At 30.8% G+C, this 114,889-nt stretch overlaps 1 protein-coding gene across 1 annotated transcript; it reads left to right on the top strand.

Moving 5' to 3' along the window:
* Window positions 1–1,904: 1,904 nt before the first annotated feature.
* Window positions 1,905–109,488, top strand: dy (transmembrane protein dusky). The gene is made up of 4 exons (XM_088242782.1): window positions 1,905–2,227; window positions 46,060–46,140; window positions 105,152–105,374; window positions 106,252–109,488. Exons 2-4 carry the CDS (start codon window positions 46,096–46,098, stop codon window positions 107,694–107,696), a joined length of 1,713 nt encoding a protein of 570 aa, XP_088098908.1. The 5' UTR covers window positions 1,905–2,227; window positions 46,060–46,095; the 3' UTR covers window positions 107,697–109,488.
* Window positions 109,489–114,889: the final 5,401 nt, after the last annotated feature.

Here is a 114,889-nt window from a genome sequence, read left to right as displayed (position 1 = left end):
TTAAAAATGTTTTAAAAAAAGTTGAGGTGCGGCTTATCGTTTGCAAAATACGGTACCTAAAAACAACATGACAAAATAATGATAATAGATTTACTAAAAAATTAAAAACACCCATTACAAAAAAGATAAAGAAAATTTAAGAGAAGGAAATACGGAAGTCTCGGCATTCACAAGGAAACGTAAAAAAAATATACCGATACTTATACACGGTGTTCTTTAAACCCTGTCACACCCGAAACCACGATAGTCAGTATGGGCAAGAAGACAAATTAGCATATTTTTAAATATATTTAGAACAAAGAAATTTTTAAAAAATAAAATGTTTAAAAAAACAAATGGTTGCTTACTTCTGCAGGAGAGAAGTAAGGGAAGCGCAGCGCAGTGTCAGACTCCCATCCCCTTTCCTCGTTTCACCCCTGCAGAAGTAAGCAACCATTTGCTTTTTTAATGTTTTATTTTTTAAAATTTTATTCGTTCTAAAAAAATATTTTAAAGTGCCAATGTGTTTTCTTGCTCATACTGATCATCGTGGTTCCGGATTTGACAGGGTTTAAAGAACACCTGTATATCCCCCTACTCTAAAATTTTCTTCATCTCTGTTAAATATGTTAACCTATATAAATCCCAAGGGGGTGAAATCTAGTGCCTGTCTGCAAACATTTGAACAAACTCAAAATATGCCAGTGAACTAAAATAATGTCGAATGTTAATTATTGCGGATTTATTCATTGATGGCCCAGCGGACGTAGAACGGTGCGCAGAACGCAATGCGCAGAACTACAAGTAACAATAAGGGGCAGTGGAGATTTGCGCCTTCACCAAATGCTTTATAGTTGAGACTCGACCGCGATAGCAACGCGGAGTACAATAAGGAGAGAGTTTAGCCGAAGCTTTTTGACCTATATATTAAATACTTGGAACATTTTCCATGAATTATTCGTTTTTATATTAAATGCAATGCCACATTACTTTTTTGTATATTATTGAAACAAAAAATAAAAATATTTTGGACACAATTTATTTTTTTTATTTTAACTCAATAAAAAAAACCACATGTATATACATATTAATATTAAAATAAAAATGAAAATGATAAAATTAAATATTAATTATTACAAAAAACAAGGGTTAGATTTAAACAATTTGCTAGTTTTTTATTATCAATTCTCATTCAATTTTTTTTCCCTTTTCTTCTAATCTGACATAAAAATTGACAGTAATTTAAAAAAGTCCAAAGACACATTGTTTGGTATTTTAAGATCATTATTATGTTGTGATCATTTTTTACCTCATTTTTATTTAATTAGTTTTTTTAGTGGATTTTCGTAATTTTTACACTACGTCAAAAAGAACTTTTTTTTATTTTTTATGGCCCTTCTTTAATTTATGTATAAAAAAACTATTCATTGTCAAAAAACATGTAATATCTATTCTTTGGCTCAGGATTCCCTAGTGAAGAATACACCATAACCAAATAATGTAACTTATATATCTATGAAAAACTTAATAATTTTTTGATTGTACTTCATGTAAAAGTTATTCAAGTGGGCATGTAAATAACTTAGTACTAAAATAGAATGAGAACAAATCTAGTTAGTAACAGTGTTATTAGCAATCAAAAGAAATAACATTGACTGAAATGTATGTAATTCTTATAATAATTTAATCATACATTTCGTTTGTTTAAAATAAATATTTCAAAAGTTTTTATTTAAAATAAAATTAATTCTTAACAGGTGCTTTAAAGCCCCCTTACTGCGCCTCCGCGCACACATGTACCTCAAACGGAATCAATGTCATGGGAAAGGTGTGTCGTTATCTGGATACTAGAAGAGAGGAAGTAGCGGGGGCTGCTTTCTTCGGAGGGGAAAAGAGTATACCGCTCAGGAGAAAGGGGAGGGGACACAGCGAGAGGCTTAGCTGCTATCAGGTGCCTACTATCATTCTCGTTTCAACTTTCAATCCGCCAGCACGCCGCACGACACCCCCCTCCGACGTCGCGACGCCACTGATAACGCCGTGAAAAGTATCTCATTTCATTTTCCAATTGGGGTGCGACCGACTCAAATCGATTTCCGGCGTGCGATCGATATTCGCGACTAGTGATAAAGGACATTGACTTATATACGTATTTTTGTTCTGTGGTGATTTAAACAATTATTGAAAAGTTGATACATCTCTAATTTTACGTTCACTGGATTTGACGTTTTGTGTTGTGGTTTATCTGGTACGTACTATTATTTTTGTTTTATTTATAAATTACTCGAATTTATTCACACCATTAAAAAAAAAGAACCCATATTTTTTAAAGTGACATAAAATTATTTTTTTTAGGTTTTAAAAGGTACACAACCCTTTGCTTCAGTTCATTTTTGTCCAACAAACCATAACACAAATCCACAGAAATAGAGTTTTAAAGTTTTCTTTTATGAAATAGGCATAAACTTAAGGCTAAATTTGTCATAAAAACACCTTAAACTATTTAAAAAATACATATTTTCAATTTAATTTTATAAATTAAGACTTTATCAGAACTTCTGTAGACTTAAGTCACTTTCGTTAAAAATGGTATGTTGGACAAAACGAACTAAAGCGACGAACCATCAACAAAAGCATTGTTTTTTTTTTAATTTGTTGTTTTTTAATATATAAAATAAAATGACAAAACGGAATTGTAATGCCTTATGAACCCTTACATGTCTACATAAAAAAAAAATTCACCAAATATAAAAGTGATGACTAGAGTATTAACAATCTAGTAATGCTGTATGTTTTGTATTAATTTCTTATATGATGCAAAGTCTTGCCTAATCATTTTTTTCAAAAGTTTAACTAAATCAGGTTGTGCCTTGGAATCTGGGTTTTTATTTAAAAAATCTTTTTATTGCATTCGATTTATATTTTTTTATTTAAAAAAATCTAATAAAAATCAGAATCTAAGCTCAGATGAACTAATAATGCCAAACTATTGAACCTTTTTTAATTAATATGTTTTTTACATCGGTACACTATTCAGAAACACTGATTTTGCACATCACTTAATCACATAAAAACACAATATAAATTAAGCAAAATCGAACGTGGCAAAAAAAGCTAGATTTTTTGTTTTATAACTTTGCATAGCCAAAATATTAATTTAAATATTCGGTAGAAAAGGTTTCGTGTCAGTAATTGTAAATTCTATATTTTATTGCGTATCACACCTGAAATTCGTGGCACAGAATTTTGATTCTAAAAATACCTTTTCTGTATTATAAAACCATAATTAGCATTTAAGAAGCGAAATGATTACGAGAAAGTTATAAATTCGTTATTTAGACATTTTGTTGACCCACATTTTTGATATTTAACGACGCCATGAATAAATTTTTGTATAATATTAAATCATACACCGGCTTCATCTGGGTTATTTAAGACAATTTAAACATAACGGATTTATTGAGCACGGCCTGCCCCATCACTAATGTTTATACATATTACGTCTAGACACCTTTGCACTCAAACATTCTATTTGCCTGTGTATGTGCAATTTAGATCAAAAAACTTTGGCAAAAAATATACTTTTTTTCCTTTTGATCTTATAATGCAAGATTCATTTTTTTCAATCAGACGTCATTCTGGGTATTGTGTAATTAATACGTGTTTATTATTTGGTGGTCAGCTTCGTGGTGTAATGGTCAGCGCAGAGGTCTCGGGTTCGATTCCCGACATGGTTGATATGATTTTAAAAACTGATCATCTTACCTTCTTGTAACAAAAAAATGATCAAGATGCGTTGCGATTGGTTTACCAATGCAGTGCCTGATGCACCATTATGTGCTAAAAGGGAATGATAATGATGATTAATTCATCCCTGCTTTAATTATCATTAACATGATTATTGACTGGAAAATTTAAATTGCTGAACAATAAAATCAAATAAAAGTTTTACAATATTAGTCAACGTGAATAAATATTTATGATTTAATTCATGTAATATTATTCAAAATCTTTGTCTATCAGACATTCATATTATTTGGTTTGAATTTCAGTTAATTTTATTAAAGATAATAATATGAAATATTTTTATAATGACCTTTGCTTTATGTTGTTGTGAGTGGGGATTAAATTAAAAACACAAAAAATGTAAATACGTGTCAGTCTTCAAAATATGTGCACCATTTAATGAGGTTAAGAAAACATTATCAATTTTGATATTTCAAAAAAATATTTATTCACAAGTTTAAAATAAATATATCATAAATCTTATCATACAAAGTATTTAACAAATAATAATACAAGTGAATTACATTTCCAGGAGTAACAACAACTCGATAAGGAACTAAAGAAATATTAACATGATATATTACACAGTCACCATGTCAATAATATAAATAAGAAATGAATATCAATATTATTAATATTAATTAAACATCAATAAAAGAAATATATTTTTAGAAGTGTTTAGCGTATATTTATGCTTTATTTTATGCAATTAGAATACTTAATATTATGTATTCAATGAACATTTATATGAATGAGTTGCCTAAGTAGCAGTCATTACCCATACCTATTCCTAACACTGGTATCTGAGGGCTTTACTTATAAACCTTGTATAAAGTTACGCTTGGCATAGTAGAAAAATTAGGATGGCAATATACTGCCACTATGATAAGGATGGTTATCCCATTCTTATTTTGCCACTGTGCCCAGGCGTAACTTTACACCATATTTATAAGTAAGGCCCAAAGCAAATAAATAAATACACCTAAAATTCCTAATCTTTTTTTATCTCCGTCTGTCACATTTGATTTTTTACACTTGAAAACTCACGCATTTAAATAATTTTATCTGACATCAAGATGCTCTAATTTTTTATAGCAATACTTTTAATGTCTCATCACGCTTTTTCTAACCAGACAAACATCTTCTAACAAATTTAATTCAGTAAAAGATTAAACATTAAGCGTAAGAACGTATAACGAAAACTGTGATTTTTACAACAAAACTAAGAAATCTTATTACTAGGTACTATCATTCTTACAGCTTTTCCCAGTAACGGTAGGCAGTGAGAACGATCCGTCACATGTGTCAATTTTAACAAACATTATTAGTTTCTTCGTCCATACATCTTGTCCCACATGCTTTCCGATTGTATCTGCTTTTGACACGATTAAATGGGAGATTTTGGTTTAAAACATCAAGTCGTCTTTCTTGGTCATTCTCATTCAACATGGTAGGCATTCATACAATTTACATTAGTTTCATTAGCCAAATCATTTCCATGATCCTTTATTCTTAACAGAAATGATTAATAAAAAAACCGTTTGATTAGATGTTTAATAGCAATTTTATTGATATTTAATAAAAAATCGCAAAACGTAAAAAAAATAAATTTGAAGAACTCAAATTTCTGGGTGAGAGTATCTACACTGTAATAAAAATTTTATTATATTAAATTGCCTGACTGCAAATAAGAAATATTGTCAAGAAATTAAAACAATTAGTGTATTTGATTTATATTTATATTAATTTACATAACGCAGAATCGAATCTAATATATATAATAAAGTCGTTTTTTTCACCATAGAAATAATATTGAAAATAGAAAGTTAAATTTCTGAATTTTTTTTTGCATATTTATTTTTTAAGGTTATATTTTTATTTTAGTTTTAATGTTTGCTTACCGACTTAAGGCTGTAGTCTCGTAAATTTTGCCATTAAAAACGCTGTTTTTTTTTTAAATCGCGCATCGAAAAAATTAAGTAGACATGTATTGGTTAAAAACAATATTTTTAAAGATATTTCTGTTAAATATTCATAAAATTTTTAATCATAAATTCCTCTTCCACACCTAATGGTGCATAGGGTAATGCATCAGTACACCAATTGCAGCGTATCTTGATCATTTTTGTTACATGAAGCTAAAATTACCAGTTTTACGATTTAGGTGCCAGTCTAGGAGACTATGAAATTTTTAGAGTATAAAAGCAATTAAAAAAAAAATATTCATGTCAAATATGTCGGGAATCAAACCCAAAACCTCTTGCATGGTAGGGAAACGCAATGACCACTGCATCACGAGGCCGCTGAATTAAAAAAAATATATAAATACAATAAGTTTTCAACTGGCAGATAACGACTCTTAAAATTTAGGCCAAATTTTGGCATTTTGATTCTCAAACACAACAAAGTAATTGAACAAAGTAAATTTTTCAAAATTATTTAAAGATCGCTCATTGAATTTTATTTTCCTTTTTTAAAAGAAATACATGCATTCTAAATTGCCTAAATTTTACAGGATTTTTATTGAATTCTACATGAAATCATGTCTTCAATGATCGTTAAAAAAAAAATGGTAATTTTTTTTTTCGTACTCCCTTTTTTATGAAATTACATATATTTTTTCGAAAGGATGTTTCGAGCAAAATTTAAACGCCATTTGACGGCCAATACGTGCATTAATTATTTGGTAAAAATGTAATCAAAGCTCGAAGCGAGTATTTTCAATTAAAATCGTATAAAACAAAATCGAGTGTAGATTTAAAAAAAAAAAATATCAATAAACCCTTACGGAGTATGACGTTTTATTTTTAAAAATAATTAATTTTCATTATGCATACTGTTGTTGATAATATTTTTTTTACATTCTTTGAAAAGTTTGACTGAGTCCTTTTTTTAGTTTTGTCTGGTAGTTTATTGTTTAATTTAAGTCACTGATTTATTAGTCTCCATTGTCCTTACTCGTTTTGTAATGTTGTATATAATATTGTTTGATATTCTTGTGTTTTGCCCATGTTAATATTTTTTTTTTGAAGTTTTACTTCGTTGTCTACAATGATATCAGTGGCCAATCTATGAATAAATTAAAAAAGATTCTAGTTAAAAATGTTTATCAACATCTAATTTAATTGAATTAACTGTCTTGTATTTTTAAAGAGTTCTTTAGTTGGTGTTTGATAAAGGAAGTCAAATACTAGCTTCAATATTTTTTTATTTTTTTAATTTTTTTATTTTATTTTTGCACCACAACAGGCCAGGAGGCCCAATTACAGCGGTAAATTACATCACAAAACACCCAGGCTTGAGAAAAATCACATTTAATTTTTGTGTTCTCACCGGGAATCGAACCCGGAACCTTCCGTCTGTGAGTCAAGCGTCTTGACCACTACACCACGGAGGCCGCCATTTTGCTGTCGTTGTTGTCTGTTTATGTCGTTTTGGTTTCCTGTTCCCCATAGTTGTTGCATATAACATATTTTAGATTTGACATATGCTTTGTACAAAATATTTTCAGGTACTTTCACATTAGAAAAAAGACTGAGCAATGTTGCTCATTACATTTTTGATGTGAGTTGTCCATGTAAATTTTTGTCCACTTCTTTTGTACGTATCTGCCGTTTAGCAGCTATCTGCTTTTTCATCATCATCATCATCATCATTCCCTTTACGCACCTAATGGTGCATAGGGCACTGCATTGGTACACCAATCGCAGCGTATTTTGATCATTATTGTTATATGAAGATGAGATGATCAGTTTTACGCTTCAGGTACCAGTCCAGGGACTATGAAATATTCTAGTGTGAAAACACTCTTTTGAATAAATATTTCATATCAACCATGTCGGGAATCGAACCCGAGACCTCTTGCATGGCAGGCTAACGCGCTGACCATTTCACCACGAGGCCGATAAATGACACGAAGACTACTTATTAGTAGCATAATTTTTTTTTTTCATATTCTGAATATTACCATGCAAAAAACTACGCTGAACGGTTGTTCTGTTGCAACGTAAATGAAAAACAAATTAATGGACAAACACACTTTCGCATTCATAATATTAGCATGAATTATGAATATCGCATAAATAAAATGTGCTGCTAGAGTGCGTGAGTTAGTGTGCATGTGTGTGCATATGTTAGCGCGAATGAGTAAGTGTGTATGTGTGTGACGGTGTATTGGCCGAAAAAGGTCAGGCTACTACGGTCAAGGCTTTGACCGACATTTGGACTGCGATATCGAGGACACTTGTCATAGTTTTGCTTGGTCGACTGGCCAACTATGCTCACCATATTTTGAGAACCATGAAACATTCTTGTATCTTCTATCTTATATCAAACATCAATGTACTAACATATTACAACAGAAATAAAGAACATTTAAGGGAATGTAATATAGACTCTTTAACCTCACAATCATCCACAGATGAAATCATTAAAAGAATATAGATGTTCAAATATGTGCAGAATGGTGAATGTTACGCCGTGTGTAAAGTGGCCAATTAAACCAGCCAATGCCAGGTCATAAGCTCTGTAGATAGACTTCTATATTACCTTCTCTTAAATGTTCTTCATCTCTGTTGTAATATGTTAATGTTAACAGCTCCCCAGGGAGTTAAATCCAGTTCTTGTCTACAAAAATTTGGACAAACTCAAAATATTGTATATGTTTTGTATTTGACAGATACGATTTTTGTATAAAAAGTTCATTAATAAAATTTATTCTTTAGATTATTACGTAACACTTCTTAATTAAACCTTCAAAACACAAAAAATAGATTATTGAAATAAGAAATCCCAAAAACACAATTTAAAGTAATAAAATAAAATACTACCTCCCTCAATAAATGAAACAAAAATGATATTGTGGAGAAATGTTTTCTATTAATTATACGATAATTTTTATTTATTTAATATTTTTTTACTAACGTTAGGACCAGAGACTAGAGTAACGACAGTAAATTATTGTCTATCCCCGAGTACCTTATGGACTTACATTTATAAGGGCGCGCATCACGCCACTCACCCTACTCTGCCTTTGCCACCATTTCTGTTTACAAGTTGTTAGCGCCTCTGTTTTGTATTTTATTGTGAACCCACCGCATTTTTTGTATGTGATATAAATTGCAATTGCAATTGCAAGTAATCTTATTTTTTAAAAATTTTACTTGAGGTTAAAATTGAACTGAATTATATATCTTAAAATTTATGTTCATAGTATTTTGTTATTGTTTTAAATTTTTACTTTCCAAAACTGGTATTCAATCGAAAGTTAGACCACTATAATATTAACCTAAAAAAAAGTACAGAAAAATAATTGAATGATAATTAGGCCGCACACACGATAAAGAACAACCCAGTTAAGAGTACCCTGATTGAATTAATGGAGATAAAAAGCCAGTTTAAAAAAGTCACCGAGGACTAAAACTATTAATATTAGTGTATTTTAGGGGTAAAAATACCATAGCCTATTATTAACCAGCCAACAATAGGTCATAAGCTCTCTAAATGCCTGGACTTCCATTTTTCCTTCTCTAAAATGTTTTCCATCTCTGTTGTAATTTGTTAAGGTTAAAATATAAATTTTTATCCACAGAATCGCTCTCATGATATTAGGCAGAAATTAGTTAATAACTTGGTTTTGTCGGTTAGCAATACAATTCGCACTCCGAGTATAAACTCAAGTTGGTACATGATTACAACACCAGGTTTACCAGTATGGAAGGGCTAGCTGTTCCTAGATACTGCAATAAATATGGCAAAAGGACACTGCAATACAGTATACCTAAAATATTTAATATGTTACCAAACAATATTAAAAATACTGAGTTAAATACAGGAGTTCGACGTTTGCTCAAATTATGGTTATTAGAAAAAAGTTTTTTGTACTAGTGATAGTTTTTTAATTTTTCAAAATGTAATCTGTAATTGTTTTTCAAGTAAAATTATTGTTAATGTAGGCTAAGTGTAAATAATTAATGTAATTTATAAGAACCTGCTGACGAGTTGTATGTATGCAACTCAGCAGGACTTTAATTTAAGAATTTTTTTGTAAATATTTTTGAAAAATAAATAATAAAAAATAAAAATATTTCTAGTTACAATGATATGTTTTTTTGGGATCGAAGTAGCCTTAATCGATTGCCGGTTCTCTAACTATGGCTAGGTACAAAAAATTACGATTCGTTGGTCTTTAACGGCGAAGCGTCGTAGTGAAGTATTTTTTGAATAATTTTCCCGAGCAAGTGAGATGTTTTTTTGGAAATAAAAAGTAGCCAATGATACTGGTCAGCTTTTTGGCTATTTCTATTAAAAAAATCAGTTGGTTCGTTCCATTGCGACATGAAAGAAATACAAATAACAAATAGACTTTTGCATTTATAATATTAGTATAAATAGTCGTTTTACTCTGGGTTGATAATATTTCACCCTGCACAAACATAATTTATAGCATTTTTGCAAGATACCACCATGATTAACGAATTGCAACAGGGATAGAGAATACCTTAAATAAGATAATATGGATGTCTAGGCATTTACAGGGCTTTTTAACTGTCATTGGTTGGTTTAAGTGGCCAATTTATACACTGTGTAACATTCTCCATTTTGCCCATATTTGAACATCCAAATATCTTAAATAATCTTAACGACTCCCGAGGGGGTGAAATCCAGTCTTTTTTCTACGAACATTTGGACAAACTCAAATATTGTAATACCACCATGAGTTGGTAATATAATATTTATTAAGGTAAGGTTATTAACGTAAACCAGAAATGATTATGTCTGACATTTTTTTAGATCTTAGGTTTGGTGCGATTAAACGACAAGTCCGGTGTAAAGATGTTAAGGTTTAATAATACGTTTCTACTGATTCTTACGAGTAAACATACAATTACATCCTAAGTGGAAGTTTACAATTTAAGAAGGTATTAAATTTCAAGTCATAAAAAACATTAACAAATTAATTTTATGCAAATGAAGCAAGTTATAATAAGTTACGATTTCATTACGCTAAAAGAGGTATTGGTATTGCATCATTTTACATTAATAATATATTTATTGTCTTAACAAACAAATAAGAGTTTTACAACTCGGATTTAAACTTACTATGCTTCTAGGTTAAACTCAGAATATACCTGTTTGCGTAATCAGAAAGCATAAAATAATCCAATCATTTTCCCGTTTCCCTGTTTTCCCGTTGGGGTAAATAGGCAGAGGATAGAACGCCTACATTCATAAATTTACTTTTTTGCACGATAATCATTTTAGCATTTGACGTGTCCGTCTTCCTCGTTTTCTGCATCCATTAAAATTAGTATCTTAAATATTCTTAACCTTTCTTTCACCATACGTTCGCTGTACACATCCAACCCAACTTCTTCCGTAATTTGGTTGATAATGCTTGTCTCAGCCGTATATATGTATAATGTAACTCGGAATAATTGTTCAATGTCTGCTATTTATAATAAATGTTTATATCTGTAGAATGTTTTGTTTATCATATAAAACATTGTCAAATATGCATTATTGAGGTTTATATTTAGAGTAAACATAAACGTACGAAATATGTTTCCTCAACCTGCGGCCAATTGGTTTATGTTTGATAGAAATGACTTAAGTCTGTTTCGAGCGTTCGCCAGCTACTTTTCTCCTCGAAATTACTAAAATGCCTATATTTACGCTAAGATACTGCACAAATCAATCTGGAAAATTGATTGTATAACCTTTCACCGGCAAAGACATGTTCTTATTTTAATCAATACTTGTTTAAAAAAGCTGTTTTAATGTCAAAAAACATCTTATTAATATGTTACAATTTGTGAGTTATCTCCTGTCTCCGTCCTGCTTAGTTAGTCGGGTGAAAAGCGAAACAACAAACAAAAGCAATGCGACATACTAAATAAAACTTACAGTAGACCGATGTAAACAATCCGTAATTTTTACAGTACTACTTGTTTTGCTTGTCAAAGGCGACGTAAAGACTTGCTATCTCCGCTGGTCAATTCCTGTTCTATAGAGACGACTTTTTAGCTCGGATTTGTAAAGAATGTTAAAGTTATTATATTTCAATGATTTGTATAAAGGTATTTGTGCGGATGATGGAGGACTAGAGCTGGTCGAGGGAGAGGAGCCAAATAGCCCGCGACCATGGCATGCTTCTCGGCCCAATGTCTGCATAGTACCTATGGATATTATATTACAAATATTATGCTTTTTTTGCAATTATTATTCTTGATTTTACTACTTATTTATATATGTATGTGTACATCTATGGATACATTTATGTGTGCGTACGTATGCGCATACATTATTATAAATACCAACTATTGTAACTAGAACATAACACACAAAAAAATGTAAATTAATGTTTAACATGGAAAACGCTCAGTGAATTGTTCACAAAGAAAAGAAAAAAAGAAAATGTTTTAACTGAAATATTTTTAAAAAATATGCACGTGTCTCGACATTTGTGTACCTATCGAAGAAAGTTTTACCACACATTTACCTGGGAGATCGCATTTCGACACTATTCATCCAACATTCGTTCCATACTTCACTTCCAAACATAATGGTCGGCACCAGAACTCGATTGTGAACTATTAATTTCGCCTTCTGCGAAAAACAGTTACTTGGCAAGGTTGATTTCAGTGCCCAAATTTACCAGGATAACCACCCGATAACAAACCCGTTGACAGTGATTTCAGATTAATATTTTTTTAATTTTATTTTTAAAAAAAGAAAGCACGCTTAATAGTATAGAAATCCATGTTATATCTCACTGCAGTTTCCTGCTATAGTCTCTTCCTTCAGACAATATCCAAACTTCTACGCTTCTGAAAAAGGCTTTCGTTTTGGAGAACTTGATATGTTCATGTAAAATACTTAGGTAACAATCCTGAAAAATGAAATCGAGTTGAAACGTAATCTCCCTAATAGTTTAGTGTTTTTTGTTTTAATACAGTGCTCTATGCACCCCAAGGTGCAAATACGAAAATAATGCCGATGGTTTAAAATACAGCATTTTAAAAAATATAATGAAAGAAATTTAAAAACAAGTAAATTTTTTCTTCAAATTTATTTCAACAGAGAGGGAAAAGATTTTTGAGAAGGGAATATGGAAGTCTAGGCATTAACAGGGCTTATGATCTGTCATTGGCTGGTTTTAGTGGCCACTTTACACACTGTGTAACATTCACCATTCTGTCCATGTTTGAAAATCCACATTTCCTCAACTCTTCCATCTGTTGACTTTTGTGAAGTAAAATAGCTGAAACCTTTATCACGTGGGTGAGATTTATCCGGCTTAACCAAATCACCTACTAGGCAACGCCTGAAAACAATTTTTTCAATTTTTATAGTTCTTCTTTTACCAGATAGTAAATTCAACAAGGGAGGAAATCCAGCCAGTCTGCAAGCATTTGGACATACTTAAACATTGTTATATTTTTTATTATCATTTAAAGCATTTACTTTGTGGCCGAACATTTCAATAAATATTTGTATGTAGGTATTCACATACCGACTTTTCTGTGTTTACCGGTTTTCACACTTACCCGTCTCTTCATCAGGTCATTAATTACACTAAAATGCAAATCCTTCAATACACTATCACCAGTATGTACACGTGGTATCAGCTTCTCATAACAAGTGTCCTATCAGCACCTTGGTCTTATATTTTTGTGCAACATCTATGGTGACGGTGTATTGTGAAGTTTGCATGTTAATGTAATTAATGTACTGAAGAAGATACGGGTAGGTTTTGAAACAGATAAACATAAAAAGGTCGGTTGTTGGTTATTCGTGACTGACCGAAACAAGATTTTCAGCCAAAACTGAAACCGAATTTCGGCTTCTGTTTTAGTTTATTAATTTAATTAAAGTTACCACACCATGTTTTATTTAATGTTTAGTAAAAAACTTAGGTGAGAAAGCTAGTTTTGTACACATTTTTTCATGGCCACTAAAAATTAGAATTATCTATATAGATTTTGCGTTAATACGCTGCATTTAATATACCAATGCAGTGCCTTATGCATCGTAGCGTGCAGATAATATATATGTAATAGCTTAATGATTGCAATTTTTAAAATTGTTTTACGTCTTTCATTGAGCACGGATTGATCACGGATCAACAGATTGGTCAGGCCAAATAGCTAAAAAGTATTTTTGCAAGATAAAAGTTTTTATTTTAAATATGTATTTTAGGCATGTTTTAAAAGAATCCAAAATATTTTCCATTGGCCCCGCCCCAGTGAGGGAACATAATTTTCAATTTAGAAAATGAATGTAAAATATGTAAAATAATAAAATAAATTTTAATGAGTTTCAGTTCATTTCGATGGTTGTTAAAATATGCATTATTTTGGGAAAACATACGAAAATGCCGTAATCGGTGATAAATTTTCTTCATCTCTGTTGTTGCATACATCAGAAAAAATATACATTTGGTGATTGAAAGATTAAACTTTCTAATTGAAATATTGAACAAATATGGCTTAATCTTAGCATGTGAATAGAACATTTGACTCATTATCCGAACACAATAAAGAGTCGACACATTATGTTGGTAACAATCATTATATGTTAATATGCAATACGGTATCACGCGGTGGCATAAACAAATTTAACACGCCACAAATGACAAAATACTAAAATTTAGTAAGCAAAATTAGAAGCTCTGGGTAGAAAGCAGTCTGGAGTGGTCGAGAGGATCCGAGGCGGAAATCGTTTTCTTTACAAAGTGCCGACGAAGAGCATGTATGGTTTATGTAGGTCAGTCAGTCAATGATCGGATTCCTTCCCCCTCACTTGTTCCGTCCCCTTCTTCTCGCTGTCATCTTCGGTGGCATGTATCGGTTCGAAATCCGGTTCCCAAAATACCTACATAGGCGTTTTTTCTCTTCCGCTTCGATTTGTAATATCGATGTGTGCGGTTGAGCAAATATTATTTATGGTATGTCATTTTGACCGCGAAATAAAATTAAAATAAACGAAAATGTTTTACCACTTTAAGGTAGGTATTTACTTATTTAAAACTTCTGAACTTACTATGTCCTTTGCGGAATTTTGGTTTTGTGTAATTTTTTTAAAAATGACATTGAGGGAAGATCTTTAAGCCTACCATCCACCCGCATATTATAGCATGTTATAGCTATGTCAGCTGCGCATAGAGTAAAGTTATTATAAATATTCCTAAAGAATACAAACTCTATGCAGATTAAGGAGGGGGGAGGAGGATGTATGGACAAAGGCCAACACGACGTCCCCACCCCTCAGGATCCCCTCAATTCCTCTGTTTTTTTATTCAAAAATATGTATAAAAACAAACAATTTACATAAATAAACGTATCCAAATATACAAAAACAATTTCTTAAAACAACAGTAACACAACAAACATAACAATAATAAAACATAAGTAAAAACACGGATATATACAATGAGAGAACGGCCTTGAATAAAGGAAGACTACCTGGGTGGTCAGAGGCAGAGGATCCGAATACCACCCCCGTAAGGGAGGACAAAACAAAAGAACGTGTGCGTTCCGTTTGGAAAGAAGCACAGTCCCAACTGATTGTGCATCCCACAAGAGCAGTTGCCTGTTCCACCACCAAAAATAACAATATAAATTGAGGCTTAAAAAGTTCTATTTTTATAGAAAATAAATTTAATGTAATAAGCACCAAAGTTAACATTATTTATAAAACGCTGATTGAATGGACAAAATAATAAACTGGTTTATTCGCATTTGTTGTACTGTTTTTTTTAGGTAAAGCCTAAAAATAGATTCATTTGATTACACACAAAAAAATCACCACATATTTCCGTAACAAATTAGTAAAGATACTCACACATAGGCGATGCCTTTGTGAGATTTAAAAAAGTGTCGTGGACTCACGGATCAGAGATCCGAGGTTCGAATCCCTCTCTACTACAAAACGAATCCGATTTTCTAATAGTGAGCTATTTACAATTCGTTGCAAATGGTTTCCAAAATCAAAATATTTGCATGAATCGTAAGATCGTTAATCATTATTTTCAATTAATAAAATGTAAAGGTGTCAAGATTATTAGTAATTGAAATTTCTTTTCTCAGCTTATCTCATAGGTTTAACCTTTCGGTTAAATAGATCGACCCGAAACATTATGCATATTAAAGGACCCAAATTCCATGCAAGTTAAGGGTGCTAGGCTTTTGGGATAGAATTGAATAAATAAAGGAATAAAACAGCTATATTTAACTGCTGATAAAACTATTTTCCCATAGTTGATAGGTACTGTGTAAATTAATGTTTACGTTTTTAAGCATGTTTCTTTTTAATAAAGAAACCTTCGTATCAGGTGTTAATATAAGTGGAGTTGAACAAGAGTAACTAATTAGTCAATCATATTTTTTCCTTCATTATTTCCTTCTCCATTTTGAAGGCTTGTAATCAAATAAAATAATAAATATAAAGTGAAAGCCAACACAACATATTATAGAGTAAATATGTTTCCTTCGAACGAGATAAAATTATTTCAATTTTTATAACCTTTAGGGCTTATTTTTAAATTTGGAAAAAAATTTACATGCATTAAATTTTGTAAAACATTTGATTCGGGAAATAAATTCACACAGAAAAAAAAAACTTTACTCATTCAACTATTTTTATGCTGAAGTATATTTATATATGTTTTTACTTCTCTGTTTTTAAAAATAAAAATAAAACCATGATTTTTTTTTGTTTTACTTCCTGCATGAGAAGGTGTTGTGACACTTCTGATTTTCCTCGATGCACAATTCTATTACATTTAATAGAATATGTTTTAATTATACAATAAAAAGTAATCATCAATAATCCGTTTTGAGATAATTACAATAATTCAAAATGAAATAGATTCAATTCGCTTTATACTTAGCTAATATAAGGTCTAGTAATTGGAACACCCGCTAAAGTACTAATTTTTATCATATTTTTAGCCTCTTATTATGTACAGTTGCAAATATTTTACATTCAGTGGTGGAATATAAAACTGCTATGTCTTCGTTCAACAAAATGACCGAATCCAAGTTTTATGAATAAATTCATGTCATATTAGTTAAAAATTTTGTATGGGGCGGGAAGTGTGCAAATGAATACACGCTTTTTTCTACATATTGCTTTGCACTATTCATGTTTTATTAAAAATACAAATTTAATTTATTGATATAATAAAAAGGCATCCACACTTCAAATAGCAAAAGTGTTCTCCATCTTTGTTGTTTTGCTTATAAAACATTTTTTTTTAAATTAAAATTTTTTGATGAAAAATAATAAAAAAATATTGCAAATTTCAAATTTGTTTTTTATCTTTGTATCGTTCAATAAAGAGAAAACTTTTGTGCTTTTAAATATTAAAATGAATTATAACCTTTTACTCTTTAGCTCTTTAACTTTACTAAAATCAACAGATGGAAGTGTTGACGAAATATGTATTTTCAAACAGGCAAAATGGTGAGGTGTTAGCTCTTTAACTTCAATAAAATCAACAGATCGAAGAATTGAAGAAATATGGATGTTCAAATATAGGCTAAATGGTGAATATTACACAGTGTGTAAAGTGGCCACTTAAACCAGCCAACGATTGGTCATAAGCCCTGTAAATGCCTAGATTTCCATATCCCTTCTCTTAAATGTTCTCCATCTCTGTTGTAATTTGTTAAATAATAACCAGTTATTCTAATAATAATGATAAATATCGAAAAATTTTATATCGCCGTTTTCGTGAATAATCACTTCAAGGGCGCTGTACATTATACTTAAATAAAAAAAAATATGGTCTATCTACAGGCTAAATCCTTATTACAATTTACACATTTTACAGACAAATTTATAAATCATGTAATACACATAATATGGTAAATCTAAAAATTACATCTAAAAAGTAGCACTTTTAGTGTCAGGAAACGATTTCACAAATAAACATTTTTTTATTTTTTTTCCTGAAAAGGGATTCAGTTGCACAATTTCAAACTTCTGAAGGCAGAGCATTCCACGTCAAAGGTCCGGCTATTGCAAAAGCCCTATGGCCAAATTTTTAACTCGTCACCAATATTTTGAGTTTGTCCTAATTGGTTTGTAGGCAGCCTCCGTAGCGTAGTAATTAAAACACTTGACTCGTACGCGGAAAGTTTTGGGTTAAATTTTTTGTGATAACACAAAAATTAAATGCGATTGTTCTCAAAGCAGGGTGTACTGTGGCGTTATTCACCACTTAAATTGGGCCCGAGGTCTGTTGTGGTGCAAAAAAGGAATGAATTTCTTCTTCTATGGAGTTTTTAAGAAACACATACGCATATTATATAGGATGAAGATAGCATTTCAAAGAAAGGAACTTGAAAGTCTAGCCATTTAAGGAATATGACATGTCACTGGCTAATTTAAGTGGCAATTTAATGGGGCCGCTAACCTCCACTCAATTTCCTTTTGCGGGATTTTTACCTGGAGTATCCACTTAATAAATAAAATATAATAATACAATAAAAATCAGCCCCTTACTATACCGTGTCGTTTGGGATTGTATAATCGCGCCCAGTGTGAAATTGGCAATCACTTTATACAAAAATTACGAAAACACTAAATATCGCCACCTAAACCTCAACGTTCGTGCAAGAAGAAAACCCTACCTGCGGAAAAAGCAAATTGCGTTATTAATAAATGACTTATCAATTCATTTTGCCACAGTGATGTTTTCGATGGGTAGGTAATTTCAGGCAATTGGGTGGATGTGAAGGGGTTAAATTGGCGTCATGATATCACAAAGTAATTTAACACAGAATCCCACCCTATATGAATCGAGTAATATTTCATCGATTCTTTCCTGGATTCAAACTAAAGATATGAACTCTTTTTTTCTATGATTTATTTTGTCGCCCTTTAATAACAAGGAATATTTTTGTGTTTTTTTCAGACATTTTTTATTTCCTTTTTTAATTACTAAAAAAAAATCCATATTATCTTTTCCAGAACATTATATTTTTTCTTTCTTATGTTTTACAAAAATATTATTACTGTCCATTATTTACTATAGGAGCTAAAATTCATTAACATTTTCTTGTAAACCCACGAACAGGCCATGCCTTTGTGGGAATTTTTGTTTACTATTTTTCTATTAATATATATTTCATTGATATGTAATAACATTATTTTCTTCATATTAACAAATTACAACAGGGTAGAGAATACCTTAAATACGGTAATATGGAAGCCTAGGCATTTACAGGGCTTATGACCTGTCATTGGCTAGTTTAAGTCTCTATGTTGAACAATATTACTTTGGACATTGACATTTTTCACGTCTCTGAGGGAGTTTTTCGTTACAAGATTCCCTTACTTTTGTAACATATTATTCTCTGGATATTGTATACTTATGTGTTTTTTTTATATATACCTAATTTTACCTAATTATTTTAATTATTTCAATATGTATGAATTAAGATATTCCATTTTGTAATGTACATATTTATGAATAAATATAATTTAAATTGAAATTGAATTGAAGTCGCTTCTTTACACACTGTGTAACATCCACTCCTTTGTCTATGTTTGACTATCCATATTTATTCAATTCTTCCATTTGTTGATTTTAGTGACGTATATTTGTCCCAACTCAACACAGGACTTTGGTTCCATGGAGTTGGGTCTTGTGACTCAATTAATGCTAAACGAATATATTGTGAATAAAATAGAATGAAAACATACTTTTAAAACTATTGAAGTGAATTTATTAAAAAGTGAGAAAAAATTTATTGGAAATGATTAATTTGGCGAAATGATAACAAACGCGTTTAAAAGCCTGAGAATTCATTTTATAAGCCACAAAGCCTGAAACTTCAAAAGGATCAATAAAAACGAACATGGATAGCAAAGAAAAGCACCTTTCGGTTCAAGGATATCCACAGTAATACGGAAAGGAATCAACAATTATTATTATTAGCATCCGAAATTACCTGCTGGTTTGTTATGAAATTATTTTGGTTTTTCTGAATAGCAATTGCGTCAAAGGCAGTGAAACTATATTTAGAGCTATACTTTGGTATTAAAAGAAATTTGATGAATACCGGAATTAAAATAAAAAGATAACCTTCTTTGATTGTCTCGTGGTAATTAACTGAACACTTATTTTTCAATACCTAATTGGCAGGCCATTTTTTGTTTGCCTACCTACTAAAATATAAAAATATAGACGATTTAATTGATTAAATCGACAATAACTTTGTGACACATCATGAAATTTTATTTTTTGTAAAATTTTATTTCATATTTGTTTTATTTATTTAGAATTCAAACAGATCTACTGTTTAAATGATTGTAAATAAAACATATATGTAAATATATAAATAGTAGGACCTATAATACAATAATATGTTTTCACTTAATCGTAATAAAATAAAGGGAATATGGTTTAAATGATCTATTTAAAAATAAATTGATAAGTTATAAAAATAACGTGATTTGGATAAATTAAAATGAGATATTCATTAAAGAAAAAAGCAATTAAAATCTGATTTTTAACAATAAATTCAACAAAAATTAAAATCGAAACAAATGCAAATAATAAATCTTTATCATAATGTTCTTATAAAATGCATTGAACACTTTTGGAGCTATGAAAAATGAGTGTCTTGGCCCGAGTCTGGATTTACAATAAATGTTTCAAGTAAACTATTTAATCTTTGACTAGATCTATTAATTTTTTTAGGGAATAAATGTCAGCGCATAAAAACATATTTAGACATTGACAAAAACATTGCTGGCAAAAGATTTCTAGTAGTTTTAAAAATTCAGCATTCTAAAATTATTTGTTGGAGGGAAAAGTAGAATTTATATAAAGTAATATCGGACCCGACAGACGTTGTCCTGCCCGAACGTTTGCTTGCCTATTATTTACTACCTTGGAAAAATACATTTTATTAATAAGTAGGTACCTAGGTACTTGTTTGTGATTGAATTTCAAAACTAAAAATTGTTAATATTAAAATTATATTTAATTTGAGTAGGTATCGAGGTTCTTGTTTATGTTTGAATTCCAAAACATAAAATAAATATTTTTTCAAATATGGCATTTTTTTTGCAAACGTCAAACTCCGATCTTCTCACCAACATAGGGGTGTACTTTTATAGGAATAAGATTTAAATGAATGTTTTCAATTTTATTTTATTTTTGTTTTACCAAAAATCCAATGAAAATAAATACATGGGTAGAAATCATAAAAAAATTAAGGAAATAATGCTGTTTGTAAACATTCACAAACCAACTTTTTTTATACACAAAAAAACAACATCTTTCCACTTTTTTGCAAATGCATTCTCTTCGAATGCAACCCTGTTAGATCGACGAATAAAAAAATTATACTCCTAACTTCTTATTTACATATTCGATTGGAATTTTAATATCCACGAACACGCACAGCGCAAAGATCTATATTTCTCTAAAAACCGCTAGTAAATCGGTTAAGCCGTTTAGGAGAAGTACGGTGACATCACACGTACAGAGGAATTATATAGATAAAGATAATTTTAATTATTAGTTTTTGAACGGTTTCTAAAGGCTAAATATGGTTATTATAGGCTCAAGTACCGTACAAGGGCAAAATAAACCATTTTGCATTTAAGCATCTATTTTTTCTCAATTCTTCCATCTAGTAATTTTTGTTATGAAAAAGAGCTCAAACATTAAATGGTGCGCGTGAGATTCATCTTGCTTAATTATTTCCTGAAAATACCAAGGCGTTTTATTGACAATTTTTAAATTAATTTTAATTACCGTGTTTTGCGGACGATAAGATGCATCGAACTAGACGCACCTCAAAATTCATTTATCAGTTTTTAGAAAAATAAAATATTTTGGACGATAAGACGCCGTAATTTTTCAAAATTAAAAAAGTGCGACGTATAATTCGAAAAATACGGTAATTTACTTTTGTGAAGAAAAAACATTGAAAATCATTTTCAGGTGTAGCCAAGAAAATAACATTGTTCAGCCAGATAAATCTCAGCTACCTCTATGAAGGTTTGATTTTCTTTACAAAAATTGATAAAGGAATATGAAAGTCTAGACATTTACAGGGCTTTTGACCTGTCATTAGCTGGTTTAAACGGCCACATTACACAGTGTGTAATATTCACCGTTCGGCCTATATTTTAAAATCCACATTTTCGCAACTCTTTCATTTGTCGACTTTTGTGAAGTAAAATATTTGAAACCTTTATCATTTGTGTGAGATTCATCAGGCTGAACCAATCCACCTACTACGCAACGCCTGAAAACAATTTTTAAACTTTTATGCTTTTTATACCAGTTAGTTTAATCAGCAATAACTGGAAAATGTCCAAATGTTTGTAGATAGGATGGATTCCCTCCCTAAAGAGTTATTTAGACCTAAATTTTTCGAAACAGAATCAAACCAGCTTCAATAAAGGTTTCAGCTCTTTTACAGACAGAATGGTGAATGTTACACAAAGTGAAAAGTGGTTACGCTTGTGACTGGTAATGAGCTCTGTAAAAGCTTAGGCTCCTATGTTCCCATTCTAACAATGTTTTTCATCACCATTTTTAAAACGGAAAGAAAAATCGAACGATCGAAAAGAAATCGAGTAAAGAAAAGTCCGTCTCGAGCTGTAGAAATTGGCATATTCGCTTGCCAAGCTTAAGTTGCTGGGTTTAATTTCTGATAAGGTCAGCATAAAAAATACGTTTTTAAGGTGATTTAACTGTCCCTGGATAGATATCCAGAATGTCAGATTGATATACTGACATTCTTGTAACACGCGATTAAGATACACTTTACCAATTCCAGGTTTTATAAAACAAAACCCCTCGGATACGAGGCGTAGTGCAAATGAAATGTAATTTTTTTACAAGATAAATAAATTAACTGAATTAGCATTTAATTATAAGCCATAATATTCATAAAATTATGCCAAACTGCTTGTTATTTATAATTGCTTAATCTACTGATTTTTTGGTTAGGTTAGGTTAGGTTAGGTTAGCATTTAATTATAAGCCATAATATTCATAAAATTATGCCAAACTGCTTGTTATTTATAATTGCTTAATCTACTGATTTTTTGGTTAGGTTTTTTGTTACAAGTGTTTTAAGTCTGAGAGGTAGTCAGATTAACCAACGACTTTATTCAATTGTTCTTTTGTTTTATCTATAGACATGTTTATTAAATATGGTATTACTTGATGTAAGATTACGTTTATTTTAAGTACGAGAATACGAAAGTTTGTAAGTGAAAACGATGGTAATTTATTATAGAAAAAAAAAGACGATTGATACCAAAATCTACAAATTTAGAATGACCGTTGTCCGGTTTTTATTAATTTCGCGACACGAAAACACGTATCTTCGATACAGGTCCTAAATAAGGTGATATCCTTTAAATTAAGGTTGGCGGCTTTTGTGGTACAGTGGTAAAGACTATTTCCGAATTCGATTGCCTGTGGAACACAAAAAAAGTGATTTTTCTCAAGCCTAGGCGTTATCTGCTGTACCATAGTAATTGGGCTTTCTGGCCTGTTGTTGTTCAAAAAAGTCAACTCGCCGAAACGATTACCATTTTTTATAATGTTGAGTCTGTAAAAAATAGCAATTTTTTGACGGGATCAAGCATTTGATTTCGCGTTTTCATTTTTCAAATAATATTTTCACCATTGTTCGTTCAATTAATTCTTAAAAGAGAGAGTTATAAATATAATAACAGTATTAATAACATAAGCTTTATAGATTATCATTGTTTACATGATTGCGTACGTTAATTTCGATTTACCTATATTATTTTTTACCCAAATAAATTATATGATTGAATAAGCGATGTATTCCTCACTGCAAAAATCTGTGCCGAGAAATAAATTTTACACGTTAAGATTAATAATGTAATAACTTATATTTCCATATAAGTTATTAATTTAAAAAAATACTTGGTACACTTCCACTTATTTATTTTGACCAATTAGCGCTTTCACCCTCTAATGGGCATCTTCAGACTGGTGAATATTATACAGTGTACGGGTAATTTATATAAAACAAAATATTATCTTAAGTGTAGGTACATTTAAAAATAAGTTGAAAAAGATACAATACGCAATATTGCAATGGAACAGAGTGAGACAAATTATTGAAACATGTGTTGGCGGCGGTGTACTTTAAGAAAATATTTTATTATTTGAAATATATTTATTGTTTTATTACAATGTACTGAAACAATGTGCTTCTCTAACATTCTGCCCATATTTAAACATCCACATTTCCTCAACCCTTCCATCTGTTGACTTTGTGAAGTAAAAGAGCTGAAACCCCTTTCACAGATTCATACAGTTTTCCACCTCTGTTGCAACAAATTCACATCTAAACAACTCCATAGGGAGGAAATCCAGCCTGTCTGTAAATATTTGGACATACTCAAAACATTGTTAAAATAAATTTTCTTGTACTTATGAAAAATCTTAATCGCTAGTAATAGACTTAGTTACATAAAATATGTATTTAAGGCAATCGTTTAAAATTGTTGTTATGTCAAGTAAAAGTTGTCGTGCAGAGATTATTAATAATGCTACGCGTTGAAAATAATTATTTGATACAATGAGCTCTAATGCCAACGCGATGTAATACTGTTGAATTAATTTGAATGTGTAGAAGATTATGACATAATAAATTAGTAGTCGAGGAAGCGTGATTAAAATGATGTATGCATTACGCGTGGTAAAGTTAATCAGCATATTGTTGTTACCTGAGTTGATCACCACAATAATTGTCGAGACATGAGTATATTAACTTCTTATTATCATAATTATTTCCCAATCCGCAATTAATAGTGTATTGGCAGTGGTGAGCAAACAACAAACTTTATTCTAGACTATTTTTATACAAAAGTTTATTAACAAATACCACATTTATGTTCAGCAGATATTTCCATTATGATTTAACTGTCAACACTGACCACTGGCCGATTACCTTAAAAATGAATAATGCCAATAACGGCAGATGCAAACGCTACATATCCTTTGTGATACAGTCATAATATGTCAAGGGTATGATATAAAAGAAAAATAGTTACTAGTTTTCAAATAGAGAATCTTCAAATAATTTGTGTAATTTTCAAGCATATTTTAGTACTAAAAAGTTGACTTGGGCTAAAAATGTAAAATATAGTTGATAATAAATATATATTGCTCAAAAATATTAAATAATTTATTGTCAAATATTAAAGACTTAAAATGTTAAACAAATTTTAAAATAAAAAAAACGTCACTTATAAATAGTGTAGCGAGGGATTTTTTTGAAAAAATATATGTAAATCAAAACACGTAGTGCTTTATTTAATTGGTACATATTATTTTTGTTTTTTTGTATTTCATTGCTTTATATTGTTTTTTTTTATATATTATACTATATTATTTATATTTAAGTAACATGTATTTTTGGCACACTAAAATATTTCATAGTCCCTGGACTGGTATCTGAAGCGTAAGACTGATCATCTTACCTTCATTTAACAAAAATGATCAAGATACGCTGTGATTGGTGTACCAATGCAGTGCCTTTAGGTGCATTAGGTGCGGAAAGGGAATGATGATGATGATGATGAGAAAGGAGATAGCTGCTAAACGGCAGATACGTACAGAAAAAGATATCCATATTATCCGCAGAAGCCGTATTCAGCAAGCGAATTGCTCTATTAATAGGTGATGACTTGGTTTTGTACGGCTTCTGAATGTGTAGAACAGTGCATAAGATTTCGCTTTAGTATAGGGCGGTATCGGGAACATACAAACTGATCTCTTTCAGTATATTTGGATGATATATTATACATCCCAGAAATCAGCTTATAGAAATGTTTCTCAAGAAAAATTTGATGACCGAGGGTGCTGTAATTTAGCGTCCCTGCAATAAATAATGATGGATACAAGAATAAATAATAATTATTATTTTCAAGATATAAGATATATTTCTTAATATCACTTACTAAGACACACAGGGCTTATAGCCTCATAGAGTTAGCGAAACGTGATAATATTTTATTTTTTCGTGATATATTTGTATTTGTATGAATAAATATATGAAAATGAAAAAATAAAAAAGAATATCTGCCCTCCAGGTATACTTTACACGTGAACACGAGTATCGTTTACACGTGAACAATACACTAGATAGGTCAATCTTGTCTTGTCCCAGCTCCGTGAACAGTCTCGACCGCGCAGAACTGAACGATGGGACAGTATGAAAAATTCGCCTCACAAAATGAGTACACGACGGCATTTATTACGAGCGAGTTCACGAAAAATATTATGCATTTTATATAGAAATGTATTTGAATAGTTAAACGATGTACTAAATAATGGAATTGATTTTTTCTGTAGCCATTTTCGGCAGAAAATGCGTGGGAGCAACAGCTACACGTCGAGCAAATCGCTATTAATAAAAGGTCCTGTTCATGCAGGTTTACATGAGAACAATGCGGCCACGCGGGGTTATCATTGAAAAATGTTCTTTCCTACAAATTGCCGTGTACACGTGGATAATAGGTCAGGTACTGGGACAGAACAGTATTGTATTGTCCACGTGTAAACGATGCTTTATAATCAAACATGCTATTTTAATGTGTTCATAGTTACATGTTTAAAAAAATATATTTTTCCAAGAATAAAAAAATTAATGCAGGTTATAAGAATGCTGATATTTATGCATAAATTTGGTTACAAGAAATGCAAAAACATTGCAAACGATGCAAAACTGTAAGCTGGAAAACGAATTGCAATGAAATAATAGAACCAAACTCATTATTACAACTGTACATTAATAAAAACGATAGCAAAATATATTTGGTCCAAGAAAGAATACAGAACTTATTGTCTTTCAAGTTTGAATTAGGGACATGTTCTACTTGTTCTAAAACAAAAGAAAATCATAATTGAAAAACAAACGAACCTTGAGATGAGAATTTTTTCTTTAGTCGATAATAAGACAATTAACTTGTTAGTTTAAGTAATCTTCAGATTTCGTGTGGAAAGTAGGTAGGAAAATAAATTGAAGTGTAAAATAAGTGCTTTATTTTAGTAGTTTACCGCACTGATTACCAAGAAATGGTTTTGTTAAGCCAATTAAACTCTTTGAAATACTTTATGAGATTAAAAGGTAGTAATTTTGATACGAAGACTTTTTTGATTTACATTATCTTAACATAGTTACCTCTTGACAAGAACATGTGAGTCTAAATAAGGCTGAAATATCATTGGTTTGTTTAAGTGATCACTTTTCACAATGTAGATTTTTCGTCAATTCATTTTTCATCACGAGAATACATATTTCTATAACTATCGATGCTTAGTTTACTTACTAAAAGTTCAGTGTACATAAACATTCGGCAAATTAATGAAAATAAATAAAATACGCGAATAAATAAAATATGTGAACACGAAAACATACATTAATGATTGCGCGGTCATAAACATTTCGAACGTTTTGTTCTCTTCTTATTTATTCGTTCAGATCGTGTGTAATATTTTGATGCTCAGTGAGGGAAAAATTAAACATTATATTTGTTTCAAATTTACAAAAAAAGCTCAAGATTGAACGGGTATATTGAATATGACTACAGTTTAATCTGTAAATAAGTAGGTAGCGCAGATAAACGGAGAAAGTAAAATTTCTGCGCAGGCGTATTCGTTCGTATTAAAATAGCGGCGAGGTGCAAGATCAAATGGAATGCAGAATGCGTTAAATGGGTACATTTCAGCAACGAAGAGGAAACGCGTGTGTCCAATTACTGCCATGGATAGTTAACATTAAAAAAATAAATTTAAAGGTTTTTTCTAGTTTGTCCAAATATTTTAATTTCACCTCCCAGGGGGAATAATTCAAGTGATTTTTTTAAATCAAAATAACATGACAAATATAAAAAAAAATAAGCCTGTAAATTGGGATAACATAACGTATATACTCATTTATTTAGACACTTATACAGTTTACACACATATGAATAAGTGGGCATATTGCCTTAAAGCAATTTCTTCCTACCTATCCAAACCGTTTAATATATTTATAAAAAACAAAACATTAAATTAACCAAATATCTACGCAATGCTAGAAGGGGACGAAATTAAGAAGGAAGGAAGGAGAAGAAAAGAAAAACTAAAATATTGTCATTTTAATCGGAATTTAAATGTGAATAAAGAAAAGGCATCACTGACATTTTTAATAAGTAGATTATTCTAAAATCGAGCAGCTGCTTCTATGAAGGAGAAAACAAAAAAAATAGGGCGGTGAATTTGGTACTGCAAAGGTTCTCTCGTTACTAGAACAGATAGATAGTAGATAGTAGATAGAGATTGTAAGAGCTCTCTCAGAAAAACAGGTGAAGTGGGGTTATTTAAAATATTGTGGAGAAGTGGTGAATGTTTTTTTAATGCCTTTGCTTAAATCAATATCAATATATCATTAACGTAATAAGCCAGGAATCTATGAGCAATGGATCGATAATAAAGAGGCTCAATACTTTTCGATAGTTAAAGTATTTGCCTCTTAAACATAATTGATTAAGATAAACATAATATTACAACAGAGATGGAGATCATTTAAGAACAGAGAACAGAGAGGAGTCTCGTTTTTTTAAGAAAAAAAATGTATGCATTAATAAACGCTTTTGTTTATTATCCATATAACGACGAAGGGCTTTTATGTGACAGGTATAAAGTTAATATCAAAGAGATTTACGGTATAACAAGTAATAACATGAAGGTATTTATAAATTGAAGAACAGAAATTAAAAATAACCAAAAAGTGTCTAATTGCACTATATAAACTATGTAAACTAAATATATGTAAGCAAGAGAGTCACAAATAAACTATGTTTAGCAGGCAATTGACGTTGGGTCACACCACAAAGACAATGTCAACTCCTTTAAATATTAAGGTAATGAAATGACAAATGATAACAATTTTAGTACCGAGATAAGAACACGGCTATCGGCAGCTAACATGTCTTATTATGGCTTGTTTAAACATCTGGGATCCAAATTGATCAATAGAAAAACTAAGACCATTATTTATAAAACTCTCCTCAGACCGGTCATTGTATATAGTGCCGAATGCTAGGTTATGACCAAAAGAAATAAAAACATGGTATTAGTATTTTTTTTTAAAATATTAAAGAAGATATTTGGTGCTGTTGACCTAAACGGAGTGTGGAGGAGACGGTTGAATCATGAATTAGAGGCACTGTATGGCAAACCCACCATTGCGCAATTCATCAAAATAAGAAGATTTCAATGGTTGGGCCATGTGCAACGAATGAATGATAACCGCACCCTAAAATAGATTATTTATACCATTCCGAAAGGCAGACAAAGCAGAGGCAGGCCAAAATTAAGATGGCTGAATAAAGTGGAAAGTGATATTAGAGCGATGGGCCTGACGAACTGGAGAAGAGCCACAGGGTGCAGGGACGAATGGAGACAAATTGTGGTGGAGGCCAGGGCCCACAACGGGCTGTAGCGCTACTAATGATGATTATTCACTTATACTGTAAATCTTTGTAATTAAAAGAAAAAAAAAAAATTATCAACATATTGCCATACCACGGGGAAAATGTTAAGAGATACGAAGTGAGTATACTAAGAGAATATTTTTTTTTAAATTAAAAATTGTTTGCAAAACAATTCATTTTTAGAAGAGTTTTTATTGACTGCTTTATCAAATTTATTGACTTTGTGGTTTTATCAAGGAAATCTACAAATAATATTTTATTTTCTGTTTAAATTCACATTCCAGCAGTCCGGTTTTGCGCCCCTGCATGTGGGAATTGAGTGAATATACGAGTACGGTACCCTGAGTACGGTACCCTGAGTACGACCCAGACGGATGCTGATTACGGGAGTAGTGGGGAGAAAGGCGAGGAGCGGAGGGGGTTGGAAAAGTGCTAGACAGCCAACAAGTGCAAGCCTCAATTCTCACCATAAATAAATTATCACCCACGTATACGTAATACTCTTACACAGTATATTAAAATCGGAACAAAACATTTTAGTAACTTGCTTTTTAAAAGCACATTATTATTAAGCTGTGGTCTGTGTTTGAGCTGATTAAGAATACAGTTTTGTTTCTGTAACTGAATCAGAAGATTGAGTTGAAAAATGTCCACCTTGTTATTTAGTGGTTAGCGCATTAGCCTACCAATTTGAGGTTCTTAATTCGTATTCTAAGAGGGTCGGCATGAAATATTTGTTTCAAAAGGTGGTTTTACACTTAAGTATTTCATTGTCCTTAGACTGGCACCCGCAGCGTAAGATTGATCGCCTTCCTGTAACAGATGATGGAGATACGCTGAATTTTATTTAACAATGCAGTATTCTATGCGCTTTCGTGTGCGGATGAGAGTTTGATAGTATGATATGATAGTATCATACGTGGTCAAAATAGTGCAGGCAATTGGTAAAATAAACCAAATTAGGGAACAAAATGCCAAACACTCCTCTAGTGGAACGGAAGGCCTGTTGACTGCTGCCAACAGGCCGGCTTCTCTTGAAGAGTTTTAAGTGGTTTCCTCTCTACATGAGCAAATGCTGAGAAGTTCCCGATTGCTCCACATACGTATATCCCCCTTGATCCTAACAGTTTAGATAAATTTAGTTGCGGAAAAATCCTCCTTTTTGTATATAAACCTTGTATATTATAAGCAAGGTAAATAATAAAGCTACTACAATATTTAAAAAAAGGGTTTGATGATTATGATGATGAGGTATTTACAGATATGAGGATCTTCATATACATTAACCATTCTGCATATGTTGACTTCCATGTTTACGAGTTGCATTTTTATTTTTTGAATTATAAATATGGGCGACTTGAATACATTCTCGCTGTTTTTTCGTGAAAATTGGTGCATCATATTTTTTTTGTAAAGATTATGTCATTAAAAATATTCTCCATCGCTAGCAATTTCATTCTTCTATCTTTTAGGCAAAATACAAATACCATCTCGAAAGGACGACCAATCTTTTGCGTGTATCTATGAATCGAGCCATTTTTTGGCATCTTCATAAGAATTAAAGTGATGCTCTGAAAACGTTTGAAGGTATGTATTTTAATAACTTGCAAAAACTCACGTTTAAAAAGGTCTAATATGTTCATGGTTGCGTTTTTTTTATTTTTTAAATGGGTTGAATTAACTTTATTTTATGATGCAATCCGTTTTGCTAATTTAGATGAAAACGCATCAATGATTTACTAAAAAACTTTTTTTTTCCAAGTGAAAAAAATTTTGCAACCAATAATGCGTAGGTACTGTTTGGAAAGCTTAAAAAATACACAATTTAATTTATTTGCGAATTATTCGCAATGCCTCAGGCATAACCAACAACAATTAAGTATTTTATCACTGGCTGACGTCATTATACGCTGCGCTGGTGGTCAGTCGTAAATCAAAATATACCAGAATGTATCAAAAGTGAACACCGCCCCTTTAGGGCATGGAGATTTCATCGTTATCACTTTCATGACCCATATTTCGGCCCCTTGAGATCTGTATTTTGTATTTATTATACATTCTGGTTCAGAGTTTGTAAAAAAAGGACGTTTCGTTTCTTTGATCAATGCAATTTTCACAAAAAAATCTTTGTACGCAACGATTACCTTTTTAAAAGAATCACTTAGTAAGTCAATATGACAGAACTTCATTGAAGTATGAGTTTGAGAGGATTAAGATACATTTCTGTGTGTGTAATAGAATCGAAATCCTGTTCGATCGAGTGTTTTCAACTCAATGGTTTCTCTCAGTTAAAAGACATGAAAAAAGAAAACTCCGTCTTTTATGATTTTTTTGCATAACAGGGCAGGAGACCTAATTACAGTAGATAATATTCAGGCTTGAGAAATATAATTTAAGTTTTTAACTTTTTTTGACTTTAACTTTAGATAACACCCAGAACCTTTCGTGTGTGAGTCGAGTATCTTAACGATTACACCGCAAAGGCTACAGTGCAGTGGTTGGCGCATTTGCTTATCATACTTTATGTCACGGATTCTATTCTTGGGAAGGTCGATGTATATTTTTTTGTTATAAAAGGTCTAGTACTGAAGTATCCTTGTATTACCTCAATTTCCACTATACATCTTAGTTTACTGTAGTTTGTAATGAGACAAACATGTTAGTATAATTCATGTCTTAACAAAGAGACTGGTACGTCTTAAAACTGACAAGACACGTGAAACTCGGTAGGTGGTCATATAAAAAAAAAAATTGAGAGAGAAAAAAGAGGTTTTTTATCTAATTTTTCGTAGCACTGAATTTCTTCACTTAAAATATAATCTCCATTTAATCTGTTTTTTAGTCTTAAAGTAACCGTCGAGACAAGAACACTTAACAGGGTTCCAGGTCCTTTTTCTTGCCCAGATCTCTACTATTGTATTTTTTTGGAAGCTACCGGATCTGTATATCCGACAGAACCTATAAAGAAGCTCTATTTGATAATCATTGAGAGGAAAAGAAACAAGACTAGAGGCGTATTAGGAAGATTGATTTGGATATTTTTTATTGATTTTTTTGCACCACGACAGGCCAGGAGGCTTAATTACAGTGATGAATTACATCACAGAACACCCAAGCTTGAGAAAAATCACATTGTTTTTTTGTGTTCTTACCGGAAATTGTACCAGGAACTTTGCATGCGTGGGCCAAGAATCTTAGCCATTACACCACGAAGAGGAATCAATAACATAAACAATATTACAACTGTCATTTTACTGTTTTTCCACCACATACTGCATACCGCATCTGAAGACATAATTCTCTATGGCGGTGATCACATATACAGGAAAATTTTTCGAGAACGAGAAAATCTGCCCGAAATTTCTCTGTAATCTGGTAACCTTAGCTTCTTTGTGCTGAAAGAAGGTAATCCAAAAGTAAATAATATGCCATTGGATTGATCACAGAAAGAAGTTCTTCGCTGACTGATATGATCAATTTGCCGAAATTATTAAAAAACTTTTTTAAATCTTTAAATTCTTTTTGGAAGCCACCAGATCTGAATATCTGAAAGGACCTATAACAGTGCCACGGATAGAGCGAGAAGCTCCATTCGGTAATTATAGAGAAGAAGAAAAGGACAAGACCACCGGATGTGTTCAGAAGATTGGTTAGGATATCCGCAGCAGCACGAAAGGGAGTCAACAATTTTAAAAACAAATAATTAAACAAAAAAGGGCATTTAACAAATAAAAATATGCGCATGCATCTGATATTACAAAATAAAGAAAAGTTAGTAAAATTGACTCTGACCATTCACCACAGTTTGACTCACTAGCGAGAAATACCTTGAGCAGAGTACTTTGATTTATATTTCAGACAATGGATTCTACCTTATAAAATATATTATTAAATAAATATTGGGTATCAAGTCTGTAATCGCGTGCACGTCGCGCGCCCCATTACGCGGTAGATGGAAAATAATAAAAGCTGTTTAACCACCCATGGATCGATTCCATAATCAGGTCCGCGCACTTTCAAAAACACGTTTTATTTTTAAATTCAAAATTTGAACACGCTTTGCAGATTCACCGCCGAGGCAAGTGGAGAGGCGGGCGGGTCCAAGTAGGTCGCATATTACAGTGATGGGATAGTTGGCATTAGCGTCGTGAATAGCAATAGCAACTGCTCAGAGTATTTTCCAATTTTATTTATTTATTTATCTACATAAATATAATACGAAATTCATTTTTATGTTTGTTAAAATTAACATAGGCCACCTTATTTATTTTATTAAATAATGTTACAGATTGATCTGAATTGTCAGAGAAAATGTGATGATAGAGAAATTTAATTAACAAATATTTGCACATTTTTTTTCTGTGACTCTTCGCAGATGCCTCCCCGATATTAAGCGACAACTGATTTATTATGCTTAACTAAAATAGAAAAAAATGAAATTTTACTGTCCCGTTTTTCGCACCCCTAACCTAAATCGATTTTGTTTTTTTAGAAAGAGTGTGAAATTAATTTTTTCGTTTCAGTGATTCATCAATGATTTATCGAATTTTTATGCCGTACGTCTAAAGATGGCAGATAATGTTGGATGCTTTTTTGAGGTTTTGTATGGTTTTGGCTCCCATAAGAAACAATTTATCAAAAAAGCAGAACCAAAGAGACACACCAACGGTAACTATTTATATGGTGTAAAAAAATATTTGCTCTACTACTATACTCAAGGGAGTAAATACGTTTTTACAACGAAAAGTCAGACCACGTTACCTCTTATATTTTTTCAGTAAGTTCGTCATCATCATACATGTGTCAAAACCTGATAATGCATAGGGCGCTGCATTAATACATTAAATGCAGCATGTATTAATTATTCGTTAAACTAAGATAAAGTGATCAGCTTTGCGCTTCAGGTGCCAGTCAAGGAACATGAATGTTAAAATATTGAACCACCTTTCAAAACGATATTTCATGTCGACCTTACCAGGAATCAAACGTTGGGTTTCAATCACGGTAGGCAAACTCGCCAACCGCTACATAATGAGGCGGACTTATCTCCACTCGATTCAACTTATTCGGTATTTTTACCTAAGAGTAACCATCGCGTCGAAAGCACTCGTCCAGGATTTTGGTTCACACACAGAACTGTATTATTAATCCGCACGGACATAGAATTTTATAGATAGTTATTTTTAGAGATAGTTATTTTGAGTATGTTACCTTTCTTAAAAAGTCAAGATACGTCCGATTTAAAAAAATATATAATTTACTTGGCTTGCCACCTTTTATTGTACACAGTAGTACAAAATTAAATATAACAATTACATTGGTACACGTGTCACCAATTAAAATAAACTAATTGCACTTAAAATAATAAATTTAAAGAGAAAACCAAATATAATTAAGGTGAATTTTAAGCAAAAAATGAGATTCTAGACATTTTTGATGAATTTCTGAATCACTTATGTTAAAAATATTAACAATATTCCCAAATTAATAAGCAATAATTGCCAACCTATTAATAATCTTATAGTAATCGACGTTAGTTTGGAAGTTTTCTTGTTTTTTGTCTTGTATGTCTTTGTAGTATATATAACCTTATTAATTGTCGATTAATTTGCCAATTTACCTTTTCAGCATGTATTTATTTAAAATATAAATTAGTTTTTTGTGCTGACATTCGTATAAAACAACATGGAAATATTGTCATAGAATATTTTTCAATAATAAAACAAGTGAAAAAAATCGATTTTTAAATATGCTAATACATTTCGCATGCTAATGAAATTAAATAAAAATAGCAATAATTGTGGCAAGTGGGGCTCATGTTGGTATCGAGTTGGTATCGAGTCGGTGTCGAGTAGGTCGCTCAGTTTCCAAGTAGGTCGAGCGGCGCCCGAGGGAAGCGACCGATACTATTGCCCTCTTCGAACTTAATATTTTACTATTCGGCGTAGATTAATAATCATTTCAAATTGGCTCTATCATTTTTGGATAGGTACGTATTTTAAATCACTTTTTTATTACGCGATAGAAACAAAGATGAAATATTTGTTGCCCCAGACATCATGCTGTTGCTAATACATGTAATTTTTTTTTTAATACAGGCATTTTTATTTAACCTAAAAACGTAAATTTTGCCACCATTTTCAACTTTTTACTTAAATTAAATTATTGTTTGGAACAAAAAATGTGAATCGAGTTGTCGCAGAGCGGGGGTTGAACCTTGGACCGCAACCTGGTTTTGTGATTTTTTTTTCATATTTTTAAACGAAAGCACAAAATGACGCATTTGTTTCTAAATTATTAGATGTAATGGTTATTATTTCCACTCCAAAGAATTCAGTTTAAAGAACAGTTCTACAAAAAACAAATATCATACCTACTTTTTTTTACGAAGCATAAAAAATATAATCATAAAAACAAATTACGAAAAACTTGTGTATATAAACAAAATGAATAAAAAAATTCAGTGGCAAACACAAAAAAAAACTCATAATAATTCCATTACTAGCATACAAGACAAAATAACAAGGTAAAAACAGAAGTTTTGGAGTTACGGGCAATACATGGTAATGTATTTCTTTCAAAAGCACTGCTAAGTAAAATTATGTGGAAATAAATTAGTAATCAAGAGTAAATATTCATATATATACATAAAATATAAAAAAACATGGATTAATTGCAAAATTTTTCGTGTACAATATTTTATTCAATACTAGCGCCAAAAAATCTAGCGAAATCCAATTAAGGGGACGATTTTTTCATCTTGTCTTCTTCCTCTTCTTCTGCAGCCTTATTCTCTCCACTGCTGGATAAAGGCTTCTTCCAAACGTATCCATTTTTTCCTTTCACCCGCTTTCATAATTCACGTTTTACCGGCAATAGAACCAATGTCGTCGACCATCTTTTCTGTGGCCTTCCAACACTTCTTTTGTTTGACCATGGTCTTCACTTTATTATTCTGGGTGTCTACCTGCCATCATTTTGTCTCGCCAAGTGCCCTGCCCACTGCCATTTCAATTTCGCTGCACGATCCATGATATCCACGACTCTGGTTTGGCGCCTTATTTCTTCATTTCTTATCTTGTCTTCGCGTGCACAATTGTCACCGTGCATATTCTGTTTTGAACAATCTTTTACCCTGAATTTGTTGAAACAATACCGTATCCGCTAAAACTGTGATTTGAGCGAGATAGACTACGCTTCATACAAGTGAATGGTTCGTTAGAGGTAAAGGACAATATGTATACTCCGGCCATGCGCAGATTTGCAACACAAAGTTAGTTTGTAACGTAACACTTTGACCATGCGTACTGACATAATTTGAGTTCAAATTTAGTTGATTTAGTTACGTAAAATGTGCGTATAATGTTAATGTACATATATAAAGCAGTATGCAAACAAAAACAATGGCGAATTTAGTGTTGCTAGTTCCAATGCGCAGGCTGACATATTATTAAAATTGCTCGTTAACCCTGTCAGACTATTGTAATAATAATATTTAAGTTAATACAGGGAAAAGTTGACAAAATGTAAAAAAATGGACTGCCATGGTTTTTGGTCAGTTGTTTCTTTGACGAACTAAAAGTATTTTGAGTTTGTCGAAATGTTTGTCTACAAAATACTGAATTCTGCCCCCTAGGGAGTTATTAAGATAAACACATTTCATCAGAGATGAAGGAAATTCTGGAGAAAAATTTCGAAGTCTTGGCACTTACAGGTCTTATGACCTGTCATTGGCTGGTTTGGGTGGCTACTTTATACACATAAATCTTGAAATACTTTAGAACTTTGAGAAAAAAACTGAGCTTCAGAGCTCTATATTTTAGTTAGCATAATGTTTAGAAAAAGATATTCGACTCTTCTAAATTTTGTAGTCAATTAATAAAAATGTTTTTTATTCAATGCAAGAGTTAGTTGGTACGGAAAAATCTTTAAGAGTGATACAAAAGTGATTACACTGACAGGTGCACAGTGAAATTAGAAAACTAGGATTTTTAAGAAAAGCCAAGAAACCCACAACATAATATCAAGAAAATGATTTTTTTATGACGTGCCACTGGGCACAGTAAGTATTTATTTTTAAATCAAAATAAATTCGTTAGGAGCTTTGTGAACAAGGCTAGCGCGCTTTCTCATTTAATTACAAGGCATAGCAACATAAACACCTGAAAATCAAGAGTAAGCGCTTCATTAAAAATATGCTACTGTGCCGTGGGAGCTAAAGTTGAATTTTTTAAGCAAAAAAACTCGTGTCCGAGTGGAATAAAAAATAAGGTTACTTTTTATAAAAAAACAAGAATTTTAACGATCTACTTTAAAACTGTTTTCATTGATTACAAAAAAAAACATACGACGTCCTGATATTTTAATTTTGTACACCTTGCATTGTGGTTAATTTTGAAGTTTCTTGTTGCTACAATTTACCATGAGTGGGGTTTATTTTATACTGCAGATTCCCGAAAAAAAGAGTAAAATAAATATCTTTTATGTTGTGGGCTGCGTCTCAATTTTGCGTCGCATTACGCTATGACTTGCCGTTAAAAAGTCAGATTCTATGGCGAAGAAGACAGAAAAAATTTTGGCTTTGAAATATCACAGCTGAATCACAAATTGCGTCTAGAATGACTAGTCCAAATTGTACGTAGCTACGAGTTGCTGTGATGGCCAAACAAACAGACAAGGACTCAAAATGCCGAACAATCACACTCACACTTAACACGATAGTGAAACGGGAGGCCTCTCGATGATTGTCAACAGGCCGGCCTCTTCTAAAAGAGTTATATGTGATTTCTTCTTTACTAGAGCAAATGCTAGAGATGTTTCTGAATGTCCTAGTATAGTTTTTTTTTGCACAACAACAGGCCAGGCCAGGCTTGAGAAAAATCACATTTATTTTTTTTGTTCTCACCGGGAATCGAACCTGGAACTTTCCGTGTGTCAGTTTCCGTGTGTAGTCGTGACCACTACACCACGGAGGCCACAATATTTCTTCTGATTTCAACACTTCAACAACAAGATAAAATACTCGTAGATTCTTATTAAAAGCAGAAAAATCAACTTTTGTTAACTATAAACTTTGTAAATAAGCCAGGTAAATAAAAAATGAAACTCCAATATAAAAAAATCATACACACAAACACTTGCGTGTATTATGTTTTATATAATATGGATAACCCGAACGTTTGACGAACCATATTTTTGACAAGAAGGTAACAAAGGTAAAAATTAAAAAATATGATGTAAGACGATAATAATCAGCCTTATGATTTAGCAAATAAGTGCGTTTTCCTCGCAAGGTTGGCAGAAAATATTATATTAAAAAGGTGTTTTTACTAAGTGATATTTTATTTCTTTAGACTGGTACCCGAAGGGTTAGTCTGATTGACTTGCTTTTACCTTACAAATAGTCGATATACGCTAGGATCGAAGAACTGATGCAATCACGAGTAGATAGGGGTAGGAGGGTGTAGTTACGTTTTTGTTCTGATTTTTCCTTACACTTTATTACATTAATAATCATTTTCCTTTATGCACTCAGTAATTCATTGCATTAGAACATCAAATGCATTGTATCAGCTTGTCCACATATTACACACTTCATTAAGGGACATCAGTCTTCGTGGCAATGCAAATATACATACAAGAAAAAAATGCTTATGGCAGAAGGAAAAAACAGCACTTTTTTAGTGCTCTGAGTAATTTAGAGGTATTTATGGGGTGAAAAAAGTAAATTATGTGTAGTTCAATGGATAGAGAGATAGTAGGTGAATTTTCGATTGAACAGATAAGACATGAGCAATTCACCAAAATTATTACATTTTCTTTTTTAAACCATGAAGTTATTTTTGGAATCCACCAGATCTTTAAATCCGACATGAAAGTAACGCTTCCGGCGCTAGTCCAAGAGCAATAAAACCGTTTTTTTTTACCCACCTTGCCAGGAATCGAACACAGACTCAACCATGGTAGACAAATGCACCAACTAATCACGCACGACAAGGTATGGCCTAAGGTCTCTGCTGTACTTTGCTTGTAGTGAGTACAACAAGCTACCGGAGTCCTATAGAACGCCAAAAAATGACTATATCCATTAAAACAAATTACTACTTGAGGAAAAACGTGGAAGGTGAAATTTGGTTTTAAGTTCTTCTTTTTCCTCGGATATTTCTTTCTTTCTGTATGTAAACGTTCAGAATTAATTTTTATTAGGATTTGTTTTTATTTCTTTGTATTATATACAAGTTATCTTATTTTAGTTTAACTTACATATTATTACTTATTACCATATTATTATTATTACCATACCTTTATGTAAATATTATTCAGTCCCGAAATGAGTTTGTTGTAACTCCTGGAAGTACAAAAAAGTGTGATTTAATAAAAAAATAAAAAATAAATTAAGTGGTAAACTTATCTCTACGAGTCAAAAACTCACGTCCAGAGTTTTGGTACAATTTCAGACACAGAATTTTATTCTTTATCCGTCCGGACACAAAATAAACTAATATCCAAATTTTTTTAATGTATTAGAAGAAGCGTGACGGGAACATACGAGTTTTACAAGTCAATAACCAATATTGAGATAATAATCAATAGAGTTTAGATTGGCTTGCCGCCCGACGTGTTTTTCATTCATCATGAATATTGGACGCAGATCACGACTGCTCGGCGAAAATGGAACGAACGTGACACGAAGATTACCAAAATGTACAGCCAGGTCACATGTTCCGTATTGAGATGTAATCCGCAAATAATGTGTAGCATGCACACGTAATAAACAATAATATTAATAAATATGAAAATATCGGGGCGGAGATTTGAAACGCTGTTAAGGTCCACGTGTAAACTGTTGAAGAGAGAAAATATAAGTTTAAAAGTAATCATACCGAAGGCTTTTGTGTGAAAAGATTTGAGCGAAAAGTTCCGAATCCCTTTTGTAACGAACCTTACGACATTTTACGCATAATTTGTAATGTATCTGGTAGTATTCTTATTTTTATAGATAGGAATCAGTGCTAGATAAGCTCCTGACGTCACTGTGACATGTATAGATCTATTGTGACGGGTCCCGGTAAATAAGTCTTCAAAAACCTGGCTACTGCGTGAAGGGCGAGTGTACCCGTTATTATTGCTAAATCTTCTCCTCCTAGCTCAAATTCTTAAGATTTCGGGCTATTAGGTAAGAAGCAAGGTCTCTAACATCCTCAAGTTTAAGACGAATGATAACATAAAATATACCTGATTCATTGAATTGAAAAAAAGAGAAGTGATCGATTCGCCGAAATGATTACATAATCTTTTGAAAGCCTTGAAATTATTTATTGAAATGTAACCTTTCGGATACGACCTACAGGGTCACGAATTGGAGCAAGAACCTGCATTCTGTATCCATAGATAGAGGAAAAGGAACAAGACCGCAATATCAGTGCAGAAGATTGATAAGTATATCCCCTGCACGAAAGGGAATCAACATTATTTTTAACATAAGTAGGGTATACATTTTATATTGAATTTCTTCGCGCAGTTGTCAGACCAACCTGTATGGAGTGCTTCGACCTTTGAATTATGATAAATTCACCGGTGTCTCCACTTCGTGTGCGAACGTATCCACTTCCCGACTTCCCGACTTCCCGACCTGGCAATGAACATATAACATGACCTGACTCGTCTCCTGACCTTTAAATGACCGCATTTCGCTACAAATCTGGCTTCCATCTCAGTTCATTTGTTTCTCAAAGTCGGAAGCCCTGAATTAAACTGTCGCCATTTACTGTGCCAAAAACATTTTTGAAAGAAATATTAACGCTTTTTCGGATTAACGAAACATTTTTTATTCTTGAGAAAAATGGTTATTCGTACTTGAAAAGTGAAACTATCAAAGTTAATTGTAATAAGTGACTTAAGAACAAACAGCTGACATTTATCTATATACCATACACTTATTTCATCATCATTCCATATCAGCACCTAATGGTGGGTAGGGCATTGCATTGGTATACCGACCAGAGCTTATCATGATATTTTTTGTTATAAAATGGTAAGATGATCAGTGTTACGTTTTAAGTCCCAGTCCAGGACTAAGAAATACCATAGTGTAAAAACACATTTAAAAACAAATGTTTCACATCAACCTTCCCCGAAATCGAATCTAGGACCAAAAACCATGGTAGGCGAAATATACATATTCAATAATATATAAGTCGATAGTAAATTATTTTTTTTGAAAGATGAACTTATTTAGTTATTTTTGATTTCATTAAACATGCTTGTATCATTTATACTATTTTTTTTTATATAAGCACGAGTGTCGAATACTTTTTAGTTGTCGCACTTTGGAAATCGGCTTTGTCTATTCATTTCAATAAATACATTTTTTTACGCAAAAAATAGGAAAAAAAATCATTTTAACAACAAATATACTGAGAAGTATCGATTTACATACATTCACCACACTTACAGTATTGAAGAAAAATATTTTTTTTTTAAATAATTTTTCCAGATATTTCTATTAAAGTCTGCGATATTAATTGATCCTACTGAACATTTTTGTAAAAAAACACTTAACCGATTGGCAAGGCGAAAATACGTGTTTATTTTTGTTTACCAATGTTCTTTGTTTGTCTTATAAAAAAATGAACATTACATTAAACTACGATAAATAATATCAACTTAATAACACAATTCTGATACAAACTATCTATAAAATTTCTTGTTTTCATTTTATGGTTTTGTTTATAGACCATATTTATTTTATAGATCATATCATCATCATATTTATACATCATAAAATGGAAGGCATTAACTTTCCTATCATAAAATGTAAGGTATTGTTAGCTTAATCTGTTACAAGTGTATGTATTGAATATCCGTCTGACATTGAAATATTTACCACATGCTATTTCACTTTTTACGGGTAAATATTAATCATCCCAATGCAAGTCTAAACGCAAACCTTCCGACCTCAACAATAAACAGTTTTGCGAACTAGATTTTTAAACTAATCTTAATTAATAATAATAAACTTACCTGATGTTCTTTTTTTTATATTATTTTTTAGAAAATATGATGAAAACTTTTATTTACTACTCAATAAATAAAACAATAAAACTAAACAAAAAAAAACATTATGTATATATATTATATTAAAATTATCAATAGGTGCTCAACATTATTTATTTATTGTGAATGCAGTTGATTAGTAAATTTCCATTCTAAATTTTGGTACGGTATCCAAATAAAATACAATAATTGGATTGAATTCTACATTTTTATATACATATACAAGAGTGTATAATGTGACACGTTTCGTCTTGTTAGGACATTTTCAAACTAACTAAAATATTTACAGTTTCTTTTTATGTTAACAATGATTTATTTTTCATGATATAGGTGCATAATGGTTTAGGGGTATTTTAGCAAGTATTAAGGATTTCTATATAAAACTAAGATAAGTAAAGCAATTACAAAACCATTAGGGTAGACGAAAAAATAGTCACATTATATAGGTTCTCTTGCATATATTTAAAAAAATAAATTCAGAATAAAATCCAATAAAAGTATTTTATTTTCGTTACCTTACCAAACTCCATTATTTATTAAGAAATATCCACTAAAAAGATTTATGCTACTAAATAATATATTAAGAAAACTTCTCAAACCAAAATGCTCACAGTAAAGCAACAAATTAAATATAATAAAGCAATTTTTATACATTAAATAATTAAGGGGATGAATAAAATAAAAATAAAATTTAACTAACAATGTCATATATATGAACAATTGGAAAAAAAAAGATAAGAGTATCAATGAGGAGAAAAACAGAATCTCAAAACTCATTTACAAGAGATTGAAGCTGTATAATGAGTTACCTGAAGAAATAAAGGAAATATCGAAAAAAAAAATAGAAAAGATATGTTATTAAGAATTTTTTATGAAAAAATTGTATCATTATTAAAAGTTTATATTAGTTCATTAGATGTTATGAACTAACTAAATATATAAATAAACCGGAAGATACCTATTTTATTTTATAAATTTGTTTATTGGATATATTTTCCGAGGAAATGAATACATATTTTTTTACCCAGCAACAGACCAATAGACTTAATAACAGTAGTGAATGGCATCACTTAATACCCAAATTTGAAAAAAAATCACATTCATTTTTTGTGTTCTCACCAAAAATCGAGCCCTTTCCATGCGTGGGTCAAGCGTCATAACTACCACATCGTGGAGGCCGTCAAAAAAAGAGTTGCGTTCAAAGGTTTAATAAACCAATGCAGGGCCACATTATTCATAACATACATACATATTTTAAGGGATTCAAAAAAGAAACGACGAGAAGAAACTTTAAAATAAAAAAAGACAATAAATTTAAGTTAATTTAAAATCATCTTAAAAAATAATGACATCTTATAATAAAAAAACAATACATTATTTTTAAAAGCAATTCTAAAATAAATTAAAAGTAGATTGAAAGTATTAAAACCTATCAAGTGCAATAAAAAATATTTCTTAGTAATCTTTTAAATTTAAAAGATTTGCCCATGTTTTCCGTTATATTTACTATCTAAAATGTTTAGAGCTGGGAAGAGAAATTGAGGGTGTAACTTTATGGAATACAGACATATTATAAACATGACTCAGAGAGCGTAACGTCATAATAAGCCGTGAGAAATGTGTCATTTTATGGGCGAAACTAAGTGGTATGGATGACTTAATGAAATACTGCCCGAGAAGTCCAGTGTTTTTCTAAAGACGTATTACTTTCTCGACTTGGAAGAATTATTTCTATACAATAAAGCATACCAGTCACAAACTTATAGAGTTTTTCTGGGTTATTGTGCCGTGCGTCGTTCGCACTCTTTGCCGACGTTTCAGATCGCGTTGGAGCGACCATCATCAGGGTGGATGTAATTTGTGCAACCTTAGGATTTGTAGCTGTTACTTGCAGCAGTTACTTAATATTAAATTGAAATTCGTATTTTGTCACAGTCTACGGTAATTATTATTTATTTACGACTCGTTACCAGAATGATTTTGAGACACATTTTATCATCCTATAGACTTTTGTAAATCTCAATCGCTTTTTAATAAATGAATAATGTAATCGAGTTTGGTGACCAACGCAATTTTCTAAAACACTAGTGTATTGATCCGTTTTGCATATTCACTTTCAATGTTTTAAAAGTAATGCAGGGAAAATATAATATTTCTTCAAAGAAACTTTAAAAGCTTTTATTGTACCCCTAAACGCAGTTTTTTGACCAATCTTATGTTTTAGACGTATGTCAAGGGACTATGAAAAATACCGCAGTTAAAACCACAGTTTAAATATTTCTTATTGACCTTTCTAGAATCGAACCCGATACCTTAGTTAAGGTGAGCAAAAGCGGTAACCAACAGAGCAAAAGTTGTATTAACACAACTTGATCGGCAACTTGCTCGGACGCGCAAATCTTTTCGGAACAGGCCTATCAATCCCCAATATATATTTTTTTTAAATAACCATCCATAATAAATACTCCTTTTTAAGTTCATAAACTGTCTTTGCCTCCTCACATCCACTATCAAATATGTTTCTACAGAAATTTAGTTGAAATCACGTCTGAAAAAACATTTTAATGTAGATCTTTCTTAAACTTGCCTCTTCTTTACTCTTTTAATTCCGTTTTTCCATTGGAAAAATTTCAATTTACCAATAAACACATATTGCTAGTGAATAAATTTAATTTTTACCACATAAGAGTTTAATATAATACAAAACAACTAGATTATATTTACACTTAATAATGGGTTATTCAGAATACCTGAAATTAGTGTTATAATGTATTAAATTATGTGGTAAAAACTACAAAGTGTTTTCCACAAAGTAAACCTTGAAATAATAAATAATATACATATTGCTAGTTTCATTTTAAGTAGCTATTTTTTTCAACGTATTGAAATTAAAAAGTAAATAAAAGCTAATATTTTATTGGTTGGTTGGTAGAATTTTCCCTTTGGCTATAAGTCCACCTATGTGCAAAAGTATATTGTATTTAAATAATTTGTAAAAAACATTTAAATAATTCTACATAACTTTCATTCACAATAATTCACAAGACCAACCCAAAAATGCAGTATAAATGAGTCTTTAATAATTATGGTTTAAAACTTGACCTATTCAACAAGTCTAACAATGATAATTATTAGTAATGATGTTCTACAAAAATAATGGTACACTTTGAGAAAGCAGTAAAACTGTCACAGCACTATGTAATGACGCTTGTTAGACAAAATGGCGACTTTTAACCAGCTCTTAACAATGCCGGTGCCCAATCAAATTATGGTAAGTATTGTTCCGAGGAAAGAGGATTTTTCTAGAATAATTATTGTTATTAAAACATACTTTCTTGTTTAGAAATGTGTCACGGATAGAGATGCGATCTTTCTTTGAATTTTTTTCAGTTTAAATAATTATTCACAAACAATAAACTACTGCCTAAAATTTTACAGTATAAATTCGTAAATAATAAAATGAGCACATATCTTTTCAATTTATTGAAAATTATAAAAAAATAGATTTTCAAATATTTGAATATAGGCAGAATGCTGAATGCTATAGATGCGTAGACATAACGTATTGTAAATGGATTGTATTTATATTAATAAACTTTAAAAAAATCTTAATATGGGCTCAAGAGTAAATTTTGAAAAACTAAGAAAAATTGTATAAGTAGCAAATAGAAATAATAATGTTTTAAAAGTAAAAGGAAAACGATAAAAAAATAACCTGTTTTTTCTCTCTTTTAGATAAAAACAAAAGAAGAGAAGTGAACTTTTGGAGGGATGAGACTTCTTTATTTACTGACGGCCGTCCTTGTTATACAGGGGGTAAGTTTTTTTATAATCTAAATAATAAAATACTAATGATATTTTGAGGTTCTCTAAATGTATACAGACGAGGAATAGATTTTATCCACCAGGAAGTTATTAAAATTAAAACGTTACGAAAGAGAAAAAAAATATTTTATGGAAAGAATATGGAGCTCTTGTAATTTACAGGGCTTATGACCTGTCATTTTTTTCTGTTTAAAAAATTTAGTATTATAAAGTGAAGTGATTTTTTGAAGTTTGTCAATTTTGAAATTACTCCGTATGTGACGTCACAAGTTCTCTACTGTGAGTTCCGCTGATTGGTGAATTGACTTTCCGTGAACCGGAAGTCTGTCACAACTTTTTATCATCAATTGATTCATTAGAACTCGTGACGTCATTCAAAGTTGTTCGTTTTGATAATTGTTTTCATACATTTTCGAAAAAGTTCGCCGTACAATTAAATGGATTAATTTTTACCGCGCGTAAGAGAACATTATTTATATCAAATTTCTCGTAGCACTAAAATTACTCATCAAAAAAATATAATGCATGTTAATTTAAATGAAACCAAAAAACCTTAGCAAAATATTAACAGTTTCACTTTAAAAGACGACAAAAATATGAGAAAAGAGATTTTGATAAAATGTTGAGAATCACTGTTTTGGGTGATTTGTAGTGATAGTGAGTTGTAGTAGTATGGTCAATAATAAAAGAGGGAAGCGTAACACATCTCATCCATTCATCTAACGGTAGTTCGGTCGTCCCATTCATTACTTGGTCGGCAAACAAATCGAACGCTTCTCAAAATGTGGCATTGATAATTTTTTTTTTTTTTTAATCAATTCAGATTTTGGGTATACATAAATAAAAGAAATATAATATTGCAGTGACTCACTTATTAAATACGTGTTAAATACACAATGCGCAATTTATTTAACATATTATATTACATAAACAAAATTTTAATTTATACAATTATTTATACTCTGTGTAACTGTTACGAAGGCCGTCTACACGTAGACAATACAATATTGTTTTGTCTCAGGACTTGACCGTTGTCCACGTGTAAACAGCAATTCGTTGGACAAAAATTGTCCTGAGGCATCGCCACTGAAATAACCGGGCGGGCTATCTCCACGAAATGATGATTACCCTTACCACTTTGCTTGGCATGAACGTGTCGCTCCCAAGAAAATAACGGCAGAAAAGAATGTTATTAATTATTTAGTTTGTTCTCAAAGAATTTTAAAACATTTCGTTTTAAAATAAATCATGTTTTTCTTGAATTTATAACGCCGTCGTGCATTCATTTTTCACGTGTGAACTGGGCCAAAATTTTCTTATCGTCCCAGCGTTCTGTCCTGCGCGGTTGAGGATGTTCACGGAGCGACTAGAGAGCTTGTTCATATTGTATTGTCTACTTGCAAACGACCCTATACTGTCCAAGCATGCAAGATAATGACTTTTATAATATTTTGTATTGAAGAAGAAATGATCCACTCTGAACAAAAATGTATCATGGTGATAGTCAATACTGATTGCATATTTTATAGAGTACTCTGTGCAACACGAAGTGCAAATAAGGGAATGACAATCATAATTTAAATACTAATCCCTTTTTGGAAAGTTGTTTAGATTTTTTAGGCCCTAATTTCCACTAAGCCCGATTCACACAGTCTTGATCTAGTTTGTTGATTTGTGAATGGCTTCTAATAGCGCGGACCCTTTATTCAAGAATATTTATAGTCTGCGTAAATGGCGTGGAAGTCATTTAAAATTCGGAAATGACGAATTTACAACCAGTTCTGAGCCGACCGGTTGCCAAATGAGAGGTGAATAGATTCGAGGCATGCCCTAGTTCAGGGCTATGAAAAATATTTTGCAAATGATATTATTTTATACAAATTAAATTATTAAAAAAACATATTAATTATGGAGTCCTCCATAAACCACAAACAGTTCCTTGGTATTTTTTTGTTCAAGTCACGCTCAAATATTTTTAAAAAATGTCTTCCATTTTTATATGCTTAGATTAAAAGTTTTTTAAAATGATATTTCTTGCCCTCGTTATCTTATTTTGTCTCAGAGCAGGGGGATGTCGATGTTTATTTCTAAATCTGACTAGCCGAACATTTTAAGCGCACTTGAGGCATATCTAAGGCAAATCAAAAGCTTGATAACATTAGGTAAATGGAGTTCTTCTTATTGGTACCTTTAAAAAAAATCTATTTATTTTTTTACATAAAAATTGTTGAAAAGAAACTTCAATTAATTAGCTTATTTTTGTCATAAAACAGGTCGAGATGCTCAAATCAAGTGGTAAATTACAGCATAAAACATCTAGGACTGATTAAAATCTCATTTTATTGTGAATTGAAAACGATATTCCGTGCGAAATTCTTTTTACTTATTACGTCACGGAGACTTTTTTTAACGACGTGATTGGAAAAAAAGGTTTTTAAATTACGTATTTTAGGTAATTTTCATTGTTTCATATTCATATATTCGTTTATAAAAATAATGTTTAAACAAGTTTCACTACATTGAATACGAATTTCTGTTATTGAAATTAGTTTTTCATTTGTAGATTTTTTAAAGGTTTAAGATTAGAAATATTTTTTATTTACTTTCTTACCTTCCTAGATCCCAGAACAGGTATGGTTAACCTTTTGTAAGTCTGGGGCAGATTGTGAATCTTCCTCTAAATGGTCAGAATATCAAAATGACGTCCGCAGGTACAATTATCTCCGTGAATAAAATTCGCGAGGATAAAAAAACGCTCATGTTTAATGGCCCTTAATTAAAAGCAGTAACTATGTTGTGACTATTGAAAATGATATAATATCTCTAGATGATAATAATTAGAAACATTTATTAAAAATCACTATCGGAAAAAAAAATCTTCTACTTGACAGACAACATTATGGTATCATGGAAAAAAAACATCAATAAATCATAGATAAGTTCAAAAAATGGATAAATAAATACATAATTCATCTTTGTTCTAACTTCTTTGTTACGCTGGAAGATATTCCCGCAAAAGAGCATTTTTTTGCATTAAAAATAATATACAAACAAAATAATATATGTTTATTGATGAAAACGAGTGCGCTCTGATTACGTACACCCCTGCCCTAGTTTCGAAAATTGGTCATGTTATCTAAAGATTTATACTCCACGCCCAATTGTGTTTTTGGCGGCAAAATGTTTGACGTCTTCCGTTCGACGTTATCGTTCATCCAAAACTGGTTTCGGGTCCAGAATACTTGGTCGAAAAATGCCTCAATTGAGGCCACATTTTTAATGACTGAGAAAAAAAACACTGTCCACGCTCATTTCTTAGAGCCAAAGTGACCTGAATTAAAAATGAATGATTAAAATTATTTAAACATGTCATTTTTTGTGGATTGGTTATTAATTTACAGATCGCTGGTAGTTAGATGCAAATTGGGGTTCGATAAAGTAAAATTGATGTCTATTGCTTGAGAAAGCCCTCAGGCCAGTTGCACCAAAAAAAGTTTATATAATTGTAGCGCTTTCGTCAAAATGAACGAAATGAGTTGCCTTAAAAAAATAAGATAAAAGAACACACTTTGCACATTTTGATGAAAAAGCTATAATTGATAGACTTTTTAAACTAAACATTTTGTAATGCAACGGGTCCAAAGTGTAAACTATATCGGATGTGAAAGTTTTTTGTGGTAAAACAATAACAGGCTCAAATGGTAAACATCATTTTTCACGTGTAAATTTGTAAGTAATTTCAGATCATAAACTTAATTTCCCTTTCTGCTTCCACTGATGCATAGAGTTTTGCATTCGTAATCAGAATAACGCTTTGGGTGCAATTTTGGAGACAGAGAAATATTGCAATCTAAACCACAATATAAACAAATTCTTAATCTCGACCTTGCCAGGATCGAACTTGGAACCACAAGCTTGGTAAGCGAACGTAACTGCAAACTTGTCTTTACTTGATGTCTTTTTTCAGAATTTTTGCCTGAGTGTATTCACCTAGTCAAAAACACTCGTTCAGGATTTTAGTTCTATTTCAAACGTAGAACAGATTTTTTTAGTTTAGTAGTTCAGACAATTAATTAGTTTGATGTAAATTTCATCATCGCTCGGCGTGCATTACCGCTTACCGCCGATCTTTTAGATCAACTTTTTCTAGGAAACAGTTAAAGCTATTTTTAAAATCATACTTAACTGTACTATAATATATACTATAAATTATTTACTCCGATCTGTGGTACTGTTCTTCTTCAAAAAGCTCGCCTACAATTGAACGTAGTTAACAAAACAGTGCCCTATGCACCATTGGGTGTAGATAAAATATAATCATTGAATTGAATATAACCATTGAAAAAATAATCTAAAATTTTAAGTTCAGTAAGTATGTAAAAAAGGATAATACTTTGTTTTTGTTTCCAAAAACAGTGTTAAATAGTAGCGCAGATTTTTACAGTCACTGTTATTATTATGTATATTTTTGGGGTGATCACGAGTAAGTTGGATTCGTTCCGACGTTTCGGCTACCATTGCAGGAGCCATCTTGACAGTTCACCCAGTTTACTTTGATGATGGCACCTGCAGTGGTAGCCGAAACGAATTTAAATTACACGAGATCATCCAAAAAAGATTTTAAAAACAGTGTTATTTGTTAATTTTTTTAATTACATCGTTTCCTAAAAAGGAATGCATTTTATTTTACTTTATCAACATTTGTTTTGTAATAAATATTTGATTTGTACTTCAGAGGTGACTTAAAGAGGATAACCCTGCAAAAAAATTAGCTTGTAGTTTATTGAGAATTTAATTAGTTGCGTGAAAGTACAAATGTAAATTTTCAACAAGAGAAATAAAATACTTAAAGTTTTTTAAGTGATCATGGCTTTTAAACTCTATATATATATTTGATGTAATACGGTAACAGTGTGAAACATTTTTTTTGTTTTTTTAAGGAAACAAGACATTGTGATTCTCGTATCCGGAGTTAGCGGCTTTTTCTGCATCAGATAACAAGGAATGCAAAAATGCAGCTAAAGTCACTATCAACTAGAGATCCTTATTTGCAATGTGTGTGAACCAGATCACAGACTTATACGTGTATAACTGTTACAATGTGTAAACGGGAGTAGATTTATATGTTTGAAAATAACTACTAAGCTCTTCGCTTTGTGAGCAAAGTAATTACTGAACATTAAATACACCTTTTTAAAAAATAAAAAATTTTACTTTTTTTTTACTCTTTTAAATCTTACATTCAAAATCAGTCGCAAATGAGTGGAGGCATATCAAAATAAAAATTAAAATTTACAAATTCAATACTAACGACTTTGTATTTTCCTACTTTTTAAAGTGCTTTTATGAACGGAAATATATATTTTAATTAATTTATGTATTTTAAAAAAAGAGCGCTGTAAAACAAAACCGTACGGGTACTTTCATATCAATTATTTTTATTTTCTTTACTAATTTTTTCGGCACAACATTTCGATTTAAGTTATAAATGAGGAAGTTCAGTGGTTTTTTAAATTTTTTTATTTGTTAATAGACTATTGCACTAGACCGAACATGGACCGAAATATTGCAGTGCAAAAAATATTGCACCTAGAGCTTTGACAGCAAACGAACCCAAGACCTCATGGATAGTACGCCACCGCGCCTCTCATTTCACAATGAAACGGAGAAAATTTCTAACCACTCAATAGGGCATAATATAGTTGTGTAAAAAAGTGTTCTTGATAGCACTAATTTTGAAATCTACATCTGGATATTATTTTCTCTCATGAAGGATGTAATTGAAAAATTTAAGCACATGAGGTGGTTAAATGCATAATTGCCACTGTGCATGATCACTATCTATGAAAAGATCAACAAAATCTGTAGCTAAATGAACATTTCTTATTTTGGTCATAAAACAGGTCAAGATGCTCAAATTAAGTGGTAAATTACAGCATAAAACACCTAGAACTGATTAAAATCTCATTTTATTGTGAATTGAAAATGATATGATTCTGTGCGAAACTCTTTTTACTTATTACGTCACGGAGACTTTTTTTAACGACGTGATTGGAAAAAAAGGTTTTTAAATCACGTATTTTAGGTAATTTTCATTGTTTCATATTTATATATTCGTTTCATAAAAATAATGTTTAAACAAGTTTCACTACATTGAATACGAATTTCTGTTATTGAAATTAGTTTTTCATTAGTAGATTTTTTAAAGGTTTAAGATTAGAAATATTTTTTATTTACCATCTTACCTTCCTAGATCCCAAAACAGGTATGGTTAACCTTTCATAATTCTGGGGCAGATTGTGAATCTTCCTCTAAATGGTCGGAATATCAAAATGACGTCCGCAGGTATAATTATCTCCGTGAATAAAATTCGCGAGGATTAAAAAACGCTCATGTATAATGGCCCTTAATTAAAAGCAGTCACTATGTTGTGACTATTGAAAATGATATGATATATCTAGATGATAATAATTAGAAACATTTATTAAGTCTCAATAGGGCATAATAAAGTTGTGTAAAAAAGTGTTCTTGATAGCACTAATTTTGAAATCTACATCTGGATATTATTTTCTCTCATGAAGGATGTATTGAAAAATTTAAGCACATGAGGTAGTTAAATGCATAATTGCCACCGTGCATGATCACTATCTATGAAAAGATCAACAAAATCTGTAGCTAAACGAACATTTCTTATAAGCTCAATATGCACATTCAACATAAAATACGCATATTATAGTTATAGTGCACACAAATTGCACATTGAACTTAAAAGAATTAGTCTTTTTGCTGCTGGTTTAGTTGGTATTAAAAACAGTGATCATGCACAAGGGGGGTTTAGCATTGAACCTCCTTAAATAAGGTTATACACTCTAAATACACTACGTTTTTACTAATGCGTTGAATTCTGTTTTAACTTTATATAAAATATTTTTAAACTTTGAAAATACAGGTAAAAGTCGTTTTACTCCGGGGTTTCGTTCCGAGAGACACCGGTGTAAAATAATCACAAATATAATGGAAGATAATATAAGGTTAGGTTCCATGTCAACATTCTAAAAACAAGCTAACGAGTTTATTGAATACATATCGTATATTTATTTAAAATGAATTATAAATGTATTAAATTTACGTTTACAAAATAAATAATAATCCCTTGATATAAATAATGAATATTTTATAACAAATACTAACTAGTTCGTCGGTACTAAATTAAATTCGCACACTTTTTTTTAAAAAAAACATCCAATTTCATTTGCTTTGATTGTTGCTTTCTTTCTTCCAGAATCGTAGCATAAACTACAAATATTTGAATATTCTATTAATTTGAATAGTAATTCAATATGAAATTTAATCATTTCTTTTTATTTTTCTTAAAAACAAAACGAAAACTCGGAAACGACTATACACACACAATAGGCTGCTTGCTCACACGGTTATAGAATAAAACAACGTGTAAAAGTGTGTCTACTATTAGAATCGCGGCGCCTACTGTCGTATGGCGTCGGCCGAACCGGGGAATCCCAGCCGGCACCAACCGACGTAATTGCAAATCGGCGTAAATCGAACCGGCGCAAAACGACGTTTACCTGTACTGCTTTTTATGTAATCAAACCTTCTTCTAAGTAAGGAAGTTTTTTTTATCAGTATCATATCTACTTTAGATTTTTATCATCTCTATTATGTTATATTATTATTCTCGATATTGTTTTAGCATAATTTTTGTTAGAATTACACGAAGATCGCTTACTAGTCAAAAGAGTTGGTATGAACGTATTTAATCTTAATATTGTTTAAACTTAATTTGAGTCTCTTCGTGTTATTTATTCATTATATATACGGCCTAAGCCAATTACAACAGTTACATGAAGAAACATAAATGCAAGAAACTGAACAAAAAGAACATAAAACTATTTAGCAAAGACAAACAAGGGCAATACAATAATTATAAACAATATATTTATAAAAACGAAAGACCTAAGACTTCGAGCTAAACCATGCCAATCCAACTTTATCCCACACTGTTTAGTCGCTAAGAGATCTACGAAAAGCAGGAAGATCTATCCCAAAGAATTTCAAGTCGTGTGATGAATTAACTAATCTAAACATTCTGGACATTGGGGCATAAAAACCAAAGTTGCTCTTAGAAGATTTTATAAATAGCAGATTTTGATTTTTGATGACACGGTTGGACACATGAAAAGAAATTGATTGCAACAGAAATGGGACATCACTTAAAGCATTGAGTATTTTGAAAATGCATATAAGGTCCATCACAGTTCTACGTCTCTCCAATGAAGACAGATTAAGAGATTGCTCTATTTCAAAATAGGAATAATTACCCCTTTGAAATCCGAGCAACCATGCCACTTTTCTTAGAAAACGGTGTTGGACAGACTCGATATGGTCAATATGAGTCCTGTAGAATGGAGACCAAATAAGAGAAGCGTATTCTTGATGGGGTCGAACTAGTGAGCAATAGAGAGTTTTGATGGTATCAATATTTTTGAAGTCCGCCCATCCTATAGTCCTTTATTGTTATATTAATTTTGAATAATTGTCATCCGTGCATAAGAAGCTGTGTAAACACAAAGGAAGCGAAGTATGTACACAAAGAGAAAATTGTGTACCGTTCTATCCTGTATACCTGATTATTTACTGTTAACTTTTTTTAAATTTTGAAAATGGCCTTACGTTAAATGAATAATGTCAAGAGTTCCATGTTCTCGTCTTAAATAGTTAATCTATTTACAACATGAGTTTATAACTTAACATTTATGACGAATGACCTGTTAATCCTGGGATTTGCGTGCCAGTTAAAGCTTTGTACGCATTTGACAGTTGTTTGCAGACATTTTAAGCTTATACGTAATTCGCGTGCTTCAAGTTCATGCTGCAGTTAGTCGAGACAATGATATCTATATATTATGCCAAAGCCGAATCGCCATCTTGTAGACTGGAAAAATTCAACACAAATTCTCAACTAGAACGTATGTGGAACACTAATGTCATTGAACTTGCTATTAAATTTATTGTGCATCACATTTTATTTTAATGGCAAATTAAAACGGTGCATGTAATTATGATATAAAAGTACTTAATCGTTTTGCATCATAGACGTAAATTATTCAAATTAATTGACAAGAGGATTGGCAAACGAAACATTAAAATAACTTTTTTTATTATTTATTCCTACACATTAGCTTACCTGATTTATCAGTAATCATTTAAATGCAGTCGTGATTAAAATAACATATTACATTTAAACATGACAATTTAACTTAGTGCATTTTGTATAAGCAATGAAGAAGTTCAGTGCTATGGGAAATTTGATAGATTATTTTTTTACACCCTGTAAAAATTAGAGCATTTAATTATGTCAAAGTTTCTTTAAAAAATATATTATAAACGATTTTAATCAAAATTAACTACTTTATGTGACAAAAGTTCTTCTTAATTACCCAGCGATAGAGTTTTGTGATAGATTTTTGGTATCTGAGAAGTCAACACACCAATTAAGATAACTCACGAATATAACTTGTGAGTAATCAAAAAAGAAACGAAACTTTAAAAAATCGTTGCCAAGATAATAATCCGATACATAAAAATAAAAAATTAAAGTTTTGGGTTATTTTGAATTAACAAATAAAAAACCACTAAACTTCCACATTACAATTAATGAATTAAGTTTCTCTTACTTCGCATATTTTTGCAGTTTACAAATAAATTACATTATATATACTGACAAAAGTTACGAAACGAGAAAATAATATTACATTTATTATATAAATATCATTAATGATTAATGATAACAACAATTAATAAAAATATGCGGAAATATTTTTCAAACCTTAATCGGTGTTAAATTTAAGCAGTTTTCTTTAAAAAAAAACATTCAACGTTACTATCACGAATAAACAATGACGTAGAGAGTATACAAAATAAGACCTAATTCTAACGGACCATTGACTAAGTTTGCATATTATGTTACACGTTGCGAATTAACCATTTTTACTATTTCACGTACAAGAATAATATAAAAGAAAAAAAACCGAGCTGAAAGCAGTTTAAAGATTAAAAAAATATTCTCAAAGTTAGAACAAGAGAAATAGTATATTTAAAGTAACCCCAAAACAACGGGTTGAAATAATATACTTAAAGTATTTAGTCAGTATTTACATAAGTGAAAGAAATATTAAAAATGGAAAAATATGCTGAAAGAAAATAAAATATTAGAATTTAAATAAATTAGAATATAAAACATACTCAAATGCAAAAAACATTTTCGAAATGGAGAGAGAGATATATTATATGTTTTTCTTTAGTTCATTTTTATGTGTGTGCAACGCGTTACCATAGAAATGACACAATTTGGCAACTTGAAAAATGTGATTATAAATATAGCTAATTATCTGCGTATTTCATAAATAGGTTTGTATTTGAGGATGAAATGAACGCACTTATGCTGAAAGCAGCCAGCCATAGAAAAGTGAAACTGATATAATAGCACTTTTTTGAAAAGAGTGAATTATCAAATCTACACAACAGTATAAATAACTTTGATTTTAACATATGATAAACAATAAATACATAAGTGTTTCATATATTACAAACAATCATCTAATTATGTATTTGACCAGTTTTAATGATTTAAAAAGTACCATAAGATTTTTCTAGTGCTAGGGTGTTATCTGCAAATTGAGAAATGCCATTTTTGTGATCGACACCATTTTAAGATGATTAATATAGTTTTTTGTTTAAAAGAGATCTGGCTTTTTCAATCAGAACATGGAATTGACCTTACTTTAGCCGATAACATCTATATATCATTTTTTCAAAATTGTGGACTGGCGGCTTTCTTTATAACTACGTTCAAATGATGTACTTTGTTTTTATCAGTTCCAGTTTAATAAAGCAATTTTTCATCACCTACAATGCCGTATTTTCGGCAACATGATAATAATGAAAATCCTTTAAGGAATGAAAAGAAAATGGTAAAATACTATTTTTAAAGCGCTAGTAACGTGTCAATTTTATTATACGTCTTTGCGAATACAATACAAGTTTTAAACAACTTTGTCGTGCAAAACGCGTAGAAGAGTAAAAAGCATTCATTGTTTATGCCGCTTACTCTAAATTCAAAGCTACATGTCGCGTCCTTTTGCACTGCTTCCCTTTTGCTTAGCGTATACAAGGAAAAACAAAATTTCCTACCAAATACAAGATAAGTTCCGGAACCTATGTCGAATGGAACATAATTTGGATGTTTAGAGCTGTATCTAGTGTATACATATATATCAATGACGTCAGGATGCTATTTTTAAAAAAAAAAGAAGCGTTAACCGAATATTTTATTTTAGAATTTCAATACATAACTATTCTAAGAGCCATTTTTTTTTCAAGATTGGTATAGGTAAATGTTTATAATAAAGCTGTCAATTTTAGGCCATTTTGGACGCGTCGTTAACTGCTTTACTGGTAAGACGCATTTTGGTGTCAGAAATTTTTCAAGATAGTTTCAGAGCAAAAATGACGTTCTCCTGGGGTGGTTTTCTGAATTTTCTCTACCCCCCTAGAGGGCGGTTAATTTGGGGATTTTTTTTTTTGAGTGCGATGACAATTTGTGTGTCGTATGTTGTGTGTTTAAATGGCCACACTGATAATTAAACGTCAAATGATGTATAAAACTGTTTAAAAAACGGAAAAAAACGAATAGAGTTTGATCAATTTAACCTTATTTGTGTTAAAGTGTTTTGTTTTATGCTTCAGGTCGCAATAATGATCCAAATAAAAATGCTTTCGTTTAATTTCACGTGTTCGTATTTGTTCGACGTTTAATCATCAGTGTGGCCATAAATGAAGCAAAGTTTAGGTGCATGCCAAAAAATAAAAATCCCCAAATTAACCACTTTCTAGGGGATAAGAAGATTCAGAATACCACCACTGCCGTTTGTTCGCGACTTTTTGTCAAAAAATCAGGTCGCATTTATGCTCAGCAACCGTATGCCACCCAGCCAATTTTTCACAGTTCTATATAATCGCAGAACAACAAAGCATGTGATTTTTTTCAACTTTACATGAGAGCGGTTTTTAAATTTATTTTACTTTTAATATGACAATTCTTCAAATACAAAAGAAAAACATTCTTATTTTTTCAAACCTGGAATATAAAGCCTTTTTGAAACCTTTTCAAGATCAAATATGAAAGAATGTCAATGTCGTTTTTTACGCACATCCGTTGCTATTCTACTATCACGACGAGTTGATTATCATAAAAACAAATTTGTTTGAGATTAACAGTTATCAAAATTAGCCAAAATGTTAAGAAATATTGCTGTAACTATTTACAATATAAATACGACAAAAAAAATGTTTCCACGTTGTTAGTACGTACGAGTATGGTGAGAAAGCAAAACTGCAGGGTGTTACTGTAATTTATGTTCTTTTGTTTGACCTGCACTTGCTTACATATAGTGGTCATCCGCATACTAAACGATGCAATATCCGCATATGAAAAACAGGAACCTCTATAGAAAATCTTCGCATAATTTACATATTGTAACACTTGCATTTAAACGCATACTCAATTAAACATTGATAAATACATATAACCTATTTTCACACACAGCGGTATAAGTGTAATCTTTATAAATATAATTTCTCTGTACGTGTGATGTCACTGAACTCCTAAACGGTTTAACCGATTTACGTGCGATTTTCAGAGAAATATAGATTATTGCTCTGTGCGTGTTCGTAAATATTAGAATCTTCAATCTAATAAGTAAAAAAAAGTAAGGAGCATAAATGTTTTATTCATTGATCTACAAGGGTTGCATTCGAGGAGAATGCACTTACAAAAAAAATAGAAAGATTTTTTTTAGTTCATAAAAAAAGTTTGTTTTTGAATGTTTACAAACAGCATTTGTTTTTTGTGCAACATAATCAGATTTTTTTTTTTTTACTTTTTACATTTTTACATTTTTTTTTTTTTACTGGGTTATTGGTAATACTAAAATAATTTTAAATTCAATACGTTTTTAAAAATCGTATTCCTACGTAAGTACACCCCTCTGTTGGTGAGAAGAACGGAGTATTACGTTTGCATAAAGAAAGCCATATTTAAAAAAAAAATATTTTATGTTTTGGAATTCAACCATAAAAAAGTACCTAGGTACCTACTCAATGAAATATTTGAATATTATCAATTTTTAGTTTTGGAATTTAATCACAAACAAGTACTTAGGTACCTACTTATCAATGGAAAATCTTTTTCCAAGCTAATATCAGTCAAGCCAACGTTCGAAAAGGACATCGTCTGACGGGTCCGCTTGTGAAATTTATAATTTTATTTTATTTTGAGTTCAATATATCAAATTTTTGTTGACAACTTCTGGATTTTTATTAATATTACATATATTTTAGTTGATTGATGTCAATATGACATATTTTTCAACAGAGATGTAGCTGTTGGGATCATAGAAGTTTCGTCTTTTAAAGAGTTTATGGTCTGTCATCAGCTGGGTTAAGTTAAAATGTAAAAAAATCGTGATAATTCTATCCGTGAATATGGAAGTCGTACCTAAGCATAGGCAGAATGGTGAATGTTACACACTATGTATAGCCATAAACATGTTTAAATATTTGTATGTTTATTATTTTTAACGTAGGTAAATATTTAAATTCGCACACCGTTTTAAAAAAATATGTAGTGTACTATAAAATTGTTAAGCAGAATATTTATGCCTACGAGAGAGCCTGCTTTATTTTCATATTATATTTAAAATCAATAAAGAAATGAAATAAAAAATACAACTAAATAAATATACATGCACACATTTAAATACTTTTACGTGTCTATTTCTTTTGTCTGTGTCTAGGAGGGTGAATAATACAATTGTAGAATTTAGAGACTAGAAGGAATGTGTATTTGACTACACAAATTAATCTTGAGATTATAATAAGCATTGGTTTGCAGTCCAGATAATTACTAAAGATAGCGCCAGCATGGATTGATTTATATTCCAATATACAGCACCAACCTGCCAATGGTTATGCCTGTTGAAACAGCTACCGCTACGCGGAGCAACATCGCTTTGGATGTTGATCTGTTCCATATATCAGAAGGGGTTTTTCGGAGCAGGATTCTCTTTACAAAAGAGTCTCTTTTTTTTTTTGTAATACGTACTTCTTGAATTTAAGTTTGTAATGCACATTAAAAAAAAACTGAAATGATCAACAATATTTTGAATTTGTTCAAATTTTTGTAGACAAGGACTGGATTCAACTCCTTGGGGAGCTATTAATATTAACATATTAAAACAGAGATGAATAACATTTTAGAGAAGGTAATATAGAAGTCCAGGCATCTACAGGGCTTATGACCTGTCATTGGTTGGTTTAAGTGGTTGCCTAGTATGTAGGTGAAATAAGATTTATTTTATTAGTTTTCGATAGTTTTTATTTATTTATTTATTTTACAGAAACAAACAGTCAACAATGATAAAATAACATAAAAAAAGTTACGGTTTAAAGACAGACCAGCGAAGTATCGAAATAAAAATCAAACATATTAAATTCTGGTATAAAAAAAGGGTATTGTGGTACAATACAAGAAAGTTTTCAGGTGTGTGTAAGCGTGAGCATCATTAAATAGCAAGTGAGAGCGTATTGCAGCCAGAAACAATGAGTCATAATTTATTTTTAAATAAATTAAGAGGCATGTTAAATATATCAATTGGTAAAAAAAAATATGGTTTGAACAAGAACGATAGAGGAAAGAGTGTTGTGCATAGTTAGAGCTTCAGACTGGCATATAGAATACTGACTTATTTCTTGTCACGCGAAAGGGGACATTAAGATAATTGTTGGAGAGTAGGTTAAAAGAGTTTATTATTTGATAATTTATATAAATAGCATAATTCAGATATAAAACTTCTATTTTCAAGGGTAAACATCTATTTTGTTGAGCTACGTAGGGAATGTCGATGTGATCGATATACGTTGCAATTAGTGTACCAATTAAGTGTCATATGCACCATTAGGTAAGGAGATGGGTACTCGTAAACGTAAGTTACAAATACAAAAGTTTGACTTTCGGGCATTTGTTATGATATACACATGTTTGACCTAATAACGATATTCGCCATACTGTGACTGAGCGACAATAAACTTTATTCTTTCTACACTTACGTGTCAAAATCCTGTTCATCTCGCAAGAGTGCATCTAATACTATGCACATGAATGACCTAATAATGACAAAAGTACGCCATATTATTGCCAAGCAAAATAGAACTTTATACTATCTTTACTCACGTGCCAATATCGTGGTCATCGCGCGACAGTGCGTCTAATATTATGCACATGTATGACCTAATAATGATATACGCCAGACTATTACCACTCGAGATTGAACCTTATTCTATGTCCACTTACGTGTCAATATCCTGTTCATCTCGCGAGAGTGCGTCTAGTGGTTCCATGTCTGTAGGTCAGCCGATGGCCCGTAGCCCGAGGCGGGAAGAAGAGAGAGACCGAAATACGACCGACGCGTCAGGCAAAAAGAGACAGAGATATGATTCCGCGTTGACCAGTTCACCTGTTGGTGACTTTTTGTGTTACTATGTTAAAGCTCATTACGCACGCGCACCCACGCGCTTTGAATATTTGAATTTCAATTTTAGAATGGAATTCCATGTTTTGAAATAACGATGAGAATTTCCGAATAAGGAACGTTGAACGTAAAGTATTTGCTTTATTTTATTATTTACGCATTAACCATCAATAGGACACCTAGAACAAAGTGGCACAAATGTACATATACCACTAGAATTAAAGTATGTGTTTTCTAATATTTCGTATTAATTATAAGTCTTATGTCACAAGAGTATCATAATAACTTACACTGGTAGATCGGTCTTCCACTTAGTTTTTTCAAATGTAATAGGCTTATTATGTTTTTTTTTTAAATAACGTACTTTATTGGGTTTGAAAGACGGAAATAAACACAAAATATGTTGGTATGTATTTTTTAGGTAATTTTTTATTTTTATTTATTTATTTAACTTTTTGTACATAATGTTATTTCTACATTGGCGGGCTTATTGCCGAATGGCAATTTCTTCCAACCAAACAATAAAATCAAAGTTTTATTTTTATAATTCAAGTCACAGAACATATTCAATAGAAAATCTATTTTTTCCACTTTTACATTTCCACATTTCTGTTTTTTCCACTTTTATACGAATATGTAAAGATGATATTTTTCTTTTTCTTCTAAAAATCATTTATATATTTTGTGCTACTTCTTTGTAAAATGCATGTCTGTCTTAATTTGTATATATATGTAAAAACATGTAAAAGCCTAAAAAAATTAAAAAATTTTTTTTAAAAATAAAATATTAAAAAAAACAAATGGTTGCTTACTTCTGCAAGGGAAAGTGAGGGGAGCGCGGCGCAGTATCAGACTCCCCCCTCCGCCCTCCTCGTTTCTCCCCAGCAGAAGTAAGCAACCATTTGCTTTTTTTACAAATATATATTTTTTAAATTTTATACATTCTAAAAAAATAATTTTATGTGCTAATATGTCTTCTTGCTCATATTAAGCATCGTGGTTTCGGATGTGACAGGGTTTAATGAACACCCTGTATATGTTAAAATATCCTGGCTTTTAAAATTATCCTGATTGCCTTGAACTATAGAATGGAGAAGATCAGTGCTACGGGTAATACGAAAAATAATGTATGTATTTTTTTTTTAATTGGCTTAGTTCTCGTAGTATAGACATATAATTATATATATTTAAAAAAAAAAACCCCCGTTCTTTCTCATTCGAAGGTTTTTGGTTTGCCCTTAATAATATTTTTTTTAAATCGCCGAACAAGTAAGTATACTAGCAGTTTTACCCAAATTAGAAACATAAAAAACTATTTAAGATATGTCAAAAGCTTAGACCCATCATTTTTTATTCTATTTGAATAATTCATCTTCATTGAAGCCATAATATAATGTATGTATTTCTCGAGTGCTCGACACAATCTTCTATTGTTTTTTTCTGCATAATTTTAATAATTATTGCATAAATAGCGTGTAATTATGCTGTAATTATGTAAGCACAACTTTCTTTTCTTTCCCCCATAAAAACAACGTGGACATTATAATTGCAATGCAATTTTATTGTTTGTGACAAATTAAGATTTGACTCGTTACATCAAATTGGCCCAGATAAACAGAGTTTGTACCATTTTTAATAATGATGCTGAATTTAAACGAATGTTAGTGCCCACGTGAGTAAATTGCAAATATAAATAAACAATATTGCAAAATTTATGTTTGAACCACTAATTTTGTGCATTTATTTATTTTTTGTGTATGCAGACAATTGGTAGAATTCCATATTAAATTTGGTAATGTATCCAAAATAAAACAAGTTTATTGGATTATAATTCTACTTTTTTTAAAATATAAAATATACAAAGGGTATATTGTGAGGCGTTTCGTCTTGTTAGGACATTTTCAAAGTTTCCTTATTTACTAAAAATAATTGCTATTTTATGTTTGTGGATTTTGATACAAGCCAAAATAAGTAGAGTAATTAAAATTCAATTAGGGTATACTGAGTATATTAGAGGAATATTTTGGTTATATAGGGGAAAAACCTTCCATTATTTAAAAATATTTGTTAAGGGTATGACTTTAAAATTAATATAATAATTATAAAAATATTGATTTCATTTATACAGGTTTATTTTAAAAATTATTGTTGAAACTCTACATTGGTGTTTTACACAGGTTTCATTCATGTTTAATGTCAACTAAGGTAAAAATACATTCAGATTTTATAAAATTATTTCATTTTAATTTAATTTATTGGGAACATGACAAGTTTTACATATTTAGTGGGTATATAATATAAAGTTTATTATACTCGTACATAATATGGAATAACAAATTAACAATTACAGGATTACAATTATAAATAATTTAGTTTTTATTTATTTTTTGAAAATATTAAGTAAATGTGAATTGACTAGGCTTAACTGTTCATTTATAAGTATATTAGCTGGGTTATTGTCACTTTTTTAAGGTTTAGGAAGTGTATACAAAATGCGTTTTTATATCGATATATTAATTATGTACATTTAATTTTGATGGATTACATTACTGATTTTGTTCGATGCATATTTTGCTTATTGTTTTTATTAGTATTATTAATGAGTGGTTTTTATTAGTTTTATATTAATGAATGATTTTTTTAAATAATTTAATTTAGATAATTTTTATTGTTAATTTTATTTAAATACGTATTTTATTCATGTTAATTTATTATTTATTCGTACATTTTTTGCAATTTTATTTCAATTTTTACAATAATTTGAATTCAATTCAATAATTTATTTTGCTCATTTTATATAAATATGTATTTAGTTGGTGTTTACATGTAATTGATAAAAAATAAGTAGTGACTATTTTTTTTATTGTTTCAATATTTATGTGTATTATGTATTCTTTTTTCATTGTTTGTAAACCAAATAAATAAATAAATACTAATAAAATGTAATGATTTTTTGGTCAAATGAGATAAAATAAAATAAATGATCTCATTTTACTCAAATTATTGTAAATTAGTGAACCAAGTATTTTTAAATTAATAACATATGCGTAAATATAAGTTATTACATTATTTTATTATCTTATATTATGTCTTCATGGCGGTTTCAGCATTTGCAGCCATCGCTCGAACATGAGTTAATGGATCTACCTGAAGAAGCGTGTTGTTAGAGTTTTCAAGCGTTTCCATAGGCTCCAGGCTCTTCGGCAAAGTAGGGCAGTGAAGGTGTTTACCCGCTCAGCTGAAAATATTTCGGAGGCACTACAGTACAGAAGGCAGTCGAAATAATTGCCTATATACATTGTTGTAGGTGATCCTTAAATTATTCGACGCTGCTTTCGTATAATTGTTCCATAGTTCCGCTGTACATATTATAAAAAAAAACATTTAATCGGCAACTAATATCTTGATCAATTTAAACCAGTCTTTTTTGGATAGTTCGAAGATTTTTCTTATAGAAAAACGAATGTTAGTGAATATTTTGTACAATTTTTTAATATTTTTTATAAACCATTCATTTGTCAATCGGTAATACAAAAAATTCTTTACTTTTGCTATGAATAGCCATCTCACACATACTTGTCTCAATCATTCCCATATAAAACAATGAAAGAATGAACGAGCTAACAGTATTCAAAATATTGGTGGCGGTAAAGCAATTAAGATTTTGGAATCCGGATGTATTAAAACGCCCCCAAATTTGTGAACTAGTTCAAACCTGATTAATTATAAAAGAGAATTTAGGTTATTTTTAAACCAAATAAACTGTTTCAGGTTTTATGATACGATTAATCAATCCGCAAGATTGAAATTTATTTGTGTTTGTGTAAAAAAAGTATGCTCTATTAAAACCCATGAGCCTTACTTATAAACCTGATAAAGAACTTACGAAATATTGGAGGTAATATTTGACATGGTCAACTTAGTGCAGGACATTGGTAAAATAAACCAGAGTAGGACTCAAAATGCCGGACACTCTTCTAGTGGATGGAAGCCTGTTGATGACTGTCAACAGGCTGGCTTCACCTGAAGAGTTTTAAGTAGTTTCGTCTTCACTAAAGCAAATGCTGAGAAGTTCCTGATTGGTCCACTATAGAATAAACATCCTGATCCCAACATTTTACGATGAATTTGAAACTTATTTAAAAGCCTAAAAATCCACTTTTAATGAAATATAAACCTTTTACATAATAAGCAACGTAAAAAGTAATGCAACTATCATATTAAAAAAATCAAATATAATAAATAACGTCCATATTACACAACTTTACAAAACAGGGATTAGTAATTATTATTGCTGCCTATTTTGGCATATACACGCCATTATTTAGATTATATTTTGTTTTTGCCTCTGTGAGTGTTGTTACCCTTTGTTATTTTTTCAAAAAATTAACACAACACAATATGACACGACAATACACGATAAGACAAGACAGAACATGACACGACACGACACGACACGACTTACCAACAAAACAACATAAAATATAATATTACTACATTTTATTGTTTTTTATAATACATTTTCTACAGAATATAAATGTCATGTGTTGAGGTACAAAATAAACAACAGCGATGGTTCAATATTGAAAACTCTAGTGAATAAGTCTAGAGCATGTCTACAGAAACTTGGACAGACTAAAAATTGTTACAAAATAATTACTCAGCGTTCCGTTATAAATTGTTTGAATACATTTGTTTCATTATGTTTTAATTTTTCTATTATTTGATAATGTACATGCTTCCATTTTCCATTATGTTGTATCCTAACTAACCGCGGCCTCCGTGGTGTAGCGGTCAAGACGCTTGACTCACACGGAAGGTTCCGGGTTCGATTCCCGGTGAGAACACAAAAAAATTAAAATGTAATTTTTCTCAAGCCTGGGTTTCTGTGATGTAATTCACCACTGTAATTGGGTCTCCTGACCTGTTATGGTGCAAAAAAATAAAAATCAATAAATAAATAAAATAAATAAACACAGGGCCCTTGGTCTCATAAAGTTTAGGATACGTTTTTTTTTTGCATATATATGTAGGTATTTTTTATGAATAAATAAAACAAATCATTACAGAAATTACAGTATCCACAAAAAAAAAAAATTTATGCATTTTAATAAGAAACAAAATTAATAAAATGAAAAATTCCACACAATTTTTACGGTGACATATAATTCAGTACAATGTTATTCTTATTTACATATTATATTATTTATTTTATTAATTTTTCACGCCCATAAGGCTTTTACATACTTGGAAGTTATATAAAACATGAGTATATATATATTTTATTTTTTTTCAAGACTTGACATATCATATTTATGTTATTTTATTTGGGAATTTCACAGCTATAACATATAATAAAAAAAAATACTTACTTGTTTATTTTTATTACCTTATACTTGTTTTTTATTTTTTACTATTATATCAAATTGCATTGTAGTATTGGCAAATATGCATTTCATAGATACATATTTTTATTTCTTATTTTTTCGTGATAATATATGCTTGCTTGTTAATTAATTTAACTTAAAAATGTCTTTCTTGCTTACCGTAACACTTTATTAATTGTTTGCTTTACAATTTTATTTTTTATTTTTTATTAAGTTTTATTCATTTTAACAAATAAGTAATATACAAAATTGTGTTTTTGTTCCTGCAAAGCCGAAGCTTGTCTGCGGGTTACATTACGTTACATTACATTACATTACGTTACATTACGTTACATTACATTACATTACGTTACATTACGTTACAATACAATAAAAAGAATTAAACGATATAACAGTGTTTAGAAGTAAAGTTGGTATAAAAAAAAGAAGATGAGTATATAAAGAACACAAAATTAAAAAAAATACAAAATAAAGAAAGTACCTTTTAAATTACACACATACATAAGTATTTACAGTGGAGTATAAACAGTAACAACTTTTTCAATGCTTCTTTAGAAAGAACATAATTAAAATATTGATTCCACACTAAAAATGTTTTACAAGTAATTTTTTATAAGCTGGAAATTTCAATAAAAATATGTCACCTAAATCCGAATGTTTATTACCCAGCGCATGTAGACGATTCAGTACTGAATTGCTAGAATATATTTAGATATGATTCTTGCAGTGATAAAGTTGAACTAGAAGAAGAACTAGTTTAGAAGTATAGTTGGTATAAAAATAAAATGATGAGTGTATAAACAACAAAAAATTGAAAAAAAAACGATATAAAGAAATAAAATGTAAAACTGTGTTTAGAAGTTTAGTTGGTTTTAAAAATAAAAAAAATAATAATAATAAAAAAATAAAAAAATAAACCAAAGAAATGCAGTTAAAGGTTTGAAGCAGCTAGGTACATGATGTTATAAAATACAATAAAAACATATAATTTACGTGAGTTATTAAAATTCATAAAAATAACAAAGCATTTATTATTCCTACCTGAATTTTAAACTACTGAATTAAACACAGTTTCATGACGCAAATGTTTAATATTTAACCAAACAAATAATTAAAAAGAAAAACCATTGCTCTAAATCATTTAAAAATAACAATAAATTAGTTACTTTTGAAACTGTGCCAAGAATCTGACAGAATGTGAGAATTATTACTATAACTACCGCTATGAGAATCCGACCCTGGTAGTTACTTACTCAGAGTACTGTTATACATTATACTGTTGTGGTATAGAGTGCGGTATGAAAATTATTGCTATTTTTTTTTATTCTGCTAAAACGCAAAATTATTTAGCGTGGTAGGTAAAACGCTTTTTAGATATTTACATAAAGATAGAAAATCTTAAATTTTTAACTGATGTAAGTAAATATAAGAATATACCACCACTTACCGACTTTTAATGTCTACTGGTTTCAGGACGCACTTGTTTTTTTGTCAAGACACTCACTACATCAACATGCAAATACTAAAATACACTTTAACCTCTGAAAACCTGTGTAAACTATATAAAATTTTACTTTTATTTTACAAGATTCATTAATTCTTACAGACTTGAGTCATTCAGTAAAGCAAGAAACCTTTTAGGGACGTTTTTTTTAGTCTGGAACATTCAGCAGGCATATTCTGTCACGATTTCGTTTCGTAAGTTCATTCGTTCATCTCATTCGAACGCAATCAAAATATATGTATTATTGTATAAATACGTATTTGTTGCATGAAAATAATTATGTTTTATTATTTTCATGCAACAAATACGTATTTTGCTCTCGTTCACCGTATTTGTTGCATGAAAATAAAGTGTACGTAAGGGTTGCCTACTAAAAGCATGTGGTTTCAAATCAGTATGTTGGTTTTTTATTTTTGTGCAACAACTATGGCGAGGGTGTATAATGCGTGTTGCATGTTAGTTCGATTGGTGTCATGACGAATAGACGGGTACGTCTCGAAACCAGTAGACATAGAAGAGTTGGTAATTAGGTATGTACAAATATTTAATAACATTTACTTAAATGTTTGACCCCAAAGCTGCTTTAAATGATAAATATAAAAAACTCAAATTTATCTCTAATTTTTCAAAATATACGAGTATTACTTATCCCTAATGTTAATAAAATATTTGAATTCGTTAAAGTGGAGATGCTTCCTCTATCTGTGTCTCCGCGTAATGCAATAGCAATGGAAAGGAAGTGTTGAACATGAGTTTGCAAGATAAAAAACGGTACGAATGCATTAGAGAAAAAACTAGGGTTACAGATGTCGCATTTAAAACCGCCTCACTAAAGTGAAACTGGGTTGGCCATACTATAAGACAATACATGATCGATGGACCAATCCGGACCCTAGAATGGTGACCAAGAACCGGCCACAGAAAACCAGGCAGCCCACAAGCAAGATGGTCTAACGATATTGAGAAGGTGGAGGGGCATCAATGGCATAGATTCGCGATGAACAGAGACCCGTGGAAGTCAGGAAGGGAGGCCTATGCTAAACGCTGGACGAATGAAAGTTGAAGGAGATGATGAAACCTTTATAGTATACGTTATTTTGAGTTTCAGTGAATCTCACCCTAGAAAGTCTAAAATCGTCTCCATCTCTCGTTCCAAACTCGTGAAAATCCTTTTTACATATAACATCTTCCAACATGTACTCGTATACAGAAAACGGTCCGTTTTTCAAATTGTAAAAGAGTGTCAGAGTATTGAACAGATTTATTTAATTAATATCCAGGATTCTTAAGTTATCTCTATAGTATGTGTCCTCTGTCCTACAGTGAACATATTTTTTAATTTGTAATATTTGTAAATAATTACAAATGATAAACAATGCTAATGCTAATTATTTCGTCACAAGTGTAAACGAGCGAGTGTGTGTGTGTTTCTGGTGCCAACAAGTCTACCAGTGCCGCGGCCGGCATATGGCAACTTCACCCACTTAGCGTTTTATTATAATAAACACTATTAATTTGTAACCGGACTTCTCGGCGGCTGGTCAAAATGAGCTTGTTAATTTTCTTTATGGGCACGTTCGGAGAAGGAAATTATTGATCAAGATCATGATCAATGTAACCGCTCCAGATCAAAATTAACGTCATAATTTATGCGGTATAATGATATTTCGCCGCTCTCGTATTAACGATTTCCAGTAAATTGACCGATGAAACTAGTCGTAATAAATAATCGTTGCTAATAATTATACATTTATTTTGATATTGATTGGTGATCGTTAAATTTACAATTTGGGATAGAATGTGAGTGAGGGAGATATGGTTGTATGAAACCATTAAAATTTGCACGCTGACATTCAAATTTACAGCAAAAAAAAATTATGTTGTATAAATCCGAAAAGCTTGTGAATGTGTTATTTGCTTTGCTAGTAAAGTCCGTTTGAATGTTAAATAACCCAATATAAACGTTAGTTCAACAATGTTAGAGGATGCCAAAATGCTTGCAGACTGGCTGGATTTTCTCCCTAGGGAGTTATTTATATTAAAATTTAGTCAAAAAATGTTTTCCTTCTCTGTTAAAATAAATTTAAATATAAACGTTAGTGCCTGTCGGTGAACCGAGTAACGTTTGAATAATTTCGTTTGTGTTTATATAAAAACTTATTGGAACGCATAAATTAAAGGTTATGTTAGATTTGAATGAACTGTACAACAATTTTGACTTACAAAAAACAAATTTGAAAAAAAAAAACAAATATTTAAACATACTAAAATACTATAATTTATATAGCGCCGTTTTTGTGAAAATCACCTCAAGGGCGCTGAACAATAAATAATTATCCGACCGCGTCTTGCAACTACAGAGCGCATGGACAGTTGAGATTCTAGTTCCTCGTCTCCAATTATAATATATTGGATCTAGATTACAGCACGTCTTGCAGCTACAGAGCGCATAGACAATAATAAATCTAGCCCCTACTTACATTTTTTATTTTTTATTTGACAATAAAGTTAAGAGTTTTAGTAATATTTCAATAAAAAAGTAAAAAACTAATTTATAAAAATAGAAGTTAGATTACAAGTCTTGCAGCTACTGAGCGCATGAACGGTTGGAATTCGAGACCTCATTTACTAAATTTGGATATTTGATAGCTGATAACATTTACCTATTAAAGCTAGATTACTAATCGGCTTGCAGCTACAAAATACATGGACGAGTGAAATTCTAGCAACTTAAAATTATCAATAAATTTACAAAAACAAACATTGATCATAATAGTAAATTTGTAAAGTGTTCATGCTAAAAAGTAAACAACAAAAAACTAAACAGATAAAGCACCGTTTTAACACTATGGATAACATAACAGATAAAAATATCCGATGGGTAGCTTTCGTAGATTTTGGTGCATATTACAGTCAAAAACATAGTGTTCGTTTTGAAAAGTTAAGAATTTTTGCACTGATGAAGAAGAAAAAAAAAATAATATAAATAAACGTGTATCTAAGTACAAAAATACTTAAATTTATGCAGCTTAGGAGGAAGACTTGCTAGAATTTGGGTGTCATTGAATTGTTAATCGTTTTTTCATTCAATAAATAAACAATATACAAATAAAAGAAAAGGTAGTGTTGTGCCAATTAGATGATATATAATAATTATGGTTCTTTATATTACACTCCTCTCCCCTTTCTCTCCTTACGTAAACATTATTTTGAGAGATATTCTTTATTATTATAGAGGCCCAAAAGGGCGACATTATTAAATGCCCGAGATACTAATCAACTGAGACTCGCAAAGGTGATAAAACGAGGCCTGGATGGCCGATTAAATAAGGCCTGAAGGGTTGAATCTTCTAGCATGTAACTTCTGTTCCCTGCTAGTTAAATTCTATTATTTTTTTTAACAGGCGTATCAAAAATACCCAGTTGATTTATTCATTATTATACAGGTGGTTCTTTAAACCCCGTCACACCCAAAACCATTATGATCAGTATGAGCAAGAAGACATATTGGCACTTAAAAATATTTTTTTAGAACGAATAAAATTTTTTAAAAAAAAATATCAAAAAAAACAAATTGTTGCTTACTTCTGCAGGGGAGAAACGAGTAGGGACGAAGGGGAAATATGATACTGCGCCGCGCTCTCCTCACTTCTCCCTTACAGAAGTAAGCAACCATTTGTTTTTTAAAATATTTTATTAAATTTTTTTATTTTTTTTTAAATATGCTTATATGTCTTCTCGCCCATACTAATCATTGTGGTTTCGGATGTGACAGGGTTTAAAGAATACCCTGTATATGAAAAAAAAAAAAAAAAAAAATACGGAGGAAATTGTAGGATGAAGTATGAATAAGAGAATACGTTGAAGTGCTCTTTTTAGTAAATGATATTTTAAAAGTTATGTAATTCCATTATTGTTTATGATGTACCAATCGGTGCTTTAATTACAATAAAATTAACGCTACCAAGTAAATGCATTGGTGGTAACTAACAGCTTTATGCTTATATCTCTAATCTCTAATAGGTGGGTTTGGGGGTCGTTTATCTATACCTTATATCTTCTGTCCCTTTTAACAGGCGTATCAAAAATACCCAGTTGATTTATTCATTATTATACAGGTGGTTCTTTAAACCCCGTCACACCCAAAACCATTATGATCAGTATGAGCAAGAAGACATATTGGCACTTAAAAATATTTTTTTAGAACGAATAAAATTTAAAAAAAAAAAATATCAAAAAAAACAAATGGTTGCTTACTTCTGCAGGGGAGAAACGAGTAGGGGCGAAGGGGAAATATGATACTGCGCCGCGCTCTCCTCACTTCTCCCTTACAGAAGTAAGCAACCATTTGTTTTTTAAAATATTTTATTAAATTTTTTTATTTTTTTTTAAATATGCTTATATGTCTTCTCGCCCATACTAATCATTGTGGTTTCGGATGTGACAGGGTTTAAAGAATACCCTGTATATGAAAAAAAAAAAAAATAATAATACGGAGGAAATTGTAGGATGAAGTATGAATAAGAGAATACGTTGAAGTGCTCTTTTTAGTAAATGATATTTTAAAAGTTATGTAATTCCATTATTGTTTATGATGTACCAATCGCTGCTTTAATTACAATAAAATTAACGCTACCAAGTAAATGCATTGGTGGTAACTAACAGCTTTATGCTTATATCTCTAATCTCTAATAAGTGGGTTTGGGGGTCGTTTATCTATACCTTATATCTTCTGTCCCTTTATTAAACACTTATCGTCTCCCGAGATAGCATCACGTTGTATTTCAATTAAGGAGAAGATATACGGAAGACAAATGGTATTATTTACCTTACTAATAGTAACTTGACCTAATGCCGAGGAACACGATTTACGTCTTACAGTGCACCTGTCATATAGTAGAAAGTGGACAGTTGTACTGAGTACACGGTGACACAAAACAAGTAACCTTGAAAAATTAAGGTTAACAAATATGTTTTAAATGATTCCACACACAAGATAAGGCTTGAAAATGTTCAGCAAACATTTTTGAGACTTCTCAATTAGAGATCCAGATTTACGGACCTTAACTATAAAACTTCTTGTCATAAACATAATAAACTTAGTCTTGAGGATCGTCGTGATTTTACATGACATTTTTAATGGACGTCTTGATTGTTGGCCCTTAATGTACCTGGCTACCGCACCCGTCACACGAATTTATCTCTTTTCTATGTACCTACAGTTCGCGCCAACTATGCACAGAACTCTCCTCTGATTTGCTTGGCGCGTAATTAAAAAGTATTTTTCAGTAACATAGACAAATTTGACTGCAGTTAACTCACCTTTAAAACAAGAATTAAAAAACTATTATGTGAAAAAAATTATGTTTCTTTACAAAAAAAATATTTTTACAAAAAAAATTAAGATGTTTCTATTCACTCGTATCAAACACAAACTCACCCTGTCTATCAACCCACCCTCACACCCATATACACTCACACACATATTCACATACCTACCAAAACCAAACTCCACTCACTTACCCACGCATCTTCACACACAAAAACTCGCACACATGCACTTTTATGTATTGATATCTAGCTGAGCTGGATTTGTATAAATGTATTTATGTGGAAAACTGATTTGGCTTTATTTTATGTTTTTTGATATTGTTGTGTAAATTTTTTGTATTGCTGTTGTTTTTCTGAATAAACAAAATTAAAAAAATAAAATTAAAAAATTAGAGAAGTCTTTACATTTACAGCAAGAAGCATTTACAAGACTTACGAACTATGTCATGGTTTTTAATAGTTACGTTCTTCATAGCGTAAAACTCAGTATTCTGTGTGTATTTAAACTTTTTATTTCAATTGTTCAACTAAAATTAATAAATGAATACTAGAATTTATATTTTTCAATGGATTTTCGATGTTTTGTAAAACTGAAATCATAAAATATCTGCCCTGGCTAAAACGCTGATTTTCCACATGGAAGTTTTGGGTTAGATTCCTAGTGGATACGCAATATTTTAATGTTATTGTACTAATCCTGATTGTGGTTTTACGACAATGAAACTGACTTTTAATCAGTAAATCAATATTAGCTAGATTTTTCATTCAAATATTTAGATTAAGTAGTAAAAATAATGATTCACTAAAGCAATTGCAACAAAACTAACTGCGATCTAACATTTTCAGTGCTTGATACAAAAATTAAAATAAAATATCTTGGTGTATACATAGACCAAAAATTTAAATGGAAAGACCATATTAGTGAACTAGTCAAACGAATTAGAAAATGTATTTACATATTTATAAGATTAAGGAATATTTTAAAAATCTATAATTTAAAAATAACTTATTTTTAATTGTACAATCGTCGTTACAATATGGTATTATAGGATGGGGTGGTGCATATGCCAATATATTAAACCCTCTTAAAATAGTACAAAGATTAATTATTGAGGTAATTTTAAAGAAACCCTTAACATTTAATACTGAAAGTCTTTATAAAATATTTAAGGTTCATAAAGTAGACACTTTTTATAAACAAATTATATTTAACAAATTTATAAAGAAGGAAATATAAAAAAAATTGAGATGAATGTCACTCAGATACCAAAAAAATATTAAAATTCCTAAATTCCACACAAGTCATGGTTAAAATAGCTTTGTCTTCAAAGGTGTAAAAAATTATAATAATCTCCCAAATGAACTAAAAACGATTAAAAATAATAAATCAATCAATAAATTTATAGTAAATCGAAAGAATTTTTTTGAACACGTGTAAAAACTACATTAAATTTTAATTAGTATGAATGCATTATTGTTTTATGTTTTTTTCTTTATATATCCTATGTTTTTTTTTTCTCATGTACTCGTATATTTAGAATTAAATAAACGCTTATAAATAACCAACCACAACAGTGTAAGTCATTTTCCAAGCACAAGAGTTAGTGTTTTTCTTTGGAGAGTTACAGTAATAACATTTACTAGATGTATAAAAGTAGATCTGTATTGATTTTTTTTAAAAACATGTACATTTTATGAAATTTATTAATAAGAAAATAAAAAAATTTAGGTACAATTATTTTGCTTAATATATGTTGAAAAAGCCCTAAAATTTTATCATTTACAAAAATACAAAAAACGTCAATTTTATGAAAGAAAAAAACTAGTTTTGTGTACGGTGACGTAATTTATATCCGTTTTGACCATAGCTTTTTAAACTATTTTTTCCCTCATGCATTTTGAGAATGAAAATTTTCCTAGAACCCTAAAAAAGTTGTTAAACATACTATTTGTTGCGTATCTTGAAAACAGCTTTTAGATTTATTGATACTATTTTTAAATGTGCCATATCCTATTTCTATGTTCAAATTTACATTTTAATGTTGCCTTTTTTTATAAGAGCAATTTAAACGCATACTTAATCACGTTTCAAAATATTTGCATTTAAATTAAAACAAAGCATTTTAAAACTAAAATATAAACGATGAATAACGCACATAAACGAGTTTGTTAAAACCATTAAAACTTACAAAAAATACTGTTTTAAATTAATTGATACAAACATGGCTTAGAAAGTTATGATAAATAAAACAAAAACACGGTGGGAATAAGAACTAAATAAATATTAGTTTAAAATACCAGGAAAACATAATTTTTCGCCATTAAAAAAATCAGCCATTGCCCCCCCGACAGTCTTAACCTGCCCCAATTTTTTTTGGGCTTTCTACCGCCTTCCTGTAGACTCAACGTTCTAAGAGGGCGTTATCATACAATTTAATATACCGGTTTAGACTGATAAATAATAGTTTTAAAAAATACACATTTTCGTTGTTTTCACAATCATCCAAAGCTAGATATTTTTGCTAGTGTAACGGTAAATGTTTTACCCAAAACTATTATGATCAGTATGAGCAAGAAGACATATTGGCACTTAAAAATATTTTTTTAGAACGAATGAAATTTAAAAAAATAAAATATCAAAAAAAGCAAATGGTTGCTTACTTCTGCAGGGGTAAAACGAGGAGGAGTAAGGGGGGGAGTCTGATACTGCGCCGCGCTCCCCTCACTTCTCCCCTGCGGAAGTAAGCAACCATTTATTTTTTTTAAATATTTTATTTTCAAAAATTTTCTTTGTTCTAAATATTTTTTTAAATATTCTAATATGTCTTCTTGCCCATACTGATCATCGTGGTTTCGGATGTGACAGGGTTTAAAGAACACCCTGTATAATTATTACAAACGTTAAAGTTGATTATAATATTTTAAAAGAAATGATTGATATAATTTTTTTAACAAGTGAAACAATTTTATGATTGGAATCAGTATCTTGAGGTTAATTGAATTAAAAAATATTACTTTGTATCAAGGAAGGATGAACGAAGATAGTAAATCGTTTTAAATATTTAATAAAGTACAGGTGAACGAGGCTCGATATAAGATTAATTGATATGAGATATCACCTTTGACTTTGCAATTAATAATTAAAACACGAAGGCTTACGTCCGGATACCGTGAGTCATATCACATTAAATTTGAAACCGTGAGAATTCGCGTATTCTCATGGTGAGCTAGCACACTTTTTATATCTCATATAAATAAAAAAACACATGTGAATTTGATAAATTTGATAAATTTGATAAAAATATCCGTATCATTTCTTGGTTAAGTTTAATTTTTTAAATATTAAAGTTAAATCTACACTATATAAATATTATTTATTTAAAAATAACTTATGCTTCCCCTTCATTAATAAAACCTGTTCTAAGGAGGGGACTGACAGTGTCAAAATTTATATTTATATATTTCATATGGCACTTAAATATTTGTTTTATTTCTTCCATACTAATTTTCTTCAGCCAGATTTTGATTTCTTTCTCAAAATATACCTAAGTGTTGTTCAGTTTATTCAGATAAAAAATTAAATAAACAATATTATATATAAATTCAATACATATATTTATATGAAAGTTTCCAATTACGTAAAAAAAAACTCATGTGTACATAACGGGAAGTGACGTCTTACAGTAATTTATCATTGATTCTTATCAGTTTTTTCTTTAAAAGAAGGACATTAAATAATTTTGCAGAAAAATGCTCCTTGAACCTTTGACTAAATAGTGCGTTAAATAAAGGACTATCGACAGTGAGATTCTTTTCTTGACCCTGGTATATATTCACGTCCTTGAGCTAGGAGATATTTTATGAGTCTATTTCAAAATCTGCGTTGCATAATAATTTTTTGGATGTCTTTTAATTATTTTGTTTATTGACAATCGAGCGCTTTTGCCTAAGTAAGCATATTCAAGACCGATAAATCGATTATTATTTATCGGATATTATCCATGGCTTTATCTCAGGGTATGCTTGGTTACAGTGGTTTTACTACCAAAAGGAATGTGTATTTAATTACGCACTTTTTTCGATTGTTGCGCGGTATTATTGACAAACCCTGAAATTATGCGGAGCATTAGCTTTTATGTTCCGGATAATTACCTTGGACAGCGTCAGCATAAACTGTTTCACATTCCAATATACAGGACCAAGGTTGGTGCCAATGGTTATGCCGGTTGGAAGGGCTATCTCTATGTTGAACAATTTTACTTTGGACATTGACATTTTTCACGTCTCTGAGGGAGTTTTTCGTTACAAGATTATCTTACTTTTTTAGTATATTATTCTCTGGATATTATATATACTTATGTGCTTTTTTATAAAAACCCAATTTTACCTTTTTATTTATATATGTATGAATAACGATATTTCATTTTGTAATGTACATTTATATGAATAAATAAAATTGAAATTAAAATTGAAATGATGTTTTTCACTCATACTCTTTTTTTGTAACTTTTTAGATCAGGTAAGAAGACAATTTCCTAACATAAAATTAAGTAGTTTCGCAAATCAAGTTGTAATTATAGGTATTAAATAACAGTTACAAACAGATACAGTGAATCGGGCTGTGCTACAGTGAATAGTGTCGCGGACTTACGGATCAGAGGCCCGAATTTTTAAGTTCAAACCCCGCTCGAGCATAAATTGATTCCCTTTTCTTCTTAGTGAGTTATTTACAACTCGTTGAAAATGGTCCGAAAATGAAAACAACTGGGTTACTCATAATAACAAAAAAAAACATTTTTTATTTATTTTTTAATTAACAAGTTACTTGTTTAAAACAAGGGCAGGCATATTGCCTATGGAAATTTCTTCCTACCTAACCAAATGGTTCGATTTGAGAAAGCAATAAGTATACGAACATATTGTAGGTAAATTAGAATATTTTAAACAAAATAAAGTTTTTTTATTGAAACTGAAATTAACGAAATATTTTACAACTTAAAAACTTATTTAAAAATAAAAAATAATAATTTACAAAAATAACGCGTATCCACAGTTCTGGTTCTATTTCACACACATAACTGTATTTTTTTTACCAATTGTACAAGAACATAGCTTTTGGCTCGATAGCTACAATTCGGGTTAAAAATCCTGAAACAGGAAACCGAGTAGAGATAAATCCGCCTCGCAGAGTTGCGTTTGGCGCGTTCGCCTATCGCGTTTGAGATCCGAGATTTAATTTCTAGGAGAGTAAGAGGGACGTAAAATATTTATTATTTATGTGGTAAACTGCATTATTTTACTATCCCTGGACTGGCACCTAAAGCGTAAGACTTAGCCTCATGTAACGGATGATCTACATAAATATGCTGTATTTGGTCCGCTAATGAAGTTCTTTATGCAGTACTAGAGGGGTAAAAGGTATGATCCCTTATATGATCGAGACACAGTATTATATTTTTTAAGGTTTTTAAGATGCCGGGTGGTGTTTTTTTAACCCCATAACCGTCCTAAAGGTCCAATTGGAATGGTAAATTACAGTACAAAATACTCAGATTTGGGATAATTCACAATTATTTTTTGTGTTTTCATTAGAAATTGAACCCGGAGCCTTCCGAGCCCGAGTCAAATGTCAAAGCCATTACATCACGGAGGTCCTGTACGTTTGTTTGAATATTATACCAACCATTATTTTTAAATGCATGTAATTTTAAATAAATAACCTAGGTTTAAATGTAAGTCTCAAAGGTATTTTTTTAAAGTCAATTAAAGTCAAATTTTATTAGCTAGAAATGGAGAACGGATTGAATTATTTAGTAATTTTATCTGTAAAAAAATGTGAATACATTCCAAATCGGTATTGATTTACGTAAACTACAATTTTAAACCTTTCTCTGCTTTCTTTTAAAGTGATAAAATTAATGGGGTAATGTTTATTTAACGCTGTTAAGTTATTAGGGAACCGGACCCATTTCTTTTCAACTTTCCAAATTGTCAAGACCTACGTCCTACGCGATAAAAAAGTAGTTTCAGGGAACAAAAAATAGATTTTAAGTACGATATGTTGAATGAGTATAAACTACATGTCGACTGCAGCATCCAAGGTTAGTTTACCGCTGTAGATGAGACAGATACGGCGTTTGAGGTAGGAACTTGTTGAATGTTGAAAGAAAAATAGTTGAATCGTAGAAACGTCATGATACTGGGACAAGGATGCTATTGATAAGTCAGAACTTCGCTTACAAACTATTGGTTCTTGATTATTTTCATAATAATGATCATTATTGGTGACCTCCGTGGTGCAGTGGTCAAGACGCTTGACTCACACACGGAAGGTTCCGGGTTTGATTCCTGGTGAGAACACAAAAATTAAAATGTGAGTTTTCGCAAGCCCTGGTGTTCTGTGGTGTAATTCACCACTGTAATTGGGCCTCCTGGCCTGTTGTGGTGCAGAAATAATTAAAAAACTACGCATATATCATAGTACTAATGCTAATAAAAAAAAAAAAAATACACTGCATTTAATAAATCTAAATAAATTAATAAAATTGATACTTAAACAGACATGGAGAATAGCTTACTGAATATAATATTAAAGTTTGGGCCTTAACAGATCTTACGATCAGTCTTTGACTGATTTAGATGAGGTCAAGTTTCGGTAACATATGTAACATTCACTATTCTGCTTATGTTAGAACATCAATATTTCATTCCTACAGAGCATCGCTTTTCGGTGGGACATATTTTTTTAGGACAGGTTTGTTTTACACACTTATATATTATATATACTAATTTATAACATTTAAAAAGTCAATAAAGTATTAGGCAGGTGTTTTTACAGTTTTTTTTTTATCAATTGAAGATCTTCTTTCGTTCTCCGAAATAATTTGTGAATCGGAGAACGATCACGGAACCCTTTGTTTTAAATCTAGTGTTGTGAGTTTGGGATTACACGAAAATACTGCCCTAAAGCTTCTCTTCTATATCTATAACAGGGCCACAGATAGTAGCAAGAAGCTCCATTTGATAATATTAGAGAGGGGGAAAGGAACAAGACCACAGAAAGTGTTCAAAATATTAATTAGGATTAATTAAGATTAATTAGGATATCCGCAGCAGCACGAAGAGAAATAAAAAAATATTAAAAATAAACTATTTTTCATTAAATTTAATCAATAACGGTTGCAGCTCTTTTTCTTCAAATAAGTTTACTAATGGTAGCGTCGCAAAAATTTTGATGTTAGACAGCATGTTAAGTGGTTTAAAGCACCCAAATAACAGGTCATAAGCCCCGCAAAACCCTACTAGACTCCCATATTCCTTTCCCAAAAATATTTTTCCTCTCTTTTGCGGTAAATTTTAATTTGAATAATTCCCCGGGGAGTAAAACGTACCTTGTTTACAAACACTCACATAAATACTTATAATATAGTTTTTATTTCGTTTATTTAAAAAATAAATGCGTATGAAGTTTTATGATAATGAGTTGGTATCAATTGCATGTTATTAATATTTCACTTTTAAATAATTAAATATAAATTCCCGGCTTCCAATGGTTGCAGATTTGCGCTATCTAGCAAAGATTGATAATGCTCAGTGCTAGGTCAGCTCACCTGGACATACATACGATGTACATGGTAGTAAAGTTAAGTAAAGGCGGCCTGTTGGGGCCGTTGATTCCGAGAAGCCGGCCGTATTTCTTTGACCGGCTGCCGGACGGACCCACAAACATGTTGATCTATTGGTCTGGTAGAATAGACCCACAAACATCTTGATCTGTTCATCCGGAAGGAGACACAAAGTTATTGATTATTTGTCTGATTGTTAAGACCCACCAAAGTGTTGATATTCGTCTGGATGGATAGACCCACAAGTTTGATGATCTGCTGGTCTGTTCGGAAGAACCCCCAAACTTGTCATGTTGATCTATTGGTCTGTAGAATAAACCCACGGGCATCTTGATCTGATCATCTGACTGGAAGGTATTCCGATTCTTAAGTCAAAAAAGAGGAAGAAAAATGATAAATAATATTCTTAGATTGAATTGGAATCAGAATTAGATAGATTAGAAAAATAAATAATATTCTAATAATTGTCACGCGTTTAAAAAAATAAAATATTAGCGTTCCTATAATTTAACAATGTTTTGAGAATGTCCAAATGCTTGCAGACTGGCTGGATTTTCTCGCTAAGGAGTTGTTCATATTCGAATGGAAGAGTTGAGGAAATGTGGATGTTCAAACATAGGCAGAATAGTGAATGTTACAGTGTGTAAAGTGGCCACTTAAATCAGCCAATGCTTATGGGCCTGCCACACACTCGACGAGGAGTATGGGAAGTAGCGAGGAAAGGAGGCAGAGACGTAGTGTGGCAACATTACTCGTCATGCCGCTCGTCATGCTTCTCGTCGTGCCCATCGCTCCCTATTTTGTCGGTTTTATGAGCGCGAGTCAAAGGGCCGGCAATATGAGCGCAAGTGGGGGCCACATAATCGCGCGGTCGCAGTACGCATCGAGCGCTCACACAAGACGCTTACGTCATTTTTAAATGATGTATATTTCTTTGTATGACATTTTTAAAACTATTTGTTGTAATATTTTTTTTACAATATACAGAAGAGGTGAAACAAAGTACCTATTAAAAAAATAAAGGATAATTACATATGAATGATATACATATTAACTGTAAAAATAGCAAACAAAAATCCCACAAAGGCATGGTCTGTTCGTGGGTATACAAGAAATGTTTATGAATTTTTGGTCCTATAATAAATAGACAGATATAATATTTTTCTGTTATATAAGAAAGAGAAAAGAAAATATTCTGTTAAATACTATAAGGTACTTTTTTATTTTAAAGTAATTAAAAAAATATATAAAAAACATAAAAATATTCCATCATTCTATATTAATATACATTGATAAAATTAGCCGTACTAAAAATGCATGGCGCGCATGCTGTCACAGTTTCATCATCCATTGTAAAGAAAGACAAATGACAAGTGCGGAACGTCGCGATTAATTGCGCGAGTAGAGCAGTGTGTGGGCGGAGAGGGCAACATCGGGCGAGAAGGCGGCAGCGCGAGGGGCATGAGCATGAGCAGCGCAAGGAGCATAGTGTGGCGTTGCTATTAGACAACCATATTCGCTTCTAAAAGGTGTTCCCTCTCTGTTGCAACAAATCTTTCTATCATTTACCCAAAGATTAACATATAACAACAGAGATGAAGAACAATTAAGAGAAGGTATAGAAATCTTAGTTGAGTCTTAGAAGTTTAAGTAGCTATCTTACACCATATGTAAAATTCACCATTCAACCCATATTTAAACATCTATATTCCGTTAATTCGTTCATATGTTGATGTTCGTGAAGTTAAAGAGCTGAAACCTTTATTTATGCGGGTGACGTGTCTACACAAATTTGGACAAACATAAAATATTTTTACCCAAATATTTTAATTTTGGTGGCAATTTTTAACGATTTGTTAAAAATTGCTATTAACAAATGGCAATCAAGTTGGGGTAGAGTGGGATTCGAACCTCAGACCTCTGATCCGTGAGTCCGCAACACTAGCTATGGAACCACAACCTGATTCAATTATACTAGGCACATTCTACCTTGTTTCTGAATGGAATCACAATTTACCGATTATATTTTAGATAGTAATATTTTACAATGAGTCACCTCAGTTTTACTTTCATCCTTGTCTGTATCAGAATAAGGTGGATGCTACTTTTACTTTTCAATGGAAGCCCTTTCGATTTACATGTTGGAATAAATTATGTATGAACATATTATTTTTTCTGGCTTTAGTTTAGGATTGATAAAAAGAGATTTTTGATGAGGCCAGTAGGGTTGGTACACAAATGTGTTTTTTAAATTTTGATTCCAATTCTAGGAAAAGTTTGTAGAAAAGGAATTGTATAAAAAATAATACCCGTATGCAGAGACAAAACTTAAGGTGAGGAAAGTACATTCTATTGTCTTCACCTTAGGGTTATTCTCCGCATTTGAGATTCGAATGTACTTTCCTCACCTTAAGTTTTGTCTCTGCATACGGGTATAAGTACCCCCTATCTTAAAAACTTAATAAATTGGTTCCATTGCCGCTCTTATCCCTATTCAGAGGGACTGCGGATAAAAGTCAAACTGCACTACAGTGGCGCTGCACTCGAGCCAAGTTGCACGATAAAATTTTGTATGGAGTACCGCGTAATGTAGCGCAGCTGTAGTGCTGTTTGCTTAATTTAAAATCCTGAAAATAATATTTCGTGCTGCCACGACGCGCCGCGCATTGGTGCCTTAAAGTGAAAAATTGCCATGATCATTATCAACAGTAAACTGGTACCATAAGATAAAGAACATTTTTTCTTCAAAAAGAATGTATGGCCTTTGAAAAAAAAATTTATTTTTATTTTTATGCATGTCATAATAATACAGAGCGAAAAAATTTAGAGAGACGTTAAGATTTTTAGTAAAATAAGAAAACAAGGACAATTTCAAAGGAAACACAAAACTATGAAATAAAATGCAATGTTTATTTTCTCAACAAGAATATATACATAAATAAATTTGATAAATCTGTTAGTTCCACTATTATTCCTATTTTCTATATTAAATGCGGAACTTAACTTCCAAAGATGGTCTACTAAGTTCCACGAACTTTAACCTACTCAGCACGATTCTATACATAGTTCCCATAAGAATGAATCTAACAGAGTTTTAAAAAATCCCATATCATAGTATAAAGTATATTTATATTATATGAACCATAAATATAGCGAATGCATTGTTTTAATATAATTTAGCATTGTAAATAAGGAAAAAAAATGTAATACATTAAGGCTGTAGTCTGGTAAAACGCCCGCAAAATGGGGAAATCATACGATTTTGCCATTTTAAAACGAATTCTTTTTTATAAATCACGAAATAATAATTTAAAAAAACACAGAGTAGATAAAAACAATATTTTTCAATGGTATTTCAGTTGAAAAATATAAAAATGAAATATACTTAACAATTTTATGCAACTAATATATAATTACTTTTAGACCGGCAAATTGCGCCATTTCAAATTAATACTAAACTTAGGTATCTGAGATCTCAATAAAGAGCAAGTATTAAACTAAAATTAATTAAAATAATTTGAAGAAAATACAATGAACAGGAGAGTGGTCGAAGAAAATTTTTTATTTTTTTGTTTTTTAAATGAAATACAAGCATTTTAAATCACATACATTTATGTGACATTTAAAAAAAATATATTTTTTTAAAAAGTATTACCAAAGGCATAATTTTACGTAGAAATATAAAAAATGTTGAGTAGAAAATTTTCAAATGACGTATAACCTTTACCACGTTATTTAACTTTTTGTGCTTATTTTTAAATTTGGTAAAAAACAGACACGACTTATGTTAACATAAATACATATTTAACATGTTCAAAACATTTGTTTATTTGTACAATAATATAAATAAATTAAAATCTTAAAACATTAGAAAATAAATAAAATACCAGATTACAATAAAGAAGTGTGTAATTTGCCTGACCAAAATATTAAGGATGTTTAAATACAAAATTTGAGTTTGTCCAAATGTTTGTAGACAAAAGACTGGATTTTACCCCCTCGGGAGTCATTAAGATTAACAAATTACAACAGGGATAGAGAATACCCTTAATAAGTATAAATGTGTCCATAAAAATGCCCATTGGACGTATATATATATAAATAAATAAAATAAAGGGAATATGGAAGTCTAGGCATTTACAGAACTTATGACCTGTCATTGGCTGATTTAAGTGGCCACTTTACACACTGTGTAACATTCATCATTTTACCGATGTTTGAACATCCATATTTCTTCAATTCTTCCATTTGTTGATTTAAGTCTAATCTTTTAGTTTAATCTCTTCACAACAATAAAGGTTTCAGCTCTCAAACTTCACTAAAATCTTCAAAACTCTATCTTCAACCGATTTCCTTATTCAGAATTCTTATCCGAAATCAACCATCGAGTAGAAAACACTCATCGAGGGTTCTGTTTCTATTTCACACACATAACTCTATTCTTCGTTCGCCTGGATACATATTTTTTTCCCGGGTAGTTTTTATCTAAAAACCTTTAATTTATTTTTTTTTAAATACCTAACATGCCTCTTTTATTTATTTATTTGTCCACAAAACAGTTCACAAAAAAATAACAGATACATAAATACAGGTAAAGAGTTCATTTACATAATATATATATATATTTATAAGATAACGTTTAATCAAAAACTCACGATTCACGATGAAAGAGGCCTTAATTGTACATTATATTTCTTTCAACTAGGTCCGTTGTACAGAACTAATTACCGCATCAACGATATGCGTTTATAAATTTGCTACAACAGATTTTAGTGCTTCATTAACTCTTTCCTAGCACTAAACCTCATTTCAATATACATACTCCTCCATATTTCCACTTCCAATAAACATAATATGTACCATTTATTAGATAATGACAAAAAGAGAAAATCAGGCGTGGGTATTGATTAAAAGACATGAGAAATCAACATGACGGTGTAGAGTGTATTGATATATCTTATAATTTAGTTATAAATTAATTAAGGGTAAACACACATAATTATATGCGATTCTGCTTACGTAGTGTGTTGGTTGTATCCGATTTGAACGAAATAATCGCATAGTTTAGTAAATAAACTCACTTCTAGAATTGAATAAATCAAATTTCAGGAATGTTTAAATATAAATATATTAAAAAGTTTACCTATCTATCGGTATGTTAATAAAAAAGAAGAAAATTATATGGTAAGAAAAATAGTAATCTAGGCGTTTACAGAACTTATGATCTCTCTGTTCAAATATCTGTTCAGGTATCCCGAAATAATTAACATCGACAAAATATTACCTACTCATGGCAAAATAATATTTTTGAGATCGGAACATTGAAGTCTTTGTATTTACCTGCCGTGGCTATCGCAATGGCTAAATTTAATTAGACTTCAAATGGGTTGTAGATTACATTGACTTCAGAATAAGCATAACTTGCATACGGTACATTTTTGGTCTTAGGAAATTCGACCACATATCTGATTATCGTAGGCAACTGAAATGGCTCAAAATTAGACAGCGGAGAGACTATCACTTTCTCTCACTTCTGTTCAATGTACTTCATAGTCCTAACGCTCCTATATACCTGCGTTAAAAAATTCAACGCTTATCAGTTCATGGTTAACCTTTTCGTTCTCATTCTCAAGGCACTCTCTTAATACTCATCCACAATCTTTTTTCTTTTCTAACTCATAAAGTATCTACGAGGCTGTCAAGCCAAGGTGAGGAATCATCTCCCATCCACCATCAAAGATGTTACTAAATTATCTCTGTTTTAATCACGTCTGAAGAAACATCTCCTTTTTCTTTGTTAATCTCTCCTCCTTTCCTTTTTCCTCTTTTTTCCCCTTTCCCATTGATTAATAGTTTTGATTTAAGGTAATTTATAAATTATGTATGAATGTGAAGGAAGCAAAGGAAGTGTGCCAGGACAGAGTGGTGTGGCGTTCTATCCTCTCTGCCTACCCCTCTGGGGAAATGGCGTGATGGTTAGTTAGTTAGTTAGTTAATTTATAAACAAATACGTTCATATCTTTTTTTATTTATCTTTAGCTTTTTAATCTTTATTTTCTTTTAAGTATGTTCCGTAACTTGAATTATAAAAAAATAAACTTTGATTTTATTAGTTGGTTGGAAGAAATTGCCATTTGGTAATAAGCCCGCCAATGTAAAAAAAGCTAAATAAATAATAAATATAAATTTTTCCGGAACATAAAAAAAGAGTTTTCAACACTCACAATACTAGATTTAAAATTAAGGGTTTTCTAGTCGTTCCCCGAATTACAAACTACTCCGAAGAACAAATATTTAACTGCGTTATTCCAATGCTGTCCAATGATCTCTCATTAACTACTATTAACAAGGAAGATCATCAATTGAAAAAAAAACTGAATAAATCCCTGCTCAATACTTTTTAGTAACTATTAAAAGGTAATAAACAATTATACATAATACTTAAATGCGAAAATAAACCAATCATAAAAAATACGTGCGTCAAAAGACTTTTGAATTAGTTGGTAATTAATTATAATCTGTTACTAAAACCAGTCGAAGTCAAGTTTTTACTTAAAGACTCCCCACATAATGTTTATTTTATTTATTTATTTATTTTAACGCCTTTTAGGTTTTTACATGTTTTTCCATACATGTATACAAATAAAGACAGACATGTATTTTACATATAAATGATTTTTAGAAGAAAAAGAAAAATATCATCTTTACATATTCGTATAAAAGTGGAAAAAACAGAAATGCATTTTTAAATATGAAGACAGAAATGCATTTTACACAAAGAAAGGAGCAAAAAATTAAAAATGAATTAAGAAAAGAAAGAAAAATAAAAAAAAAATTAAAAAAATCAAAATCATTACACATTATTAGAAAATATATGGGGATACATAATAATACATACATATATTGCAGTGGAGAAATGGAGTACATTTTTTCGTATAGGTTGTATTAAAATAATCTTAAAATTAGAAGAAGTTAGAGAAATACTTATTAAGAATCCATATATAAGTCAATAAACGGTAAAATTAAAAAAAAAAAAACCAAGTATTATTTAGGAATTATAATTTGTAGATTGTAAATTGATACACTGCTTTTTAAAATTCAAAAGTGTTATATTAAATATATCTACGTCATTTGCGCATTTATTTGCAAATATATGAATTCTCCTTATTGGCGAGTGTGCACAGTAGTTTGTTGTAGATACATTTACATGTTGTAATAATATATGTATATATTAAGTTAATCTTAACAAATCACAAGGAGTTGAAATAAACTTGAAGGAGTTGAAAAATTTGTTGATTGAAGTATAATAGCGGCCTCCGTGGTTTTATGTCTATGACGCTGGACTTACACATGAAAAGATGATTTGGTTGCGATTGATTCCTAGTGAGAATACAAAAAATATTTATATCATGTTTGGGTATTCTGTGCTTAATTCACCACTGTAATTAGACCTGTATTAGGCCTGTAGCAGAGTTAAAAAAATATGTTTTTTTGTTTGGTTGTTCTATATAATAAGGTTTCGATTTTAATTTTTAGGTCCTATCACTTGTATCGGTGCTTGGACCCCATAATTTATTGTGTGATAAATATCTAAGCGAACTTGTTACATTATTTGGCTGCAGCATGTAATGTAATTGGGAACACCAAAATATGCAACTGAAAACACTTATACTTGTTTATTTTGTAATTGTATTTGTAATTTTAGAAATAATTATTGAGCAAAAATAGAAACATCGTTGTAAGACGTCTCTTTCCACTATGGTAATGATTGAATATTTGTTTTTTATCGTAATGGAGAACATTAAAATACACATATTATGAAATCAGGATAAAATTAAATGAAATGCGATCTCTCAGGCAAACGTCTAGTAAAACTGTGTGCGATAGGTGCACAATTGTCGAAATCCGTATATTATGCATGCTGAGAGGAGTATTACCGACAAAATCACGAATGGACTTCTGCGTTGGTTTGGACATGAATAGTGAATGGACGGAGAAAAAACAGCTGAAAAGATTTGTGATGCAAATGTTGATTTGTGATCAAAAATCAAAGACTGAGAAAGATATGGAATGACCAAATACAACAAATACTTGAAGATGGACATGTCTAAAGTCGGAATAATCGGAGGGTGTGCGTGGAAAGATGTATAAATGTATGAATCTGAATGTTGAACCATATTACTTTGGACATTGATTTTTTACGTCTCTGGGGGAGTTTTTCGTTCCAAGATTCTCTTCCTTTTTTAACATTTTATTCTCTGGATATTATGTATACTCATGTGTTATTTTTATCTGTAACTAATTTTACTTTATTATTTTAATTATTTCTATATGTATGAATTAAGATATTACATTTTATAATGTACATATTAATGAATAAATAAAATTGAAATTGAAATGTATGGACATGGTGAGATGGCATTCTATCCTCTCTGCCTACCCTCATTGGGAAACGGCGTAGTGATTTGTTTGTTTTGTGAAAAATTGTGTATCTTTTCTTTGTAAACATTTTCTTTAGATAGATTATAAGATTTTTTTGTAGATAAAGAAATACTTGATAGAATCTGAGAGAGGAATTACCATTTTAAAATAGTGTTACTGACATGTTTTTCTGGGTTGCTATGCCATGTTTCCATCTTATTTTTGAACAGTAACAGCGTACGATAATTAAACGAATCAGTACGTATTAGAAAATACGAGAAAATTTAAGAACTTTGATGGCGTTAAATTTATGTTCGTCCTACAGATTAGTTTGTTTGTGTATATGGTTTATTTATCGCTTTGTTGACGCATGTAGATATAAAATATCTATTGCATCTTCGTGAAGTGCATTTATGTAGATACGGTCTTAATAAGGTATCATTTCAAGAGTAATATACTGTGTACTTAACTTCTAAACCTGATTTAAGTTTACGTCCTTCAATGCATAAAGTTTCAGTCGGCGCTATTGAAGTAAATTGAGCGTGCTTTAAAACTAAAGAAAGCGTAACACGCATATCAATGCATGTAAACACCATAACGTTATAACAGAGAAATAGTGTATAGATGCGGTGAAAGGAAGGATAAAATGTAATAGGAAATAAATAAATAAATACACTTGTTAGTTTGATGTATAAATATAAGAGCTCTGTCAGTATAAATTTAATAACCATCAAAAAATTTTGAATTTAAATACGTAATTCTAAGATATTAAGGTATAGTTATAAAAAAATGATGATTCATAGAACGATAGGTTTAAATTATGTTCTAAAAATGAGCTGCTGCGTCGACGTTGCCGTGCGAAACGTGTAGTGTAAAAAAGGCTAACTTCTATGCCAGTGTACTATTAACTCAAAGCTGTATGTCACACCCTTTTATTATTATTCTTAGTGGTGGGGGACGTCACTGCGACCTGTGAAGATTTATTGTGACGGATCCTCGTGGATAGTTCTCGCTCTCCATGCCCAGATCTATAAAGAGCCTGGCTACTGTGTGGAAGGCGAGAGTTTAAATTTTGCTGAATCTCCCCCTCCAAGCCCAGATCCGTAAAGTATCGGGCTATTAGGTAGAGGGCAAGCTCGTTTACATCCTCAGGTTTAACCAGTGGTTCCCCGAGGATGCGGCTTCTTATATGATGTGAAGAACCACAATTACATATAATGTGTATAGGTGTTTCCTCATCTGTACTGCAAAACCTACACTTAGAAGTTTCGGAAAGATTAATTCCAGCAAGGTGATTTTTTTTAAAATTATATTATTTTTACCATTTTTATTTGTTTATTTTTCCATACACATATTATTTACATAGAAATATAATTACAAAAATACACTTTACAAAAACTCATCTTAAAATTAAGCTAAAACATGAATTGGAAAAATGCTTACAAATACTACAGCGTCTGAGCGTGGGCCATTCCTTTTTTAATTATTAAAAAGTTTATAGCACATATATATTGTATGACATGAAAAGAAAAGATAAGCAAAGAAAAACAAAAGAAAAACAAAATCAACATATGCTGAAATAACGAAAATATCATTTATTTGCAGTATGCATTTATTTTTATTTGTAATTTTTTAATTATTTTTTTTTAAGAATGTGCCTATCTGCTCCTTCCTTTCTAATTTGCAGTATGCATTTATTTTTATTTGTAATTTTTTAATTATTTTTTTTTAAGAATGTGCCTATCTGCTCCTTCCTTTCTAATCTAAGACCGCAAACCTTCTTTAAACTGTACCAGTGATTTAATGTTTTGTAGCTCCTCGGTTGGAAGATTGAAGGATCTTGGACCAACATGTAAGAAGTGCCTCTGTGCGAACTTAGTTCTGCATCCTGGAACTGACAGTACACTGTCAGATCTATTACTAATACCATTTATATTATTACTAAACAATTCCCTATTCAAGTAAACAAATTTCAAGCACTGGAATAAATATAGTTTTCTAAAACAAGGTGTCCACTCTCTACGTATGATTTATTACTAGAAAATAGTCTATGTTTTTTGTAAATTATTTTAATTATACTGTTCAATTTGCAGTGCCCTGTAAGGGTTTAAGGGATAAACCTCACTTGATTTCGGCTGTGCTTTATAGGATCAAAATGGGTCACTAAGGAAAGCTATGAACACTTAAATTTTATAGGACTTTTTTTATTTTTTAAACTATTTGTAAGTAATGTAAATTGTTCATCGACATGCTTATTGCCAAACGGCCCTTTCTTCTAACCAACCAATAAAGTAAAGTTTTATTTGTATAATTCAAGTAACAAAACATACTCAAGATACAAAAAAATAGAAATAACTGTATTTGTATATAAATAACATTATAAAAATATCATTGTTCAATAGAAACAAGGATTAAAGAAGAAAAAGGAAAGAGGAAAGGAGAAGAGATTAAGGAAGAGAAAGGAGATGTGTCTTCAAACTTGATTTAAACAGATATACTGTAGTAACATCTTTGACAGTGGATGGGAGATGATTTAAGTCAAGCTGCATGTACACTATAGTTAGAGAATAAAGAGGAATTGTGGATGGGTGTAAAGAGGTAAACCATGAACTGATAAGCGTTAAAATTTTTCACGGAGGTATATAGGTGCGTTAGGACTATGAAGTACAGTGAACAGAAGTGAGGGGGAGTGATTTTCATTTTCATTTTCATTTATTTCATTTATTTTTTTGCACTACAACAGGCCAGGAGGCCCAATTACAGTGGTGAATTACATCACAGAACACCCAGGCTTGATGAAAATCACATTTAATTTATGAGTTCTCACTGGGAATCGAACCCGGAACCTTCCGTGTGTAAGTCACGCGTCTTTTTAAAAATAAAAAAATAAAATATTCAAATTTAATTCAACTCTTCTCCAAAGTTTTGCTAATTATGTTAATAATGAACTAAATAATAGAAAACATGTATTAATATTGTTTATTGATTTTTCTAAGGCTTTTGATACTATAGATCATTGTAAACTATTAAAATGTTTAAATATAATCGGAATAAGAGGACCATTACTTAACCTCTTCAAAAACTACCTAACTAATAGAACAATGTCCGTAAGTATCGATAGTGCACAAAGCAGTAATAGAAATATCAAAGCAGGTGTCCCCCAGGGTTCCATATTAGGACCCATATTGTATATAATATATGTATCATCAATTAAAAATATTTTTTCACATTTTAAACACTTTGTTTATGCAGACGATACTGCTCTACTTGTTTCGCATAGTGATATTAATAAATGTACTGAAATGTTGCAGGATGACTTTAATATTTTACAAATTTGGTGTCATGATGCGGGTCTTTTAATAAATGCCAAAAAAAGTCAATTAATGCATGTTAGATCGCCACACGCCAAAACAAATATGTTACCTATTGTAAAAACTCATAATTTTGAATGCCTTAATAACTCTACCTTTGATAGAGCTTGCTTATGCGATAGATTAAAAATTGTGAATGAATATGTTTATTTAGGTTTAACTATTGATAACTTTTTTAAGTGGAATATTCATGTTATGAAAACATGCAAACGGTTAAGATCTGTAGTTAGTCAACTACACAAATTAAAGTTTTTAGTTCCTCTCTCCACACTAAGATTAGTATATTTGTCTCTGGGAGAATCTATAATAAGATACGGGATCACTGCTTGGGGACATTCTTGTTCAACAAACATTAAATATGTACAAAATGTTCAAAATGCACTTGTCAAATTGATTGCACCCAATTATGTATACAATCAGAGGAATAATACCCCATTTATGTATGATAAATTAAATGTTTTACCAGTTAAGGGTATTTTATGGAGCAAAATTATTATCCAACAGATGTTCAGCTCGATATATAAAAATAAATTAGAACACAGCTATCTAACAAGATTTACATCTGTTGATGGCCTAGTAGTACCAAAATTTAAAAATAAATATGGACAACGTACGTTGGATTATATTGTTCCAAAAGTATTTAATTTGTTGCCACTTGACATGAAAACATGTCATAGTAAAAATAAAATTAAGTTTCTATTACGTAAGTGGTTAGTAGATAAAACGTTCCTATATTGATTTATTATTTATGTAGTATTTATGTAATACATTTTTTAAATTTTTTAATATTCTTTACTTATTATTATTTTTTTACATATATACATTTTTTGAAAAAAAAAAAAATTATCCCTCATTAATTACATTTTTGTTATTTTCTTGGGTTAACCTTTTCTTTTCTTTTATTACTTTCTTACTTTCTTATTTCATTTACAAATGTAAAATGTTAGATCTTAATTTTAATATGTACTTTTAATTTTCTTACTATTTTTTTATATTTTTTTTCTGTAGATATGAATTGAAATTCTAGATTTACTTTACCTTGTTTAATTTATTTTCTTATCTTGTTTTGATTACATTTATGAGCACACACTATTTATATATGTGTCTATTATTTTTTTTTCTTTCCTATATTTAAAATATATTTAAGTAAATTACTATTCTTTAATTTTAATTGTATTATTTTACTCTATTTTCTTACTTAAAAAAAAAAAAAAAAAATCTTTAAACTATTTTTATGTTTATTATTTTATACGTATACAGTATTATGTCTGTACTCTTCTTATTTGATTATTAATTAAAACTAATGTCTGAGCACCCGATGACAAACTATTATTGAATAGTTTATCGGGACAAAATATATCTTAATACTTTGTTTTCTTTATAATGTATTATAATGTAATAATATGTATATTTTATTGAATAAAGACTCTAAAAAAAAAAAAAAATTGATATACCCTTACGGGTTACATACATTTAACAAAATATTTTCACTTTTAAAATTCACATTCTACTGTAAATAATAATATTTTTAACATCTTTTGTAAAGGTTGTCTGAGTCTTTTGTTTAGTTTTGTCTTGTAGTTTATTGTATAATTTCAGTCCATGGTTTATTAGTCTCGATTGTCCTTTTCTCGTTTTAAAAGATTATATATGATATTTTTTTTATATTCTCGTATTGTGTTCATGTTTACTACAGGTTTTTTCAAGTTTTAATTCTTCGTCTACAATTACATCAGTGGCTAATTTATGAATAAATTTTAAGGATTCTAGTTTAAAGAGTTCAGTTACATTTAATTGTTTAGTTTGTTCAAAAAGTTATTTAGTTGCGGTTAGATAAGGGAAGGTCATCCACAAACTTTAATATTTTATTTTGCTGTCTTTGTAGTATGTTTATGTCATTTTGATTTCATGTTCCCCATAGTAGTTGCATATAACATATTTTAGTTTTTACAGGCTTCATACATTTTTTTTTTCCTTTATTGGAACAAAGTTTTTGATTTAAAAAAATAGACTTGATAACGTCACCACTTTGTTAATTAAATTGTTGATATAAATTGTTCATGTCAATTTTCTGTCTATTGTTAGTCCTAAGTATTTAACATGTTCAATTTCAGAAAGTCCTTTATCATTTATGTAAGCATATACTTTGTGACATTTTTTTCTAGATTCGAAATCGATAATATTGCATTTTTTTCATTAAGTGTAAGTAAGTTTGTGTTTGTCCATTTAGTCAACATAGTAAGGTCTTCGTTTATGTCATTATTTGTTAATACGTCTGTTTGATTTTTATAGAATAGTAGTATACTTAACGCCACAGAGGCCGCGAAAGTCTCTCCGCTGTCTAATTTTGAGCCATTACAATAATTAGAAATGTGGTCTTATTTATTAAGACCGAAAATACAACTTATGCATGTATTCTGAAGTCATTTGCATTCCGTGTCAGGTTTATTACTAGATAAAATACAAATGTTTGCATTACGAAGACGGGTATTCAACAAGTATGCTTTTGTTTTTGCTTATTTCGTTATCGGGTGAGCTTATTGACTACACATACATTCATAAATTGAACGTAACACAAACACACACATTCACGCGAAATTGGGTTCATTCTTATGCGAAGATCGAGTTGTTCGAACCGTTTATGACCCCAATATTTGATATCGCCAGTAGGCTCAACAAACTATAAAATCTTCCCCAGAGGCAATTACATACATTCATGGAACGAACTACTGGCGTACATTATACACTATGCACCGTAAACCATTCACTCCACTGTCTAGAGATGAAAACAAGCGAGTTGATTAGTGTTGCGAAAAGTTTAATGATCTAATAATAATAATCGAATATTTCAAACGTTATTTTTTATTATATATAATTCCATTTCTACACATTTATCATTTTCATATTCCGATTAGCTCAAAAGTCCTGTATAGGGACACTTATATACGTCTATTTAAAGAAAATGATAAGACATTATGTTAGTATAAGAATAATTGATATGATTTTTAGAACAATAAATTCAAAGCTAATAAAAATCTTACTAAACGGTACTGTCAGTGTGTTCCTACAGCGAGGGCAAGCATTCAAGAAGCAAGCGATGTTATCACTCCTGACTCGCAATTACCTTTTGTAATTTTTAATGACTGTTTAGATTAAGTGTTACATATACTCATTAATGCAAATCTGTTAGGACTTATGTAAGCCTGTTGATTGGCTAAAAAAAAAAAAAAAACTGAAAATTTTATTTCCCTGCAACCATTACCACTAAAATAAGCCAATGATGGCCTGTAAACGCCTAGAATTTTTTTTTTCCCAACATAAAATGTTGTGATCAGTTGCAATACGTTAGACATGATTATTTTTCGTTTTTTTAAAACAATTTTATAATGTAGCTTTAGTCTCAACACGTATGTATGGAAGTGAAACATGGAACTGGCAAAGGAAGGATGAAAGCCGATGATATGCGTACTCTTACACGAATCCATGGGAAATCAATGTATCACAGGGTTACGAATGATAAAATCAGGCGAGAGTGTAAATCTGAGTCAAGTATAATTGACAAGATTGAGAAAAGGTTGCTGATATGGTTTGGTCACGTAGAACGAATGGACGACGAAAGAATGGTAAAACAAGGATATATGCCGAAAATAAATAGAAACGTGAGACGAGAACGACCAAGGAAGACGTTGCATGATCAGATAAACTAAAATTTTGAGTCTGGTCAAGCTAAAAGCAGATAGAACCGAAGGGCATGTATGACAGAATGTATGCATGTGGAAGAAGCTAGGAATGTATGCCAGGATAGACGTGTGTGGTGGACCATTATCTCTGCCTACCCCTACGGGAGAATGGTGTGATAGTAGTAGTAGTAGTAGTATAATACGACAAGTCATTCATTACAATCAACATATTAAATGGACGACGATTTTTGTAATAAAAAATCGAATCATTTGATTGCAATTATTAATATTTATTCGCATCCCTATATTATTTTACAAGAACGGTAACACGTTTTTTTTTCTTTAAGTTGCAAATTTCAATCTACTGATCATAACAGTTTTTCAAAGGCATAAATTCAAACAGCTCGTTTACTATTGTAAAAAAACGGAACATAATGTATCTAAACAATCTTACAAATTACAGGTAATTAAATAAAATTCCTTTGCACATACCAGTATATAAATATAATAAAATGATTTCTCTTCATAATATAAACTTCGATTGAGATAATATAATATTATTCATATTTAAAACATTGAAATTGGGGTCAAAATAAAATAAAAACGGTTTCAAGACGTACCCGTATCTTCGTCAGGACACTAATAACATTAACATGCAAATCCTACTTTACATCTTCACCATATCAAACAAACGCTCTGATAGGACATATGCTAAGGAAAGCGTGTGGTTCTGAAAAACCCTGTTGAATTTTATTTTAAAATTACAATAATAATAATAATAACCTTTCAATTTTCTACCATTTTATGGTTTGATTATAAAAACTTTGATGAACTAAAAAATACTTGTTTCGTTACTTGAAAAAAGCTTTAATATAAAAAACTTGGTATTTCATTATTCGAAAGAAGTTGATTTATAAACGATTATTTTAGTTTATAATACCGTGAAAAAAATTATAAACGTTTCGTTCATATATCACATTTTGTATTAAAATACGTTAAAAAAATGGCACATAATTTTAAAGTTTTGTGACTGTTTTTTATTAATCTTATCTTTTAATCTCTTTTTCATAAGGCATTGCTTGTTAAACTTTATGATGTTTTTTATTTTATTTTACTCCTAAATAGGGAAGTATCATGAACTACGAATGCCGGGAAAATATATAAAATGGATTTAGAATAGTTAATTGTATTTTCAAAATCAATATGGAAATTGTGAAGAAATGATTTCATATATTACTTTGAAATAGAAAATATTAAAAAATATGTCACTAGAAAAACGCGACATGTTAAGCATCGATAGTTGTGACGTCAAGATTTGTGACGATGTTTTTAAAAATTTGAATCATTCATTTTAATAAATTATTATACAAAATATAAAAATCGGAACGGAGGTGTTAAAGGAGACTAGGGTTTATTTATTGATTTATAATTTCATTTATAATTGATAACGTGTATATTTATCGATTGCCCCGTCTTGTGCCCCTAATTTTTAGCCATAAAAGACACGTGTTTTGTTATTTAAAATACGACATTCTTTGTGTCATTTAGATTTTGTCAGCAAACAAAAATATTACTTAATCATAATAGAATATCTATTTTCATGATGAATTTAAAGGAAATTTAAACTATTTCTATCAACATAAAAATTATTTATCTTCTTGTCGCATTGCATGTGCAACAAAAAAAAATAGGAAAAAGGGCAACACATCTTTCGAAATATTTCATTAAAGTTTTAATCTGTTTTACAGATTTCGCTAACTGAGATTAAATTAATGGGATAGCAATTTGCCCCGTATAAGCAGATTAAGTTTGTACCGGAAGAAATTATACAAAAAATGGCTTTTCGATTTATTTGTCTAACACTACAAAACCAGTATTATTTAAAAATTAAATATACTGACAGATTATCTCAATGTTAAATTTTATCGTTTGAATTTTTACGGTTATTTTCCTAAATTTCTAAACATCTACAGGATGTATAAAATTAAACTAATAATTCAGAATAAGGCAATGTTCAGTTATTACCCGTTAGTCTTGTACGGGTGCTTAATCCGCAGCTTGCCCACTACAAATCGTACACCGCATCTGAGGACATTAGTCTCCTTGGCGGTGCCCACATACACGGAAAAGTTGCTGGTTGCCGAACAAGAAAAGATGCCCAAAGAAGCTCACTGCAATCTGGTAGCCTTAGCATCTTTTTGCTAAAAGAAGGTTATTCAGAAGAACATAATCAGCACTACATTGGATTGAGAAAAGAAAGAAGTGAATTCTTCACTGATTAGACATGATCAATTTGCCGAAATGAACGTTTTAAAAGTCTTTAAATTATTTTTGGAAGCCACCAGATCTGTAAATCTGACGGAACCTATAACAGGGCCACGGATAGTATCGAGAAACACCATTCGGTAATCATAGAGAAGGGGAAAGGGATAAGAGCACAAGACCAGGATGTGTTCAGAAGATTGATTAGGATATCCGCAGCAGCACGAAGGGGAATGAACACTATTAAAAACAAACAATTTGTCATTAAATCTACCATGACCTGATATAAACTGCGTTGTCCAGTGATCGAGAAAAATCTAAAAAGACTTTAATATTTGACTGATTGAAGGAAAAAAAAAGGTTACCCTTCCTGAAGGGGAAGATTTCCATCGCGATTACCAAGTATCGAGAAAACCATTTAAAGATTTTTTTATTCAACAATGTTTTGAGTATGTCCAAATGCTTGCAGGCTGGCTGGATTTTCTCCCTAGGGACTTGTTCATATTAAATTTGTTGCAACAGAGAGGGAAAACACTTTTGAGGAGGAAATATGGGAGTCTAGGCATTAACAGGGCTTATGGCCTGTCATTGGCTGGTTTAAGTGGCCACTTTACAAACCGTGTAACATTCACCATTCTGCCTATGTTTAAACATTCACATTTCCTCAACTCTTCCATCTGTTGACTTTTATGATGTAAAGGATCTGAAACCTTTATTATGCGGGTGATGTTCATCCGGCTGAACCAAATCACCTACTAGGCAACGCCTGAAAACAATTTTCCAATTTTTATACTTCTTCTGTTACCAGGTAGTTGATTCAACAATGTTTTGAGTATGTCCAAATGCTTGCAGACTGGCTGGATTTTTTCCCTAGGGAGTTATTCATATTTAAATTTGTCGCAACAGAGAGGGAAAACACTTTTGAGAAGGGAATTAGGAAGTCTTGGCATTTCTCCTTATCAAAAGGGTTTTTCCTCTCTGTTGCAAAAAAATTAATAGTTTTTAAATATTTGATTGAGACATTCTTTCAGTTGGGAGTGAACGGTGCTTGATCCGCATCGGGTACATATAATATTTATTACCTATGCTTGACCAACCAACCCGTTGACTCAGTGCCAGAACCTACATTGATCTGGCCTATTGACTTCCATTGCAATATGTGACGTCTTCAGTCATTCATCTTCGTCTAACTTATTGCTTCTGACTTTACTTCAATGGATTGCTAATATTCTCTTGGAAATTTATTAACATAAACTCGCCGTGTTTAGTGAATTTCATTGAACTAAATGTTTGACCACAAAGTCAATGCTTGAAATCTTAATAGAATTTCATTTTATTTATTTTTGGAACAATAAAAAACTACAAGCAGCACTCACATTAGTGTATTCCTTTACATGAATATTTATTTTTCAATTTTAAAATTTTATTTAAGCATTGCAAATAACATGTGGATGATTATTCACTAGCATATTATGGCTATTAAAATAATATTAGGTAATGAAATAAGGATAAGTATAAAAAGGAAGGAAAGCAAAAAAGGAATACAAAAAATTAATCAATTCAATGAATTAACGCGTGTGAGAGAATTTACTATTTCTGTAGCATAATCACAAATAACTATCGACGTGCTAATAAGCGACGTGATATCAATTTCTCAACATGGCCATTTATCGTATTTGCGATCACAATGGAACATCCGTGAACACCTAATATTAAATGTCAATATCAACAATATTTTGAGTTTGTCCAAATTTTTGTAGACAAGGACTGGATTCAACTCCCTGGGGAGCTGTTTATATTAACATATTACAACAGAGATGAAAAACATTTAATTAAAGGTAATATAAAAGTCTGGACAGGGTTTATGACATGTCATTGGCTGGTTTGGTTGGCAAATTAATTATTTTAGAATTTGAATTTCAAATTTTATATTTTTAAATACTTATTGCCCACATTGAATAAATTCGAAAAAAAAGATTTTTTTTAGATTTACAGTAAAACTTAATTTTTCATCCTTTAATTCATTGACCAATGATTGTATAGAGTCATGTTAGAAAATAAATTTATATAGTAAAAATACACAGATATTCTTAAAAAAATATATATAATAGAATTTAAACAATTACAAATACAAGTTTAAATATCAGTTGTTGAATTTGTTTACAATCGTTTTGACAACGGCATAAACACATGGATTTCTAGGTTACTGCGCCAATTTCACACCGTTGGAATAATAACTTAACCAACGACCGTTCTGGACAACGCATTGAAGTAATATAGTTGAAATTTCTATGGACGGTATTGGAAATATGACCCTTAAAGCGACTGGTTAATATATTAACCAATTTCGGCCATTGCGCTACAAAGTGTTAAGTGACCAATTTACATACTGTATAACATCTTTATATATTTAATTATTCTGTACGTGTGATGTCACCGAACTTCTTCTAAACGGCTTAACCGATTTACGTGCGGTTTTCAGACGAATGTAGATCTTTGCGCTGTGCGTGTTTGTAGATATTAAAATCTTCTATATAATATGTAAAAAAGAAGTAAAGAACATAAATGTTTTACTCATCGATCTACCAGGGTTGCATTCGAGGTGAATACATTTACAAAAAAATGGAATAATGTTGTTTTTTGTGCATAAAAAAGTTTGTTTTTAAATTTTTACAAACAACATTTGTTTTTTACTTAAATTCCTTTTAATTTCTACTTATTTATTTCTTTTAACAGGATTTTTGTTTATATGAAAATAATGTTAAATTAAAAAAATAAATTAAATCGCATTCGTATATAGGTACACCCCTCTGTTGGTGAGAAGACCGGAGTTTTACGTTTACAAAAAGAATGCCATATTTGAAAAAGTACATATTTTATGTTTTAGAATTCAACAATAACTAGTACCTAAGTACCTACTTAAATTCAATATTTGAATATTAACATTTTTTTAGTTTTGGAATTTAATCACAAACAAGTACCTAGGTACCTACTTATCAATGAAAAGTATTTTTCAAAGCTCATAGCAGGCAAGCCAGCGTCTGACGGGTCCGCTAGTTTATTGTAAAATGATAAAATAGCAAATATCGTATTTCAAAAAAACAATCCTCAATAATTATAACATGTTAATAAATTTAATGAATAAACGCTATTCTGCAGCACTAAAAGTAAAAAAAAAAAAAAATAGCCAATGACATGTCATAACCCATGCCTAGATGAATCACCTATTCTAAAATGTTCTCTATCTCTGTTGTAATATGTTAGGCATACAAAAATATTTTACTATGCGAATTTAATGCTGGTTTTTTTTCTTACGATTTCCGCTACTTTAGTCCGTGAAGTAAGTCTATAATACAACATGCGGTCAAAGATTATGTTTCACATACAAGAGATGTTTTTAACGCGTTTCTCATCCATTGTTTGCCTGTTATCATTTCTGTGTCATCTCCTGAACCATGTGGCGGTCGTACCAACTCTCACGCGTTATCCCATAATACTTACAGAAACAACCACCTTCCTGTCTGGTTCTTTTTCTATACTTCATGGTTTACCTCTTCGTTCTAATTCTCATTCCAATTTTTTTATTTCCATCCACAATTCCTCTATCTTCTCTAATTTATGTAATGTCCATGCGGCTTGACTGTGGAATCATCTCCCATCCAATATAAAAGATGTCTCTTTAGTATCTGTATTTAAATCTTGTCCAAAGAAATATTTTACTTCTTAAATCTATCTTCCGTTCCTCTTTCCCTTTTTTTTATTTTTTTATTTTTATTTATTGGGAATATCAACAGTAATACATGTAACAAAAATACAACAAATAAAACATACAGAGAATAAAACCAATGACAGATATCCACAGAAATACATTAAGTGTGTAAGTGAGTGAGAGGGTGGGTGTTATATTGGAATGAGGGTGGACATGTGTGTAAATATTGCACAAGTGTCAAGTGTCGAAAATACAAATTTATTTAAAATATTAAGAATCTGAGATAAAATATAATGAAATAAAATAAAATAAGATAAGATAAAATAAGACTTTATTATTGAAACTAAGTATAAGACAAAGAAGTATGTTTTAAGACGCGCATTTTAAATGTTATTTTTTTACAATCAAATGGATCAATAAGGAGAAAGTTCAAATTATATACACTAACAAAACGTATAAGTGGAGAGTTCTGGGCATAGTTTGTACTATATGGGAACTATACGTATAGTTCCCACTGAGTACTAGTATTAATTTAAGGTTATTTATATAAAAATAATGTTATTCCTATTTTTGTATCATCATCATCAGTGGCGCTACAGCCCGTTGTGGGCCCTGGCCTCCTCCAGCATTTGTCTGCTTTTTTGTATATCTTTAGTTTTTTAAATTTTATTTTCTATTGAAAACGCTTTTAAAATTAAATTATTTAAATAACACTCGTATTTTATTGATTTGGCAATAAGCCCGCCAATGTCCTATTTAAGTACAAAAATGAAATAAAAAATTGGGAAGAAAAATACAACAAAATAATTACGATTTATATCAAAAAATTTCTAACTCAAAAAATTTACAAATTTTTTTTGAGTAAAATTATATTTGAAGCACCGACATTGTGATTTTACATGTTAAATTATAAAAAAAAATTAGCTTTGTGTAAAGTTACGACCGGTTTCAAAATATAATAGATGTCAAGGAATTAAAATAAACTACCACTATATATTTTATTTCTTATAACAACGCATATGAAGCTGTCAATCATCCCATAGTGAATAATAAAATTGATTATTTAAACAATTGTCCTTCGCTGAAGATGTTTTCAAATTAAACATATTTTCAATTCTAATACCTACTCTAACCCTCATATTATTTTCTGAGAAATAATAACATAGACAAAAAAAATCTGAACACGAACATGAACATATTATTGTTAGCAAAATAAAGAAAGTGATGACTGATGTCCGCAGGGTAGCTATTATACTGCCGTCATAAGAAAGAAGGACGTATCAAACATTTTTTTCGAAAATAAGTTAAATACATATTTGGAATTAGGAAAAAAATACGCATCTATTAAAAATACATCTATCTTCTTAAAATAACCACAACCCTATTAATTTCACTAAAAAATGAGACTTAACTGCAAAAAGTCTTTAAGATTACTAAATATAAAAGGCTGTTTTATTATTATTATTAAAGACTGATTAAAATACTTTTTTTTTCTATTCCGTTTTTAAAAACATCTGAAATGAATGCATCTACTCGTTTTCAATGAAATTTAAGATCTGCTGGTAATTTCGAAATTAATTCATTATAAGGTCAGCGTTACTAGTTTGAAAAACAGTAAATGGCCAGTAACGTCTATTTTATTTAGTTGAGTATAATCAATTGTCATATTAACACTAAAAAAGAAAGACGTTTACTTAATTACTAAACAAAAAGGGCGTTTCTACGTCATCGAAGGGTCTTTTCACTGAAGTAACACATGTTTTCTTGTATTTTTTTACTAAAAAGAAGATGAAAATATGAATTTTTAAATATATAACGTAAAATTTAGTAAAATAAATATATATATTCCGTTGGGACAAACCATAATACATACTGTCACATCATAATAAACTTATTTTTTGTAGCATTTTTCACACAGCGAATTTTTCAATCTACGAGTTACAAAATATTTATTTTCTCCGTTTTTTGTTTTATGTAGAAATGTCCTTCTTTCATATGACGGCAGTAAAGACTGTCAGTAGTTACTGCAGACATGAGGCTAACGGTTTAATCTCCGCATAAAACGTTGAAAGTACTCCATCTAATAAACTGTTTTTTTTTCTAGCTGGCCTACTCCAAATCCGAGGAAGTCGAGGTTGTGGAAGCCGTGCCGGGCCAGGAAGACCAGCTGGACGATGGCCACCACAACCTGCAAGACAGAGACGACAATGACATTCCCAACCCCGACCAGATAGCTCTGGAGTCGGGAGACCAGGATACTGGAGCCAGCCAGTCTGCCAACCTGGCATTTAACGTCCAACAGCACCCGAACCGAGTACTGCAGCTAGGTCTGTTTTAAGAAATAAAAATAAATGTTTTGATAGCACTGAACTACAGTGACTTTGTTGCAATTATTCTGTCTGATTTCTGACCGCTGTATCCGAATATGCCATCATTATTTATCTATCAGTCTTTGTTTTATTTTAGTAGGTAGGTAGGTAGGCCTAGTAGGTGAAATGGATCAGTTAGATGAATCTCACCCACACGATAAAAATTTCAGCTCTTATACTTCACAAAAATAAAAAAATGGAAGAGTTGAGGAAATTTTGATGTTTTAAACATAGGCAGAATGGTGAATCTTGCAGAATATGTAAAGTGGCCACTTAAATCAGTCTATGACAGGTCACAAGCCTTGTAAATGCCAGGACTTCCATATCTCCTCTCTTTTAAAACAAATTGAGTTTTTTAGTCTATAGTTAACTAGAATGTTTGAGAACGCACATGACTGCCATCTGTGGTAAAAGCTTAAAAATATTTTCCCCATTTGGCAATAATAAATGCTCAAATTTGTACTAAGGTGGTTCACTTTACCACTGCAAATATATTAATGTAATATCAATTTGTTATGAAATTGTTAGAAAATTGAAACAATTAAAATATTATTCTTTTTATTAAATCTTGAATCAAGCAGTTTAAAAGTATTACTAAATAAAAGACGAGTATGTACATAAATTATTCGATGTGAAAAATAAAAAAATAGTAATTTAAATATGAATTTGAAATAGCTGTTTAAATTTGAATTAAATACTTTGTTTTACTAAAATATTTTTTACGAGACCTCATTCTATAGTTTGCATTATTTTTATACTAATAATAGGTAAATTTATGAAAATATTCGTGTGTTATTCCATAAAACCATATGAATTATTTAAAAATATTTTTCAGGGTCACCCCGGGTACCAAACGGTCACCTGGTGGGTCCACCCCACAAACACAACATCGGCTACCGAGGACAGCAGCCACCCCCTCCTCCGCCACAGCTGCTGAAGAACAACATCCAGCAGGAAGCTATGGACAAGATATTCCCCGGTGGCAACGACATTTGGCCAGCCCCTGCTCCAGAAATGCCCAAGATTATTTCCCTGGACGTCAAATGTGAGAAGAATTCAATGAAAGTGTTCTTAGGGTTCGACAAACCGTTCTATGGGATTGTTTTCTCCAAAGGACATTACTCCAATCTTAACTGTGTCCATCTTCCGGCTGGGTTAGGAAGAACATCGGCTAACTTCGAGATCAGCATCCACGCTTGCGGAACTGCTGGAAATACTGAGAACGGACTATACGGGTACGGAGCTGATTCTGGATCAGGAACATACTTCGAAAATATTATTGTTATTCAATATGATCCTCAAGTCCAAGAGGTCTGGGATCAAGCGAGAAAACTACGCTGCACCTGGCACGATCAATATGAAAAGTCCGTCACCTTCAGACCTTTCCCTGTAGATATGCTAGATGTTGTCAGAGCGGACTTTGCCGGAGACAATGTAGGATGCTGGATGCAAATCCAGGTAGGAAAAGGGCCCTGGGCTTCAGAAGTATCAGGGTTAGTCAAGATTGGGCAGACGATGACAATGGTACTGGCCATTAAAGATGACGACTCCAAATTCGATATGTTAGTCAGAAACTGCATGGCGCATGATGGTAAACGAGCACCAATTCAGCTAGTAGATCAAAAAGGATGCGTTACGAGGCCTAAACTCATGTCAAGATTTACTAAAATAAAAAATTTTGGAGCTAGCGCATCTGTTTTATCTTACGCTCACTTCCAAGCATTCAAGTTCCCGGATTCAATGGAAGTTCACTTCCAGTGCACAATTCAAATCTGTAGATATCAATGCCCGGATCAATGTTCTGACCACGGCCTCATTGCTGGACCCGAAATCAGAAGACCGGGACCCGAATATGGACCGCCTCCACCCCCATCTCTACCTTTGGAATTCCTCCACGGCGGACCTCCTAGAGACGAACGAAGAGTAAGAAGAACGAGAGAAGTAGACCCAGAAAAGGAAGTAGGAGTTAACAGGGTCATCAGAGTTGTATCAACGGGAGATCTAACATTTGCACTCGACGAAAGCTCGAACAACGCTTCAGAAACTATGATATTCCCAGCGAGAGAAGAAATGCCTCCAGGAGGAATGATTTGCATGACAACTCCAGGTTTTGCAGCAACCCTGATCGTCCTTTTAGGTATCCTCATTGTATCATGCCTCATGTCAGCTTTCCTCTGCATCAGATTAAGGCCGTTTTCTGGTCTTCACGAAAAGACTTTGGCGTTTAGCGAGCCAATCACTCCAAAAAAGAAAACGAAGAGCTGTTTTTACTCGTCATAGAGCACGCGTTAGCTAGAAATAAAAATTTAGCTTTGGAATTTGAATAGTGTCAGGATAACAAATAGTAAAAAAAAACATCAGTTTTGCGTCCACGATTTTTGTCGTTATTTGGCAAGATTGAAAATAATTAAAACCAGTCAAAACGAGATAAAAAATACAATACAAAATTAATATTATGATGAACTTATTTATTTTTGAATTTTGGGAAGGTGGAGGCATAGTATAAGTATCGCAGCCATAACGTTATAAATATTATTTATATAAATGTGCTCAAAATAATTATAAAATACGTAATTAACTGCTTTATATTTATTCAGGTCCTGATATAAACATCTCGTAACAGTTATCGACAAAAATGTAGGCAAGTTGCGAGTACTTTATAATATAATTAATATATATGTAAATATACTCTTCCATTTTACAGCGTTTAATATGTACATATTTGCATATATAAATATATATAGAAATGATAGTACCTACCAAAATACTCCCATTTGATTTTTCATCAACCTGGCATTATTAAAGCTGAGAATAATAAACACCAGTCATATACCTGATATTATAGCTAGAAATTAGAGTAGTTTTAATGTTAGTAATTTATTGATTAGGGGTTAATATGGGATGATGGGGAAAGGTCGACGTGATACTTACGTCGCAAAAATGTAACTCAATTTTGAGACCTAGTTTTAATTAAATTTACTGTCGAATATAAGTATTGTGTGTGAAGACTGACGATTGAATGATAAAAAACATAAAAAGAGGCTTTATATTCTGTAATAGTTTTTATTTTCAAATACAAAAACATCATATCACGAATTAATTTAATTAAAAAATAACTATTCGAACAGGTCAAATTACAAATTTACTTCAATTTGGAAAGAATATTTTTTATACAACAACAATACAAAATCATTTTGTTTTAAAACGCTTTCAAGCTTGCAGACATCTCCATTTTAGCATAATACGTTTTCAGCACATTATGCGTTTTTGTGTTAAATATCATAAGAAATATGTTAATGACTTTTTAAAATATTTATGAAGATTCTTTCCGCAAAACTCTGCGTTTTTCAGTAATAATGCAAATCAAGTTATAAAAAAATAAGATAGTGAATAAAAAGCAGGTTTTTATTTATTTAAAACAATTATGAATTATAAACGCTATACAATGACCTAAATGCAACAAAAATTTAACTTTCAAAACAAAACGGTACAAGCTTTATTGCTTTGTATTGATAGAAAAAATATATTGTCTATTTGACATTCATATCTCAGAAAAATCTTAAAATTATTAAATTTTGTTCAAACTTGGTTCGATCCACATGTAAAATATCACGGAATAACTTTTTACTTGGTTCATATTATTTTACAAAGTGCGGAGAACTGAAGAATCGATAAAATATTGAAATTGAATGAAACGTATGTAAAAAAAATGAACAATGATCGATCATGTTATAAAACTCACAATAGATAAAAAGTTTTGTTTCCAAAGCAGAATATCTATTTTTGTGATATTACGGTCAGGCTATGGCAATGGAAGATGTTTAAAACATTGAGGTCATGAAGAAAGAATTGCTTACCTTTTTTGTGAAATTATGATTACATTTATAATAATTCTAAAAAATAGCCAGGTCTGTATGTTTCCGTGTGTTCATTTATTTTAAGGCATTTAAATTAAGTATTTGTTTTTAAGTAAGGGCCCTACGTAAGTAATTTATTTAGTTGTTATTGTATTTAAGTGTTTTATGTTTTTATATTGAGCTCAAAATAAACAACAAATACGTTATTAATTAAACACGCTTTTTAATTATTCCCTTACGATTTTGTTTTTAAAACTAGCTGATTTCACACGTTTAAAACAAATAATAACAGTACTTGGAATGGTTCAAGACAAGGCTGAATCTAACTCTCCAGGGAGTTATCAAGATTAAAACTTATTGGTTTCATGTTTTTTACTTCATAAAAGTCAACAGGTGGAATAATAGGGAATGTGGATGTTCAAACAAACACAGAATGTTGAATGTTATTCGGTGTATAAACTGGTCAATTCAGTCACAGTTAGCCTCGTGGCGTAATGGTCAGCGCGTTTGCCTACCATACAAGAGGTCTCGGGTTCGATTCCCGACATAGTTGATATGAACTATTTATTTAAAAGGGTGTTTTCACACTAGAATATTTCATAACCCCTTTATGGTACCTGAAGCGTAAGACCAATAACTTTTTTTTTATTGTTAAATATAATTTCGTATTTGATACATGTTTTTTTTAATTCTATTTTTATATTTTTTTAATGTTATAGCTGTTATTTTTCAAAAAAGAGACAAGCTTTTGTGCTTGGCGATTGACTTACACTGTTATATTTATTAAGTAATTTGAAGTTATATAATTTTGAATACACAAGACAAAATATTGAAAATTATACGAAAAAAAAAGAAAGAATAATACAAATCGAAATATAAAGATGTTTTTACTCGGGTTCAAAAAACTTCTTTAAGGTTACTTTTAATTCATTTAATGTACGAACGACATGTATGAAATTTAGGAACTTTCATGTTGTTTTGGTATCTGAGTGACTTATTCATTTCGAATTCGTTTATTTTTTCACCTTTGTAAATTTAGTAAAATAGATTTTTTTTCGTAAATAGCGTCTTACCTTCATGTTACAAAATTGATCAAGATACGCTGCGATTGGTATAATAATCTAGTGGCCTATGCACCATCCACCATAATGATGAAAGTGATCACTTAAACCAGCCTATGATAGGTCATAAGATCTGTAAATGCCTAGATTTCCGGATCTTCTTACCTTAAATGTTCTCAATTTCTGTTGTAATATTCGTATGTTACAAATAAAGTTGTGGTTAACTGATTTATTATATAATGAAGTATTTTTCATTTTTCACAATTATTATTAGTTTACAAACATTTTGTGGTGTAATCGTTATTTACATTAATTCGAATTAGAACTTTTGATATAAATATATATTGTCATAATAAATAACTCAACCGGATATCATCAATGCTGATGCGTAGGAGGAAATAAAAATATCTACTCACAGTAAAAACCACAAACATTTAAATAAATAAATTTTATGACGATGCTAGATGGCAAAATGACCCATAGTTTCAGATGTTGATTAATTAATGAGATATTTTATTAATTTCTTTAGAGTACGTATGTTTAGTTTGTGTACATTTTGGACCTTTAGGGACAATTCGTACTGAACGGAAATATCAATAAATATTAGACACAATTTAATAATACATTTTACAATAATACAAATAAACCTTAAAGCCATTTTGAGGTCTGCGCCCAAAATAACAAAAGATACTGCCGTGCACTATATCGCCGCTCCAATTGTAGCGTGTTTGGATCATTTTTGTAACATGGAAGGTGATTAATGTGATCAGTGAACGGTCCAAAATAAATTTAATATTCCGGATAAAACCAATATTCTACGTCTACTTTGCCAGGAATTGAACCCAAGACCTTAAGTTTGGTAAGTGAACGCGTCCACGCGTACTACACTAAGAGGTTATTTTGTTTTCACTAGATTTTCTTTTTTTTTTGCACTACAATATGCCAGGAGGCCCAATTACAGTGGTAAATCACAGTACAAAACACAAATTAATGGTATCTATCTTAAGTGGTTTGAAAGCTACATACTAGATTAAAAAAAAAAACTTTAAAATAGGTCATATAAGTTGCTAAAATATTACGAAAAACTTAGGAATTTCTCATGAAAGTACATTCGGGCCTATGCAAGATCTGATTTATGTAAATAGACAGTGTAATATCAACACTGATGGACGTATTGTTACATTTGCATATGATACGATGCTTCTATACCACGCTTAAAGCTATATACAGTAAAACAGAAAAAGTCTAAAACATGCTTAGACTTTATTTTACTAACGCTTACACACAAAATAAACTATCAGTCTTTAACTATTAAAAGACTGTGGTAAATAATCCCTTTACGCGCGGTGATGTAACATCGTGTTACCACTAGTAAAAGACGGAATATTCTAAAGTTCAGACATTTAAAAAAAAACCTGAAAGCATACTGTTTGATAATTCTTTTTCCATAGTTTTTTCAAATAAACATATAATTTAGCCCTGTTATAGCAAAATAAATTTAAAATCACAAATACGCCGCTCATTTTACGCGCGTGCGTCGTCAATCACTGTCGTTAACCGACTGAAGAAAAAATCTCTTTTAGACAACACCCGCCGCAGAACCGCGTCTTTGTCTTCCTTGTCATGACTTCTATCTACGTGCTCTCTCTTGCATAAGGTGTATAGACGTGTTGCTGAAATAACGAACATTCATTCTTCGCGTAGCAAGGATAAATATTTTTTGGATAAACATTTAGCATAGTTATACAAATTTTACTTTCTAAACAAACATAAGTAACAGAGACGATGATTGCCAAACTCTGGAAAAGGTAAACAATATAGAGCACCTATTAAGGTATACACATTGACTATTATTTAAAGTGGAAGATATGTACATATTATATGAGACAGCAACCAAGCCAAAAAAAAAGTATTTATTCTAAAATGATACAAAATTTTAAACAAAAAAGCAATTACTGATATACAGAACAAGAATAATGGGATGGGAAGGAGCAGGTCATTAAGAATTACTTACAAAATGGTAACCAGTAGCAACACGTAGTATTAAACGATGTGTTTGGCTCCAAAACATCTTCTTATGATAATTTCATCAACAAAATCAAGGCAGTTATACAAAATTAATCATTATTAATATTTAAGGCTTTGTGGTCAAATATTTGACTAAATGTTATTAAATATTTGTATATAACCACTTACCGACTTTTCTGTGTCTACCGGTTTCGAGACGTACCCGTCTCTTTGTCAGGACGCCAACTAAACCAACATGCAAACCAACATGCAAAACACACTATTCACCTTCACTATAGTTGTTGTACATACATATAAAACCAACACGACATGCATTTTAATAGGCACATGCACTGATTAGGACAAACATGCACTGATTAAATTATGAAAATATTCTCTTGTTTGAGAATTAATGAAAAAAGTAGAGGGTATGAAGGGAGGGGATAAGCTCAATAGGTTTTATAGGGTGACCATTACAGTGGAACATCGTATAAAGGACTATATTGGAAGTTTGTTTGATTATTGATCAAAGGAACATTATATTTTAAAGCTTTCATTGCATGTTTGTCCTAATAAGTGCATGTGCTTATTGAAATGCATCTCGTGTTGGTTTTATATTTTTGTGCAACAACTATGGTGAAGGTGTATAGTGGGTTTTGCATGTTGGTTTGAATGTTGGTTTAATTGGTGTCCTGACGAAGAGACGGGTACGTCTCGAAGCCGATAGACATAGAAAAGTCGGTAAGTGGTTATTTACAAATATTTAATAACATTTAGTAAAATAAATCGTTACATAGTTATTTTCCGTACTAAACGCATTTGTGAATTTAATCACGTGCTGAAATTTTCCTCGCTAAGGAGCCGAAAAGAAAACAATATCTAAAGACGCCATTTTGATATCGACGAGCCATAATAAATACATGACGCCTTAAACATATTAATGAGGATGGGAAGTAGGTGTGTTTAAATTCTCAAAATATCAGGAGATTTTAAATAATGTATTTAAATGGATAGTAAAAATATATTTATGTTTTATACCAGATCTAAATTTTATAATTATTTTTTTATTATCATTAACAGCGATGGAATTTTTTTTTGAGAAGGGAATTGGAAGTCTAGGTATTTACAGGGCTTATGAACTGTCATTGGATGGCTTAAGAGGTCACTTTTCTCACTGTAACATTGACCATTTTGCTTGTAGGTAATTGGATTCCATATCCACGTAAATTTTTAATTTTCTAAGTGTGCTTGATTTTAATATTATATTCGCATGCATATTGACCCACTAAAGAGGGTGAAAGTAGGGAGATATAACTATCGACATCTATTGTCGGAAAGGGATAAGCTTTTTAGACCGTAAATCTTTATATTGGATTGATTTTCAGATTAGACAAAGGCGAGAGTTTGGAATGCTCAAAATTTTATTTTATTTTAAACAAAATGATATTTACCTAAATTTGTTGTACCAGAAAAGGAAAATATTTTTGAGAAGGAAATATGGAAGTCTAGGCATTTACGAGCAGGGCTTATTACTAGTCATTGGCTGGTTTAAGTGGCCACTTTACAGACTGAGTGATATTCACCACCCTGCCTATGTTTAAACATCCACATTTCCTCAACCCTTCTATCTGTTCAACTTTTGTGAAACTAAAATGATTTTTATTCAAAAAGGTTGTAGGTATGACAAAATCCTCGTAGAAAAATTGTAGATTTTTCCGTCACGATTGATTTTAACTTTTTTTAATCGCATGTGATATTACAAATGTTGACTCGATATTAGAATATTATTTAACTAGAATAAAAATAAATAGAATTCTCAGCGAATGGTAAGTCGTATCAACATGCGCATTTAAAACAAAATGTCGGACATCCTGTGACTACTTTACAATATCTACTGTTATCTAGGATAACATACAATTAAACTGGACGTAGGACTGTCCTTATCATAGTATAACTATAGTTTGCTGATATTTGTATGTTTACTTTAGGCTTATCAAACCTGTGAGGTTTACAACCCTATGCTACATATTTTTATTTAAACATCCCAAACAAGTATTTATTTAATAATTACACAAAAATTTGTCTGCTTCTACAATTCTAGACATTTAAGAAATATTTTTTTAAAATTTTATTAATATCTTTTGAAAAAAATCGAACATTTATAAATGTGGATTTCGGCAAAATAATTTATATAATTCTATTGTTCTCCATATAAATTTTGCTTTTGCCTATTATTTTATTTGTATTTATTTATAAATCATATAATACAAAGTATTTAACAAATATAATACGTTGAATTACATTCCTTAAAAACTCAATTCGGGACATAAATAATATTAACATTTAGAAAAAAACACATTTAGAGAAAAACAAAGAAACAAAGCAAGTTTAGCACCATTATAACTAAATATAGCACAACAATATATACGCCAAAAATCTTTTCTTACACAAACAGGATAAATATATACAAAGAAACGCTTTTAAGAATAAAAAAAAGTAGTGAATCTACTAAGGGGGATAAGGTCATTTCGTGTTAACAAAACAACTT

Source organism: Micrasema longulum, unplaced genomic scaffold, assembly GCF_059751315.1.
Source record: "Micrasema longulum isolate JH-2025_06_02 unplaced genomic scaffold, ASM5975131v1 h1tg000163l, whole genome shotgun sequence".
Lineage (NCBI taxonomy): Eukaryota > Metazoa > Arthropoda > Insecta > Trichoptera > Brachycentridae > Micrasema > Micrasema longulum.
This window is presented reverse-complemented; position numbering and strand designations above follow the sequence as displayed.

What these genes read in the sequence shown, in the direction of transcription:
- dy (XM_088242782.1), top strand. Translation starts at nt 46,096, where the DNA reads ATGAGACTTCTTTATTTACTGACGGCCGTCCTTGTTATACAGGGG. An exon ending in CCGTCCTTGTTATACAGGGG is followed by an intron (nt 46,141 to 105,151) that starts GTAAGTTTTTTT and finishes TTTTTTTTCTAG; the next exon opens with CTGGCCTACTCCAAATCCGA. An exon ending in GAACCGAGTACTGCAGCTAG is followed by an intron (nt 105,375 to 106,251) that starts GTCTGTTTTAAG and finishes AATATTTTTCAG; the next exon opens with GGTCACCCCGGGTACCAAAC.